Raw genomic sequence first — 144,179 nt, forward strand, 5'->3', positions numbered from 1 at the left:
AGGTGCTCCTATGTTGGGTGCATAGATATTTACAATTGTTACGTCTTCCTCTTGGATTGATCCCTTGATCATTATGTAGTGTCCTTCTTTGTCCCTTGTAGTACTCTTATTTTAAGGTCTATTTTATCTGATATGAGGATTGCTACTCCAGAATTCTTTTGCTTCCCATTTTCATGGAATATATTTTTCCATCTTCTCACTTTCAGTCTATATGTGTCTTTAGGTCTGAAGTGGGTTTCTTGTAGACAGCATATATATGAGTCTTGTTTTTGTATCCATTCAGCCAGTCTTTGTCTTTTGGTTGGAGCATTTAATCTGTTTACATTTAAAGTAATCATTGATATATATGTTCCTATTGCCATTTTCTTAACTGTTTGGTGTTGATTTTGTTGATCTTTTTCTTCTCTTGTGTTTCTTGACTATATAAGTCCCTTTAACATTTGTTGTAAAGCTGGTTTTGTGGTACTGAATTCTCTTAACTTTTGCTTGTCTGAAAAGCTTTTTATTTCTCCATCAATTTTGAATGAGATCCTTGCCAGGTACAGTAATTTGGTTGTAGATTTTTCCCTTTCAGTATTTTAAACATATCCTGCCATTCCCTTCTGGCCTGCAGAGTTTCTGCTGAAAGATCAGCTGTTAAGCATATGGGGTTTCCCTTGTATGTTACTTGTTGCTTTTCCCTTGCTGCTTTTAATATTCTTTCTTTGTGTTTAGTCTTTGTTAGTTTGATTGGTATGTGTCTTTGCATGTTTCTCCTTGCGTTTACCCTGTATGGGACTCCTTGCACCTCCTGAACTTGATTGACTATTTCCTTTTCCATGTTGGGAAAATTTTCAACTATAATCTCTTCAAAAATTTTCTCATACCCTTTCTTTTTCTCTTCTTCTTCTGGGACCCCTATAATTTGAATGTTGATGCGTTTGATATTGTCCCAGAAGTCTCTGAGACTGTCCTCAGCTCTTTTCATTCTTTTTACTTTATTCTTCTCTTCAGAAGTTATTTCCACCATTTTATCTTCCAGCTCACTGATTCGTTCTTCTGCTTCAGATATTCTGCTATTGATTCCTTCTAGAGTATTTTTAATTTCAGTAATTGTGTTGTTTGTCTCTGTATGTTTATTCTTTAATTCTCCTAGGTCTTTGTTAATTGATTCTTGCATTTTCTCCATTCTGTTTTCAAGGTTTTTGATCACCTTTACTATCATTATCCTAAATTCTTTTTCAGGTAGTTTGCCTATTTCCTCTTCATTTATTTGGTCTTCTGTGTTTCCAGTTTGTTCCTTCATTTGTGTAGTATTTCTCTGTCTTGTCATTATTTATTTACTTTTTTAACTTACTGTGTTTGGGGTCTCTTTTTCCCAGGCTTAAAGATTGAAGTCTTTCTTCTTTTTAGTTTCAGCCTTCCTAAGGTTGGTCCAGTGGTTTGTGTAAGCTTCATATAGGGTGAGATTTGTGATGAGTTTTTTTGTTTGTTTTGCCTCTGATGGGCAAGCCTGGTAATCCTGGGCAAGGTGGTAATCCTGTCTGAGAATGATTTGTAGTTTTGTTTTGTGTTTTGTTTAGATGAGGGGTCCTGCACAGGGTGCTACTGGTGGTTGGGTGATGCCAGGTCTTGTATTCAAGCAGTTTCCTTTGTGTGAGTTCTCACTATTTGATACTCCCTAGAGTTAGTTCTCTGGTAGTCTAGCATCTTGGAGTCAATGCTCCCACTCCAAAGGCTCAGGGCGTGAACTTTGATGAAGCTACTTTCTTCAGAGAACTCCCAATTCCTTCACATTCCATCAGTCTGGTTACCAAATACTTTCTCCTGGCTTCTGCTGGTGGCCAGCCATCCCTTGGCTTAAGGCAGAATAACTCCAATCTCTGCCTCAGGATTCACATGGTGTTCTTCCTGGTTTGTGTTCACATTTTCCTCTTCCTCTCTCAGTCGGCCGGAATGCATTTTTAATAAGCCTCTCAAGGTGATTTTGAGGAAGGTGCTCTGTGGAGCTCAATTTGAACAAACAAAAACCCTAATGAATAAGAATGAACACAAGCAGCTCAAAATACTCTTTTTAAAGTGTGTATTTGGAGTTTCCCAGTTGACCAAAGGATAGTAAAGCCAAGAGTGGTATTTCCTTAGAGAGAGATCCCTGGGTCCTGAGACTGCCTTTTTTCTTGATTATGAGTGAGACTGAGAAAGTGTTTTTACCTTTGTTCTATATTCTTTGAATATTTTTTAAAAAAGTCCAGGACTTCTGCTTTCTAGAAGGTGGAATACACATTCTTTTTGCTATTTCCCTGGTGCAATACAACTAAAAACTCTTGACATTCTATATGAAACAACCATATGAAGACTTGGAAAGGTGGAGAGAAGAAGACAGCCCTTCTAGGGATTTTAGGACCCAAGGAATGAGCTGGTGATGAATTCTGTAGGTTTCCTTTTTGCCTCATATAGCCTAGACTTGGACCTGAGGAAGGTGGCAACCCAGAACTGGTAATGAATGCAGACATAAAAGCCCCAAGAAAAGCCTGCTTTCTTTAGCCAAAGACCAGAAAACGGACAGCCTAGAATGACAGAAAATTTTTAGACAAAAACTGCTTTACTCCAGCTAAGCACTACAGAAAAAAAAAATGTGGCCTCACCCTGATCCCCATCAGCAAAGACCAAGTGGGAAGCTGAGATTTCCACCTCATCATGTTGTAATGAAGCACCCAAGCTGCCTGTCAGAGTGGCGTCAGAGGAGGCGTGGAGGAGAGTGAAGACCTTCAGTGCTGCCCAGCAGTAATGAGGCCACCTCCCCTCACGGTGTCACTAGAAACCACGTGGATGCCAGTGACAAAGCATCGATACCTCTTGGCCAGCGAGGTACCAGCAGAGCCTGAGTGGGGAGCTAGGGCTTCGAGCCCCACTCAGCAGCCCTCCAAGGTGTGAAAGGAGGCTCAGGGGTAACCTAGGCTTTTACCACTACCTGGCGGGAGTATGACAGCATCTCCTCTTCCCCCGACAAATGTGTCAGAGGAAGCCAGCTAAGACAGAGCATTTACATAGGATCCAGAGTCTCATAATACTCCAGATGTCAAGGTTTTAATCAAAAATCACTCATCAGACCAAGAACTAGGAAGATTTCAAACAGACTGAAAAAAGACCATCAATAAACACTGTACTACTTTCTCAGGGTGGCCAAAACATAATACTAAAAACTGCATTGCTTAAAAACAAGAGAAACTTAGGGTCTCAGTTTTGGAGCCTAGAAATCAAAAATCAAGGTGTTGGCAGGGCCATTTTCCTCTTCAACCCATAGGTTTATTTCAATCACCCTATATTTAATAAACAATTGAATTTATCATATAAAAACTCTCAGCAAATCCTCAGGCCCAGGTAGCTGCTATAGTGTTGCAAAGGGTCCAAGAGGACTTAGCGACTGAACAACAATACCAGGCACTACACTGCCTTGATTAGCTGACAACTAGCCTGTACTTTGCCCAGATTGGCTAACTCCTAGACTGTACATTGATGTGCTTGGCTGAGTCCTAGCCTGTACTTGGTCCAAATTGGCAGAGTCCTAACCTATACATTGCCCTGATTGGCTGACAACTAGACCATACTTTGCCATCATTGGCTTACTCCTAGACTGTATGTTGATGTGATTGGCTGACTGCTAGCCTGTACTTGGTTCTGATTGGCTGACTCTGAGACGGTAGTTTACCCTGATTGGCTAACTATGACCCTGTACTTTGCCCTGGTTGGCTGCATACTAGGTTGTAGTTTGCCTGGATTGGCTGACTCCTAAACTATAGCTTGCTTGGATTGGCTGACCCCTAACCAGTTGTTTGCCCTGATAGGCTGACTCGTAGCCTGTAGTTTGCTCTAACTGGCTGATGGTTAGCCTATACTTTGCCATTATTGGCTGACTTCTAGCCTGTACTTGGCCCTGATACGTTAACTCCTAGCCTGTACTTTGCTGTGATTGGCTAGATGCTAGCCTGCATTTTGTCCTGACCTAGCAAGTATCTTGCCCTATTGGCTTACTCCCAGACTGTAGCTTGCCCTGATTGGCTGGCTCATAGTCTGTACTTTGATCTGATTGGCTGACTCCTATCTGGTGCTTTGCACTGATTGGTTGAGTCCTAGCCTGTACTTTCCCGTGATTGGCTGAGTCCATGCCAGTCCTTTTCCATGATTGGCTGACTTCTGGCCCTCTGATTGGCTGACTCCTAGCCTATAGTTTGCCCTAATTGGCTGACTCCTAGCTGGTATGTTACCCTGATTGTAGGACTCCTAGCTTGTAGTTTGCCCTGATTGGCTGCCTGCTAACCTAAAATTTGCCCTGATTAGCTGACTTCTAGCCAGTACTTTGCACTGGTTGGCTGATTCCTAGCCTGTACTTTGCCGTGATTAGCAGACTCCTAGCTGATTAGCACATACTTTGCCCTGACTGGCTAAGTACTAGCCTGTAATTTTCCCAGATTGGCTAACTCCTAGCCTGTACTTTGCTCTGATCAGCTGACCACTAACCTGTACTTTGCTGTGATTGGCTGACTCGTAGCCTGTACTTAACCCAGATTGGCTGACTATTAGCCTGTACATTGCCCTGATTGGCCTACTCCTAGCCTGCACTTTGCACTGATTGACTGACTTGAAGCTTGTACTTTGCTCTAATTGGCTGACTCCTAGCCTGTACTTTAATTGAAGAAAGTAGGGAAAACCACTAGGCCAGTCAGGTATGGTGTAAGTCAAATCCCTTATAATTATACACTGGATCTTAAGAATAGATTCAGGGGATTAGATCTGGTAGACAGAGTGCCTGAAGAACTCTGGACAGAGGTTTGTAACATTTTATAGGAGGCAGTGACTAAAACCATCCCAAAGAAAAAGAAACACAAGAAGGCCAAGTTGTTGTCTGAGGAGGCTTTACAAATAGCTGAGGAAAGAAGAGAAGCAAAAAGCAAGGGAGAAAGGAAAAGATATACCCAACTGAATGCAGAGTTCCAGAGAATGGCAAGGAGATATAAGAAGACCTTTAATGAACAATGCAAAGAAGTAGAGGAAAAAACCAAATCAGAAAGAGAAGAAATTTCTTCAATAAAATTGGAGATATCAAGGGAATATTTCATGCAAGGATGGGCACGATAAAAGAAATAGAAACAGTATGGACCTAACAGAAACAGAAGATATTAAAAAGAGGTGGCAAAAATACACAGAAGGACTGTACAAAAAAGGTCATAATGACATTGATAACCACGATGATATGGTCACTCACCTAGAGCCAGACATCCTGGAGTGTGAAGTCAAGTGGGCCTTAGGAAGCATTACTACAAACAAAGCTAGTGAAGGTGACGGAATTCCAGCAGAGCTATTTCAAATCCTAAAAGATGATGCTGTTCAAGTGCTGTACTCAATATGTCAGCAAATTTGGAAAACTCAGCAGTGACCACAGGACTTGAAAACATCAGTTTTCATTCCAATCTCAAAAAAAGGCAATGCCAAAGAATGTTCAAACTACCAGACAGTTGCACTCATTTCACATACTAACAAGTTTAAGCTCAAAGTCCTTCAAGATAGGCTTCAGCAGTACATGAATGGAGAACTTCCAGATAATACAATCTGGGTTTCAAAGAGGCAGAGGAACCAGAGATCAAATTGCCAACAGTCATTGGATCATGGAGAAAGCATGGGAGTTCCAGAAAAACATCTACTTCTGCTTTGTTGACTGCCCTAAAGCCTTTGATTGTGTGGGTCACAATAAACTGTGAAAAATTCTTAAAGAGATGGAAATATGAGACCACCTTACCTGTCTCCTGAGAAACCTGTATGTGGGCCAAGAAGCAACAGTTGGAACCTTACCTGGATCAACTGTCTGGTTCAAAATTGGGAATGGAGTACAACAAAGCTGTATATTGTCACCCTGCTTACTTAACTTATATGCAGTGTACATCATGTGAAATGGCAGGGTGGATGAATCACAAGCCAGAATCAAGATTTCCAGGAGAAAAATCAATAACTTCAGATATGCATATGACACCACCCTTATGGCACAAAGCAAAGAGAAACTGAAGGGCTTCTTGATGAAGGTGAAAAAGAAGAGTGAAAAAGCTGGCTTAATATTCAAAACACTAAGATCATGGCATCCAGTCCCATCACTTCATGGCAAATAAAAGGGGAAAAAGTGGAGAAGCAGTGACAGATTTTATTTTCTTGAGCTCCAAAATCACTGTGGATGATGACTGCAGCCATGAAATTAAAAGATGCTTGCTCCTTAGAAGGAAAGCTACGACAAACCTAGATAGTGTATTAAAAAGCAGAGACATCACTCTGCCAACAAAGGTCCACATAGTCAAAGTTATGGTTTTTCCAGGAGTCATGTACAGACGTGAGAGTTTGTCCATAAAGATGGCTGATTGCCAAAGAATTGATGCTTTTGTTTGTTTGTTTTTGATTTTTTTTAAAATAAATTTATTTATTTTAGTTGGGGGCTAATTACTTTACAATATTGTAGTAATTTTTGCCATACATTGACATGAATCAGCCATGGGTTTACATGTGTTCCCCATCCTGAACCCCCCTCCCACCTCCCTCCCCATCCCATCCCTCTGGGTCATCCCATTGCCCCAGCCCTGAGCATTTGTCTCATGCATCGAACATGGAATGGTGTTCTGTTTCACATATGATAGTATACATGTTTCAATGCTATTGTACCAGAACGTCCCACCCTCACCTTCTCCCTCAGAGTCCATAAGACTGTTCTATGCATCTGTGTCTCTTATTCTGTCTCGCATATAGGGTTATCGTTACCATCCTTCAAATTCCATATGTATGCATTAGTATACTGTATTGGTGTTTTTCTTTCTGGCTTACTTCACTCTGTATAATGGGCTCCAGTTTCATCCATCTCAATAGAACCGATTCAAATGTATTTTTTTAATGGCTGAGTAATATTCCATTGTGTATATGTACCACAGCTTCCTTATCCATTCGTCTGCTGATGGACATCTAGGTTGCTTCCATGTCCTGGCTATTGTAAACAGTGCTGCGATGAACACTGGGGTACACGCGTCTCTTTCAATTCTGGTTTCCTCAGTGTGTATGCCCAGCAGTGGGATTGCTGGGTCATATGGCAGTTCTATTCCCAGTTTTTTAAGGAATCTCCACACTGTTCTCCATAGTGGCTGTACTAGTTTGCATTCCCACCAACAGTGTAAGAGGGTTCCCTTTTCTCCACACCCTCTCCTGCATTTATTGCTTGTAGACTTTTGGATAGCAGCCATTCTGACTGGTGTGAAATGGTACCTCATTGTGGTTTTGATTTGCATTTCTCTAATAATGAGTGATGTTGAGCATCTTTTCATGTGTTTGTTAGCCATCTGTATGTCTTCTTTGAAGAAATGTCTGTTTAGTTCTTTGGCCCATTTTTTGATTGGGTCGTTTATTGAATTGATTCTTTTGAATTGTGGTGCTGGAGAAGACTCTTGAGAATCCCTTGGATAGTAAGGAGATTGAACTAATCAATCCTAAAGGAAATCAATCCTGAATATTCATTGGAAGGACCGATGCTGAAGCTGAAGCTCCAATACTTTGGCTACTTGATGTGATGATCTGACTCATTGGAAAAGATCCTGATGCTGGGAAATACTGAGGGCAAAAGGAGGTGCAGAAGAGAATGCAATGGTTAGACAACATCACCAAATCAATGGACATGAATTAGAGCAAACTCTGGGAGACAGTGAAGGACCGGGAAACCTGGTGTGCTGCAGTACATGGGGCTGCAAAGAGTCAGACAGGACTTAGCGACTGCACAAAAAACAATTAAAGAACCACTCCTTGTCTTGCCCAGCCCTTGGGAAAGGGAGGTGTTACTACCTATTTAAGCCTAGCAGCCTTCTGTAAGCCTGTTGTGCCCTCTGTCAAAATTCTTTCCTGTTCTTTCACATTCTTGCTCTCTACTAGCTGATCTGTTAATTGCCCATTACATACTAATGATTGATAATTGTTTAATGTCATGATTTCCAGGAATACTTGCATTTTAACAGGAAGTTCCAATAGAGAGAATGCCTCAAACCCAGAGTAATTCTGTCTTCCAGAAAGTAAAAGAAGAGGGAAAACTTCTCAATTCGTTTTATGAAGATAGTATTTACCTGATATCAAACCAGACAAAGATATCACATACTAAACAAAAAACTATACACCAATAACCCTCATAAATATAGATGGAAAGGTCCTTAACAAGTATTATTAAATAGATTTCCACAGTGTATTAAAATAATCACGTGCCATGACCAAGTGGGGTTTATTCCAGGGATGCAAGGCTAATTCAATATTCAACAATTAATGTATGTAATCCACCATATCCACAGAAGAAAATTTGCATGATCATCTCAATTGATGCAGAAAAAGCTTTTTTTTTTGTATAAAATGCAATACTCATTCAGAATAAAAGCTCTCACTTCACTAGGAATAGAGGGGGGACCTCCTCAACTCGATAAAGAACACCTACAGAAAACTCCTGGAACTGTTACCTCACATGGTGAAAGAGACCTTGTAGATGTTACTATGTTAGGAATCCTGAGACGGGAAGATTATCCTGGATTATCCAACATAATCCAGGGGCCCTTTTATTTATTTATTTGACTCTGTCGGGTCCTAGTTGCATCATGCGGGATCTTTCATTGCAGTGCACGGACTCTCTAGTTGCTTTGTGGCACGTGGGATCCTAGTTGCCTAACCAGGGATCGAACCCACATCCCCTACATTGCAGGGTGGATTCTTAACCAGTGGACCACCAGGGAAGTCCCCATCACAGGGGTCCTTATAAGAGGGAGACAAGTGGGTCAGAGTCAGAAAAGGAGATGTGATGATGGAAGCGGAGGTTGTAGTGGTGTGCTCTGAAGATGGGGTAAATGGTCACAAGCTGGGGAATGTGAATACTTCTGGAAGCTGTTAAAGATAAGGAAACAGATTCTTTCCTAGAGCCTCAAGGAGTTCAGCCCTGCAGGCATTCTGACTATAGGACTTCTGACCTCCAGAACTGTAAGAAAAAATACATCTGTGTTGCTTTAAGCCACAAAATTTGTGGTAATTTGTCAGAATAGTGATGGGTAACAAAAGCAGAGAGGATGGTGTTTGCTGGTGCAAGTTTGAAAGGTGCTCTGCAAAGCCCTTGCTTGGCTCCTGCCTGGCTGGTTGATTCCCGGAAGATGGGAGAGATGCAGATCTGAATTCACAACGTATTTTCTTTTTGTAGCTCTTAGGTTGTGTTTCTCTGGATAAAGTTAGTCATCCTCCTCTTAGATGTGTGCTACTTGTGGGCAAGTTGAGTCAGCACACCACACAGGAGGACCTTGTCTGCTTAATACTCAGTCTTGTCCCACTGTTTGTGACCCCCATGGACTGTAGCACGCGAGGCTCCTCTGTCCATGGGATTCTCCAGGCAAGGATACTGGAGTGGGTTGCCATTCCCTTCTCCAGGGGTCTTTCTGGGTCGGGGATCAAACCCAGGTCTCCTGTCTCTTGTATTGGCAGGCGGATTCTTAACCACTAGCGCCACCTGGGGAGCCCTATAATACATTGGGATTTCTAAAAGGTTTTTGCATGTGATGCAAGCATCAACAGAAATGGAAAATCTGAGAGCGAGAATTGTAGGAAGTCTCCAGAGGAGGCTGTAAAAGTGACACGGAGTGAAGAAGGAGAATCCTTCCCAATTTGAGAAGAGCCACCTGCCAGGGAAAGGAAATGAGCTCTCCTTCCCCTGGAAAAATTGGTGAAGGCTCACAACCTTTAAATCTTGTCTGGAAAGCAAGCCACTGTGTTAAGATGTGATATTATTCTGCCTGCCATGATTTCCCATCTCTCTACTTGGGAGAGGTGATTGCTCTTCGCCATCCACAGACACCTTTCCTTGTGGCATCTTCCATAATGCCTGGTGCTGGCCTTTCCATTTATATTCACTATACAGATATATAAGAAATTTTTAGTTTTTTAACTTGTTGTTTTTCCTCTTTTGCTTTTAGTCAGATGCACCTCAGGATGCTTCCCTGGTGGCTCAGATGGTAAAGAATCCACCTGCAATGCAGGAAACCTGGGTTCAATCCCTGGGTTGGGAAGATCCCCTGGAGGAAGGCATGACAACCCACTCCAGTATTCTCCCCTGGAGAATCCCATGGACAGAGGAGCCTCGTGGGCTACAGTCCATGGGGTCACAAAGAGTTAGACACGAATGAGCAACTAACACTTTCAGTTTCACCTCAGGATGAAAAGGATGGCCTCAGTCCTCACTGTCAGGGTATCCCTGAGTGTAAACTAGTCCTAAGCTCTCTGGGTCTCATTCGCAACAAGGTTTAAGGAGTGAAGCTGGTGAGTCTTCCGAAGCGGGCTGTCCCTGTGAGTTCATACCAGTCAATCAAATCCTTGGCCTGTATGCCTCCTCCCCACCCCCACTCCCCACACCAGAGTGCTCCTCCCACAGTCCCTTCCCATCTCAGTAAATAGTTGTTGTTTAGTTGCTAAGTCACATCTTCTGCATTGGCAGGCGGGTTCTTTACTGCTTAGCCACCAGGGAAGTCCATCTCAGTAAATTGCAAGTCCAGTTTTCCAGCTTCTCATGCAAAGGCTTTTCCTCTCGCATCAGACATCGAAATAATCAGCAAACCCTGTTGACTCTACCTGCAACATATATTCAGAATCTAACCACTTCTTGTATCTCCCCTCTACCACCTGGATCAAAGCCACCTTCACCTTTCTCCTTAATTACTGCATTCGTCTTCCATTTGGTCTTCCTTTTTCTATGCTTGCCTCCCTTTTATTAAAAATTTTCCAACACAGCTGCCACAGTGAAAAGTAAAAAAAAAAAAAAAAAAAAAAGGTAAGTCACATCCTGTCACTCTTCTTCTTATAACTCCAATGGTTCCCCATCTTCTTCTGAAGACAAGGTAAAGCCATGACCCCCAAGCCTCTGCACATACAGTCTGGCTGCCAGATCCCTCTCTGACCTCGTTATCCACTTCTCTCCCCCTCCCTCCCTCAGTCCCAGCCCCTGGGCCCCCTCCCTCCTCATTGGACATAATAGATAGACTTTTACCAGCTGGTCCCTTGCTCTCTCTGCTACAGTGCTCTTTCACCCCCCCCCCCGCCCCACCACGTGTCTGCATGGCTCTTGTCTCATATCCTTCAGCTCTTTGCTTAAATATTTCCTTCTCAATGAGTCCTTTTCTGGCCACCATTTCTATAATCACAATATCCCCTCCAACACCCCCATCTCCCCACCCCCTTTTCCTGCTTAATTTTCTTCCATAGCTCTATTCACCATTTCCATAGTATCTCTATCTCTCTATCTTTATATATATTTATATTGTATAATATAATTATATATTGAGTATATTTTGTTATAAAAAGTATAATTTGTTAATTGTCTGCCTCATCCTCACCAAGGAGAAGGCAATGGCACCCCACTCCAGTACTCTTGCCTGGAAAATCCCATGGATGGAGGAGCCTGGTAGGCTACAGTCCATGGGGTCGCTAAGAGTCGGACATGACTGAGCGACTTCACTTTCAATTTTCACTATCATGCATTGGAGAAGGAAATGGCAACCCACTCCAGTGTTCTTGCCTGGAGAATCCCAGGGACGGCGGAGCCTGGTGGGCTGCCATCTATGGGGTCACACAGAGTCGGACATGACTGAAGTGACTTAGCAGCAGCATCCCCACTAAAGGTAAGTTTTTAAGGGCTGAGATTTTTCTCTGTTTGATTATTGATGAATCCCCGCCCCATGCTTTAAACAGTACCTGTCACATATTAAGGCTAATACATATTTGTTGGATGGATAAATTAATGAATTTTATATGTTCCCCACAATCCAATCCCCCACTTAATATTCTTTCACCCAATTCTAGCATCACAAACTTCCTCCCCTTTCATTGAGACAGGAGTTCACATTGCATCTTAAAAACTGATGTCCCCAAAGATTAACCCCCCCCCAATAAAGGAGGGTAATGATAACCAGGAAGTTATCATTCTTGGCAGATATCTTGGTTGGGGGCCAGGTGGGCCTAGGTATGAGTCCTGGCTCTGCCATTTGGTAGCTGTGTATAAGACCCAAAGCAAGTTGCTTCACTTCTCCAAGCCCCAGCTTCCCCACGGAGAGTGAGACTATTATCTGCCATCATAGGGTTGCTGGGAGGCCTGAAAGTAGGCATGTATTGCTTATGCCAAGAGCAATGCCCAGCACAAAAGTAGGATCGTACTATATACACTGCTCTGCAATTTGCAGTTCCTGTAGAAACCAGTCTTGTACATAAACCCTTACATACTGGTTCTTTATAATCCTTTAATCACTATAGGATAGATTTCCAAAGTGGGGTTGCTGACCCCAGTGATATGTGCTTTAAAAAGAGTAAATAAAGGGATTCAGATTATTTTCCAAAAACAGTTGTTAACAATTCAGACTCCTGCCATCAGTGTCTGAGGATACCTCTTTCCCCACACTCTTACTAGTACCAGACGTTATCAGTCTTTTTCATGTCCGCCCATCTGATTAGGGGGGAAGTGTTTCTTGTGTTGATTTCTATTTCCTTTATCACCTACCAAGCTGAACATCTTTTCATATGTATATTATTCATTTGTATCTCCTATTCTGTGATTGCCTTTCCTTTGTCCAGTCGTCTTTTGAGTTATTTATATTTTTCTTTTTTTTTTTTTTAAACAGCTGTTTATTTATTTTGGGTTGCCCTAGGTCTTCACTGCTGCGTGCGGGCTTTTTCTTGATGCAGTGAGCAGGGGCTCAGTATTTGTTGGGGTGCATGGGCTTCTCATTGCAGTGGCTTCTCTTGTTGCGGAGCATGGGCTCTAGGTGCGCCGGCTTCAGTAGTTGGGACACAGGGGCTCATTAGTTGTGGCTCGGGGTCTCTAGAGCGCAGGCTCAGTAATTGTGGCACAGGGGCTTTAGTTGCCCTCAGCATGTGGATTTTTCCTGGACCAGGGATCAAACCTGTGTCCCTTGCATTGGCAGGCAAATTCCTATCCACAGTGCCACCAGGCCAGTCCTGTATTTTCTTATAAATTTATAGGTTGGGGATATAGAGACTGACTGCTAATAGGTACAAGTTTCTCTTTGGGGGGATGAAAAATGTTCTAAAGTTAGGTTACAGTGATCATTCCACAGTTTTGTAAATACACTAAAAAGCTTTGAATATAAACACTTTAAACCGGTGAATTTTATGGTATATAAATTATATCTCAGTAAAGAAACTAAAAATATACAAAATATTTGAAAATGTGACTTTAATGGCTGCATAAAATTCTCTTTTATGAACTTCACTGATGGTTCAGTGGCTGGGACTCTGCACTCCCAATGCAGGGGGCCCAGGTTTGATCCCTGGTCAGGGAACCAGATTCTACATGCTGCAACTAAGACCTGGTGCAGCCAAATAAATAAATATTTTAAAAATCTCATCATCATCTCTAAGACACACCTGGGAAAACATTTTAAAAAATGAACAAAATATTTGAAAATGTAACTTTAATGGATGCATAAAATTCTCTTTTATGGAATTATCATATTTTATTTAATAACTTCTAATTATTTCTAAGATTTCACTCATAAAAATTCTGATGAATATCTTTATACATAAAAATCTGCTTTTTCTTAGGATACATTCTTAGATGGGGATAATGGGGGAAAACATGATTTCTAATAAAAATTAGAAAAAACAGTTGACAGTGATTCCATGTCAATCTGAACACTTTGGCGTTTTCCTCTGAAGTTCAGAATGCCATATTCAGTACCTCAGAACTGTTATTGGCAAGGTCCCTCCTACTATGGTGACAACAATTGCCACTATCATTGAAGTTAGAAAACAATGTGGTTTGGTCATAAAAATACATAAAGTGTACTTCTTGCTTTATCACCAATAGCTTAATTGTTACAAACCGATTGCTAGAAAAACAAAATGAGAAGCAAAATTGCTTTCGCTGGCTCAAATCCATGGGGAATAGAGGCTAATTTTAGCATAATTTTTGACAAAAGCAGGAAGCAGTGACTTTGTTGGTTTAATTTTCTACTGTTTCATACCACCTTCACATCTTGTTAACATATGCTGTAGAAAATGCAATAATAATAATAATAATACTAGATACTCTTGACTAGTGATTATAAGGTCCTTCCCTGGACAGAAAAGAACCTATCTTGGTTAATTATGCTAAATTAGAAGACAGAAATTCACCCAGAAGAATTGTGAAGGAAAGAGCTTATATTTCGTACCTGTTTTCTAGGCCCACCCTCAACCCAAGCCCTTCCTCCATCATCAGATCTGTAGATTTAGCTGGACAAATTGATTGATGGTAGTTGGTGTACTGATTTCCAGGACACTACCAACACTTAAGAGAAGAGGCTCTGTCCAATAATTTGAAGTTTTGGGGGATAAGGGCAAGAATCCTGGATTTTAGCCCTGACTCTGCTATTGCCCCACTCCAGTACTCTTGCCTGGGAAATCCCATGGACGCAGGAGCCTGATAGGCTCCAGTCCACGGGTCGCTAAGAGTCGGACACAACTGAGTGACTTCACTTTCACTTTTCACTTTCATGCATTGGAGAAGGAAATGGCACCCCACTCCAGTGTTCTTGCTTGGAGAATCCCAGGGATGTGGGAGCCTGGTGGGCTGCCATCTATGGGGTCGCACAGAGTTGGACATGACTGAAGTGACTTAGCAGCAGCAGCTGCAATTTACCTATTATAAGACTTTAGGCAAACTTTCCCATCTCTAGTTGATTTCTAAGGGTCCTACCAATTCTAACATGCTCTGGTTTTAAGGAACAATAGAATTAGATCTCTTTAATTAAGGAGTAGGGCAGGAAACAAATTTGGGAGTTGAAGTCAGAAGAAAGAAATTGAGGGACTTCTCTGGTAGTCCAGTGGTTAAGACTCCACACTTACAATGCAGGGGACATGGATTCGATCCCTGAGCAGGGAACCAGGATCCCACAGGCCATGTGGAGTGGCCAAAAAATAAAAACGTTTTTAAAAAAAGAAGAAAGAAATTGAGTCATATCAGAAACCTGATGTGATGTAGGATATCTTATGTTAGGTTCTTCAGGTCATCATCAAAAGAATACATAAAAAAACATAATTAAAAAAATATAACTCTTTATATTTACTAAAAATCATGTAACCATAGGCATACAATGCTGGATTTTGTATTATGTAAACAATACCTTGTAATATGTAAACAATACTTTGGCCACCTGATACGAAGAACTGACTCATTGGGAAAAACCCTGATGCTGGGAAAGATAGAAGGCAGGAGGAGAAGGGGACGACAGAGGATGAGATGGTTGGATGGCATCACCAACTCGATGGACATGAGTTTGAGTAAGCTCTGGGAGTTGATGATGGACAGGGAAGCCTGGCGTGTTGTGGTCATGGGGTCGCGAAGAGTCGGACATGACTGAGCGACTGAATTGAACTGAACTGAAACTATACCTTGATAAAGTCTTAAAAATACATACTTGATTGTAATATTATCTCCAAATAATCATGGATAGGGGCTTCCCAGGTGGCTTAGCAGTAAAGAATCTGTCTGCCAAGCAGGAGACATGGGTTTGATCCCTGGGTCGGGAAGATCCCCTGGAGAAGGAAATGGCAACCCACTCCACTATTCTTGCCTGGGAACTCCAATGGACAGAGGGGGTTAGCGTGCTACAGTCCATGGGGTTGCAAAAGAGTCGGGCACAACTTAGCGAATAAATAACAACAATAATCATGGATAGGGTGTATGAAATTGTGTGATTTGAGAATCTGCTCATTTACTTGCATGCGTGAACATGAGTGAGAGCCAAGGAACATGTTAATAGCCTTGGGAGTTTTGTTGGCACAGAGAAGCTGCTGGGCTCTGGGGAAATTGAGGGAGCTAAAATGTCATTGTCGCAAGGGAGGCAACTATTGATTTCACTGACAAACCCTGTAATTATGGAACACAGTACCTAGTTACTGTGAGGAGAGTGAGGGTGGAGTTGGAGGCCCTGCTGGCAGGAGAGAGGGAAAGTGTAGATCAGTCTTCTCTAAGGTGTGTCTAGAGTGTGCAGGGAGTGGAGAGAGGGGAAGCTGGAAAGTAGGTTGAGCAGAAACCAGTTTGAAGTTCTCCATGAGAAAGGCACAAGATTTACTACCTGAATTGCATGTATATTAAATAAAGTCATATATTTAAAATATTAAAAAATGTAAAGCACTGTATAACTAAAAATATTTTTAACAGGTAGTACAGGTATATGGTAAAAATTCAGATGGTATAAACAAATGGTATAAAGAGATAGTGAAAAGGAAGTCTCCATCCCAGCCTTGTCACTCATTTGTGTTTCCCAGGAGCATTCATTATTTCCAATTTTTGTGTATCACTCTGGAGATATTCTATTATCCTATGCATATATAAATATATCACAAATAATAGGGTACTATTGACACTGTTTTTTCCCTCTTTATCCGTTTTAATTTAACAATATAGCTTGGAAATCACTCCTTATATTGATTTGTCATATTCTTTTCTTAACATCTATATAGTACTTCCTTGTACTGCAGTTTATTTAACCAGTCCCCTATGAAGGACATTTAATTTGTTTCAATGACTTCTGGTTTATTTTCTTAAAGTTCACCACTGAACAGCAAAACCAATCCCAAACATGGTGTTACTGATGAACATTTTGGATTTTTCTCTCTTTGCTTTTTGTTTAATATACCAATTTTTTAATTTGTATTTTTCCATAATAATCTTAGTGTACCCAAGACATTAAAAAAAAAACCTGTATTGTAATGATGTAATAAAGAGCTGCAGGTAAGTCCCAGGACAAATCACTTCCAAAGAACTAAAAACCAGGCCAGATTGAGTCTGCCAGGCTGGGCAGAGGTTCCTACCAATTCAGGATCCACTTGGGAAGCGGAGCTCAGTCTTCAGGAACACTTCTTTGAAGGAGAAGAACTCAGAGAGCTAGTACAATGGTGTAGAAAGATCTCAGGGTCTGGTGTCAGAAGAATTGAGTTCTGCTCCCAGTTTTGCCACTAACTAGCTGTATATCCTTGGGTAAGTCGCATGGTGGGAGGTTCAGTTTTCCCCATGTATTAAGTAAGGGCAGAAATTTCAAGCCCATAATGCTGTTGTAAATATGGGATGAATTAACAGCATTTCATAAATGCTTTATTTATTATACAATATATACTATATAATAATATTTATAATTAATTGTTATAATATATATTATAACTACATACAATATATCATTTAATGTATATAATGTAATATATAAGGTAAAATTTATTATAATTATATATGAATATATCATATATTATATAGTATATATTAATTAATTATATATGATATATTATAATATATGAAATCAATATGATAATATATAATATACAATATAATATATAATATGTAAGATATAATGTAATATATAATATTTTGTTTATAATTAATTATAATATATATGAATACTTATTTATATTATAAGCAACAGTTAGAACCAGACATGGAACAATGGTTAAAAATTGGGAAAGGAGTACATCAACGCTTATAGTTTTACCCTGCTTATTTAACTTATATGCAGAGTACATTATGCGAAATGCCAGGCTGGAATCAATATTGCTGGGAGAAATATCAATAACCTCAGATATGCAGATGACACCACCCTTATGGCAGAAAGGAAAAAGGAACTAAAGAGCCTCTTGATGAAGGTGAAAGAGGAGAGTGAAAAATCTGGCCTAAAACTCAACGTTCAAAAAATGAAGATCATGACATCTGGTCCCATCAATTCATGGCAAATAGATGGGAAAAAATGGAAACAGTGGCAGACTTTATTTTCTCGGGCTCCAAAATCACTGCAAATGGTGACTGCAACCATGAAATTAAAAGATGCTTGCTCCTTGGAAGAAAAACTGTGACAAACCTAGACAGCATATTAAAAAGCAGAGACATCACTTTGTTGACAAAGGTCCATATAGTCAAAGCTATGATTTTTCCAGGAGTCATGTATGGATGTGAGTTTGGACCATAAATAATGCTGTGTATGTGTGTGTGCTAAGTCGCTTCAGTCATGTCTGACTCTTTGCAACCCTATGGACTGTAGCCTACCAGCCTCCTCTGTCCATAGGATTCTCCAGGCAAGAATACTGGAGTGGATTGCCATGCCCTCCTCCAGGGCATCTTCCTAACTCAGGGATCCAACCCTTGTCTCAGGCATCTCCTGCCTTAGCAGGCAGGTTCTTTACCACTAGTGCCACCTGGCTAAATGTGGAAGAACTCATGCTTTCGAACTGTGGTGCTGGAGAAGACTCTTGAGAGTCCCTTTGACAGGGAACACAGATTTCTCTAACACAATGAAACTATGAGCCATGCCATGTAGGGCCATCCAAGATGGATGGGTCATAGTAGAGAGTTTGACAAAACATGCTCCACTGGAGAAAGGAATGGCAAACCACTTCAGAATACTTGCCTTGAGAACCCCATGAACAGTCAGTCAGTTCATCGCTCAGTCGTGTCTGACTCTTTGCCACCCCACGAACTGTAGCATGCCGGGCTTCCCTGTCCATCACCAACACTCGGAGCATGCTCAAACTCATGTCCATCGAGTCGGTGATGCCATCCAACCATCTCATCCTGTCTTCCCCTTCTCCTCCTGCCTTCAATATTTTCCAACATCAGGGTCTTTCCCAAGGAGTTAGTTCTTTGCATTAGGTGACCAAAGTATTGGAGCTTCAGCTACAGCATCAGTCCTTCCAAACAATATTTAGGACTGATTTCCTTTAGGATGGAATGGTTGGATCTGCTTGCAGTCCAAGGGACTCTTAAGAGCCTTCTCCAACACCATAGTTCAAAAGCATCAATTCTTCGGCACTCAGCTTTCTTTATAGTTCAACTCTCACATCCATACATGACTACTGGAAAAACCGTAGCTTTGACTAGACAGACCTTTGTTGACAAAGTAATGTCTCTGCTTTTTAATATGCTGTCTAGGTTTGTCATAGCCTTTCTACCAAGGAGCAAGCATCTTTTAATTTCATGGCTGCAGTCACCATCTGCAGTAATTTTGGAGCCCCCAAAAAGGTCTGTCACTGTTTCCATTGTTTCTCCATCTATTTGCCATGAAGTGATGGGACTGCATGCCACAATCTTAGTTTTCTGAATGTTGAGTTTTAAGCCAACTTTTTCACTCTCCTCTTTCACTTTCATCAAGAGACTCTTTAGTTCTTCTTCGCTTTCTGCCATAAGTGTGGTGTCATCTGCATATCTGAGGTTGTTGATATCTCTCTGGACAATCTTGATTCCAGCTTGTGCTTCATCCAGCCCTGAATTTCTCATGATGTACTCTGCATATTAGTTAAATAAGCAGGGTGACAATATACAGCCTTACTGTACTTTTTCCCCAATTTGGACCAGTCTATTATTCCATGTCCAGTTCTAACTGTTGCTTCTTGACCTGCATACAGATTTTTCAGGTGGTCTGGTATTCCCATCTCTTTCAGAATTTTAAAGTTTGTTGTGATCCACACAATCAAAGGCTTTGGCATAGTCAATAAAGAAGAAGTAGATGTTTTTCTGGAACTCTCTTGCTTTCTCGATGATCCAACAAATGTTGGCAATTTGATCTCTGGTTCCTTTGATTTTTCTAAATCCAGCGTGAATATCTGGAAGTTCACGGAGAATTTTGAGTATTACTTTCCTAGTGTGTGAGATGAGTGCAATTGTGAGGTACTTTGAACATTCCTTGGCATTGCCTTTTTTTAGGATTGGAATGTAAAATGACCTTTTCCAGTCCCGTGGCCACTGCTGATTTGCCATAAACAGTATGAAAAGGCAAAAAGATATGACAATGAAAGATGAACTCTCCAGGTCAGTAGGTGCCCAATATCCTACTGGAGAAAAGTGGAGAAACAACTCCAGAAAGAATGAAGAGATGGAGCCAAAGTGAAAACAACACCCAGTTGTGGATGTGGTGATGGAAGCAAAATTCGATGCTGTAAAGAACGATATTGTATAGGAACCTGGAATGGAATGCTACGTCCATGAATCAATGTAAATTGGAAATGGTCAAACAGGAGATGGCAAGAGTGAACATCGACATTTTAGGAATCAGTGAACTAAAATGAACCGGAATGGTTGAATTTAATATAGATGACCATTATATCTACTACTGTGAGCAAGAATCCTTAGAAGAAATGGAGTAGCCCTCATAGTCAACAAAAGAGTCTGAAATGCAGTACTTGGGTGCAATCTCAAAAATGACAGAACGATCTCTGCTCGTTTCCAATGCAAACCATTCAATATCACAGTAATCCAAGTCCATGTCCCAACTACTAATGCCAAAGAAGCTGAAGTTGAACGGTTCTACGATGACCTACAAGACCTAGAACTAACACACACAAAAAAGGATGTCCTTTTCATCACAGGGGACTGGAATGCAAAAGTAGGAAGTCAAGAGTCAAAGAGTTTAACAGGCAAGTTTGGCCTTGGAGTACAAAATGAAGCAGGGAAAAGGCTAACAGAGTTTTGCCAAGAGAATGCACTGGTCATACATAGCAAACACCATCTTCCAACAACACTAGAGAAGACTTTACACATGGACATCACCAGATGGTCAATACCAAAATCAGATTGATTATATTCTTTGCAGCTGAAGATGGAGAAGCTCTATACAGTTAGCAAAAACAAGACCGGGAGCAGACTGTGGCTCAGATCATGAACTTCTTATTGCCAAATTCAGACTTAAATTGAAGAAAGTACAGAAACCCACTAGACCATTCAGGTATGACCTGAATCAAATCCCTTACAATTATACAGTAGAAGTGACAAATAGATTCAAGGGATTAGATTTGATAGAGTGGCTGAAGAACTATGGATGGAAGTTTGTGACATTGGACAGGAGACAGCGACCAAGACTATCCCCAAGAAAAAGAAATGCGAGAAGGCAAAGTGATTGTCTGAGGAGGCCTTACAAATAGCTGAGAAAAGAAGAGAAGCTAAAGGCAAAGGAGAAAAGGAAAGATATACCCATCTGAATGCAGAGTTCCAAAGAATAGCAAGGAGAGATAAGAAGTGACCAATGATTCCTCAGTGATCAATGCAGAGAAATAGAGGAAAACAATACAATGGGAAAGACTAGAGATCTCTTCAAGAAAATTAGAGATACCAAGCGAACACGATGCAAAGATGGGCACGGTATGGACCTAACAGAAGTGGAAGATATTATGAAGAGGTGGCAAGAATATACAGAAGAACTATACAAAAAAGATCTTAATGACCCAGATAACCACAATGGTGTGATTATTTACCTAGAGCCAGACATCCTGGAGTGCCAAGTCAAGTGGGCCTTAGGAAGGATCACTAGGAACAAAGCTAGTGGAGGTGATCGAATTCCAACTGAGCTATTCAAATCTTAAAAGATGATGCTGTGAAAGTGCTGCACTCAATAAACCAGCAAATTTGTAAAACTCAGCAGTGGCCACAGGACTGGTAAAGGTCAGTTTTCATTCCAGTCCCAAAGAGAAGCAATGCCAGAGAATGTTCAAGCCACCACACAATTGCGCTCATCTCACACACTCACAAAGTAATGCTCAAAATTCTCCAAGCGAGGCTTCAACAGTATGTGAACTGAGAACTTCTAGATGTTCAAGCTGGGTTTAGAAAAGGCAGAGGAAGCAGATATCAAACTGCCAACATCTGTTGGATCATAGAAAAAGCAAGAGAGTTCCAGAAAATCATCTACTTCTCCTTTATTGACTATGCCAAAGCCTTTGGCTGTGTGGATCACAACAAACTGTGGAAAATTCTTCAAGAGACGGGAATACCTGACCACCTTACCTGCCTCCTGAGAAATCCTATGCAGGTCAAGAAGCAATAGTTAGAATCAGACATGAAACAATGGACTGGTTCCAAATTGAGAAAGGAGTATGTCAAGGCTGTATATTGTCACCCTGTTTATGTAACTTATATGCAGAGTACATCATGCAAAATGCTGGGCTGGATGAAGCATAAGCTGGAATCAAGATTTCCAGGAGAAATTGATAACCTCAGATATGCAGATGACACCACCCTTATGGCAGAAAGCAAAGAAGAACTAAAGAGCCTTGTGATGAAAGTGAAAGAGGAGAGTGAAAACCTGGCTTAAAACTCAACATTTAAAAACTGAAGATCATGGCATCCAATCCCATCACTTCATGGCAAATAGATGGTGAAAGAATGGAAACAGTGAGAAACTTTATTTTTGGGGCTCCAAAATCACTGCAGATGATGACTGCAGCCATGAAACTAAAAGACGCTTGTTCCTTGGAAGAAAAGCTATGACCAACCTAGACAGTGTCTTAAAAAGCAGAGACATTATTTTGCCAATAAAATCCATCTAGTCAAAGCTATGGTTTTTCCGGTAGTCATGTATGGATGTGAGAATTGGACCATAATGAAAACTGAGTGCCAAGGAATTGATGCTTTTGAACTGTGGTGTTGGAGAAGACTCTTGAGAGTCCCTTGGGCTGCAAGGAGATCCAACCAGTCCATCCTAAAGGAAGTAAGTCCTGAATGTTGATTGGAAGGACTGATGCTGTAGCTGAAGCTCCAATACTTTGGCCACCTGATGTGAAGAACTGACACATTCGAAAAAACCCGGATGTTGGGAAAGATTGAGGGTAAGAGGAAAAGGGGTAACAGAGGATAAGATGGTTGAATGGCATCACCAGCTCCAAGGATATGAGTTGGAACAAATTCCAAGATATAGTGAAGGACAGGGAAGCCTGTAGTGCTGCTGTCCATGGGGTCATAAAGAGTTGAACATGACTTAGCAACTAAACAACAATATATTATATATAATAATATATAAATTATATACATGCATTAATGTAGATAATGTTATATAATTATTAAAATATCAAATAATATTAATCAATATACACTATAATGTAATTAATTAAAATATGTTATATAATTTAGATGTAATCATCATATATTATGATATATAATTTTATAACTATTATATTTTAGTATAATATATGATGATTATGTTATGTATATTATGTTATACAATATAATTTTAACATGTTATATATTATTATATTTTGTGATATAATATATTAATAATTATATATATTATAATGTATTTAATGTCATTATATAATATATATCATGTTTTAAGTTACATATGTAATATAATATATGTTATGTAATATAGCATAGTAGATTATATACTATATATCACATATATTATATATTATAAAATCATATATCATATATATCACATATCATATGTATTATAATATCATAATTATGTATTATATTATACATAAAATATATGTGTAATATATAATACTATATATTACATAATGTATCATATATTATATATTCATGATGATTATATTAATAATACATATTAATTAAATGAATTTCTTTAAGAGACAGAGTCATAAAACCAGAATAGCTAGAGCTCCCGGTAGATGAATTGTATATATGTTCACAAATTTCAACCTAAAAGCTAAAAGAAGGGCTGAGGAAGACATAGCTGCTTCTTGACTTGATATGTCCTAATTCAGGACTTAACAAAGGGTATCCCTTTTTGAAAAAGTTCCTGTAGATTTACAATTTAAATGTACGTTCTTGTCACAAACTGTTGGATAGCATACTGCTGTTCTTTATAAACAGATACTTTCTCTTTCCTCCTTTACAGGTTTTTGCATCATAACTCACTGACCAAAGATTGAAGCCCATAACTGTCAGGAAGCATGAAAGAGGGTTTGCATTTTAAGGGGAAAGTACTCTCTATTTGGGTGCTTCCCTGGTGTTAAAGAATCCACCTGCCAATGCAGGAGATGCAGGTTCAGTCCCTGGGTCAGGAAGATCCCCTGGAGAAGAAAATGGCAATCCATTCCAGTATTCTTGCCTGGGAAATCCCATGGACAGGGGAGCTTGGCGGGCTATAGTCCATGGGGTCATAAAAAAGTCATAAACGACTTAGGGACTTAACAAAACAACAATAACAAGCTCTCTATTTAGACATGCCAGTTCAGAGAAACCCAGCAGATGGTTTTAAGAACTGAACCATTTGACATTTCATTGGGATTAAACCTAGGAACAGTACTAGAAAGAAAAAACCAATGAGCATTCTATGAGATGAGGAAAGGACAGGGTGAAGAAGAGAGACTAGAATATAAATTGATGTAAGATTTTTGGAGGATAACTTGACAATATATACGTTAAAAATCAAAATGCTCACACTGGAAAAGGTCAGTTTTCATTCCAATCCCAAAGAAGGGCAAACCTGGTGTGCTGCAGTCCATGGGGATCACGAAGAGTCAGACAGGACTGAGTGGCTAAACAACAACTGTCCTTTTGCCTAATATTCCTGAAAAATCCAGTCCTAAAGCCATTAAGCGAGATGGAGCAAGGTAGACATCCATGGTGGGGAGTGTTGTGGGGTGCAGACTGGGGTCTTGGAGATCCAACAGGGTGAGGACGTGTCCCTGCAGAGAGTGGATCGTAGACTAAACAAGTGGATGCAGGTATTGTCATGGAGGGGCAGTCTGATGTGAGGAGTCAGAACCTGAGAGGGATGCAGAGGAAATCTATGTAGGGGAGCAGCTGGTAATGGAGAATGAGAGGGCCCAAGCAAGGGAAGCAGACATAGTGTCAGGAGAGTGACAATGGAAATGGGAGATTGGTTACTGTGCTAGTTACCTATTTCTGGGTAACAATTTACTCCCAAACTCAGTGACTTAGAACAACAACATTTATTTTTAATTTTAATTTTTCAAGTTATTTAGTTTTGGCTGTGTGGGATATGGGGATCTTTGTTCCCCTACCAGGGTTCAAACCTGTGTCCCCTGCAGTGGAAGCATGAAGTCTTAACTACTGGATTGTCAGGGAACTCCCAACAAACATCTATCATATCAGTTTTGTGCATCAGGAATCTGGGCACAGCCTAGCTGGGTGCTTCTGACTCAGAGGCTCACAAAGCTCCCATTTGAAGTTTCAACTGAGGGAGAATCTGATTCCAGGTACATTCATGTTGTTGTTACCAGGATTTAGTTCCTCATGGGCTGTTGACTGAGGGCCTCAGTTCCACCATGCTTGTTGGTTAGAAGCTTCCCTCAGCTCCTTGCCATATGGGCCTCTCTATAGGGCAGTTAGGTTCCCTGAGAGGAAGAGAGAGAGAGAGAAGGAGAGAGAAAATTAGACAGAAGTCAGAGTCTTAGAGAAAAATATCCATTCTATCCAAAGTGATCTATAGACTCAATGCAATCCCTATTAACACCCCAATGGCATTTTTTCACAGAAATAGTAAAGCAATCCTAAAATTCATATCAAACCACAAGGGATCTTGAATAGCCAAAGAAATCTTGAGAAAGAAGGAAAAAGCTGGAGGCATCATATGTCTTGACTTCAAAACACATTACAAAGTGACAGTAATTAAAACAGTATGGTACTGGCATAAAAATAGACATATACACAAGGGGAACAGGATTGAGAGTCCAACAATATATCAACATATGTATAGTCAACAAGAGTACACAATGAGGAAAGGATGGTCTCTTTGACAAATGGTGTTAGGATACAGGGAATATAGCTAATATTTTGTAATAACTTAAGGGAAAAATAAAAAGAAAAAACCTTATAAACATCAAAAATTAAGCAGTAAAAAATAAAAATTAAAACATTGAAAACAACAAAATAAAAACTCAAATGGTGTTGGGAAAACTAGACATGCAAAAGAATGAAATTGGACCCTTGTTTTACAGCATATACAAAATCAACTAAAAATGGATTAAAGATTTAAGTGTAAGACCAGAAACAGCAATTCTTTAAAAAAAGAAAGACATAGGGGAAAAGTTTCATGACGGGTCTTGGCAGTCATTTCATGGATATGACATTGAAAGCTTAAGGAACAAAAGCAAAAACAGACAAATGAGACTATATCAAACTAAAAAGCTTCACCACAGCAAAGAGTCAAAAGACAACCTATGGAATGGGAGAAAATATTTGCAAACCATATATCTGGTACGGGGTTAATATACAAAATATATGAGAAACTTCTACAACTCAACAGCAAAAAAAATCAATTAACTTATAAAGCAGACAAAGGACTTAAATAGACATTTCTTCAAAGAATATATACATGCTGTTAAGGCGTGAAACAGAGGGTGGCGCTGGCGGCGCTGTGGGCGGGGGCTCGACTGGGGTGCCGGCTGAAAGGGCTGGGGCCGGGCGCCGACAATGGACAGCGGCCAGGCGCTCGTGGAGCCGGGGCGAGGCGGCTGAGGCCAAGGCGGATGCGCCTGTGTACATGGGTGAGCATGTGACTCTTGCTGACTGAATCTTCGTGCGGGGTTCCAGCTTCTCCCGGGCGTTGGGTGTGCCCACCTTCGTGCTGCCCAGCTATTGACCCCAGCCCTGTGCCGCAGGATCCAGGCCATGCCCTACCGCCTGGAGCTGGGCCAAAAGATTTCATCTGCTGCCTGTGGTTATAGAGTCACGTTGCTGTCCTCTAAAACCAAGGATATTATGAAAGTCTGGGGTATGAGGCTCAACAAAGATTCTCAGCTCAGATTTCACAGGAGCCAGAAAGATAAAACAAAGGGATAAGAGTATGTTTTGGAGCCCTCGCCTGTGCCGCTGCCGCTGGACAGACCTCAGGAGACGCGGGTGCTGCAGGTCTCCTGTGGCAGAGCCCACTTGCTTGTCCTGACAGGTGGTGAAGGAGTCTTCAGCATGGGGGATAATTCTTACGGGCAGCGTGGAAGAAAGGTGGTCAAAAACGAAATTTATAGCGAAAGTCACAAAGTCCATAGGATGCAGGACTTCGATGGACAGGTGGTCCAGGTTGCCTGTGGTCAGGACCATAGTCTGTTCCTGACAGATAAAAGAGAAGTGTATTCTTGTGGCCGGGTCACAGGCGTGCAAACAGGTCTGGGTCACTACGATATCACCAGCACACCCACCAAGCTGGGCGGAGACCTTGCTGGAGTGAACGTCGTCCAGGTGGATACCTATGGGTACTGCTGCCTGGTCGTGTTGGCCGGTGGTGGCCTCTTTGGGTGGGGGAACTCTGAGTACCTGCAGCTGGCCTCTGTCACCGACTCCAGACAGGTGAACGTCCCCCCGGTGCTTCCCTTCTCAGGAGTGGCGTGGGTGAAGCAGGCTGTGGGGTGGGGGGTGCGGGGGAGACAGGCTGTGCCGTATTCAACAGAGAAGGACATGTTTTCATCTGGGGCTACGAAATTCTTGGGAAGGGACCAAACCTCCTGGAAACCGCTCTTTCAGAAATGATTCCACCCACTCTCTTTGGCCTGACAGAGTTCAATCCAGGAGTCTAGGTTTCTCGCATTCGCTGCAGACTAAGCCACTTTGCTGCCCTGACCAACAGAGGAGAGCTGTTTGTGTGAGGCAAGAACATCCAAGGGTGCCTGGGTGGAAGACCAGTACTTCCCATGGAGGGTGACTATTCCTGGGGAGCCCATGAATGAGGTGTGTGGTGTGGATCACATGGTGACTCTGGTCAAGTCCCTCATCTCAACCTCCTCCTCGATCGTTTGGAGCCTGGCCCTGGCCTCAGGACCACTTGGCCTGCTTAGCAAGGGCGGCCACGGGGCTCTGAATGGGGCCCAAGAGTGTCAGAGTCCTCCATGCACTGGGCCACACTCCGTGCAGACTGGAGCTGGGGGACCAGAAGTGCTGGAATTGGTCCCTGACCCCCCCAGCCCAGGGTGAGGCACGCTGTACAGATGCTGCCATTATCCGCCAAACCCAGAGCTGAGTGGCCCTGGCAGGTCGAGGATGATCGGCTCATCTTGGCTCCTTCCAGGGGACACACAACGGCTTCTGGTGTCACGTCTGGTCTTCAGAGATCTTATTCACTCAGCCATCTCTGCACGCTGCTGGCACACAGTGGACAGCCCTGCACGGGGGTCCTTCCTGGAAATACCAGTGGGCGCCAGCCTGGGACCTTGTGAACCCACAGCAGTCACCCACCTTGTAGCCCTTCTTACTGCCTGGCTCAGAAGACTTGAGAGTCCCCCTCGGGAAGAAGAGCGAGGCCAGATTTTTATGGGCCAAGGGCTTTGAACACAACCTGAGAAAGCTTGGCTGGAGTGCTCACCTTGGAGAAGGAAAACTGAGAAATGGTGAATAACATATGCGTTAGTAACATAACGTGTCCTTTTCTTTAACAGCATCTTTTAAAAGTCTGTTTTGGAATAAAGTCTATTTTCTGCCTTTTCATTTTTTAAGGAATATATACAAATTATATGAAAAAACTATTCAACAAAACTAATCATGTGCTGTGCTGTTCTTGGTCGCTCAGTCGTGTCCAACTCTTTGCGACCCCATGAACTATAGCCTGCCAGGCTCCTCTGTCCATGGGGATTCTCCAGGCAAGAATACTGAAGTGGGTTGCCATGCCCTCCTCCAGGGGATCTTCTCCACCCAGGGGTCTCCTGCATTGCTGTAACTCTCCCCCTGAGCTACCTGGGAAGCCCAACTAATCATGATGGAACTGCAAATCAAAATTACCTCACATCTGTTAGGATGGCTATTATCAAAAAGACAACAGATAAGAAGTGTTGGCCAGAATGTAGAGAAATTGGAATCCTTGTGCTCTTTTGATGGGAATGTAAAATGGCGCAGTCATTATGGAAAACAGTATGAAGTTCCCTCAAAAAAAAAAAAAATAGAAGTGCCATATGATCCTGCAATGCCCCTTTTGGCTATGTATCCAAAAGAATTGAAATTGAGATCTCAAAGAGCTGTCTGTTTTCCCATGTTCACTGCAGCATTTTATAATAGCCAAGATATAGAACAAATGGTAAAGACACTGCCTGCAGTGCAGGAGACCTGAGTTCAATCCCTGGGTTGGGAAGATCCCTTGGAGAAGAAATGGCAACCCACTCCAGTATTCTCGCCTGGGAAATCCCATGGACAGAGGAACCTGGCATGCTAGAGTCCATGGGGTCGCAAAGAGTCGGACATGACTGAGTGACTAACTCTTTCACTTTCAAGATATAGAAATGGCATAAGTATTGATTGATAGAGGAAGGGATAAAGAAAATATTGCACACATATGCATATACACACATATACAATGGAATATTATTCAGCCTTAAACTATAATGAAATCTGCCATATGCAACAGCATGGATAAATCCTGAGAACATTATGGTAATTGAAATAAGCCAGTCACAGAACAAATACTGCATGTTTCTACTTAGATGAGTATCTAAAGTAGTCAGCTTCGTGGAAAAAGAGGGTAAAATGGTGGTAGTCAGGGGTTTGGGGGAGTGGGGAATGTGGAGGTGCTTTTAAAGAATATATAGTTTTCAGCATGTAAGATGAGTGGGCTTCCCAGGTGCCTCAGTGGGTAAAGAATCCTTCTGCAATGCAGGAGATGCGGGAGACACAGGTTCGATCCCTGGGTTGGGAAGATCCCCTGGAGGAAGGCATGGCAACCTACTCCAATATTCTTGCCTGGAAAATCTATGGACAGAGAAGCCTGGGGGCTACATTCCATGGGATTACAAAGAGTCAGATGCAACTGAAGCAACTGAGCACACATGGCACATACACACACGTAAGATGAGTAAGTTCTAGGGATCTGCTGCACAACTTTGTGCTTATAGTCTACTGTCAGTTTAGTTCAGTCGCTCAGTCGTGTCTGACTCCGAGACACCATGGACTGCAGCACACCAGGCTTCCCTGTCCATCACCAACTCCCAGAACTTGCTCAAACTCATGACCATCAAGTTGGTGATGCCATCCAACCACCTCATCCTCTGTCGTCCCCTTTTCCTCCTGCATTCAATCTTTCCCAGCATCAGGGTCTTTTCCAATGAGTCAGCTCTTCCCATCAGGTGGCCAAAGTATTGGAGCTTCAGCTTCAGTATCAGTCCTCCCAATCAATATTCAGGACTGATTTCCTTTAGGATTGACTGGTTTGATCTCCTTCCAGTCCAGGGGACTCTCAAGAGTCTTTTCCAATACCACAGTTCAAAAGCAGCAATTATTCAGCATTCAGCTTTCTTTATAGCCTAACTCTCACATTCATACATGACTAATAGAAAAACCATGGCTTTGACTAGATGGACCTTTGTCAGCAAAGTAATGTCTTTGCTTTTTAATGTGCTGTCTAGGTTGGTCATAGCTTTTCTTCCAAGGAGAAAGCGTCTTTTAATTGCATGGCTGCAGTCACCATCTGCAGTGATTTTGGAGCCCCCCAAAATAAAGTTTCTGTTTCCATTCTTTTTCCATCTATTTGCCATGAAGTGATGAGATTGGATGCCATGATCTTAGTTTTTTGAATGTTGAGTTTTAAGCCAGCTTTTTCACTCTCCGCTTTCACTTTCCTCAAGAGGCTCTTTAGTTCCTCTTTGCTTTCTGCTGTAAGGGTGGTGTCATCTGCATATCTGAGGCTATTGATATCTCTCTGGGCAATCTTGATTCAAGCTTGTGCTTCATTCAGTCTGGCATGTCACATGATGTATTCTGCATATAACTTAAATAAGCAGGGTAACAACATACAGCCTTGATATACTCTTTTCCCAATTTGGAACCAGCCCGTTGTTTCATGTCTGGTTCTAATTGTTGCTTCTTGACCTGCATACAGATTTCTCAGGAGGCAGGTAAGGTGGTCTGGTATTCCCATCTCTTTAAGAATTTTCCACAGTTTGTTGCGATCCACACGGTTAAAGGCTTCGGCGTAGTCAATAAAGCAGAAGTAGATGTTTATCTGGAACTCTCTTGCTTTGTGATCCAACGGATGTTGGCAATTTGATCTCTGGTTCCTCTGCCTTTTCTAAATCCAGCTTGAACATCTAAAAGTTTTCAGTTCACATACTGTTGAAGCCTCGCTTGGAGAATTTTGAGCATTACTTTGTGAGTGTGTGAGATGAGTTCAATTGTGTGGTGGCTTGAACATTCTTTGGCGTTGCTTTTCTTTGGGATTGGAATGGAAACTGATCTTTTCCAGTCCTGGGCCACTGCTGAGTTTTCCAAATTTGCTGGTTTATTAAGTGCAGCCCTTTCACAGCATCATCTTTTAGGATTTGAAATAGCTCAGCTGAAATTCCATCACTTCCACTAGCTGTTTGTAGTGATGCTTTCTAAGGCCCACTTGACTTCACATTCTAGGATGTCTGGCTCTAGGTGAATGATCATACTATCGTGGCTATCTGGGTCATGAAGATCTTTTTTGTATAGTTCTTCTGTGTATTCTTGCCACCTCTTCTTAATGTCTTCTGCTTCTGTTAGGTCCATACCGTTTCTGTCCTTTATTGTGCCCATCTTTGCATGAAATGTTCCTTTTGTATCTCTAATTTTCTTGAAGAGATTTCTAGTCATTCCCATTCTATTGTTTTCCTCTGTTTCTTTGCATTGATCACTGAGGAAGGTTTTCCTATCTCTCCTTGCTATTCTTTGGAACTCTGCATTCAGATGGGTATATCTTTCCTTTTCTCCTTTGCCTTTCGCTTCTCTTCTTTTCTCAGCTATTTGTAAGGCCCCCTTAGACAACTATTTTGCCTTTTTGCATTTCTTTTTCTTGTGGATGGTCTTGATCACTGCCTCCTGTACAATGTCACGAACCTCTGTCCATAGTTCTTCAGCCACTTTGTCTATCAGATCTATTCCCATGAATCCATTTGTTACTTCCACTGTATAATTGTAAGGGATTTGATTTAGGTCATACCTGAATGGTATGACCATTAGACCAATAGTCTACTGTATTGTAACCTTAAAAATATGTTGAGAGGACAGATCTCATGTTAAGTGTTGTCACCACAATAAAAAAAAAAGGCGAAAAAAAAGAATAGTACAGTGTTTAGGGGGCTGCCCAGGTGGCGCTAGTGGTAAAGAACCTGTCGGCCAATGCAGGAGACATAAGAGACTCAGGTTCCATCCCTGGGTTCAGGAAGATCTCCTGGAGGAGGGCAGGCAACCCACTCCAGTATTCTTTCCTGGAGAATCCCCATGGGCAGAGGAGTCTGGTGGGCTACAATCCGTAGGGTCGCAAAAAGTCAGACACCACTGAAGCGACTTAGCATAGCGTGGTGCTTAGGAGGTCATCTAGATCTTTGTTTGAATCAGACAGGCTTAATTTTAATTAGCTATTGTACCTTGAGCAAATTACCCTTTCTATGCCTCAGTTTCCTCTCTAAAATGGGGATAATCATGCTTGTCTCACAAGGTATACTGAGAAGTAAATAAAATTTTGGCTGTCAAGCAGTATAACAGTGATAAGCAGCCAATAAATGGTAGTTATTATTAAAAATAAAAAAGAAACCTCGCAGTTCAATTGCATAAGGGTGATTGATAAAATGAGAAAATATGTTCAGAATAACAGAAAGTTTCCTCATTATCATAAATTGTTACAAATATGGGAAGGGAGAAAGCTAGAATGAATTTTATGGTGTTGGTTGGAATATAGCAGAGTGAACTCATGGCCAGATAGATAGAGATAGAGATATAAAATCTGTGAGTATTGTGTGTGTGTAAACATGTGAATAAAAGTGTGTAAAAGAAACTTCTAGAGAGTCAAGGATCAGCAACACAACAGTAGCATTATCTATACCTAGTGCCCAGATTTGACTTCCAAATACTATTTTCCACGAAAGAGAACCAAGGCTTCTCAGAACAATGGCTGGTTTCAGGACTGGATAAATGAAAGTATAAGATGAACCTGGACTATTTTGTACTAGAAAATAAGGAAGTGCACAAAGAATGATGAGGACACATTGAAGGGACACAAAAGCCATCTTGAAGGGGTCCTCAGTGGTCAGATCAAGGATAACTTGGGCGTCAAAGTAAGCAATGATAGTAATGGATTATAACCCACTGAATAAAATAGGAAGACATAAGTCTATACTGATATAAATAAACATGAATAAATTGAAAGTTTGATGAGAAATGGAATATTTGCCCAGTCTCAAAGGACTTCTCCACAAAAAATTAATTACAAAGAATAATTTCACAGCGAAGAAGCCCGGCACATATCACTTTAGTTAAGCGATCAGAGTGAACATCACCAGTAACAGGACACACTGAAATCATGCTCCACCTGACAGAATGAAGTGTACCATGTCACTTCTGTCATAGGCCTGACAAAGATGTGTACCTGAATCTAATCATGAGCAAACATCAGGCAAACCCAAATTGGGGGACATTCTTCAAAACAACAGGCTCGGATTTTTCAAAAATGCCCAGGTCTTATATGTAAAATAAATAGCTAGTAGGAAGTTGCTGTATAACACAGCTCAACCTGGTGCTCTGTGACGACCTAGAAAGTGGGATTGGGGGAGTGGGAGTGAGGTTCAAGAGGGAGGGGGTATATGTATACTTATGGCTGATTGATGTTTTTGTATGGCAGAAACCAACACAATATTGTAAAGCAGTTATCCTCCAATTAAAAATAAAATTTTAAAAAGTGCCGAGGTCTTAAAAGTCAATGAAAGACCAAGAAACTCTTCCACAATGAAGGAGATGGAGATGTGACAACTCAAAGCACCATATGGGTCCGAACTGGATCCTTTTGCCATAATAGACCCGTTGGGGACAACTGATGAAACTTGAATGGGACCTGAGGATTCGATGTTAGTAATCTATTAATGTGAATTTCCTGATGATGATGGTGGTATCATAGTTAGATAGGAAAATATCCTTGTTGGTTAAAAATATACACACGATATTATTCAGGGATGATGGGGCATAGGCTGGTGACTTACTCTCAAATGGTTCAGGAGGAAAAATTCAGGACATTCTGTATTGTATTTCCAACTTTTCTGTAAGTTTGTGATTGCTTCCAAAAAATAATAATAAATAATGAAAAGACTGTCATGGTCATGAAAGGCAAAAACAGTCTTAGGAACTTTTGGAGGCCAGGTGGAAATGACAAATGCAATGTCTGATCCTGATTTATATCCTGGAACCCCTCTCCAACCCCTGCCAGTTCTTTTTGATATAGAAATACTACTTGTACAATAGGAGAACTATCAATATTTTCTGTTGGCTAGATAATACTATTTTATCAATATTAATTTTCTGATTTTAATAGTTGCACTGTACTTATGTAAGATAAATATTTTGTTTTGTTCTGAGAGATACACACTCAAATATTTAGGGTTAAAGGAATATCAAGGCTAAAATTTACTCCCAAGTGGTTTAGAAAAAAGAGAAATATGCATATATATTGAAAGGAAATGATAAATTAATAGACTATTAATAATAGAGGAAGCTGGATGAAGGAACATGGATGTTCCTGCAACTTTTTTGGTAGGTCTGAAATTATTTTATAATAAAAAGTTACCCAAAAAGCACATACACTATTTTTTTTACTATTTAAAATCAAAAGCATTAATATATTCACTGAAAGATACCAGTTGAAACTTCTGAAATCTGCATCCCCCCCCCAAAAAATAGCACATACACTTTATCCTGGCAATTCCTTTGCTAAAACTACCCCACATGTATATAAAGATATGTGGGTGTTCATTGCAGCATTATTTGAAATACCTGAAGACCAGGGTCAAACTGTCCATTGATAGAGGTTTTTCCACATTACAAAGCACTATGTAACTGTTAGAAATAAGGAGGAAATCACCTTACATACATTAGAATAACTACTATTAAAAAAAAAAATATGTGGAGAAACTGGAACCCTCGTACAGTGTTGTTGAGAATGTACAGTGGCTCAGCAGCTACAGAAAATAATATAGAGTTTCCTCAAGAAAATTAAAAAAAGAATTATCATGTGATCCAGCAACCCCACTGCCAGATATGTATCCAAAAGAAGTGAAAGCGCGTTCTCAAAGAGATGTTTGCACATCCACGTTAATAGCAGCACTATTCACAATAACCAGGAGGTGGAAGCAACCCAAATGCCCACTGACACATGAATGGATAAGCAAAATTTGACATATGCATACAGTGGAATGTTATTCAGCCTTAAAAAAGGAGGAAATCTTGTCACATACTACACAATGGATGCAGCTTGAGGGCATTTTGCTAAGGGAAATAAGCCAGTCACAAAAAGTACTGTATGATCCCACTTCTATGAGGTATCTAAATTCATACAAACAGAAAGTAGAATGGCTGTTACCAGGGGCTGGGGGAAGGAGAAAGAAGAGTTGTTGAATGGATACAAAAGTTCAGATTTGCAAGATGAAAAAGCTCTTGAGATCTGTTTCACAAACAATGTTGATCTACTTAACACTATTGAACTATACACTTAAAAATGGTTGAGATGATACATTTTATGTTTTGTCTTTTGTGTGTGCTGCGTGCTCAGTTGCTTCAGTCGTGTGTGACTCTTTGTGACCCTATGGATTTTAGCCCACCAGGCTCCCCTGTCCATGGGATTTTCCAAGCAAGAGTACTGGAGTGGGTTGCAATACCTTCCTCCAGGGGAAATTGCCGACCCAGGGATCGAACCTGGGCCTCCTGCATCTCTGCATTGCAGGCAGATGCTTTACCACTGAGCCACTGGGGAAGCCCTATGTGTCTTTAACCACAATAAAAAAGGAGTAAATCTAGGTGTTCTGCTATGGAAAGATCTCCAAAAAAGATCATTAAGTTAAAAAACAAGGTGAAAATAATGTGAATGTTATTATTCTGTGTGTTCCTGCCCGTGTGTGTGTGTGTGAGAGAGAGAGAAAGAGAGAGACTGAAAAAGAGGATATATGTTTGCATTTGCCCTTAAAAATTCTGGAAGGCTACATAAGAAGCTGTTGACAGTGAGTGAGGCTGAGGGTTAAAGAGGGGAAACTATTTCTACTTTTTCATTTCACTTTTTAAAGTCTTCTGTACTGTTTTTTTTTTCACCACTTGCACATGTTATATTTACAGTAAATGTTTAGCATTTTTTACTGGAGCATAGTCACATTTAACATTTTAAATAATGGCTAATAATGGTGCCAGGCATTGCTCTAAGCACTTACATGGAGTAGCTTATTTAATCTGGAAAATAACTCTATGAAGTAGGTCCTTTATTAGTATTATTGCCATTTTATAGGGGGGAAATGGAGTCTCAGAGGGGTTGAATCCCACCATTTTAACCACTATTCTATGTCTCTATGCTGTCTATAAAAAGGAGTCACTCTTCGTCCTTTTGTTAAAGACATACTATATATACACATACATATATTATATATTATCTTTAACAAACACAATACATGCTCATTAAGGGTAAAAGAAAAAAAAAAGCTAATGTGAAAGGGAAGATCTAACCCTGGATTCTGCCAGCTAAAGATCAGCCTATTAACCTTTTGGTGTATGGCCATCCAGTCTTCAGCATATGGACCATTTTCTAGCCTAGTTGAGATTATATTGTACATAAAATTTTGTATTCTGCTTTTCTTCCACTCCACGTGATGTTATTTTCCCTTTAAACATCTCAAGTCCTCTTATAAAGAGTCATATTGAGTGTTTTTAGAGCTGGTAATGAGGGCCCCAGATTCATGTTAGGGAAAAGAAAGAGTAATAAAATCTTTGGAAAAGAAAAGCATGGAGAATAGTTGGGAAGAAAAACGTGTGGGTCTGCAGTTACTAAGAAATCGCTTCCTTTTACTTGTTCATGAGTGTGACAGTCTAGATTCTATATTTTTCTTCTTTCGGGATCTTTATTTTATTTTTCTCTATTCATAATTGGAAAGTTTTGTTGGGGTCAGTATGCCTATGTGACTGTGTCTGGGAAACAGGCAGACATTTTGGAAATTTTTCCAGGACTCCAGTTTTAGGAAAACTGGAAAACCAAAAGTAGATTATTGAGGTCTTAAGTTACTAAGAGAAAAGGGTATAATGATGGTGAGTCCTAGAGTATTATTGCAATATTATACCCTAAGTACAGAGACTGTCTAGCCCAATTCCCCTTTATTTTACAGGTGGAGAAGCCAAGCCCCAGAGAAGTAAAATCAACCACCTAGGCCACACAGCTATTAAGGGCAGAGTCTGCACTAAATTTAGGTCTCCTAATTCCTAGGCCACTGTTTTATGAAACTTCCGAAACCCTTTAAAATCAATTAATTAATCCTTGTAAGAACTCAGGGAAGTAGGTTAGTGTTATTTATTCTGACTTTAGAGCTATTTACTGGAAAAGTGATTAGGTGTCTGGAAGCCCAAACTGATTCTACTGTAATTAAACAGGTTTTTAATCACTCCAAAAAGAACAAACTATTAAGTAGGCTTATCATCTTAAGAATTAGCTTTCAGTGTCTTGCACAACCAGTTTAAAGATCACCACTTTCACCTGGCATCTTAAATTCCTTTTATATTAGGCGTAAAGCCTGTATTTTGGTGGTAAGATTAAGCAAATGCATAGCCCTTAGAAGCAACTGCATAGCCCTTAGATCGGCTGCTTCTTGGTGCCCCTCTAGTCCTCAGCGAATGAAGGAGCGGGAGGGGGAGGGTGTCACCAGTGGACTTGCATAAATTATTAGACTGCATCTATTTGCCTGTTGGTTTTCCTTCCAAATGACTTCGTTCAGCTGCAATTTCTTATCAGCCCTTTTGCTGTGTGAAATAAGCAGCGGACGCAATAGATTTCTTTATGTAATTTATTGCAGTAATTATTGTCTGACTATGATAAAATTGTTTGCCAAAGCCAACTTTAATTAAAGTTTGCAGAGAAGATTCTTTAATCATGAAAGGAAACAAGTTGGAATGTTGAGTTCACAATTGGAATCCGAGTGGATGTATTATAGCTTAGCAAGTAGGTGAGTTTGGAGTTCAGGGCCCCTTGTCTTTCCTTTCTCAGATTGTCTTGCTTCTAGTATTCACTGCTCTCATGCTGCCTGCTTTGGCATTCCACCAGAGCTTGTCCTTTCCAAAATGTACCTCTAGTGCCAAAATTATTTCCTGCCACTGTGAAAATGCCCAGGCCCCCAGTTCCTTGATCTCAGCCAGCAGGAGATGAGGGATTAGAGACAGAACTGAAAGAAACCTTGAAAAGCAAATTATTTGAATTTATTGATAGGGAAACTGAGGCTAGAGTGGCATGGTTACTTGCTGAAAGTTAATCGCAGAGCTGGAGTTCAAATACATCGAGGAATGATTTAACCAAGATGAACCTTAGGTTCTTCCCCTGTGAAATGGAAATCGGGATATTTACTGAGGTTACTACGAGGATCAAATATGACAAAATAAATGAAAATGCTTTGAAAACTCCTGTTCATATTGGTTGTTCTTGTTCAGTCATTAAGTCCTGTCTGACTCTTTGTGACCCTGTGGACTACAGCACGCCAGGCTTCCCTGTCCTTCACTATCTCCTGGAGATTGCTTAATTTTTTAAATTAAGCAATGCTTCTTACCTTATGCTAAGGGTTAATAACTAATAAATGTTAGCATTTGGATTTTACAAAAGGGATCTGCATTTTGAAAGAGAGGATCCCAAGGACACATCAAGGCCTAGAGGGAAAAAATGGACAGAGAAGCACTCTGGGTGCCCCTCAAAGCACTTAGCCAGGCAAAGCCATATATTTTAGGGGTAAGAACAAAACCCATTTTCAGAAGCCAGGGAGCTAAGAACTTCATAAAGAACCTGAAAAACTGCCCACACAGTCATTCTAGCATCTAGGGTGGGGTTTGATTCAGTTCAGTTTAGTCGCTCAGTCGTGTCCAACTCTTTGCGACCCCATGAATCGCAGCACACCAGGCCTCCCTGTCCATCACAAACTCCCGGAGTTTACCCAAACCCATGTCCATCGAGTCAGTGATGCCATCCAACCATCTCACCCTCTGTCGTCCCCTTCTCCTCCTGCTCCCAATCCTACCCAGCATTAGGGTCTTTTCCAATGAGTCAACTCTTCACATGAGGTGGCCAAAGTATTGGAGTTTCAGCTTCAACATCAGTCCTTCCAATGAACACCCAGGACTGATCTCCTTTAGGATGGATTGATTGGATCTCCTTGCAGTCCAAGGGTCTCTCAAGAGTCTTCTCCAACACCACAGTTCAAAAGCATCAATTCTGCGGCGCTCAGCTTTCTTCACAGTCCAACTCTCACATCCATACATGACCACTGGAAAAACCATAGCCTTTACTAGATGGACTTTTGTTGGCAAAGTAATGTCTCTGCTTTTAAATATGCTATCTAGGTTGATCATAACCTTCCTTCCAAGGAGTAAGCGTCTTTTAATTTCATGGCTGCAATCACCATCAGCAGTGATTTTGGAGCCCCCAAAAATAAAGTCTGACACTGTTTCCACTGTTTCCCCATCTATTTGCCATGAAGTGATGGGACCAGATGCCATGATCTTAGTTTTCTGAACATTGAGCTTTAAGCCAACTTTTTCACTCTCCTCTTTCACTTTCATCAAGAGGCTCTTTAGTTCTTCTTCACTTTCTGCCATAAGGGTGGTGTCATCTGCATATCTGAGGTCATTGATATTTCTCCTGGCAATCTCGATTCCAGCTTGTGCTTCTTCCAGCCCAGCGTTTCTCATGATGTACTCTGCATATAAGTTAAATAAGCAGGGTGACAATATACAGCCTTGATGTACTCCTTTTCCTATTCGGAACCAGTCTGTTGTTCCATGTCCAGTTCTAACTGTTGCTTCCTGACCTGCATACAGGTTTCTCAAGAGACAGGTCAGATGGTCTGGTATTCCCATCTCTTTCAGAATTTTCCACAGTTTATTGTGATCCACACAGTCAAAGGCTTTGGCATAGTCAATAAAGCAGAAATAGATGTTTTTCTGGAACTCTCTTGCTTTTTCAGTGATCCAGCGGATATTGGCAATTTGATCTCTGGTTCCTCTGTCTTTTCTAAAACCAGCTTGAACATCTGGAAGTTCACGGTTCATGTATTGCTGAAGCCTGGCTTGGAGAACTTTGAGCATTACTTTACTAGCATGTGAGATGAGTGCAATTGTGCAGTAGTTTGAGCATTCTTTGGCATGGCCTTTCTTTGGGATTGGAACAAAAACTGACCTTTTCCAGTCCTGTGGCCACTGCTGAGTTTTCCAAATTTGCTGGCATATCAAGTGCAGCACTTTCACAGCATCATCTTTGAGGATTTGAAATAGCTCAACTGGAATTCCATCACCTCCACTAGCTTTGTTCATAGTGATGCTTTCTAAGGCCCGCTTGATTTCACATTCCAGGATGTCTGGCTCTAGGTGAGTGATCACACCATCGTGATTATCTGGGTCATGAAGATCTTTTTTGTACAGTTCTTCTGTGTATCCTTGCCACCTCTTAATAACTTCTGCTTCTGTTAGGTCCCTACCATTTCTGTCCTTTATCGAGCCTATCTTTGCATGAAATGTTCTTTTGGTATCTCTAATTTTCTTGAAGAGATCTCTAGTCTTTCCAAATCGGTTGTTTTCCTCTATTTCTTTGCATTGATTGCTGAGGAAGGCTTTCTTATCTCTCCATGCTATTCTTTGGAACTCTGCAATCAAATGGGAATATCTTTCCTTTTATCCTTTGCTTTTTGCTTCTCTTCTCTTCCCAGCTATCTGTAAGGCCTCCTCAGACAGCCATTTTGCTTTTTTGCATTTCTTTTCCATGGGGATGGTCTTGATCCCTGTCTCCTGTACAATGTCACGAACCTCTGTCCATAGTTCATCAGGTACTCTGTCTATAAAATCTAGTCCCTTAAATCTATTTCTCACTTCCACTGTATACTCATAAGGGATTTGATCTAGGTCATACCTGAATGGACTAGTGGTTTTCCCTACTTTCTTCAATTTAAGTCTGAATTTGGCAATAAGCAGTTCATGATCTGAGCCACAGTCTGCTCCCGGTCTTGTTTTTGCTGACTGTATAGAGCTTCTCCATCTTTGGCTGCAAAGAATATAATCAATCTGATTTCGGTGTTGACCATCTGGTGATGTCCACGTGTAGAGTCTTCTCTTGTGTTGTTGGAAGAGGGTGTTTGCTATTACCAGTGCATTCTCTTGGCAAAACTCTATTAGTCTTTGCCCTGCTTCATTCTGTACTCCAAGGCCAAATTTGCCTGTTACTCCAGGTGTTTCCTGACTTTCTACTTTTGCATTCCAGTCCCCTATAATGAAAAGGACATCTTTTTTGGGTGTTAGTTCTATAAGGTCTTGTAGGTCTTCATAGAGCCGTTCAACTTCAGCTTCTTCGGCATTACTGGTCGGGGCATAGACTTGGATTACTGTGATATTGAATGGTTTGCCTTGGAAACGAACAGAGATCATTCTATCGTTTTTGAGATTGCATCCAAGTACTGCCTTTAGGACTCTTTTGTTGACCATGATGGCTACTCCATTTCTTCTAAGGGATTCTTGCCCACAGTAGTAGATATAATGGTCATGTGAGTTAAATTCACCCATTCCAGTCCATCTTAGTTCTCTGATTCCTAGAATGTCGATGTTCACTCTTGCCATCTCCTGTTTGACCACTTCCAATTTGCATTGATTCATGGATGTAACATTCCAGGTTCCTATGCAATATTGCTCTTTACAGCATTGGACTTTGCTTCTATCACCAGTCACATCCACAGATGGGTATAGTTTTTGCTTTGGCTCCATCCCATCATTCTTTCTGTAGTTATTTCTCCACTGATCTCCAGTAGCATATTGGGCACTTACTGACCTGGGGAATTCATCTTTCAGTGTCCTATCTTTTTGCCTTTCCATACTGTTCATGGGGTTCTCAAGGCAAGAATACTAAAGTGGTTTGCCATGCTCTCCTCCAGCGGACCACATTCTGTCAGACCTCTCCACCATGACCCATCCGTCTTGGTTGGCCCCACACGGCATGGCTTAGTTTCATTGAGATAGACAAGGCTGTGGTCCGTGTGATCAGATTAGCTAGTTTTCTGTAATTTTAGTTTCAGTGCGTCTGCCCTCTGATGCCCTCTCGCAACACCTACCATCTTACTTGGGTTTCTCATACCTTGGACGTGGGGTATTTCTTCACAGCTGCTCCAGCAAAGTGCAGCCATTGCTCCTTACCTTGGACAAGGGGTATCCACTCACGACGGCCCCTCCTGACCTTGAATGTGGAGTAATTCCTCTTGGCCCTTCTGTGCCCATGCAGCCGCTGCTCCTTTGGCCTGCGGTAACACCTCTTGCCGCCGCCCCCGGCCCGGCCTAGCTCCTCTCGGCCACGCTTCTGCGCGGAGCCATCGCAGCCACCTTGCTTCTGCGCCGAGCCGTCGCGGCCGATTACGTTAGCTTAAAAGGCCCCTTTAATACTGAAGTTCTATAATTGTGTGATTCCAAGTGATTCATTTTTATAACATATAGCTTTTCTTCAGACACCATAATTCGAAAAAATAACATGAATCCCAATGTTCACTGCAGTGCTGTTTACAATAGGCAACACACAGAAGCAATCTAAATGTCCATCAACAGATGAATGGATTAAAAAGATGTTGTATATATATACACACATACACACACATACACACACACACATAATGGAATATTATTACTTGGCCATAAAAAAGAATGAAATAATGCCAATTGTAGTAACATGGATGGACCTAGAGATTATTATATTAAGTGAAGTAAGTCAGACAAAGACAAATATTATATGATGTAACTTATACGTGAAATCTAAAGAAATAATACAAATGAAATTATTTACAAGACAGAAAAAGATAGACATAGAAAACAAACTTACCTTTACCAAAGGGTAAAGGACGGAGGGATAAATTAGGAGTTTGAGATGAATAGATACATACTCCTATATATAAAATAAACAAGGACTTACTGTATAACACAGGGAACTATATTCAATATATTGTAATAACCTATAATGGAAAAGAAAGTAACACTATTGTAAAACAACTTCAATTAAAAAAAAAGACATTAGAGTGTTTCAGGTCAGGATTAGGAGGGTGGGAAGCAGGTCACTCTAGACTTTGTACCAAAGGCGAAGAAGTGTTGGAGACCATGGATCATTTGAAAAACAACAGGGAGTTTTTGGCCTGAAGTGTACAGTGCTCTGTGGTGGAGGTGGAACCACTGGAAATGAGGCTGAGGCCAGATCTCCAAGGATTTTATATATGCTTTGCCATGGATTTTGGATCTTATCCTGAAAGCAAAGGAGGGCAGAAAGGAAGTAAAAAAGGATTTGAAGCTGGGATAGGCTTTGAAGTTAGAGTGTGGTGGTGTGATTATATTTGTGTTTAAGGACAACTCTGACTTCTGGTGTAAAATGGATGAGGAGAGGAGCTTTGAGGGGCCAGCCAGAAGGGTGCAAGTCTAGAGGCAAAGGGCCAGGTTAAGAAGCTCTTTGGCAGTTGTGCAAACAGGATGGGAACCAGAGCAAGGCAGCTAGGTAGCAAGCAGGAATGTAGAGATATTTAGGACAGAATGAGCAGGCAAAGAGGTCTCCATAGAAGAGACTGAAATTAGCACCCCCCCCAATCAAAACCCGATGACATTTACCAGCTAATGAAGTAGAAAACAGAGTCTTGTGATAGCAGCAGAAGTGAGATATAGCCCCTGGGGTGAGTTGACAATAAATCTAATATGCATCGACCATGTGATATGGCAGTCAAGAAAGCAAATGCCATCCTTAAGAAGCTAGAGGAGAAGAGTCTAGTGTCTGGACAAGGGACAAGATGGTGCAGAAGGGTCTGTGCCCTGGGGTTGCAGGGGATGGGAGGGAGGTTAGACCCAGTTCCAGCCTTCTACTTTTAAAAGATATAAAGGAATTGGCTTAAACTGAAAGCAGAGCCTTGAACCTGGGTCTCTGGAGCAGACTCTAGTCTGGTAGAATTGTGGGATCAGATTTGTCTTCAAATTGTTGGACCACCATTGGGAAGAGGGGCAAATTTGGTTTTGTGTGAAGTTACCAGGGGGCCGGTTTCACTTAGCCTCAAGCTATGAGTCAGAGACACAAGCATAGGTCCGTGGGGCTAGTGTGTCCTTGTCACTGGAAGTTGTTCAGACTAGAGGGCAGGGACCCTGTATGTGGGAAAAGAAAACCAAAAACCCAAAGCGAAAACAACCTGGGCGAGGGTAGAGTCAGTTGATGACCTTCGAGGTTCCTGCTGACCCTGTGATGTGTAAGTTCTGGCCAAGCACGTGCACATTTCTCAGCAGTCTTTCCTTAGGGATGAGGTGCACGGTATCTCTCTCGATTGCTTTCTTATACTGCTTTATTCAAAGCATCTGGCTCGCGTGGCAGTCTGCAGACCAGGTGAGTTGCAGGCTCTAAATTGCTGTAACTTCGTTCAGGGGTGGGGGGTTGGGGGAGCCTGAGCAAAGCCTTGCAATCCTCAGGAGCAACCGTGCTGTGGGATAAACTTTGGCTCTGGCTCTGCCGCACGAGAGGGGCGGGGTTACTTGAATTGATTCTCAGGAGAAGGCGATTGGCCCCTGGGGAATCCAAGGGGCGGGACTAGTCTATTGTTGCCATTGGTCCTGAGGGCAAGTTGAGGGATGGTAGCAAGAGGGGTGGAGTCCACGAGGGAAGGCAATTGGCTAGGCTAAAGCCCACCAAGGGGAGTGGGCCGGCAGGCGGGTGAGCCTGAAGCCGGGAGTCTGCAGCCAGTAGCCGGGAGGCGGCGGCGCGAGCTCACCGGGGCCTCGGCGGGGCGAGGGGCGCACGGGGCGTTGGCACCGGGACGCGCGCCTGCGTCGCCGACTTGGATGCGGCGGGGACGCTTCTGCGCCCCGTGCGCTCGACGCGAGCCATTCAACAGCTGGCCTCGCGGGCTACAATCGTAGGGAGCGACTGGGAGCTTTGCCGGTCGAGACTGCGGCGATTGGAAAGACGCGGCGGCAGTAGCGGCAGCCGGGGTACGCCAGCAGAGACCCAGGTGGAGACGCAGCAGCACCCCAGGATCCTGGTAAATGCCCTCCGCTCTGCTTGCAGAGCGGCAGCCACGTCCCGCTGCGTATCGCGGGCCGGCCGGCCTGGCCTACAGGAGCTGGGTGCCTGCAGACAGGGCTACGCGGGACCCACAGCGGGGATCAGGGAGGGGATGCTCAGGAGGCCTGGGTCGCTCCGCCTGCCCCTGCAGAGTCAGGGTTTCCAGAGATGCGCTGGGGCTCTTCCCCTGGTCCTCTCCTTTCACCCTAGACCTTGCCGCACCTCCCCCGGCCCTGGCGCCGCACTAGGATCGGCTCTGGCACACACGCCAGGGCTCGCTTCGGCCGCCGAGGTCACTCGAGGCATTCCCCTGGGGTACGGTGACAGGGCGTCTCGCTAATGAGACCTAAAGGTGCCCTCTCCGGTACCGTCCACAGGCCAAAGGCCGGGTGCTCCGCTCCCCCCACCCCGCCCCCAACTTTGGTGCACTCCTCCAATTAACCAGCAGCGGGGCACCGCCGCCCCCGCCCGGCTGTGACCCAGTCCTGGGCTTCAGGGATTTGTCAAGGGTCTCGCTGGAGGTTTCCAGCGTGGGTGGAATAAAACTGTTCCCAATCTGACTGGTGCGACAGGGCCCACCCATGGCACGGGGTTCCGAATTTAGGTTGGGGGCAGCGGGGCTAGGGAAGAGCAGTTTGGAGAGGCCCAGGCGGTAGGAGAAACCGCTGGAGAAGTCAGGTAGTCTTGATGCGTAGGACTCGCCTCTTCTTTACACGCGGTCTCCTGAACTTGGCGATTTTATTTAAAGCCAACTGTTACCAGAGAACTTTTGAATGTTGCTAACTCTGAGGAGTGAGTTTTATTGGAACACTGGATTCCAGCATGAGGACTGGTCACCCTTTTGACTTTTCTATTTTCTCTGTGTCTTGTCTAGATTGGGATTAAGGTCTCAAAGATCAGGCCCATTTTGCAGCGTTCTCTCCTACCTGCCTCAATCTAACTTTGGAACGTCATTCTGTTGAGAGAGTGAATTTACACACGGACAGGGCTCCGTTTTCATGCTGAGAAAACTACTCTTTGGGATAATATAGTTGGGGTCTCTCCAGTTCTGGGTTTTTTTGTTTGCTTTTTAAAGAATGTGGCATTCCAGTAGTCACATTTTTCTGTGCCCCGTTTCTCTGTTTGGGCAGGAGGAGTCACTCAAAGCATTGAGTAGCTTGAAGTGTGGAATAACGTGCGTGAAGTTATTTTTACCTTGGCTTTTACTAAGCACAGAGAAAAGTAGCAAGTGGAATAGGCCTGCTGGCACGGGTGTCAGGGGATCCCAGCTATGGTGTAGATCAGAGGACGACTGCAGGTAGAGTAACAGAGCCGAGGTGCGGAACCAGTGAAGACCATCTTGGCTCCTGCGACGGCGCGTGGGCTAAGTCGCTTCAGTCGTGTCGGACTCTTTGCGACCCCGTGGACTGTAGCCCGCCAGGCTCCTCTGTCCATGGGATTCTCCAGGCAAGAACACTGGAGTGGGTTGCCATGCCCTCCTCCAGGGCTTTCCGTGTAGTCCTAGCTAAAGAGCGCACCTGCAGTGTGGCCCTTTTGCCTGGGTTCCCTGCCATACACTTATGCAGAGAGTGTGGCTTTTGACTGGCTTCGTGTGTCATCTTCAGCATCAAAAGGAAAAGTGAGGTGCAGAGATTTGGGAATGTGAAGCTAGCTCATAGTGGTGGCAGTTGTGGTGGTGGTGGTGGTGTGTGTCTGTGTGTGCACGCGTGTGTGAGGGAGAGAAACTTGCTTCTAATGCTAAAGCAGCTCTCTGCCACCGAGCCTGGCTATGGGTTTGTCTTCCTAGCCTGCATTCTTACCTTTGCTAGAGAGATGGGTTTTGGCTGAGCTGTTTCAGAGGCAGGGTTGTGTTACTTGTATAATTCTCTTAGTGGCCGTGTTGGGCCTGTATCAGTTCTATGTTACAGCCAGCATGCTCATGAAGTGGTAGGATGCTATATATTAATAGAAAGTCGGAGGCTGAGGTAGACCAATGCCCGAGGCACAGTCTGAGCAGAGATGTGGACCGCATGGAATCCAGTGGTGCTTTGCTCAGAAGAGACACCATAAGGCTGGACCACTTAACAACAGAAGAAGGCCAGCCATAATAATAATAAGCATTCACCTTAATTGAGTGTTTATGAGCATTAAATACTTTACTTGCATAATTTTTCGTAAACTTGACAATTCTGTAAGGTAGGCATTATTATCTTCTAAAGCTCAGAGAGGATAGCTAAATCACCCAGCTGGTCAGTGTCACAGGTGGGATTTGAACCTGGGTCTGATTGACACCAGCCCTTGAGCTTGAAAACATTTTACCATTTCATGTCACAGAGGAGGTTTCAGAAACCAGGTGGGATATGAACAAGGCTTTGAAGAGTGGGGTTTATGTAGGGAGAGAGGACATTTAGAGAGAGGGGTTTGAAGGAACTCGAGGGAGACTGGCCTGGCTAGAATGCGGGATGGACACAGGGCATGATTAAATACAGAGCTGGTGGGGGTGGAGTTGTGTTCTGAAGAGTCTTGAAAGGAACTTGGGACTTGATGCAGTAAGAATGAGGGGCAAGGTTGAGAATTTTTGAGCAAAGACAAGCAGGTCAAAGCCAGTCCTCATTTCTTGGTGTGCCCTACCTGGGTCCCCGGGCCTGTGCCTGCCTCACCCTTTCTTGAGAACCTTGCCCAGCTGTCAGTATATTTAACTCTTGTTTTAAAATTTCCTGAAACTTTGGAGAGCACTGGGTACATGCAACCAAGCAGAAGGAGCAAGCTGGGAGTCTGGGGTCAAGTTCAACCCTAGATGGATGTGCTTCAGCCTGTACAATATTTTTTTAAAAGCAATTGAATTAGGGGCCAACGTTGAAAAACCAAAGAGCCCAATAAAAATCAGAATTTCCAGCTTCTCTCTTCGTTTAAAAATTTTAAATTTTTTTAATTTAATTTTTTTTTAACACCGAAACATTTTGTATTGGGATATGGCAAATTAACAATGTTGTGATAGTTTCAGGTGAACAGAGAGCTTCTCTTGAAATGCCAGAAGGCTTGGCCTGGGTTTCGCCTACAGAAGACAGAACCATGCAGTGCTGACTCCTTGGCTGGGGTCACATTCCCCGCGTCCTGGGACACACCTGACCTGGTGGGCCCCAGACCCCTACTCAAGGGCAGCACTCATGCAGGAAGGTGCTAATTTAGGATTAGCTTCTTGTCTTACTGTGTAATTAGGGAATTGTCAGACCTGCAGAAGGACAGACACTGAAATGTGAATATTCTTAACATGCAGGAATGCTGTGGCCCTGTCTGGGGAAGGGTTACTGACCAGGAACTGTGTGGCATCCTGACATGGCACCTTTCCTCTGGGCTGGGATTTCGAAGCCTGCTCTGATGGGGTCCCAAAGAGACAGTCTGGCAGGCCTTGCTTGGACTCAGGTTTTGTTCCTGAGAATCTGGGTCAAAATGATGAAAAGAGTTCAGAGGGAAGAAGAACCAACTCAGAGATGGTGACCTAAAAAGCAACATGTTAAAAAGGTGAATCTGGAAGTCACTGAAGACACTCTATATGTTCTAGGGGGACAGGTACAAGCCATTTCTGTGCTGGTGTTTGAGGTGAGAGGTCTTCTTGGTGCAGGTCTGTACAGGCCCTGCAAGACTCTTAGCAACTCTGGCCCTCTGCTCACCCAGTGACAGCAGTACCTGTCCCTGTGCCAGTTGTTGTGACAACTGCAATCAATGGTAACTATGCCTGTCCTATCACTTTTGAAGGGCACAATGCTAACACATTTGAAAACCACTGAGGTCTATTCCCAGGAATTCTAACATCCATTTCAGGAGGAAGAGTGTTAAACCCATTATCACTTCTCTATGGCCCAGAGTATATCCTGTGCTTCCCACGGTGCTCACCATATGCTTCTTCAGATTGCGGTGGTCTTAATTTCTTTCTCTTTCTAGACACAGTTCTTTGAGGGTAGCTGTAGCTTCCAAAGTGTCTTAAACACTTAAATGGAGTAGCTGCTTATAGGTGCACTTAACTGATCTCCACATTCACTGATTAATATTAGTAGCTCTGGGGGCCTTGAAAGAACAAGCATGTCTGTTTTAGCATTTTACTATTCATCTCCAGGTGCTATTATTTGTATTTTCAATATGAGAGTAACACTTTTTCTTTAAAAAAAGAATTGAAGTATAGTTGATTTATAATGTTGTGTTAGTTTCTGGTGTACAGCAAATTGATTCAGTTATACAAATGTATATGTGCATATTTAATATTTTTCAGATTCTTTTCCATTATAGGTCATTAGAAGGTGTTGAATGTAGTTCCCTGTGTTGTACAGTAAATCCTTGTTGTTTATTTATATAGTGGTGTGTATCTGTTAATCCTAAGCTCCTAATTTGTCCCTCCCCCTGGCTTTCCCTTTTGTTAACCCTAAGTTTGTTTACAACATCTGTGAGTCTGTTTCCAATGTAGTTGATGAGCAAGTTCTTTGCTTCAGGAAAGACTTAGTATTGTTAAATCCCTCCCACATGCCGGCTCTGTTCTAGGCTCTGAAGAGAAAATGATACACAAGACACATGCGGTCCCTCCCTGCTCTCATGGAACTTCCAAACTGGGGGTGGGGGGGGGTTGGGGTGGGGCAGATAAAAAGCATATTAACTAGTCCACGTGATCATTTCAGTGTTACAGTGAAAATAAGATGGGTTGCTACACTACAACTTGACGGGGGTGGGAGCAGCCCTGTTTAAGACAGTGTACTCTGAGTTGAATCTGAAAAATGGGAAGGAGCCAGCCATGAGAAGAGCTTGGAGGAGAGTGCTGCAGCCAGAACCCAGCATGGGGGCAAAGGCTCTGTGAGGGGTGAACCTGACGTGTTCAAGGAACTGTCAGGAAGGCCAGTGTAGCTGAAACAGAAAGGACAGGGCAGTAGGGGAGAAGGGTAATGGGGGTGAAAGAGGTGGGTAGGGGTTGGATTTAAGGCGAAGCAGTTTAGATTTGGTACAAAGCATGCTGGGGAGCCACTGGAGGGTTTTGAACAGAGGAGCAACACCATCTGAGTTAGGATTTTAAAAAAAATCATCTTAACTGTTGTGTAGCTTGAACTCTATGGGGGCAAGGATGGAAGGAGAGAGACCAGTAGGGGGCTGTTGCAGTCATCCAGGTTAGAGATGATGATGGCGTGAACCTGGGGGGTAGCTATGGAGATGGATTTGGAATGTTTGATCAAGGAATGGAGTGGAAACGATCTTGCTGCAGTATTGAATCTGAAAGGAGAGGAGGAAGAATGCCTGATTTTGAGCCTGAGCACCTGAGTGAAGGGAGATAAGAGTCACTGGGTTGCGGGGGTGGGGGGTAGTCTGAGGTAGGGAGCAGGTTTGGGGGGAGGAAAATTAAGGTTGAGGTGCAAATGGGACATTTAGCTTGGAGACATTGAATGGGTGGTTGAATATCAGTGTTAGGGTTGGCTGGAGCTCCAGGCTATTGAAAAATTAAATGCAAGTTAGAGCCACTTTAAGTTGACATTATATGGCAAATAACTAACAAAGGTAGTGGAAATTAGGACAGTGAGGATTCAACCATCCCTCCCCTCCACCTTTCGCCCCTGGCAACCTCAAGTTTATTTTCAGTCTGTGAGTCTGTTTCTGCTTTGTAAATAAGTTCATTTGTACCATCCCTTCTAGCTTCAACATATAAGCGATATTATATGATATTTCTGTCTGACTGACTTTACTCAGTATGACAATCTCTAGTCCGTCCATGTTGCTGCTAATGAATAGTTGGGGAGTTTGAGATTGACATGTACACAGTGCTTTATTTAGAGTGGGTAACCAACAAGGACCTACTGTATAGCATGGGGAAGTCTACTGAATGTTACATAACAATCTAAGTGGGAAAAGAATTTGAGAAAGAATAAATATTGGGTTGGCCAAAGAAGTTTATTTGGATTTTTCTAAAACCTGAACAAACTTCTGGCCAACTCAATACACGTATATTTGTGACTGGGTCCCTTTGCTGTGCTCCTGAAGCTAGCCCAACATTGTTAATCAACTAAACTCCAATATAAAATAAAAAGTGAAAAAGAAACCAATAAGGACCCAGCATGAGCAGGGCTGCAAGAAGATCAGGCATGTTAATACTGCCGTTGGCACGATAAATTGATTTTATCTTTCAGAAGAACAACTTGACAATATGTAATGAGCCATGCAAATGTTTTCCTAGCCTTTGACATGGGAACATATTTCGAGGAAACAGTTTTTTAAAAGATTTGTACAAAGATTTCCATTAGTGGTGCTTGTTCTCATACTAGTAGTACAGAGCGGTAGTGGCGCTCTTGTGAAAAAGAAAAAAGAAAGCACAGATCCCAAGGGAGGGGGACTATCTAACCAAATATATAGTAACTCTAAAGAGTTTCTATAGACTTTGTCTTTATATAGAATTTCTCTCTATATAGAATTTTCTATAGGCACAAAAAGTGAGAAATGTGTTGACTATGTCACTTCTGGAATTGTGACTCAACAGGTGCAAACACAGATTGTGAAGGCCCATAAGTACAACTGTGTGAACCTCACACGCTGTTCATGCTGAAAATCATAAATATACAGTTGTCCTGTTTTTTCAAACCACCCCATCTTCTTTTGACTTTGTCCCCCTTTCTCCCTGGCAGTGTTTGGTGATCAGGGTGCCATGACACAGAGGTCCACCATGAAGAATTCACGTGAATTGTGGCTTCTCCAGTCTTTCCTCCCTTTATCACACTTTTGCCAGAAGGTATTGGAAAGTATCTTCTCCTGCAGGATGTGTATTCAAATAAGTTTCCCTTGGGATTTTAAAAAGGTTGTGAAATACCCTGGCTCTGACAGACTGCTTAGGAGTGCAAAGCATGGTCCCATGTAAAGGTCGCTTTTTCCCTGTAGGTGGCGACTTGTGGGCAGGAATCTTGCTGGTAATTTTCAGGCTGTGAAGATAAAACCCAAGAAGCAAAACACTGGTGACTTGACGATATGCAAATATTATTTCTCAAAAATAATACTCTGACTCTTCAATGAGTGAGGCAGAAGTACAGAAGATACTCAACCACATTCCATTAAATCCCTGATAGCTTTTTTCCCCCTAATGTAAAGAAGAGAAAGCAATGTGTTTACTTCAGTAGCTTCATAGTAAATTAATACAAGGTTTAAGGCCGTATTCCTAGCCAAAAGTGTCTAGAGAGAGATATTTTGTAACAAAAATGTTCTTGGTGTTGAAAAAGTGGGCAAAAGAGCAAAACATTGGTCAGAGGGGTCTTCCAACTGCCCTGTGCACATTTTAAATAATAGCTCCCTCCCTTGCAAACCATGGACTGACACTCATACTAACAGAGTTGCATAGATGTATTTGCACTGAAAGGCCTAACACAAACCTTTCTTTAGGTTAATTTAGTGAATAAGCACGCACGCACACACACACATTTTTTAAATGGAAGTATTGGTGATTTACTATATTGTGTTAGTTTCAGGTGTATAACATAGTGATTCAGTATTTTTGCAGATTCTCTTCCATTATAGGTTATTACAAGATATCAGGTATAATTCCCTGTGCTATACAGTAAATCCTTGTTGCATATCTATTTTATGTAGTTTGTTGATCCCATGCCTCAAATTTGTCCCTCCCCACCTCCTTCCCCACTTTGGTAACCATAAATTTATTTTCTATGTCTGAGTCTGTTTCTGTTTTGTATATTTATTTATTTGTATTATATTTTAGATTCCACATATAAGTGATATTATACAGTATTAGTATTTGTCTGACTTCTTTCACTAAACATAGTATTCTCTAGATCTGTCTACATTGCTACAAATGTCAATATCTCATTCTTTTTATGGCTGAGTAATTGGGTTAATTTATTTTTATTACTCTAAGAAACACTTGGCTTTCCCCAACATTATCACATGAAGGAAACATTCATATGATCTTTTAAAAGAGGGAAACAAAAACAGGAAATTAAGTTGCCCAAAGAGGTGAGTTAACACGAATCCAGTTTTCTTCATTTCAAGATCAAAATTTCCTATACTAAACCGTACCTTAGAGCAGATTTTCTTTGTGTGGTAGAAGAGATTCTGTCTCAGTAGGACTGCAGTATTTCATGGTCACAAATTGGTCATTGCTGTGGGTCTCCAAAAAGTCACTTCTTTTATGCCCTGAAAGCCCCCAGAGCCACAATAAGCCCTTTAGGACCATCTTAATTTAAGAATTTAGTCATTTGGTGGATCCTAGATTGGTTGCCTTCCTCTTATTGCAACTCTGTTTGCTGCTCATTTTAATGATGTGATTTAAAGATTTTTAAGATCAGAGCATATGGTCAGTCTCAGTTTTTAAATTGCTGTTCAGGGGACTTCCCTGGTGGTCCAGTGACAGACTCTGCATTCCCAATGCAGGGGGCCTGGGCTTGACCCCTGGTCAGGGAACTAGATCCCACCTGCCACAAGTGAGTTTGCATGTCGCAGCTAAGACCTGGCACAGCCCAATAAACAAATATTTTAAAAAATTGTAGTTCGGGTTAATGATGTATCAAAACACCTGAACGTTCACCCATGACCTCTTGACTGAAAAACCAGGGAACTCCTCTATTTGGTCAAGACTTACTGGAATTCTGTACTAGTCGAGAAATTGGAAATTGACTAGGTTCATTTGACCCAAATGCAATTTGGCTGCCTGCTGACAATGAATATGTCAATATAACTTTATACATCTTAAATGCTTTCAAAATGACTTAATTTTAAGGTTCAAAAGCCTAAAGAAAAAAGGCAGCAAAGGACTACTTTGAAAGAGGATACCGAGTTGTGCAGATGGCCTTATTTTTTTCACTGTTTTTAAAAAATGTGCCTCATTCAAATGGCCTCGCTAGCACTCTGACAGCAAGTATTTATGAGAGTGAGAAAAAGGGAGAGAAAATGAATGAGGCATACTTTGCTCATGACTCAGGTTCTTTTAATGTCACGGTTCTGATCTAAAACACCTGAGGTGTAGCAGAGGCCTCCCTCTAGTATCTTCTGAAATGAGAGAAGGTATTGGAGAAACTTTGCTTGCAGACCCCATGGAATGTATTGATTTTTCACTGCAGATTCAAACAACCATTTTAGGGACTATCTCAAAACCGATTCCTTTTCTCTAGTCTCTTATTCTGCTGCTATTCAGTCAGCTTTGCTACTAGCTATAGAGGCAGGAAGATGGGGTGGACCCATGACTAGAGAAAGCAGCCATGGTTCTCTGAGATGCTGCTAGAAATGTTCTGGCGTTGAGAACTGGTTGAGTGAAATGCTTTGGTAGAGCTGTGTACACAAGATACTGCTGGAATGTGCAATGTGTAAACATTATTGAATAACTCTAATTTTTGAGGGTTAGAGGAGTTCTCATTTGCCTCTGCAAAGGCGTTGAAGAATGAGTGATCTCAGTGGTGTTGCTTTTCATAACAAGGCTAGAAGAGAGATATGTGTATGTGTGAGGGGGCTAGGAGGCCATGGTAGAACATACTAGAGCATGGGAATAGTTTAAAATCTTGATTAAAATTCAATTTTTGAATCATTGATGAAGGCCATACTTATGACATTCCTTGCCAACAGGGCTCAGTTTATATTAGGCATATGACAGGGATTAGTAAAAATGATGGGGAAATTGTTCATGAATTCTACCATTACTATCAATTGAAGCATAGACATATTAAAAGGGAATTTAGCATAATACTCTCAAGGTCTTTCCATGCTGTCACAGATGACAAGATTTCATCTCTTGTATAGAGTATTATGCTGTGTAAAATAAGTCAGAGAAAGACAGATACCAAAAGATCTCCCTCACATGTGGAATATAAAAAACGAGCAAACAAAAACCTAAAATTAATTAGCAAACCAAGCAAAGTAAACACATAGATATAGAGAACAGAGTAGTGGTTACCAGAGGGAAAGGTACAGGGGAGAGGGTGAAATGGTAAAGGGGGTCAACTGTATGGTGTTGAATGGAAACTAAATTTCTGGTGGTAAGCACACTGTAGAGTACTCAGTAGTGGACATATAATTTATATGCATACAGTTTATATAATGTTATAAATCCCTTTACCTCAGTTTTTTAAGAAGTGTATTTAGAGGGCATATTCAGTTCAGTTCAGCTTAGTCGCTAAGTCGTGTCCGACTCTTTGCGACCCCATGGACTGCAGCACACCAGGCCTCCCTGTCCATCACCAACTCCCGGAGTTTACTCAAACTCATGTCCATTGAGTCGGTGATGCCATCCAACCATCTCAACCTCTGTTGTCCCCTTCTCCTCCTGCCCTCAGTCTTTCCCAGCATCAGGGTCTTTTCAGTGAGTCAGCTCTTTGCATCAGGTGGCCAAAGTACTGCAGTTTCAGCTTCAACATCAGTCCTTTCAATGAACACCCAGGACTGATCTCCTTTAGGATGGACTGGTTGGATCTCCTTGCAGTTCAAGGGACTCTCAAGAGTCTTCTCCAACACCACAGTTCAAAAGCATGAATTCTTCGGCGCTCAGCTTTCTTCACCGTCCAACTCTCACATCCATACATGACCACTGGAAAAACCATAGCCTTGACTAGACGGACCTTTGTTGACAAAGTAATGTCTCTGCTTTTTAATATGCTGTCTAGGTTGATCATAACTTTCCTTCCAAGGAGTAAGCGTCTTTTAATTTCATGGCTGAGTCACCATCTGCAGTGATTTTGGAGGGCAAATTAGGTTGTTCTAAAGAATCAATTTTAAATCATATCCTGATAACTTGGTCTCAGTGATTTTGCCTATTTGAGTAGATACATTTTTATTAATGGACTTCCCAGGTGGCTCAGTGGTAAAGAATCCACCTGCCAGTGCAAGAGACACAGGTTCAATCTCTGAGTGAGAAAGATCCCCTGGAGGAGTATGGCAATGCACTCTAGTATTCTTGCCTGGAGAATCCCATGGACAGAGAAGCCTGGTGGGCTACAGTCCATGGGGTCACAAAAAAGTCAGACACAACTGAGCAACTAAGCACGCATGCATTTTATTAATAAATATAAATATGCATAAAATGTGTAACTGTATCTACTAAATAATATATGTAATTTAAAGTAGACTTCCTTTTAAATTGAAGGATATTTGATTTGCAATATTGTATTAGTTTCGAGTGTGCAGCAAAGTGATTCAGTTATATATGTATATAACTGATTCTTTTCCATTATAGGTTATTATAAGATTTTGAATATAGTTCCCCATGCTGTACAGTAGGTCCTAGTTGTTTATCTCTTTTGTATAGAGCATTATGTATCTGTTAATCCCCAAATCCTAATTTATCCATCCCCAACCCTTCCCCTTTGGTAACCATAAGTTTGTTTTCTATGTCTGAGTCTGTTTCTGTTTTGTAAATAAGTTCATTTGTATCATCTTTTTTATATTCCACATATAAATGGTATCATATGATATTTGTCTTTGATTTACTTCATTTTGTATGATAAACTAGTTCCATCCATGTTGCTGCAGAAGGCATTATATCATATATATGTGTTCCTAAGCCATAAAAAACACATATGAAATAATGCCATTTACAGCAACATGGATGGAACTTAGAGATTGTCATTGATATATATATGTGTGTGTGTGTGTATATATATATATATGTAATTTTTTTTTATCCATTCAGCTGTCAATGGACACTTCAGTTGCTTCCATGTCTTTGCTATTGTAAATAATTCTGCTATGAACATTGGGGTGCATGTATCTTTTTGAATTAGAGTTTTTGTTTTTTCCAGAAATATGCCCATGAGTGGGATTGGAGGATCATATAGTAACTCTATTTTTAGTTTTTTAAGAAACCTCAGTACTGCTCTCCATAGTGGCTGCAGCAGTTTACATTCCCATGTACAGTGTAGAAGGGTTCCCTTTTCTCCACAGCCTCTCCAGCATTTATTTGTAGACTTTTTGATGATGGCCATTCTGACTGGTGTAAGATGATACCTCATTGTAGTTTTGATCTGCATTTCTCTAATAATTAGTGATGTTGAGCAGCAGATTGCTTTTTTTACTTTTAAAAATTAGTTTATTTTAATTGGAGGATAGTTGCTTTACAATATTGTGATGGTTTTTGTCATATATCAACATAAATCGGCCATAGGTATACATGGACTCAGTGGCAGATTACTTTTGAACATGTTAAAACAGGGATTGTATGGGGAGAAAGGGCACAAACCTTTTAAAACCTATTTTCAGGCACAAGGTAGGGCCTTGTACAGCTTTAACTAGATTCAAGGATTGGCACGTTTAAGCTTAGAGTTGAGAAAGTGTCCTGTTTAGAAGTTTCTGGCCTCTCTGGATGACTAAGAGGATGTGGCCACCCCAGGCCCTCCTTTCCTCACTGTGGCCTTCAGATGGGGCACCAGCCTCGGTCTCTGCTTGGCGTTCTTTACTTGCTGAGGCCATCTTGCTCGCCGCTGTGGTCATCTGACTTGTGACCTCTGCTGTAGAATTTACTGCTTATTTTAGAGTCTGTGTGAGAATGAAGTGATAGCCAGTTTTTTTAATGTCAAAAAATATGGGTATAAAGTACTATAAAATACCATCTGATACATTTCCCTTCATATTTTAGGAGAGCATTTATTATACTTCAGGAAAGCAGAAAGATCTGGCTAAAATATAGAAACTGAGTGGAAATCACCCTTGTGAAGGATATGAGGCATACATTTAATGTCAAGAAGTTGATTTTTATTAGTCTTTGTGAGTTTAATCTTAAGTAGGAGGAAAAATAGAAAATTTACATACAATCCATTTATATCAATCATGATTTTAAGTGAGTGACTAAAAATGCCTCTGTTAACAGTGTGAATCACCAAAACATTTTATTAAAACCACTTTGCAAAAAACTCATCACTCAGTTTCTGAACTTCATTCCTGTGTATACATAGTTTTGACAAAATCGTATCTAAAATGATACTGCAATAAGCAGCTTTGGACATGTTCTCTTATTTTTAATTCTTTCCTTAGGTTGAGTTCCTAGAGCAGGTTCCTGGTTCAAAGGGGATGAGAATTTTTATGGTTCTTGGTTTGTTTTGCCAAGTTATTCTAAAAAAAGATGTAATTAATTTTTCATTCTGGTAGCTCAGCTGGTAAAGAATCTGCCTTCAATTCAGGAGACCCTGGTTTGATTCCTGGGTCCAGAAGATCCCCTGGAAAAGGGATAGGCTACCCATTCCAGTATTCTTGGGCTTCCCTGGTGACTCAGATGGTAAAGAATCAATCTGTAATGTGGGAGACCTGGGTTCGGTCCCTGAGTCAGGAAGATCCCCTGGAGGAGGGCATGGCAACCCACTCCAGTATTCTCGCCTGGAGAATCCCCATGGACACAGGAGCCTGGCAGGCTACAGTGAATGGGGTCACAGAGAGTTTGACACGACTGAATGACTGAGAACAGCACAGCAGCAAGATATGAAGGTGCCTAGTTTTTCCTTCTTCCCCAAACTCTCCCATGAGTGGGCTTTTGTAATTTTTTTAGTTATTTGCGTAGAAAGTACTCAGTGTGATCATGTATCTTGATATTAACTAAAATTTAGATGTTTGTATCGTTAGCTACTTTTGTATAATAAGCCATCCGAAAACTTAGTGATTTAAACAAAAACCATTTCTTATTTCTCAACGAGTCTGTGGTTTCTCAGGACTGTTCTGCTCATCTGTGATGGCTGCAGTTAATCTTGATGGGGATTGCTCATATGTGAGCCGTCAGTTGGTGGGTTGGCTGGGAGCTGGCTGGTCTAGGATGGCTGATGAGCCATCACAAGTGGGCTCTTCTCCATGCGGCCTTTCTCAAGCAGGCTAGCCCAGGATTCTCCACGTGCTATGGCAGGGTTCCAGGAGAGTGAGGGCCACTTGATGCGTCGTCTGAGAGCTGGCACTGGAACACTTCTGCCACATTCTATTAGGGGGAAAAACAGGCCAACTCACGTTCAAAGGCTGGGGAAAAATAAACTCTATCTCTTGATAGCGACAACTCTCAGTTCAGTTCAGTTGCTCAGTCGTGTCCGACTCTTTGAGACCCCATGGACTGCAGCACGCCAGGCCTCCTTGTCCATCACCAACTCCCAGAGTATACTCAAACTCATGTCCATTGAGTCAGTGATGCCATCCAACCATCTCATCTTCTGTCGTCCCCTTCACCTCCCGCTTTCAGTCTTTCCCAGCATTAGGGTCTTTTCCAATGAGTCAGTTCTTTGCATCATGTGGCCAAAGTATTGGAGTTCCAGCTTCAGCATCAGTCCTTCCAATGAACACTCAGGACTGATCTCCTTTAGGATGGACTGGTTGGATCTCCTTGCTGTTCAAGGGACTCTCAAGAGTCTTCTCCAACACCACAGTACAAAAGCATCAATTCTTCAGCTTTCTTTATAGTGCTCAGCTTTCTTTATAGTCACAACTCTCACATCCATACATGACTACTGGAAAAACCATAGCTTTGACTAAATGGACCTTTGACAGCAAAGTAATGTCTCTGCTTTTTAATAAACTGTCTAGGTTGGTCATTACTTTCCTTCCAAGGAGCAAGCATCTTTTAGTTGCATGGCTGCAATCACCATCTGCAGTGATTTTGGAGCCCAAAAAAGTAAAGTTTCTCACTGTTACCATTTTTTTCTCCATCTGTTTGCCATGAAATGATGGGACCAGATGCCATGATCTTAGTTTTGTGAATGTTGTTTTAAGCCAACTTTTTCACTCTCCTTTTTCACTTTCCTCAAGAGGCTCTTTAGTTCTTCTTCACTTTCTGCCATAAGGGTGGTGTCATCTGCATATCTGAGGTTATTGATATTTCTCCCAGCAATCTTGATTCCAGTTTGTGTTTCATCCAGTCCAGCGTTTCTCATGATGTACTCTGCATATAAGTTAAATAAAAAGGGTGACAGTATACAGACTTGACTTACTCCTTTCCCAATTTGGAACCAGTCTGTTGTTCCATGTCCAGTTCTAACTGTTGCTTCTTGACCTGCATACAGATTTCTCAGGAGGCAGGTCAGGTGGTCTGGTATCCCCATCTCTTTAAGAATTTTCCAGTTTGGTGTGATCCACACAGCCAAAGGCTTTGGCATAGTCAATAAAGCAGAAGTAGATGTTTTTTCTGGAACTCTCTTGTTTTTCTATGATCTAACGGATGTTGGTAATTTGATCTCTGGTTCCTCTGCCTTTTCTAAATCCAGCTTGAACATCTGGAAGTTCACGTACTGTTGAAGCCTGGCTTGGAGAATTTTGAGCATTACTTTGCTAGCATGTGAGATGAGTGCAATTGTGCGGTAGTTTGTGCATTCTTTGGCATTGCCTTTCTTTGGGATTGGAATGAAAACTGACCTTTTCCAGTCTTGTGGCCACTGCTGAGTTTTCCAAATTTGCTGAGCATCATCTTTTAGAATTTGAAATAGTTCAACTGGAATTCTATCACCTTCACTAGCTTTGTTCGTAGTGATGCTTCCTAAGGCCCACTTGACTTCACATTCCAGGATGTCTGGCTCTATGTCAGTGATCACACCATTGTGATTATCTGGGTCATGCAGATCTTTTTTGTATAGTTCTTCTCTGTATTGTTGCCACCTCTTAATATCTTCTGCTTCTGTTAGGTCCATACCATTTGTATTCTTTATTGTGCCCATCTTTGCATGAAAAGTTCCCTTGGTATCTCTCATTTTCTTGAGAGATCACTAGTCTTTTCTGTTCTATTGTTTTCCTCTATATCTTTGCACTGATTGCTGAGGAAGTCTTTCTTATCTCTCCTTGTTGTTCTTTGGAACTCTGCATTCAAATGTGTGTATCTTTCCTTTTCTCCTTTGCCTTTCACTTCTCTTCTTTTCATAGCTGTTTATAAGGCCTCCTCAGACAACCATTTTGCCTTTTTGCATTCTTTTTCTTGGAGATGGTCTTGATCACTGCCTCCTGTACAATGTCACGAACCTCCATCTCTAAGTCATGTTATAAAGGGTGTGGATACAGGGAGGGGTGGAAAATCAGCATCATTTTTGCAGCTGTTAGACTGCAGTAGTCAGTATTGTCCTTCAAAGCTCCCATCTTTCAAAGCTCTATACCTGTTCCATCGATGTACCCAGTAATTAAAAAAAAAATAGAGCCTTTCTTAGAATATAAGCCAATTAAGAAAATCACTTTGTTCTTTCTAGCCATCCATTTTATACAGCATCCTTGAGTCTAGTTAATTTTTGATGATTTTGAAATATCAAATCCACAATAAAACAATTTCAAAATTTACCTCCATCAAAACTATTTAAAAGAATGTAGCCCAGGCTTTGAAATCAATCCAAGCAAAGCATTCTAAAATGTTTAATACAACAGCAGTATCCTTGGAATACTGGAGAGCCTGACAAACTGGTTACCTTGAAGTGATTAACTATTTTGTGTATATTTTTTCTGGAACATTTGTTAAAGCCTTGCTTTAAATAAATACCTATTGACTACAGATAAATTTGGGGGTTTAGTGTATCTTAATTGAATATCAAATTACTTTTTCTCATAAAGGAGTTTAGTGTTGACTTATTTGGGTTGCAAATTACAGCAAACTGACTGGATTTTGTCTTCATTTCGCTTTTTAGATAATGTTTTTGGAGAAGGAGCACATATTCATTCTCATATCATCCCAGTTCAGTATTGCTGTCATAAGGATTTGTAGAACCTAATGTTTTAGATATTGCTTTTAGTAAAGTGTAAAGTGTTAGTTGCTCAGTTGTGTCCAGCTCTTTGCAACTCCATGGACTGTAGCCTTCCAGGCTCCTCTGTCCATGGGATTCTCCAGGCAAGAATACTGGAGTGGGTTGCCATGCCCTCTTCCAGGGGATCTTCCTGACCCAAGGATTGAATCTGCATCTCTTATGTCTCCTGCATTGTCAGGTGGGTTCTTTACCACTAGTGCCACCTGGGAAGCTCAGACACTGTGTTTAGTGGCTTTTAAAAAACCAGTTTATACAAACTTTGTCCTCTAAAGGAAGTTGACTTGGGTGGTCTTTCAGGAACAGTGATAAAAGAATTCTGTGCCTATAAAGTTAACCAAGATTTAGCAGTAAATCTTGCCTGAGAGTTCCCATCATCTGGCCATACATGTTTGGGTTTAAATCTCCTTGAAGTTAACATTAATGAGAAACTCAGGTGATACAGACTCTGAATACATCCACTTTTAGAAAAGAAAACTCCTTTATTGAGAAGTGCTAACTGGAGTCAGCAAAGAGGAGCAGAAATCCCTAACTGCCAGTATCAGTGACCGTACATTGGGACAGCCTAAGAGAGCTTGTTCACATGAAATGCCAGCAAGCACTCATGTTTGGACATTTTTCCATTCCCAAAGTAGAGGGCAGATTCTCTTTGTCATTCACTAGAAGAGGCTGTTTTCTCTTCACTTTATCTAAAAGTTCAATTTAGTGAAAGTCAACAGCCTGGAGAAATGAGTATAGATCATGTCTACATAAGACTTGGAAACCAACCTGGACGAAAGATGTTTGATCAGTTGCCTGGGTTAGAACTGTCAGCTGGGTGCATGTCCATGAATGTGCTACATGTATTTTCTCCTGGCCCTGTTTCTGTGCCATCCCCAGCAGGTTTTTCTGCGACTTTATATTTCAGCTCAATTATACAACAGACTAGAGATTTGAAATCTTGGATTGTAAATGTATTGTTGTTCAGTCGCTAAGTCACATCCAATTCTCTGTGACCCCGTAAACTGCAGCACGCCAGGCTTTCTTGTCCTTCACTATCTCCCAGAATTTGTTCAAACTCATTTCCATTGAGTCAAAGATGCCACCCAACTATCTCATCCTCTTTTGCCTCTTTCTCCTCCTGCCCTCAATCTTTCCCAGCATCAGGGTCTTTTCCAGTGAGTTGGCTCTTTGCATCAGGTGGCCAAAGTATTGGAGCTTCAGCATCAGTTCTTCCAATGAATATTCAGGGTTGATTTCCTAGGATTTCAATAAGATTGACTGGTTTGATCTCCTTGCAGTCCGAGGGACTCTCAAAGAGTTTTCTCCAGCACCACAGTTGGAAAGCATCAATTCTTTGGTGCTCAGCCTTCTTTATGGTCCAACTCTCACATCCATACGTGACTACTGGAAAAATCATAGCTTTGACAACATGGACCTTTGTTGGCAAAGTGATGTCTCTGCTTTTTAATATTCTGTCTAGTTTGGTCATAGCTTTTCTTCCAAGGAGCAAGTGTCTTTTAATTTCATGGTTGCAATCACTGACCGCAGTGATTTTGGAGCTCAAGAAAATGAAATCTGCCACTGTTTCCACTTTTTCCCCATCTATTTGCCATGAAGTTATGGAACTGGATGCCATGATCTTAGTTTTTTGAATGTTGAGTTTTAAGCCACTTTTTCACTCTCCTCTTTCACCCTCATCAAGAGGCTTTTTACTTATTCTTTGCTTTCTGCCATTAGAATGGTATCATCTGCATGTCTGAGATTGTTGATATTTCTCCTAGCAATCTTGATTCTGGCTTATGAGTCATTCAGCATGGCATTTCCCATGATGTACTCTGCATATAAGTTAAATAAACAGGGTGACAATATATAGCCTTGATGTACTCCTTTTCCAATTTTGAACCACTCCATTGATCCATGTCCAGTTGTAAATGTTGCTTCTGTATTGCATACAGTTTTCTCAGGAGACAGGTATGGTGGTCTGGTATTCCCATCTCTTTAAGAATTTTCCATAGTTTGTTGTGATCCACATAGTCAAAGGCTTTAGTGTAGTCAGTGAAGCAGGAGTAGATTTTTTTTTTTTTTGAATTCCCTTGCTTTTTCTGTGATCCAACAGATGTTGGCAATTTGGTCTCTGGTTCCTCTGCCTTTTCTAAATCCAGCTTGTATATCTGGAAGTTCTTAGTTCACATACTGTTAAAGCCTAGCTTGAAGGATTTTGAGCATAATCTTGCTAGCATGTGAAATGAGCACAATTATAAAGTAGTTTGAACATTCTTTGGCATTGCCTTTCTTTGTGATTAGAATGAAAACTGACCTTTTCCAGTCCTGTAGTCACTGCTGAGTTTTCCAAATTTGCTGGCATATTGAGTGCAGCACTTTAACAGTATTATCTTTTAGGATATTAAATAGCTCAGTTGGAATTCCATCACCTCCCCTAGCTTTGTTCATAGTAATGCTTCCTAAGACCCTCTTGACTTCACACTCCAGGATGTCTGGCTCTAGGTGAGTGACCACATCATTGTAGTTAACTGGGTCATTAGGAACTTTTTTGTACAGTTCTTCTGTGTATTCTTGCCACGTCTTTTTAATCTCTTCTGCTTCTGTTACATCCTTGATGTTTCTGTCCTTTATCTTGCCACTCTTGTATGAAATGTTCCCTTGGTATCTCTAATTTTCTTGAAGAGATCTCTAATCTTTTCCATTCTATTGTTTTCCTCTATTTCTTTGCATTCACTTAAGAAGCCTTTCTTATCTCTGCTTACTATTTTCTGGAACTCTAGATTTAGTTGGAACTCTGCATATCTTTCCCATTCTCCTTTGCCTTTTCCTTCTCTTCTTTTCTCAGCTATTTGTAAGACCTCCTGTATGGACAAGCCATTTAATTTTTCTGAATCCACTGAACGTTTCCATCTACCAAACAGGCATGAAAATACCTGCTCACAGATTGCTTCAGGAACCAAATGAGATAAGGTAGCATAAATAATAGTCACAGTTTATAGTGATTGAGAGCTTGCTGTGTGTGGGGCACTCTTCTAAGGACTCCGCCCATTTACTCCTTCCTAAAATCCTATTGTTTCTATTTTACAGTTAAGGAAACTGAGACACAGTCTATAGAAACTCTCTGAAACCTCTAAAACACATTAAACAAATGTTAGCTCTAACCTTAATTCTCCTGGTAGTGTATATTTCTCTATCAGTTTGACCTAAATCCAACAAATGCTAGCACCATTCAAAAGCTGAATCTGTGTTTCCCTCCCTTGGTATCCTAACAGTTCCTTTTCACCCTCTCAGGTTTCCTGTGGATACCATGACGGTCACGGTGGTGTATGATAACTCAGAGGCTACCGAGCTGTGTGCAGCTCAGCACCTCTATCTCAAGCCCATAGCAAAGCTGATGATCAATGTGTTGCTCCCTGAGAGCCCAGAACCCTCGAGACCCGTCTCTAATTGGGAAGTTCTGGACCACCTGAAGAGCCTGATTTGTCCTGACCAGTTCACCAATGTGCGGCTTGCCAAGAGCACCAGGGACTTCATCCGATTTGAGGGGGAGGCGGAAACGCGAAGCTTGGTTCAAATCCTGAAGGCCAAGTTGCATGGGAAGATCATCAAGCTAAACGGCTTGGAAACAGACTTAAAAGTCATGGTGACAGACGCCCAGGGAGAGTGGAAGCACTTCCCCAAGGAAAATGGGGCCATCCCGACGGGTGATGGGTCTGAAGAGCAGGACCACGATAAGAGCCCAAATTCCATATACTTTGAAGGTCTGCCCTGCAAGTGGTTTGCTCCCAAAGGTTCCAGTGGGGAGAAGCCATGTGAAGAGATCCTTCGGGTAGTCTTTGAATGCTTTGGGAAGATCAAGAATGTAGATATCCCGATGCTCGACCCCTATCGAGAGGTCATAACCAGTGGGAGCTTTGGGGGGTTCAACTTTGGCTTGCAGACGTTTGAGGCATTTATACAGTACCAAGAGTCAACTGACTTCTTAAAGGCCATGGAGTCCCTCCGCGGGATGAAGCTGATGCTTAAAGGAGATGATGGGAAAGCTCTGGCATGTAACATCAAGGTAAGGAGCAGCCAGGGTTTTATAAAAAAAAATTTTTCCCATGGTTCAGGTGGTCCTGAGTAAAAGCTAGAAGGAAGCCTCTGGAACAGATTTCCTTAGACCACCCTGGAGGCTCTGATCAAGAGCTAATGTAAAGATTTATGTTGTCATTAATAAATGGGTGTTTTTAGGGACAAAATATCATCATGATTAGGGCATTCTCCTACTGTCAGCTATGCTGCCAGCTGTGGTTTGAAGTGATGGTTGTTATAGTCTGGGGCTCTGCCCAGCTGCTCGGGGGCATTAAAGGATTCTTCATGGTCCTTATGGAAGTATCTCATATGCTTCTTCTGTTTGACAAGTTGCTGGGAAAAGGCAACATGCAGCTTGAAACAAGAAAGGCAGTTTATTCCCTCTTTGCTGTTGGGATCACAGTTTACTATACTGTAATGACGACTGTCAGGTAAATTCTAAAACAGAATCCCAACAAACCTGGCTCCTTTCCTCTCGAAGTCAGCCTGTCTATCCATCATGTTGCTTCATGACTGTCTGAATGCCTGGTCATTTTATTCTTGAAAACTTAATGCAGCTAAACCCTTTTTCTCTAAATCAGTCTTTAGGGTGAATTTGAACTTTCAGCTTCAGTAGCTTCAGGTGTGTGTGTGTGTGTGTTATGTGTGAGGCTACTTGGGTTAAAGTATATGTTTGAAACTTATGAGCTATTCAGTCTAACAAAAGATCTAGCAAATGCTATAATGACCACCCACGTACCACTGCAGCTTAAAAAATAAAGCATTACCAGTGGAATGAGAACAGGTTCCCCTTTGTGTACCATCCTCAGTCAAGGCTGCTCACTCCCCTCAAAGGTAACTGTGATGGTGAATTTGGTGTTTGTCACTCATGCATATTTAAATAGCTACTTCTGCATCCTTATAAATATAAGGCAAATTTATTTGTAGTGCTTCAATCTGACTTTTACTTTATTTTGAGATTTGCAAAGTTGTTTAATAATCACTATAGTCAGATCTTGTATCTCTTTTGGGAAATTTTCCTACATCTTTGCTCCCCCCACCCCATTTCTGGACTGTTTTTTTCTCTGCTGATTAAAAAAAAAATTATTAATAACTCAGTTAATCAGTATAACAAACCAGAAGCAATATACTCACATCCCTTAGAACTTGTGTCCATAAGGGCACTATGATGCTGCATATGGCTGTCAAGTGAGTTCCTCAAAGGTTCTGCCAAAGAAAGTTCTAGAAACCCCACAAGGACAGTTTGAGAGATGACTGAGAGGCAGTGTAACTGTCTGGATCTGGGATGCAGAGAAGGCATTTTTAATTCATTTGATTTGGCATTGCCAGGTACAAATTAGTTTTAGCTCTCTGGTATGGGATATACCCAGCCAGTGGGCAAACTTTTCTGATGATACTTTGAATTGTTTGAGAGCAGGTTATGTTTGATACAACCAGACACTTCAGCGAAGGAGCTATAAAGAAGAGAAATCAAGAAAGGCTGAAATTACAAGAGTTGGAGGAGGAGAGGAAAAAAGAGAAGAGAAGAGAAGAAGAAGAGGCTGAAAGGTGAGGATACCAAGTTCAACGAAGAGTGTTTTTGTTGTTGTTACTGTTGTTTTTGGTTTGTTTTTAAACTTTCAATTTATGGATTTATCTCTTCAGGTGTGAATGGGTTCACTTAATAGATAGCATGACGGGGGAGGGGGAGCAGGAATTGGTGCTCATTAGAAAATTGCTGTCTTTCCGTTACATTGTTAGAAAACCAAAAGGAGAAAGCAGTGAAAAACAGGATACTTGTCAGTGAAAAACAGGATAATTGACAAGTATGCTTGTCAGGAAGAACAAGTAATGAGGAATAGTAGGACCAACCATATTAGGTTGTCTAGGAGTTAATAATCATTAAAAAAAAAGGCCAGGCACGTTTAGCATGAAAATTCTAGCCTGCCAACTTACAAGTTTCACCAGTTTACCTAAATTTACCAAATTTTACCTTGCCTATCCATTGAAATTTGGGGGGAAAATTCTTTTCTGTTTTGGAAAAGATTTTCTTCCATAAGATGATCAATAATCAAACTAACCCAGAAGGATCTGTTGGAACCATTTTTCTTGTTGGCTCAAGTTCTTTCTGTGAATTTAAGGAGCCTCTGTATTTACTTCTTTGAGCTTATCATTGTTTCCCAGTTTAGGAGCTTGAGACTAGAAAGGGCCATTGGATTGTCAAGGGTTTGCCAAGAAGGGACAACTGGACCAGAACTACAGGGCTCCAAAAACCAGTTTTACCTCCTTCCCAGCTCCTCCCCTTGCAGGTTTATTCTTCCAGCCTTTTATGCAAATTGTAGAAGTTTAAGAGTAGTCTTCCATGTGCCTCTCACGTTTTTTGGCTGGCGGAGTGCTAGGAGTTACTTAAGGTCATGGCTGTGAAACTTGGCCAGAAGCTGATCCCAGTAAAGGTAATGATTCCCCTCAAATTTCCAGATCGATCATGCAGTTGAGCTCATCCTCCAGTTTGGGGCTCGGTCCTCCCTCAGGCAATTGTCCTCCCCTGCCCTTCCCCCACCCCCAGGTTTCCATGCTTCTATGAGAGCCTAAACAAAGCATCTTAAATATTCAGAAAACAGCAGAAAAATAAGCCCATATTCTTCTAAACCAGCCTGTTTTTATGATAGTGTACTGGGTGGCTCAGATGGTAAAGAATCTGCCTGCAATGTGGGAGACCCGGGTGTAATCCCTGGGTTGGGAAGATCCCCTGGAGAAAGGAATTACCTGCTCCAGTATTCTTGCCTGGAGAATTCCATGAACAGAGGAGCCTAGCAGACTACAGTCCATGGGGTCACAGAGTGTCAGACATCACTGAGTGACTAACATAACACTTCACTGTGTTAAGGAGCGTGCACCAAAGACCAGTTCTCACCTTTAAGATTTTCTGAGTGCCTTGACTTACTTTCATTTGTGTCTGTGTGACCAGCTCAGGGAAGGTTTTGATCTCAAGAGAAATGGAATCCTCACTGCGAAAGCTGGATCCCATAGTCCCTGCTTCTGGTTTGAGAAAGTAGGGGGGGGGGGTTGAGGCCTCTCCTTTGAATTCAGTAGACTTCTTTGTTTATTTTTTAAATACACTCTCTCTGCATGAGATCTCCTGTGCGTGTTTCTAACTGACCAACTTAGTTATGCATCTCTCCCCTTGACTGATGTGTCACAGTGTCGTTTGTCATCAGTGGTCTAATGTCGAGCCCTGGGGTGTTGTAGCTAGAGATTTTGGGGAACTCCTGCCAGGGAGGAGGTAGTGGGGAGGAGAGTAACCCTTTTGCCCAATAAACACCTTCTAAAGGGTTCACTCTCTTAATCATTATCCAGAAAAAGAAAAGAGGAGAGGAAGGTCCAGGAAAAGAGGAGAAAGGCCAGAGTCAAGAGACACACCCAGAAGGAAAGGGACAGGCACCGGCAAAGGAGACAGAAGGACAGCGCCAAAGTGGAGGCCCAACCAGGGTCCAACTCTTCCAAGGACCTGGAGAAGAGAAAGATCCCAGTGATTGACAGGCAGCTGGAGGCCCTCTACCTGATGCGGGCACTCCTGAGGAAAATTATAGTAAGGCTCTTGCTCCATTGTTCTTTGATTTGGGTAGCTATCAGTGACCTCTCTGAGTCCTCATGGCCTTTACTTTGAAACAGTGGTCTATTGTTTAACCAGTGGCTGTGGAAGACTCACTGTATTCACTGAGGTTTGTTTTCAATAGGCTGGTCTCTAATAACCACAATTTTGCATTGACCAAAGGGATACCCAGATTCTTTGAAGGGGTTGGGTCTCACCTCCACCATCTGGCGTGCATGCGCACGCGCACACACACACACGCACACACACACACACACACTCTCTGTGTTTCTCAACTTTGGGACGATCTCATTCAGAGCAGTATAGCTTGTGCACCTACTATTCTAAGCTGCTAATGGAGGTAACAGAAAACGCCCGGAGGAGGGATGTGGAGTTTGTAGTCCTCCATTACCTTTCACTGGCCATTCATCAGTGACAGGATTGGACGGAAAAGGAGGGCCTTGAACAGACACGTTAGTCTAGTCTTCAACTGTTTGCTAAGGAATATCTCACATCACAGGCCAGTTGTTTTGTTTGGAGAGTTTCATTTGGGGAAGTTTTTGTTCTCCCACTTACTGACCTCCTAAAGATCACCAGACTCAGCAGATGCCCCAGAGTAAAGACCAAAGCATTCATTTGAAAAGCCATATTCAGCGTTCTTAAACACCAAGAGTGAATGGCATTCATTTTTGGTAGAGTTGATTTTAGGTATATTTGCCATCTCACCTGTTTTTTTTTTTCTCATTGGTATGGCCCATCAAACTGCATGAAATCAGGATCAGAAAAACCTCACATTTATCTTGACAGTAAGGCGAGCTAGATCTTTTTACTTTGCCTTAATGACTGTCAAAAGTGACTTCTTTTGAAGAATTCTTCTCTTTCAATGTATGTGGTACCAAATTTGAATCCCAAGTCCTGGGTAAGCTCTGAGCCCTGATTTGTGCCGAGTGTCAGTGGGAGCTCAGTACAAGCTCTCCCAGCAGGGTAGGGGCCGTAGGCCACACCTTTTACCTGCCCTGCAGTCATGGACAGCAGAGAGCACCATTGTCTCAGCCATATTTTCTACTTGCTATCTTGTTTCCAACTGAGGTGGGCAGGTTAGAGACATGCTCACTTGTAATCCATAGGAAGAGGCCGGAATAAAACACAAAAAGGCAGTTTGGCTTTTACAAAGCCAACTGACCCTTTAAGACACGTATTTCACCCACCAGTCTTTTCTTGTTCTAGGACTATAGCCCCAGGGAGCGCTATAGAGCATTTCTTATTCCTCTTCATGTTCCCACCCTCGAGCACAATACCTGGAACAGTAAGTAGACCCATCAATTTGTGAACAAAGGAAAAAAGGATTATGTACTTTTGGAGGTATGTAAACTGGGGTGCCACAGACCTAGTCAAAGCAGCTCCTATTAGATGGAGACATTTAATTTTGTACCTCCTGTTTCTTCAGTGTGCTATTATTCCTAATTTGGATCTACCCTGCTGCTGCTGCCAAGTCGCTTCAGTCGTGTCCGACTCTGTGCGACCCCTAGATGTAGTTAAAAACCTCTTCAGAACAGTGCTATATAGCCCAGTTTTCTTTGAGATTTTTAACCTGTTGAGCTTTTCATGTGAGATTTTTAACCTTTTTCTTTGAAGGAGTCTGAAGGATTTTACCCACGGAAGGCGAATGTTGCAGGCTCCAAAGCTCATCACGCTCCGGGGACCATGTCAGGAACTCTGAAGAAAGAAGAACCAAACACTCAGTATCTTCAAAATCAGGAGGAAATGCTAAGATACCACGTTTCCAAGTCAGATGACAAACGTAAACAAAAAATGAAGAAAAGAGCTAGAGCTCACTTACGTAAATCTTCCCACCACCTTGGGGGAAAAAAAAGATATTCAGCAAGAAAAGAGAGAGCTGGAAAATCATTAACTGATGGATACAATAACAGTTTGAGCTGTGACCAGAATTCCTTGCAAATTATAATGACTCAAGGTCAATCTCTTGAGAAAGAAGACCAGCATGGTTCTAACACCTCCTATTCTTCCAGATTCGTTGAGAGAGACCATAGTAGGAAACAGAAGATCTATGAAACAGATGAATTTGTTGACTATCTTTTAAACCATTATCAAACTCCAGAATATGCCCGCATCTGCCTAGAACCAAGTCACATAACAAGCACATATCAGTGGAAGAGAACCGTCCTTGTGAAAAAAAATAGCTTTCAAATCAATTTGAGAAAACATAAGCATCACTCAACCAGTTTGAGCCAAATGCAACATCTAGATAGGAGAGAACAGGTGCAAGCAGATGATCTCTGGACAAATCTTTCTTGGGATCCTGAGCATATATCACAAAAGAAAAGAAAAGTGGATTATGCTGAAGAATGTACAAAGAAGTTTAAACATCATTTTAAGGACACAGCCAGTGAAGCTGGTGATTGCCTGTCCCCAACTGATGAAAGGAGCCATCTGTTGGAAAAGACTCATGCTTACCAAGTCCAGGATCCCATATCCACAAGTCAAAGCCAAGTTTCCTCATCTAAGAGGTCAGCAGACTTTGATTTGAAGTTGAGAGATTTCTTAGAGGAAATTAGCAGTGATTCTGAATGTCTCAGTGATAATCTTAGTGTAAACAAAGAGAAGAAAAAGAAGTCTGTGGCCACGTATGATAGCTGCCCAGAAAAGGGATGTCTTGATGCTGATAAAATCATCACTTGTGATCCAGAAATTATGTCAAGTCAGCAGGCCTTGTATGCAGAGTGGAAACATGATGGGGAGGAAAAATACTCTGAATACAAGCTTAGGAAACCAGGCAGGAGGTCTACCTGTGAACTGAGATGTTCGTGGCTTGAGGGTAAAAGCAATTCCATTAGAAATGAGAACAGCAACAGCAAAGAGAGGGAAATACTGGCCCCCCAATACTTATTTGATGAAAGCTACCACCACAGATCCAGTGCCAGTGATTATTTAGACACTGTCATAGGAAAGAGGAGGCAGTTTAGTGATAGTGCATTTGACCACAGAGTCAACTATAGGCTCTTTCAAATGCCAGTAACATCATCAATAAGTGCTAATGCTTCCTATTTGTGGGGTTTTCCCCAAAGAAGAGAGATACCATGGAGGTCAGAATATAACTTGGATGCAGGAAAGATGAAAAGACGTGAGTATTCTGGAGAGTTCATGCTGAATTCTGGTAGCTACTACATTAGACATAACAGTCTGCAGCGTGTTGACTACAGAAGCTATTTAAGAACCAACTTCACTAGTTCTTTTTATTTTCAAATGTTTTGAAGGTTTCTTAGATCAGGAAACCCTTATTCACAGTAAAAATCTGCAAGAAGAAAATTTAAAACCAAATGTAGCTATGTAGTTAGCAACTACAGAGCAAGAGAGCAAACACTTAGGAGCTTGAGCAAGGTCAAATGCAAAACCTTGCTTCTCTTGCCAAAGTATAAAGCATAGATCAAAGTGTGTGTGTGTGTGTGTTGCAGATGTGTTGGCAAACTGGAAACACCAAACATCCAGATTCAGAAACTTGGTAAAACAATGTGCTTGCAAAACTTTCTTATCCAAGGACAGACATTTCTATAGTTCGATTGCAGCTTTAATTTGGTGCCATCAAAGGAGCAAATTAACATTGAGAGGAGTTAAGATAGCCCTCTATGGCTCTTCAGCTGTCATAACATTATTGTTTAACATCATTTATCTTCAAAGGAATGGGAGTGAATGCGTAAGGATCTTTCTACTTGTTCTTTGATTTGGTTGGAACACCATGTGCAGCAACAAACTTTCCTGACTTTTATCTAGAAATTCCTATAGATAAAAGAAGAGAGATGACACCTAGAACATACACTGGACTTCTTCATGACATTAGAGGGTTCCCTGAGCATCTGCCAGAAGGAAATTAATCTTATTAATATGTTCATAGGACTCAAAGAGTTGTCCTTTTAGAAACAAAGCCTTGGAAGAAGAATCTAAAAGGGGCTCAGGTTGTCTTTTGAGGCTGACACAGACAGTGGACCATTAGCAGAGTTGTTTTTTTTGGAAGAACCCCATGTCATTCCATCGTAGAAAAGCAACAGGATTGAAGTGATACAACGTGGGATTTGCCAAAGGAAATATTGAACGATCCTGGGGCACCAAAAATGGCACTTGGGAAGAGAGGATGTGACATTATTCCATTTCAGGTTATGTAATCCTTTCACTCAGGGTTGGGTGACATCAGTTTGTAAAAAGCCACTGAATATCCCCAAACTGACTTTTATAAAACAGTAACAAGTGCCTCCTCAATCCTCAATAATGCCATGGAGTTAGGAGAGTCAAGGGTAAAGCCCATACTTTTCTAGTAGGGGGAAAATTGTATGTGTGCAGAATTTGTAAACTCTTAACATAAGCAATTTATCTTTTTGCCTACTGGTTTTGGACTCCTTGAATATGTTTTTAAATTGAGATATTTTATAGGTTCGTAAAGACATACATCTTAATGCAGTGCATGTTCTATTGAAAGCTCGGCTGACTCATTCTGCCTTATATTGGATTTAGGAACTCAGGGGGGGCAGTAGATGACTTTTTTTCTTCCAACAAAACTATAGCTTACATGGCAATTGAAGACCTCAATGAGATTAGACTGCCTGCAGTGGGAAAAGGTATCTTAATCCACAAAGTAGTGGAAGGCAACATTTTCATATTACATGATTCATTTCAAACAGTCCTAACTTGATAGTCCATAGAAAAGGACCAGCTGGTCAAGCCAAAGTAGGACACCAGTCAGTGTGGCTGCCCAGAATGATAAGGCACGATGTGTGCTTGTAACCAGACTCTTGAGCAACCTGATATCTGAAATGCCTAGAAAATCTTCAAATCATTATTTGTTGGATCTCTTGTATTCAATTCTACTTGCAAGCCAGTGACTCTGCCATCAGAGTGACACAAGCCATCAACTAGGCTTGGCTTGTCCAATCTGAAAAATCACTCCTAGGGCGAGTGCATTTTCTCCTCTAAGGACTAGCAATGACTATTAATGTTCAGAGTACTATTGTCTGGAGGAGCCTTTAAATTATAACAGCTTGTATTTTGTCAGACAACCTGTGGCAACTACGTATTATTCTTTTCCAATGAGACCCAACCTCCCTATTTTTTTTTCATGTTTCATGCCCTTGAAACAAAGAACATTATAGGTTTGTAATGGAAAACAGCTATGCTTGTTTTGGAAAAATGAAAGAAAAAACAACTCAATCTCTTCTGTCATTTGATAATTTTTCTTTGCAGAGATTTTAGGCATGAAAGCAATTTGCTGCTCAGTAACCAGACATAAAAAAATACATTGCAGAATACAGCATGTGCAATTAAAATTTTTTTTTGTATAATAGAATTGGTGCTAAGTCACTTCTATGTAATATTTTGGTCTAAATACCATCCTGGAACCTAGAAGAAAGTAAAAATACTGGTTTTGTGTTTACTTTCTATACAACCTTGGGTTTTTATGTCTTGTGGTAATGCATTCTAGATTTGAGTAAACCTCTTTTTGGTGTGTGTAGGCCTTAAACAAGGATGAGAACAATGTCTCCTGAGCTTTTCAAATGGATGGAATGATTTAGAACTGAAAATGTGATACTCACTTTCTGTTAATTAACACTGTTATTCTTGGTTGTGCTGTTATTTAAGTGGTGCAAAAGTTTTCTCATATCTTTTTCCTATGTCCAATGAAAGGCCAGAACTTTAATCTGTGTCTTTTTAAATAGGTGTTTCCATTTTCCTTGTATGAGTTACTAATAGTGCTTTAAGAATTAGCTAAAAGTCTGTTAATGTGCTTTCTTGCGTTACATTTGTTTGAATTCCTCAGGTAGAAAGCCATTGTAACCTGGTAATTTTGAACTTAAGAACCAAATAAATGTATTTTCATTTGTTGCAAGACTGTTCAAAATGTTCACTTTTAAATGTTGATAATTCCACTTTGTGTGGGGGGGTGAGATTTCTACCTTTGGTATGCTGCTTTGCACTAACATTGCTGCTCCTTTTTGTCATTTGCATTGGCAGAGAAATAATACATATTTGATTTTCAGATATATTAAAATTAAAGTTGTCATAGTATAGAGTCTTTGTTCATTGACCACATGTGCTGGATAGAATATCACACACCTGCAGTAATATTTTCTTTGAAAATATGTCTGGTTTCACTACTGTTTTGAGGCAACGTCTCCCTTTATAATGCTAGTTAATGGCAATTGACTGTCAGAGCTCATGAAAATGCAGTTGTATTTTCATTTTGGGTAAATGAAAATCATGATTTTTTGACTTAAGACTATTCTCCCTTCAGCAAAGGCTTTATCAGTTCTTTATAGGTAGCAAAACAGATTCCACAGAATTTCACCTCAGCCCTTAGGGCTTCGCAGGTGGTGCAGTGCTAAAGAATGCACTTGCCAATGCAGGAGACATGGGTTTGATCCCTGGGTTGGGAAGATCCCCTGGAGGAAGAAATGGCAACCCACTCCAGTATTCTTGCTGGGAAAATTCCATGGACAGAGGAGCCTGGCAGGCTACAGTCCATGGGGTTGCAGGGTTGGATACAACTGACCACGCACATGTGTGTGCACACACGCGCACACACACACACACACACACACACACACACACAGTTCAGGCCTTAGTGAAAGTGCAGAAGTTACCTAATTCCCAAAAACACGTGTGGGTGTGGGATGTGGAGTCCAGTCATAGATGTGAGGGGCTTCAGTGATCAGTCTTTGATCCTGAAGAGTTAACTGTATTTTCACATGAAATGTACAGCAAATTTCTTCTAAATATCTGTAACAAAGGCAGACTGTACCTTAGAGGGCAACTGGGCACTTTAGAGCTTCTTTTTGTTCAAAGAGCTCTTTCTGAGACAGCAAAGGCTGTTTTTGCTCATTCTGGATTGAGGGTTTGCATGAAGTGTAGCCCTCTGAGGTAAGGTGAACATGATATTGTGTAGAGAAGCCACAGAGATGCTGCAAGCACATAGCAAATGCTGCTTCTGACCTTCAGATGTTGGGACTGAAAACACGGTGTCTAGGCAGGGGCTGGAAGAAAGCAGGGAAGGAGGAAACAGCTGTTCACCTGGCCCCCTCCCTGGCTGGCACGGCTGATGCCATGGCTGTAACCACCACTCCCTCATCTTCTCAAACAGTGCCTTTTACATAATAACGGCTTACAACTATGTAAGCTGGATTTAAGTTTCTAGAAGAAAGTCCTGCCTGATAGTAATATCCCTTTACCTGTAATCAATACAATGTTTAGTTCTGAATGGGGGGAATCCGGCTATCTGGGGTTGAAGCTTTTAACCAGGCTCTGGATGTTTTCCTCTTGGCATCAGACAAACCTGTTTGACTAAAAGGAGTAGCCTAATCTCAGGCTGCAAAGGTGGCCCAGTTTCTCTCTCCCTCCCCTTCCCCCAAAGCATACAGCCTAACAGGTTGCTTGGCACAAAACAGGCAGCTCAAATATTTGTTGGATGAAAACTAATGCAGGAAAAGGACACATTTTAAAACAACAAAAACAGGCAATATGGTTTGAGAACATAAAAGCTGGAAAGCTCTGAGCCCTCTCTGGTTCAGGGAGTACCTCCCTTGTAAGAAGTCTGTCAATTTTCACATGAAAATGGCAAAACACTAATCTTCATAGTAATAGGTTGTCTGTTTATACAACCGACTGCATATGTAAGTCTCATATCCTTCTTTTGGCATGAAGTGAATCAACTTTGCTACCATAAGGTTCCTGAACACTTTCCTAATCCGATGATACTTAAAGTAAAAACGAAACCTGCCTTGGCACTCAGTAAGTCTTCACTAGAGTTACTCCTTAGTAAACTTGCTATAGAATTCAAGGCAGAATTCTTCCTCTGAGTTTATTAAAATTCTGACTTAAAAAAGTAAATTTGATTTACTTTTAACAGGATAAGCTGGTACTTGGTTTTTGGTGTGCAGCCTCTATGAAGTTGTACCCCTTTCCTTGTCTCTTTTGGAAGACAAAAACTGTCACTCAGAAGTAAAACTCTTGAATCTGCTTCCTCAGATTAAGGTTTAAAAGAAATAGGGCAATCCACCACACTATACTGGGTAAAACCATTTTATTAACTGATCAAAGCACTTCATTTTGTTTTCTGATTTGAGGTAAAACCATTAAACACAGTTCACAAGAAAATACAATGACTATTCAACTACAATTACAAGTGTTTGAAACCTCACTAGTTATTCATATAATACTTTTACAAATTCATACAACTGTACAGTCTACTTAAGCTAAGTTTATTGTTAACCAAGACCAATATCAAAGACCAAGACACTTGACTACGATTCTTGCAGTGGCTATAGTTTTGTAACAACAGAAGAATAACTGTTAGGTTATGAATACACTTTAAACACCACTTGGCCAGTAATGTGTACGGTTTCCTCATTCTTCAGGGGTGTGTGTGAAGGCTCTTAGAGAGCAATCTGCTCCTGTCCGACACGGCCCCCTCACATGTCCAATCGTGTGAAATAACCAAGAACACAGGGATGGGGAAAATAGTCCTACAATCTTATTCATGTATTTTCGGTTTTTAGGCAAGCCAGCTGATTTTCGCCAAAGCTTGCCTTGGAATGTTGAGATCCTATTTTCAGCCTCATTGGAGATTACTGTTAAGTGAGGGCGTCTGAGTGTTCCAAAGAGCACAGGACAATGATGCTGTCCCCAGACAGAGAAAGTAGGTTACCTGTGATTGAGTCCAGCTGTGAGATTTCATTTTGTACTGGACTGCTCTCTTTAATCAATACCAAAGCCTTTGGAACACTGCAGATTTGCTTTAGAGAAAACAGAGATCATGCAGTTAGGTCAATTGAGAGATAAAGGATTTTCTATCTTTAGAGAATATCATGACTCAAAGTCCACTCTTTGTTCCTTGATGCTTGAAGGACTTCACACATTTAATGTTTAAACCTGTTTGGGGGGAATACTCATGTCTTACCTGTCTCTCAGGAAACACAAGTTCCAATTCAGCCTGCACTGACTACAAATAGAAGAAAAACAGTAATAACATTTGTCTTACAGCACTGCAGTTCACTTTCTGGATTTGTGACACACAAACATATCATGCATTCTAAGACAGAGTTAGCTTTATCAGTGTCACTAGTGATGTTAATTAAAAAAATGTACAGCAAGTTCAAAACTTTTCTAAATATTGAAATCACCATGTTTGAAAGACAGACTGGAATGTTACAAATGATTCTGCAAAATACAAAAATAGATATGCTTCCGCTGAAGGCCTTAATCATTCTTCCGAGTGCTCTCATCTTTTGGCTCCTCCTCGTCTGAGTACACGGTGGGCTCCTCCCCATCCTTCAGCAGTTTGCCCACGTGATGGTACTTGACTGGAAGGAAAGAAGATGATACAACTGGTCATTCTCATGCTTTGGAGAAAACCACTACCATATTTCATTTGAAAGCACTTACGAGGCCTACAAGCAACACAAAAACATGTTGGGCATCTTGAAAGCAGTTTATACCACAGTCCCAGCCAAGTCCCAGGGAGTTAGTTTTGTTCAGCAGACAGAAGTATAGAATGGGGAGTGATGCCTGACAATGTGTGTGCAAGGTAATGTCAAAGTGGGTTGTGTTTGTGTTGGGGAATGTTCAGCAGAGCAAGGGCTTGGTATGAGTTAGTTGGAAGGGTTGCAGGACACCTCGTGGGAGAAAGATATGCTTTGGAGATGTGTAGAAGGACTTGGGGAAGGAGGTGTTTCCACAAAGTGCCAACGCCACACACAAAGGCATGCAGGTGGGACCAAACATATCTGGGCAGCAATAAAGGGACCAAGTTGGCAGGAGGAGACTGGGAGCAGCACCAGCCAAACAGGGTGGGGAAATCTTATGAAAGATGTGGAAAGGCAGCCTGAGGAGTCTGAACTTATCCCACAGATGGCAAAGGGCACCGAAAGTGTACAAGAAAGGAATGACAAGGTAGAACAGTGCTGTGGTAACAACGGTTTCACTGTATATAGAGGGCAGGGCAGATTAGTCAGGAGAGTCCAGGGACAGGGTGACTAGGAGGCCAGCGGGCAGATCCCCATGGGGAGAAATGAGAGCCAGGAGGAGGGCGGTGTCCATGGGGGTGAAAAGGGAAGGATATAAGACCCATTAAAGGCAACTGGAAACAGGAGTTAAGGAAGTGAACACTGGAGACTCCGTGGACCGAAATGGGGACTTTGTGACTGGAGCATGTGACCGGAGACTGACAACAGGGACGGGAGAAGTGCAATTAGTGTTGGCAAGAGGTAGGTCTCTGGTAACGTTTGAGACAGAAGGTTCAGTGGAATGGTGGGGGCAGAAACCATATTGTAGAGAGCAAGGAGGGATGGAACAGTGGTTAGGGGCAACCACAATTACTAGATGCTTGTCTGACAGTGAGAGGAAGGAATGATAATGGTCTTAGAGGATAAAGGGGAGAGCAGGAGACAGAATTTTCCCTCAACTTGGGGAAAAAAGCTAGACGTGGTTAAAGGCAGTGGTAAAGGAAACAGGAGAACACTGGAGATTTTGGAGAACACAGGTTTAAGAGGGCAACCAGGATGTGAGAGACTCGAGGAGGGATGGAGTCAGCAGATGACCACCATATTGGCTGCATTATTGGGCCAAGTTAGTGTAGGGTTAATCATCTCAGTGTCAGAGGTCAAGAGAATTCCTCTTTCTGAATATGGGTAGGAATTAAAGGAGTAACCAACCTGTTTAACCAGGTAACTGGAGCTACTTTGCTGTGAAATAATCGCCAGGAACAATTAGAACTTGCCTATTTGAACATATTATAAAGGTCCCTAGGGTGCTTGCAACTGTGCAAGACGAATAAAAGCTGGGTAGCACCTGAGAAACCTGCCTTAAGAGGAAACCATGCCAGTTTTGAGTGTATCTCAAGTGTCATGACAGTATTTGGGACTAGCCTTAGTTTAAGGGGTTGGGGGAACCACGGTTTTTTACCCCACTGATGAAGTTAAGCCCTATAAAATAGAGCTTTGTAAATTATGAATTACAACTCATTGGTTTCATATAGAACAATCTATTGTTACAAAGGCATCCTGAAGATGCAAAAACTGAGGGACTGTTAGATAGCTGAATTATGTTTTTAGAGTACAAAGACTTGCCTCTGGACTTCAAAGCTATACTTAGTTGGCTTGGGATCCAAACTCTAAAGGTAGAGCTATACCTGGCTAATTATTAATCCAGAACTCTCTCTGAGGTCAGCATTACTCTCAAAGAAAACGGTTGAATTTAGCAAAAAAAAAAAATTATAGAGAACAGTAAATAGAAAATGACATTTACAATGAAAAATGACCTTCAAGGAAATGGTCACTGTCTTTACATACTGTTTCAAAGCTTGGAAAGATTATTCTTCAAATTCTTAGCCGTGAAATATTGCTAAAGTGATCGTTAAACACTTAGGTTGGACAAAAGCCAATTTCTCAATTCTTAGATTTGAACTTGACCTCCATCCTTACTTCCCCCCAAAGCCCTTGGTCCATAGCATAAGCCAGGAAACAAGTGTCTCCTTTCTGCATTCTTTTTAAAAAACGTAGACACCATTGTTGCTGGGCAGATTATAAGCATCATTTGTAGATGAGGCCTACGGTTAGGCTCAATTAGATTCAAAGAGAAGCTGTTTTGTGCAATACAAGTCTCTCATTCTTTAACAGCAATGTGGGCTTTTAAACAGCAAGTTCTACAAGTAAGGGCTTATAAAAATCCTTCTGCAGCCAAGATGGCCACTCTCCTTTCCCCTGCACACCAAATCCTAGCGGGAAAATCTACGCAAACCTCAGAAATTTCAAAAACAGAAACCCAGGTTTCCACAGAGAACTAGCTAGAAATTGGGATGCTATCATGGCAAGTGACTCAGCACTGCTACAATTACTTCAAACCATGAACTTGATCTGTCCAAGATTCAGGAGCCTATCAAAATGCTCCACAGTTGCAGGCTGCTTAGTAATAACTATTGTACTGCTGTGAATCCCATTACTGGTAGAAATCTAACCCTGGCAAAAAAAAAAAAAAAAAACAAAAAACCTACTTACAAGTGAACTGAGAGTCCCAGTCACTCAGGGTCTCCTGCTGGGCAGGAGTGAGGTCAGAAAGGTCATCATACTCATCCTTCAGTGCTTCCTTATCCAGGCAAAAGGTGGCAAGGCCTCTGGATGCATCTCTTCCAGCAAAGACTCCATACGGCCCCTCTTTAAAAACAAAACCAAACCAAAGATCGATTGTTTATTAGAAAGTCAATTTCTCTGTGGCTCACACACAGAAAATGGCTTCCTTACCAATGAGCACGGAGAGCCCATTTTTGAATATCGAATTCTATTTGGAAACCATAAGTGATTGACGTGGATCCTTTGATCATTATCTAGTGAATACTGAAAGACCTGTTGTCATTAAACTTTTAAATACCTAAAACTAAATCAAAATGCTATACTGTGGCATTCATTTCTTGTGATTGCAAATAGCTAATAAAAAAGCCACAAATGATTATCTCCTGGGGGGGAGGGTGTTAGTAGGGAATGATCCAAGATATAGTTCATGCGTCAGAATTCAACTTCTGAACATTGAACCTGGAACCTGGCTCTGTTCTAGGGACTAGGGCTGCACAAGTGAAAGTTATGGTTTCTGAAGATAAGAAACGTGCGTCCGTGCTAAGTCGCTCAGTCATGTCTAACTCTGTGCGACCGTATGGACTGCACCTTGCCAGGCTCCTCCGTCCATGGAATTCTCCAGGCAAGAATACTGGAGTGGGTTGCCACGCCCTCCTCCAGGGAATCTTCCTGACTCAGGGATTGAACCCACATCTCTTATGCCTCCTGCATTGGCAGGTGGGTTCTTTACCACTAGTGACACCTGGGAAGATAAGAAACACTAGAGTGTAAATAGAAGCATTTTACCCATGTATGCTGATACAATGTAATGAGCCAAAAGTGTCTCATAGAGATCTTTGGTTGTGAGACTAGACTGTGTTGAACATTCATGTATGGCCTCTGCAGGAAAAATCATTTTATGAGTATCAGTGGTTTAGAAATCTATCCACAGGTTACATAATCTTCACTGTCAGTAAAGTGATGGCATGGAATCAGGTCTGTCAGCTGTTTTGGGTGAGTTTGAAGACTCTGAAAATTCTATAAAATATCTGACTGCTGTTATACATAATGATACTAAATTTTTGTCTAAGAGAGCAGTGAATCACTCTGCATGTACTTCAAGTGGATTTTTTGACTTATTTAAATATTGCACCAGTAAATGAAAAGAATCCAGTGTACTTTAAACAATGTGTTGTTTCCCCAAAGGCAGACCAAGTAGCAAGTCATATATGAAGAAGTCTGCAGGTAACTACCACACCAAGTATGAGAACAGATCACATTTCAATATGGCCTGGCCACCTGAAACCTCAGTCCACTAGGACACTTTTATTTTTACAAATTAGACGAAATTTATGATCAACTTTTAAAGGCGCATAAGATTCCGAAGAAAAATGGTTGTTTTTCATCACCATTACATATTACCATTTCCACTAGAGAAGGTAAACAGGCCAAGTGGATGGGGTTGGACCTCACCATTTCAGAACTTATGGTTACAGAATACTGAAAACACTCTGAGGGGAGCATTAAAAATCTTTGGAGAATATATACATTATCCACCAGAATGTATAGTCACTAGAATGTAAGCTCTATGAGCAGAGATGTAGGCCTGTTTTGTTCACTACTATATCCCCAGCATCCACAAAGGTGCTGTGCATACAACATCATTAAAAATAATGAATCATTTTCAGGAATCCTTTAACACAAAGTATAATTTCCACGTGATATTACACATTCATGGATTCATGCAGGTAGAGACTGAGATCTCATAATGGGCCATCCTTATCACTTTAAAGAGGGACAACTAAGGCCTAAAGAGAACAATGCTTTGCCCCAGGTCACACAGGTGGTCAGTGATCCAACAAAGCAGAGAACCCAGGCTGCCTGACTCCCAGTTTCAAGCTCTGTACACAGGCCTACATTCCTCTCAATGACTTTGCAAACTACAATCATATGATGAAGCTCCAGGCACGTTTCAACTGCTTTATGGGGTGGCTTGGTCATAACAGATATTTACACGATATGTTTACTGATAAAGCCTTTAGATGCGCCACTGTAGGTGACAAATACTATAAGTATGGCTTTCAAATTATTTGACAGTTACATGTTTATAGGAAGTAGGTCTTCTAAATCCTCCCCAAGGAAAAAACTGTGGCGTGGGAGAGTGCTTTAATACATCTGATGTTGATGAGTTGGAGGGGGAGAGTAAAACAAACCAAGAGTGGGGATGAAGGCAGACTGCTGCCTTCTATGCTCTTCCTCCTCTCCCGGAACCCCCTGATTTTAGACGCATCCATACTGGAGGAGCTAAAACCCCTTCCTCCTCTGATCCAAACATGCTGTAAAGCAGAACTTTCCAAACCTGGAAACTTCTCGAATTTGCCTGGGGGTGGGCGTGTTAAAATGCAGATTTCTGGATCGCCCTTTTCCCCCACTCTTGGGCGAGATTAGGCCGGGAATCTGTATTGTACCTCAAGTGATTCTCATCTGCAACCAAGCCTGGAAAAGCCTCATTTCTAAGGCCCCATCAAGCCTGTCCCTCTCCCACAGCTCCTCAGTCAACCAGCCCTCATTTCCCCTCTGGTTGGCTTTTCCACGAAATCCCCACACCCCGCAGCCTTCGTAGCCCTACCCCTTTTGTTTCTCAGGATCCTCCCACTTCTCCCTCCCTCCGTTTTTTTTTTTTTTTTTTTTGGCTTCTAGTCCCTTCTCTCCTGCTGTAGAGTGTAATTCTGTATTACCTTCTGGTCTTGCCACATTCCTATCGACCGCTACATTCAGCCTTCTACATCCAGCCCCCTTCCCCCTATGGAGCCTCCCCTGTTCACTTCCCAGCTTTCCCCGTCTGCCACACACATACCAAACACATACCACCCACATGCCTGACACATGCCACATTGCTAGCACACGCGTGCCCACGCACACACACAAGCCTGACATGCCACATACGCATCACACAGAGCGCACACACATCACTCACTGCCACGCACAGTGCTCCAACCTGCTTTTAATCCTCTTTCCCATTTCCTTCTCCCACACCTCCCCATTCCTCATGGCTACTCCTGGCGTCATCGGCCTTCCCGGCCCCTCCAAGGCTGGACCTCCCGACCTTCTCTCGCCCTCCCTCCCATCATGTTTCCCTCGAGACACTCTCATTTCCTTTCCCCAGCCCAACATCATCCCCTCCTTCCAGGAACCCTCAAACCCGATACCTTCGAAACTCCCCCAACACTGCGCTCTGCGGCGCCACCCCCCTCCTCTGCCTTCCAGACTGGCGATCTCACCCCCCCATCCACCCCCGGGTTAAGCATTTCAGTCTTCTTCCTCCACCCCACGCCGGGGCTGGCGGTGCGGACCCGGAATCTGCAATCCCACTGGCTCGCAGCCTTTCTAGGGTGCCTCTGGCCCCCTGCCCGCCCGGGGAGCCTCCCTGCCCTGCCCTCCCAGGCTGGCCACCATTCCAGCCCCTCCCCGGGCGCCCCGCTCCCTCCTCGCCTCTCCGGGACCCAGCCCCATGCCGGGGCCCCTTCTTTTGTCTTTGCAGCCCCCTGGCCAGCCGCCGTACCAGGCCCGTAGAACTTGCGGCCTTTGGTTACGTCGAACACCTTGCCATTGATGGCCATGAGTATACGCGGGTCCTGTACGCCGTCGAAGCGCCGCAGCTCGGCAGGGGTGAAGTCGCGCCGCTTAAGGCGGGGCAGCGGGGGCGGCTCGTCGTCGTCGCTGTCGCTGGCCGCCGGCTGGTCCCCGCGCACGATCTTGTAGAGCAGAAAGATGCAGAGGCCGAGGAGCAGCAGGTTGAGCGGCGACGTGAAAATCTCATGCAGCAGCCCGCCGCTCTCGAGCTCGCTCGGGTCAGCGCCGGTCGCCGCCACATCCTCGGCAGCCATGATCGCTGGAGCAAAGGTTGGGCCGGGACAGGCAGGGTTCCGGAACTCGCTTTCTCCTCCCTCTCCGCGAGCTACTGAAGCGCGGGGCCGGGCTGACCAAGACTAGCCAGCGGAGGAGGCGGAGTCAGGCGGGGCGGAGACGGAGGCGGATGGGCGGGGCCTTTCAGCCCCGCCTCCCCGCGGCCGCCGAGGCTCCCGGCTCGGCTCAGTTCGGCCCCGCCCACTCAGGCCCACTACCTTGCCTCTGTTTGGTGGTGGCTCCCCTCCCCCAGCCGGATCCTACCTCCTCCGCCGCCGAGATTGCGGAACACACCCCTGAGCAATACCTGCAAGGCCTGGCCGCAGCCTCACGCCATCCCCACGCCAGCCTCTAGCTAACTGCGACGTATCACGTAGCCCTCCTCCTTACCCCCAGTTATTCGTCGCACACTTACCCGCTTGGCTTTGCCGGGCTCTGCGTAAGGTCCCCTCAGCCACCTGATGCGAACCAAACACTAACTCCATTTCTCCTGCTTTAAGCTTCTCCCAGCCTTCCATTCCAAAGACTCATCTTTCCCCGGCCAACCCTCGGGATCACGAGGCTCTCTTAGGAGACAGGAAACTCACTTTAACCTTAAACTCCTTTCCCACCCTAGAGACCCAGACTAACCGTTTTCACCTCGCTCCCCTTGGCGGCCTTTCTCCAATCCTCCTCTCACCAGATGCTGTGGGGCAGACACCCCTCGGGATAGGTCAAATCAGTGCCCAGGCCTCATCTGATAACTCTCCCAATGTCTGCTGAAACAGATCGGATCGTTTGATTTGCTTTGGTTTTGTTTTTGGAACACTAAATCTTTTTGCAATCACTGATTTGCTCAATCACTGATTTGCTCAATCCCAGGGCATCAGCGGGCAATACTCTGTTGCGCTGTTTTGGTTGTTGTTATTGTTTGTTTGGTTTGGTTTTTCAGCTCAGAATAATGACCAAGGTTTCTTTGTTTGGCAGCGTTCTTCTATTTGAAGTCGGTCGAGCTATCTTTGGCAGTCACAGGAACCCTATGCTAGAGCCCAGATGAAGGTGGGAGTTTGGAAGGATCCTAGATTTGGGCCCTTGTTTCCTCAGTATTTCATCCGGCCTTTGATGTGCTAACCGGCTGCACAGGAGCAGCCTCGTGGAGGAAGCACTGTCTGTACCCTTCAGAGTCCTAATGTGGCTGCCCTCTTTATGGTGGCAGGGGGAGGGGAGCGGAAGAAAGGGTAGAGAGAGGGGAAAAAATAATTAAAGCCAAGCCATGTACACATCTGCAACCCAGAGCAGTACTTTTCCATCAAGAGTTCTGTTCGCTGGCACAAAATTTACTCCCCCTCCCAACACGCAGGAGACGGGAGAGAATTGGCTTCTTACCTCAGAATTCTAAAAATTTCTGGCACAAACTGCTTCCATCCCTGCCCCCCACCCCATCTTCTTAAATCATTTGTGTGTGTGCTCAGCCGCTCAGTCTTGTCCGACTCTTTGTGACCCCATGGACTATAGCCCACCAGGCTCTTCTGTCCATGGAATTTTCCAGGCAAGAATCCTGGAGTGGGTTGCCATTTCCTTATCCATAAATCATGCAAAAGTGCATATGAACTGAACAATCTTTAAGTCGGGCCCACACACTTTTATTCACAGATCTAAATTTAGGATTAGCTGAAATGGCCTTTCCAGATCTTTTGTCAAACCTCTTCAATTTAATCAGGGAAAGCAGGCTCAAACCGGGGGCACTTGGCTGTAGTTAGAATCAGATTGTCTTTTTAAAAAAACAAAAAAAATCTGTGTATGGCCAAGACAGTTAAAAAAAACAAAAAAGTTGTGAAAAATATTTACATTTGCAACTAATATGACAGACAAAAGATTCATATCTTTTAAGAGCTCATTTTGATTGACAAGAAAACCGTAAGAGACTAGTTAGTGAATGGGCAAAAGTCAAAATAGAGAGTTCACAGAAGGAATACCAGTGGTGAATAAGCATATGAAAAATGTTCAGTCTCAACAGCAATGAAAAATGAAGATAACTCTCTCACCTACTACTTTCCTATAGAAAGGATAAAAGAAACAAAAGGGGGGGGGGCAGAGATTATATACAATATTGGTCAGAGACTTTTGTACACTGCTTGGGAGAGTAGAAATTGGTATAACCTTTGGTTATCTGTAAAAATATTTGCTATCCATTGATATCCTACTTCTGGAAATCTACTCTTTGGTTCATTAAATCCACTGGTAGGGATCTATCCCTAGGAAACATTTAGAAATGCAAATGAAGATTTCATTACTAAGATGTTCATCAAAGAATCATTTGTAATGTGGAAAAACTGAAAACAACCTTAATGTTCAACTTTAAGAAATAGCTGATTGATTCACTCGGATTGTGACAAAACCATAAAATTGTGTGTGATGCAGCCATACAGATGTTATCATGACACAGGAAAATGCTTGTGTCTTATTCTTAAGAGAGAAAAACAGGATACAAAACTATATACAATGTGAACTCAACTATGTAAAAAAATGTATAAAAGGAAGCCTGAAAGGAAGCATGCTAAAATGTTAACTGTTGTGATTGTTTCTTCTTTGTACTATTCTGTATTTTCCAGAATGAACACATGTCCCTTTTAGCCTCAGGGGGAAAATGGTTTATTATTTCTTGTCTGAAAAAAGGTAGAATGTAATACATGTTCACTAGAACACACTTTAACAATATATAAGTAACAAATGAAACTCATTTCTCCCTCTCCCAGCTCCCCAAACAATCTTGAAATTCAGCCCACACATTAGCAGTTTGGTCTGTATTCCTGCAGACATATGAGACACACACATGCACACACATACACAGATTTTGTTTTACAAAACTAGGGGAATTTTAATAATAAATAATTCTTCAGGCTTTTTTCTGAGAGGTACAAACTAAAAAATACCAACAAGCCACTAGCTCCCTCCCAGATAAACTGTGTTTGAAATTTTTAAAGGGCACATTTGTTTCAGGTTACAAAATTCAAACTATAGCAAGGTACAAAAGGTAACTTCAATCCCCTCCCCTCACCTCTGGTTCTCTCTCCTCAAAGGTAACCATTATTAAAAGTGGGGAAAATGTCAGACAGAGAAAAACAAATACTGTGTGATATTGCTGATATGTGCAATCTATAAAAGAAAACAAAGCTGAACTTGAAAAACAGATTATGGAAAGATGGTTACCAGGGGCTGGGAGTGGGGCAGTAGGAGAGATGTTCAAGGATACACATTTGCAAATAAGTCCTGGAGATCTAATATGCAGTACAGTGATTGTAGACAACAAAATCATATTATAAGCATTAAACTTGCTAAGAGCCTGGATCTTAATTGTTCTCACCACTAGAAGAAATGGAAATTATGTGAGGTGCCAAAGGTGTTAGCTAACGTGACAATGGTAATCTGTAACAATATGAATGTATGAGGTCAATATGTTGTACACTAGAACTTACATGATGTTATATATCAATTATATCTCAGTAAAAAGTGGGGGAAATATTTTTATGGAGGGCTATGGGGGTTTATGGGCTTCCCTGGTGGCTCAGCTGGTAAAGAATCTGCTTGCCAATGCAGGAGATGAGGGGTTTGATCTCTGGGTTGGGACGATCCCTTGGAGAAGAGAATGGCAACCCACTCCAGTATTCTTGCTGGGGAAATCCCATGGAGAGAAGAGCCTGGTGGGCTACAGTCCATGGGGCCGCAAAGAGTCGGACATGACTGAGTGAATCACACACACACACACACACACACACACAGAGGGGGTTATAATTTTCACTTGTCACAGTCCAGTGCCCTTCCTGCTATACCTCTATAGCAGGGTATACCCTTGGAGGGGTAATGGATTAAAGGTAGTCCTGCTTCATACAGAGGTTAGAAAATGCCATTGAAAACCTCAAGAAGTGATACAGATTGAAAATGTAAATGCTTTCAAAGCAGAGTTCAATAAAATAGGCTGTTGGGTAAACACTGGGATGTTGAGATTTAAGGCAAGCCTCCTACCATTCTAATTCATGTCGCAACTCTTAGTGGAAAGGTCTCTTCCAGAGTGGCAATTCTCAAAGTTCTCTGGAAAGAAGCCAGGTGCTCTTGACTAAATAACCCTCTCCAGCCCATGAGAGTTGCAGTATATATAATGTTTGGCTTCAAGTCAATGTCTAAAGCCTATGTATTTGACCTGAAGACTACTTATTTCCCAAGATATATGTTAAGTCTTTTAATGTTGCCAAGCTTCTTGTCTCCTTTGAATTATTTTCAAAGGTTTTGAAGAACATTTAAAGAAGAATAGGACAATTGGCTGATTAGCTAGAAAATGTGTGGGAAGAAATTCAACGTCACTAGTAATGAAATACATACACAGGAATGCAGTGACAACATATCATTTTTCATCACTCAAATTATCAGAGCATTCTTTTTGCCTTTGACTGCTTGAAGCTTTTTAAGAATGCTAATACTTGGTGTTGGCAAGCATGTAGCGAGATACTCACTCAGACACAATGCTGGCCAGAGTGAAATGGCTAGGATGAACAAGTGAAATGGCTAGGATGAGATTTAAGATTTCATCTTGTTCACCAGTGTATTTCATGTCTGTCATGATGAGTTAAGGTTTATTATAAGTGGACATAGACTTTCTAGTAGTCTACAGTGACTGCAGCCATGAAATTGAAAGATGCTTACTCATTGGAAGAAAAACTATGACAAACCTAGACACCGTATTAAAAGGCAGAGATATTACTTTGCCTGCAAAGGTCCGTATAGTCAAAGCTATGGTTTTTCCAGTAGTCATGTACAGATGTGGTGAAGGTAAAGGTGAAAGTTGCTCAGTCGTGTCCAACTCTTTGCTACCCCATGAACTGTAGCCTACCAGGATCCTCTGTCCATGAAATTCTCCAGGCAAGAATACTGGAGTGGGTAGCCCTTGCCTTCTCCAGGGGAACTTCCCAACCCAGGGATCCAATCCGGGTCTCCTGCATTGCAGGCAGATTCTTTACCATCTGAATCACCAGGGAAGGCCCATGGATGTGAGAGCTGGACAATAAAAAAGGTTGAGTGCCGAAGAACTGGTGCTTTTGAACTGTGGTGCTGGAGAAGACTCTTGAGAGTCCCTTGGACAGCAATCAAACCAGTCAATCCTGAAGGAAATCAGTCCTGAATATTGATTGGGAAGCTGAAGCTCCAATACTTTGGCCACCTGATGCAAAGAGCTAACTCATTGGAAAAGACCCTGATGCTGGGAAAGATTGAGGGTGGAGGAGAAGGGGATGACAGAGGATGAGATGGTTGGACGGCATCACCGACTCAATGGACATGAATTTGAGCAAGCTCCAGGAGATGGTGATGGACAGGGAAACCTGGCATGCTGCAGTTCATGGGGTCACAAAGAGTTGGACACAACCGAACAACAGAACAGCAGCAGCAACAAGACTTTCTAGAAAGCAGTCCTAGCAATATGCAATAAGCACTTCAAGTTATTTGTACTCTGTGACCAAAGACTTTAACTTCTAGAAATTTTTCCTAGGAAAGTACTCAGAGATATGAGTATATATTTGTATGGAAAAATCACAAAGCCTGATACATGGTAGAAAAGATGCTGGAAACCATGAAAGTATACAAAATGTTCTCTCCATCTCACTCACAATAAAAGCCCAAAGTCCTTATAGCCACCTACAAGGCCTTCCAAGGTTTGTTCCACCTCACCATGCCTTTATTCCAGGACTTTAGGACCTCATGCCCACTTCCTTCCCAGGTCACTCTGCTCCAACCACAGTGGACACGTTTCTGGCCCTCAAACAATCAGGCATATTCCAATTCCTCCATACACTCAATACACTCCTTTCACTGGAGTGTTCTTTCCCACATAGGAATCACTTCCTCACTGCTTTCAAATCTCAAAACAGCCTCCCACAACTCACTTTCCCTCTTCTTGGATTTATTTTTCTCCATCAAAGTATTATTTACTCACTTTTTTGTTTATCTCCTCCAGTGTGACTCTGAGTTACATGAAAACAGAGATTTTCTTTATTTCCTTCACTGCTATATCCCCCTGTGCTTAGACTAGTGGCTGGAATATGGTAGGAGCTCAATACATATTTGTGAGCTTGATTTGTTTTCTTAATTTTTCAATTGAAGTATAGTTGATTTACAGTGTTGTGCTAATTTCTGCTGCTGTACAGCAAAGTGACTCAGTTATACACATATATATGTATGTTATTTTTTAATATTTTTTCCCATTATGGTTTATCCCAGGAGATTGGATATAGTTCCTTGTGCTTTCCAGTAGAACCTTGTTGTCTATCTATTCTAAATATAATAGTTTGCATCAACTAACCCCAAATTTTCTGTCCATCCCTCTCCCTTCCCCCTCCCCCTTGGCAACCACAAGTCTGTTCTATACGTCCATGAGTCTGTTTCTCTTTTGCAGATAGGTCCCTTTGTGCCATATTTTATCATATGGTATTTGTCTGATTTTCTTCACCTAGTGTGATAATCTCTAGTTGCATCCATGTTGCTGCAAATAGCATTACTTTGTTCTTTTTAATGGCTGAGTAGTATTGTTGCAGAGAGGAAGCCAATTCTGACTCCATGTTGGAAACTGTTTCTTTGACTTGCTCTCATTGCTTTTGTTATTCATAATTATACTTAATGAACTGCCTCAGAGGACCCTGCCTCTCTGCCTGACTGTAAACTAAAGTGCCCTTGTTCAACTCATGAGATCATTTCGCTTTTTAGAAGTATCCTACTGGTTGGATGATTGAGGATGCATTGGAGGGGCAAATGCTGGAGCAGGGACACCAGTAAGGAGACTAGTGGCTGAAGGACATGGGGGTGTAAGTCAAGCTTGTGATAGTGTGGACACACATGTGAGGATGAAGAGGATCAATGTAAAGGGGTTGCATGGCACCAGGCTTAGGATTCCTCCTCTACTTCTCCCGTTCTCTCTACATCACATTCCAAACCTTTGCTTGGGTGCGTGGACAGACACTCTATCATCCACAATGAGGAGGTATGCAGCAGGGAGAGAAAATTTGCAGAAGGGGCCTTGTCCTCAGATGGGGGCTGTCTTAATATGTGGTTCATGGGCCAGCAGTGTTGGCATCAGCTGAAAGCTCGTCAGAAACACATGATCTTGGGCAGTATGCCAGACCCACTGAACCAGAATCTCCATTTTAACCAGAGCCCCACTTGAGTCACCTGCACATTAATGTCTGAAAAGCACAGGCAGATATATTTAAAATATATAACCAACCAACCAATAGACCTATTGTATAGCATAGGGAACACTACTCAATATTCCATAATAACCTAAATGGGAAAAGATTTGGAACAAAAATTGTTGTACAGTCACTCAGTCATGTCTGACTCTTTGTGACCCCATGGAATGCAGCACACCAGGCTTCCCTGTCCTTCACCATTTCCCAGAGTTTGCTCAAACTCATGTCCATGGAGTCGGGGATGCCATCCAACCATCTCGTCCTCTGTCGTCCCCTTCTCCTGCCCTCAATCTTTCCCAGCATCAGGGCCTTTTCTAATGAGTCAGCTCTTCACGTCAGGTGGCCAGAGTATTGGAGCTTCAGCTTCACCATCAGTCCTTCCAATGAATGTTCAGGATTGATTTCCTTTAGGATTGACTGGTTTGATCTCCTTGCAGTCCAAGGGACTCTCAAGAGTCTTCTCCAACACCACAGTACAAAAGCATCAATTCTTTGGCGCTCAGCTTTCTTTACGGTCTCTCACATCCATACATGACTACTGGAAAAATCATAGCTTTGAAAAAGAATAGATACCAGTGTATGTATAACTGAATCACTGCGCTGTACATCTGAAACTAACACAACATTGTTAATCAACTATGCTCTAATATAAAATTTAAAAAAAATTTGAGTACGAAGAAAACCACAGGTAGAAGGAATGAACATTCAGGTGGAGAGATCCAATAATGTGTCCAGTGGAGTACTGGGGCATGGGGCTAAGGCTAGAGGTCTTGACTGGAGAGATAAAGGTAGGAAGAATCAGGCTGTGAGTGGCAGTTGCAATAAATCACTGATATTGAGTCAGATCACCAGGGAGAAGAGGGAGAGGCGCTGCCAAGGCTCCATTCACAATGTGCTAAGCCAAGGCTGAAAATGATCAGCCCTGGTGAGTAGAACTGGCTCCAGTGCATGCATATTTGACCCTCACATTTATGTTACCTTAAAAAATATTAGATGTAAACACTTAACCAAGAGATATTTTACATAAAACCCAGATTTCTGAATTCTCTTAAAAAGTTGGACAACCTAGCATTAGATCCATGTGTGACAACAATTGGCAGTTGATTGGCAGCTACCTCCCTCAGAGGGCACCCCTACAGGAGGCTCACTCCTCTGGACTGTGTCCCCATCGCTGAGACCAGATATCAGCTGTCTTTTAGCATATTTGCTCTGATTTTCTCAATAGTGAAGAGGATAGTCAAATATTTTTTTGTTCCCATGACTCTGTTGAAAGTGGAAGATGAAAGATAAAGAAGAGGGGAAGAGGGTCACTGTTTCTAAAAAAAAAAAGAGAGTGAGAACATGTTTCTTTGTGAATTCCAGCATGTACTACATTTTCACATATCCACCATCCTCGTGTGACTCATTCAAATTACTTGCCTGGCATCTATAGGTTGTTAGCCAGTTGTAGGAAGAAGATGAAGGCCAAGGGACTTCCCTGGTGGTCCAGTGGCTAAGACTCCATGCTCCCAATGCTGGGAGCCTGGTCAGGGAACTAGATCCCACGTGCAGCAACTAAGACCCGGTGCAGCGGAAATAAAGAAAATGAAGGCCAAGATAGAATCTAGGGGAAGACTGCCATTGTAGGGAGAGGTAGGGGAAGAAGGACCCACCAAGAAGATTGAGATTAAAAACTCCCAGTGATGGTCAGACAATTGGGACAGTGTGGTGTGACAGAAGCTAGGGGAGGGGAGAGGGTTCCCCGGGAGGGGAGAGGTTCACAGTGCTGCAGAGGGATGGAGAGACAGGAAGACTCAAGAGTGAACTGGACTACGTCACTTGGAAGTCCCAGGTTACCTATGCCAGAGTACTGTGAGTGTGGGTGTTGTGGGAAGGGCTGGAGCCTCATTCCAGTGACCTAGGGTGTGAGTGGGATGTGGGGATTGAGGAGATCCACCTCTCCAACCATAAGCTTGAGGAGCTTGACTAAAGGGAGGGGGATGCAGGACAGAGGGCAGTCGGATTTCTTGGTTTGATTTGTTTTTTTCTGAGAGCCGTGACGGACTCAGGCTATAGTCACAGAGGCAGTAGGTGTTTAGAGGTTGAAAAATACAGGATAGGGGATGTTAATCAATGCTGTGGCAGGAAGTGAGACAGAAGAGGAAGAAATCCAAGGGGACAGGGGCAGAGATGGGAGGAAGGGATTGTGCGTCATCCTTTAGAGAGAGATGAGGGGACCTCAGGGCCGAGGGACTTCACACCTGACAGTCTCAATGTTTTCCATGAAGCAGGAGGCAAGGTCAGCTGCATGGGGAGTTAAGCGGGGAGGGGGGAGGTGAAGAGCAGGGATGTGAATGTGAGCCAAGGTTAATATTTTCACCATTCCCTCCATAGGGGCTTTTAGAAACAGGAAGAAACAGGAGACATGGAGGCATTATGTTGCCTAGGAAACTCAGTGGTTTGCTAAAGCAACAGCAGGTTGTTTTTAATCTCATTAACCCATTCGCATCCATTATCACCTAAAAGAGAACCGGTGAGTAGGACTAGAAACAGAGAATTCTGCTTCACAGAGAAAACAGTGGGCATCTTCTATAGCTAAGGGAACTCAGAGGGACAGGATGAGCCCTGGGACCAGAGACTCCACTAAGCTGGGAGGAATCATCAAGTGGCAGACAGTAAGGTGTCAAAGCCAAATTTCCTTTATTTTCTTGTGCTTGTGTGTGTCCACTCACACACACACACACACACACACACACACACACTCCATACCTCTGCATGAGTGATCCCACTATCCCACCCACCAGAAATGTATAGAGTTAAAATGTGGAAATTATTCCTTCTTTGATTTTTTTTTTCTGTGCGGTAGCATAATCTGTCACCTGTTTTCTCTGCTGGAGCTTAACCACTGGGTAAAATTTATTTTTCTCTCCCTTACCCCACAAAGGGTGGCCAAGGCTTGTGATATGGAGGTCTGGGCTTTACTTGCCCCAGGAGGAGAGTGAAGAGGCATTTGCTTTCATAAGTCTAGGTTATTGAGAATTTCGAGCTGAACTGTCTGAGAGTGGAGGGCTCTGAGGTGGGGGTGGGGGTGTGTGAGTGTGGACCAGCCCTGGAGAGTGCTAGGTCCCTGGAGCTTGGCCACACACAGGGCCCTGATGCAGAGTCTTAGAGTACCTGGGATCTAGGCCCTGGACCCTTCACCCCTTCAGAAGTCTTTTCCTGCAGGCTCAGCTGTCCTCCCCAAGGTGATGCAGCTTTATCTTTCTTGGTTGCTTGGGCTTCCTTGGTGGCTCAGCTGGTAAAGAATCCGCCTGCCATGCTGGAGACCTGGGTTTGATTCCTGGGTTTGGAAGATCCCCTGGAGAGGAGAATGGCTACCCACTCCAGTATTCTGGCCTGGAGAATTCCATGGACTGTATAGTCCATGGGGTAGCAAAGAATCGGATACAACTGAGCAACTTTCACTTTCAGCATCCACATGGGTGAGCCATTCTGCACCTCGCCTTCTTCTTCCTTGACGTTCTCCAGATCCAAGTGCCTTTTCCTCTACCCCACATTAGCCATCCTCTCTCTTGGTCACACACTAGACCTTTTCAAAAGCACAACCCTGATTAAACTCAGTCATCCCCTTTCTTCCTTTGTTGTTGTTGTTTAGTCGCTAGGTTGTGTCTGACTCTTTGCCACCCTATGGACTGTAGCCCACCACACTCTTCTGTCCATGGGATTTCCCAGGCAAGAATACTGGAGTGGGTAGCAATTTCCTTCTCCAGGGGGTCTTCCTGACCCAAGGATCAAATCTGAGTCTCCTACATTGGTAGGCAGATTCTTTACCACTGAGCCATCGGAGAAGCCCCCCTTATTCCGTAACTGCATATAAATAACTGAAAATTGTAGCAGAAAGCAACATACTCTAGTAGCTGGTCTCATTTGAAAAATTAATTTTTTTGGAAAATAAGAAGTAAAACTGCTTTTATTCACAGATGACACAATCATTTGTATAGAAAATCCAATGGATGCTACAAATAAGCTGCTAGAACTAACGAGTGAGTTTAGAAAGGTTGAAGGATACAAGATTGGCATATAAGTCTCAATTTTATTTCTATATAATAATAGCAACAATCAAGAATTGAAATGAATAAGTTATCATTTACAATAGCATCAAAACATGAAGTATTTAGGAACAAAAAGGCATACATATGATTCCATCAATATAAGTCTCCAGAAATTGCAATCTGATCTCTAATAGCAGGAAGCAGATCAACAGCTGCCTGGGGCTGGGGGATAGGGAGGGGCTCACTTGAAAATTTCTGACTGTGATTCACAAATGGACAACGCGGTCCAACAATTATGCTCCACAGCCACAGCCTGTCCTTTCTCCCACCCTCATTCTCTGGGAGCTCTCTCTCACACTCTCTCCACTCCTCAAGCCTCCCGTATCCCTCTGTATTCTGATTCTCCACTGATAATCTTGCATCATATTTCATTAAGAAAATAGAACCCCCTTCCCACATCTGTATCTACATTTTCTGTTTTCCTTCTTGGTGCAGCAAAGAGTGTCCTTCCTCCTATCAAGGACCTTCCCCTTGAACTCTGCTTGCCTCAGATGTGTTCTCAAAACCTTGGCTCCTACAGTTATCTACCCCCTCTGTCCTGCATATTCATACCATCCTCTCAACTGGATCATATCTGTATGCAAATAAACATGCTCTGACGGTTCTTCTCTTATATTGGGTTGGCCAAAAAGTTCATAAAATGTTATGGAAAAATCCAAATGACCTTTTGGCCAACCCAATAAAACCCCTTCCCTTGACCCCAGCTGTTCCTTCTAGCTACTGGCCCATCTATCTGCTCCCTGGATCCCCAAACTTATAAGAGTTGTCTGTATGCACATACTATACCCTTGCTTCCGGTTCCCTTCTCCACCCACTCTGTTGGGCTTTGGCCCCCACTGCTCCTTCAAAACCATTCTTGTCTACGCTCCCAATCTCAGGGACATGTTTGTAATCTTGACTTACTCTCTCAACAGCATTTGATAGAATTGATCCCTGCTCCTCAGGATGCTTTCTTGATGTACTTGGTTTTGGGGATACACACACACTGATGGTTTTTCTCCTTTCTCATTGGCTACTCCTTCTCAGCCATTTTTTTTTCTAATGTAGTATAGATTTCTTTATTTAGGAGAAAAGAGCAGCATCATGTATCAAACAGACTTAGTAATCAAAAACCTTGGTTGCCTATACAGTCATAAATTAAGACTGCTGTGTTTTAGCATATGGTTGTCTCCACATGACTTGGCATTTTATTTTTCCAATATCACAAAATACTGATGTACCAAGACGCCTTTGCAGTGGTGGTAGATATACTGCTCCTTTCTACACCATCAGAGTAAAGGTCAAATAATATAGTGAAACTGGTTTAGGGTTCTGTCATAACTGTTTAATTCACAGGTAAAAGGGAAACAATAAAATATAAATTTATGGGGACACAGTGTAAACTAAGTTGTCACGTGAATGGGTGACTTTTTTTTAAGTACAAAATTTTGAAGCATACATCCAAATCTGGGAAAACATGCTGCCTAAAGGAGTGATTTTTCTAACATATAAAATGGTAATTATGAAGCTGATCATATAGGGGTTCAGCCTTTTTTTTTCTTTACCATTTCTACCTCTTTTACTGGATTTTTTTTTAGTGAAAAAGAGCTTTAAATCTTTATTTCCATCAACTTCTATTTGAAATGTTGCATTTCCTTTCACCGTTAAAGTCACTTACCTAATTTTTAAATGTAAGCATGCCCCAGGTATGTCTGGGGCCAGCATCTGTTCTCACTCTCTCCCTAGATGATTTCATACATCATCCAGTCCTATAACTTAAAATGTGGTTCATAGACTTATGACTCACATATTTAAACTATTTACTTTGCTCTTATCCCAGCCTCCAGACTCTTCTATACACTTAGGCATACCTGACGTCAGTAGGCATCAAAATCTTTCCATGTCCCAAAACTTTCTCTTTATTCCTTGTATCAGTCAGAGTTCAGCAGTAAAAAGCAGAAACTGTTCAGTTATTTTGAAAAAGAAACTTAACACAGGGCATTCAGTTCAGTTCAGTTCAGCTCAGTCGCTCAGTCATGTCCAACTCTTTGCGACCCCATGAATTGCAGCATGCCAGGCCTCCCTGTCCATCATCAACTCCCGGTGTCTACCCAAACGCATGTCCATTGAGTTGGTGATGCCATCCAACCATCTCATCCTCTGTCATCCCCTTCTCCTCCTGCCCTCAATCTTTCCCAGCATCAAGGTATTTTCAAATGAGTCAGCTCTTTGCATCAGGTGGCCAAAGTATTGGAGTTTCAGCTTCAACATCAGTCCTTCCAATGAACACCCAGGACTGATCTCCTTTAGGATGGACTGGTTGGATCTCCTTGCAGTCCAAGGGTCTCTCAAGAGTCTTCTCCAACACCACAGTTCAAAAGCATCAATGCTTCTGCTTTCAGCTTTCTTTATAGTCCAACTCTCACATCCATACATGACTACTGGAAAAACCATAGCCTTGACTAGACAGACCTTTGTTGGCAAAGTAATGTCTCTGCTTTTTAGTATGCTGTCTAGGTTGGTCATAACTTTCCTTCTAAGGAGTAAGCGTCTTTTAATTTAATGACTGCAATCACCATCAGCAGTGATTTTGGACCCCCCAAAATAAAGTCAGCCACTATTTCCACTGTTTCCCCATCTATTTGCCATGAAGTGATGGGACCGGTTGCCATGATCTTAGTTTTGTGAATGTTGAGCTTTAAGCCAACTTTTTCACTCTCCTCTCTCACTGTCGTCAAGTAGCTTTTAAGTTCTTCTTCACTTTCTGCCATAAGGGTGGTGTCATCTGCATATCTGAGGTCATTGATATTTCTCCTAGCAATCTTGATTCCAGCTTGTGCTTCTTCCCAGCCCAGCATTTCTCATGATGTACTCTGTATATAAGTTAAATAAGCAGGGTGACAATATACAGCCTTGGCGTACTCCTTTTCCTATTTGCAATCAGTCTGTTGTTCCACGTCCAGTTCTATCTGTTGCTTCCTGACCTGCATACAGGTTTCTCAAGAGGCAGGTCAGGTGGTCTGGTATTCCCATCTCTTTCAGAATTTTCCACAGTTTATTGTGATCCACACAGTCAAAGGCTTTGGCATAGTCAATAAAGCAGAAATAGATGTTTTTCTGGAACTCTCTTGCTTTTTCGATGATCCAGCGGATGTTGGCAATTTGATCTCTGGTTCCTCTGCCTTTTCTAAAACCAGCTTGAACATCTGGAAGTTCACGGTTCATGTATTGCATTAAGCACTTGCAAAATCACAAGAAGAGGTGGAGGAACAGGGTTGCAGAAATGGCTTGTAGAACTCAATAACTACATACGCCCACCAGGGATGCTGAGACCTCTGCACCAGTCAGGGAAGGGGACATCAGGAAGCCTCTACCAGGGCTATTGTCCTCAAGAATATGACCCCGCAGCTGCAATCCAGGGAAGCTGAGCCACCACCATCATAGACTGCTTCTTAACATCCAAGAACCTTGCTGAGACATGGGAACACTGAACTTCAAGGTTGCCATTAACGCAACTGTCTCTTGACCATCATTACTCTTTCTGTCTCCTCAAATGCACATGCAAGCACACACACAAGCTAATATTTTGTTCTATCATTATATTATCATCATTTCACAGAGGAGTAAACAGGGATTAAGTAATTGCCAAGATTAGGTAGCTAATGAGTTGTCTCTGCAATTATATGTGCTGCTTTTATCTCTAAATATTCCTTTGTCAGAGTTTCCCATGTAAACAAAATGCTTCATAAGCATAATTTTAATAACTACGTAAGATACCATTTTATGTATCAACCATAATTTATTTCACCGTTCCCCTATTTGTATGTTTAGGCTTATTTCCAATTTTTCTTTATGAACCATAACTCCTCGATAACTGTCATAACTAGTGATAACTATGTATATAAATCATTTTGCCTATTTCTGATCATTTCCTTAAGATAAACTCCTTAATGTTCAACTCCTGGGTCAAAGGCTATGAGGAGTTCTAAGAATAGAATTATTGAGTCAGAGGTTGTGAATATTTTTTAATGCACTTGATGTGATGGTTGATTTTGTGTGTCAGCTTGACTGGGCCAAGGGATGCCAAGATTAAACATTATTTCTGGGCATGTGTGTGTTAAGATGTGTCTGGATGAGATTGAATTTGAATCAGTGGACTCCCCAAAGCAAATTGCCTTCCCCAATCAGGGTGGGCATTATCCAGTTCATTGAGGAATAGAATAAAAAGCGGAGGAAGGAAGGATTCACCCCATCCTCACCCCTTCCTGCCTATCTGAGCTGAAACATTGGTTCTTAGGACTTTGGACTCAGACTGAAATTACACTACTGGCTCTCCAGGGTGTCCAGCTTGTGGAGGGTAGATTGTGGGACTTCTCAGTCTCCATAATCACATGAACCAATTCCTATCATAAATTGCTTATATGCACATTGATTCTGTTTCTCTGGAGACCCATGACTGATACACTTGAGTATATTAATGCATGTGCCTACTGACAATAAATAAGAGTACTTGTCTCCTCCCTCACCCAAACTAGGCATGATTGTCTATCTAGTTTTTGCTCTAAGTATGCAATATTTGCAAACTTATATTAAAAACGCATTTTTTTTTTCTGAAACTAAAATTTAACTGGGTGTCCTGTATTTTATCTGGCATCCATCCCTGAGGCGGCTATCCAAACCCTATTCTTTTTTGAGGTAATCTTCCATTGTGAATCTGGAGGGCAAGGCCTTACCTCCCCTCATGGAAACCAAGGAAAGCATGTGGTGCCTCTTCACATACCCAGGGCAGCCAGGGCACCGACAAGGGACTCAGGCTCTTAACAAAGACTTTGAATCCTCAGAGATTTATACAAGAGCTGGAAGTTTTAAATTCATTTGTAAAAACTGCATCTAGCAGAGGCCACTGTGGGAACAGCAGAGTGCAGAGGTGTGGTGATGGTATCTAGAAGCAGTGGAGGTAGCTGTCGCCAGTAGTGGTGTGCTAGCCAAGCTGGTCCTGTGGCCTGACCTTACCTGGGGTCCCCATCGCCCAGCCTCCCTGGCTTCCCATCCGTTTCCCCAGCCTGGTTCATCTGCCTTCTTGTTGATTCTGTGAAATGCCCAATCATTGGCTTAATTCACTCAGTCAGTTGCTGTTGTTTGCAGTCAACAATTCTGTTACAAATACAGCCCAAATAGACTAGGGAAAGACTGAAATCAAGATATTTCAAAAATTTTTTTTGTATTCCTAAAAATGGTTCTCCTTTTCGCCCCCTTTTAGGTAATTTTGTCAACCAAATGACTGCTGCTTGAAGGCTAGATGTGGAATTTCCCAAAATAAACACTAGATGGTGCTATGAAGTGATATAGTCTTGATTGTGGTGAGTGCCCAAATAACTAGATTTAAGACAGGAATTGGAGAAGGAAATGGCAACCCACTCCAGTATTCTTGCCTGGAGAATCCCCATGGACAGAGGAGCCTGACAGGCTACAGTCCATGGGGTTGCAAAGAGCCGGACACGACTGAGCAATTATGCACACAAGCACAGCACAAGACAGTAACACCACGACCAAAGGCACTGCCAACAGGAATAGCTAACATTAATTGAGTGCCTAGTATGTACTAGAAACTGTTCTGTTTTCTAAAATGAGCTCATTCTTTGCAGCCACTAAGCAGGTATGTTCATCACCCATACATTGCCGAAGAAGAAACCAAAGCATGTTCAGGTTAAGTAACTTGTTCAAGATCAGAAAATTAGTGCTCAAAAGGTAAGATTTGAACCCAAGAAATCTGGCCCTGGAGCCTGTAGTCTTAACTCATTTACTCTCCTAGCCCTCATAACTATGCTATAGCTTTCATTCACTGATTGCCTACTCTGAGTCAGATTCTTGGCGAGGCATTTTGCATGATGAGGTCCTTACTTCCATTTTACAGATGAGGGAACTGAGGTTCAGAGGGGCTAAGTAATGGGTTCATGTTCCCCAGATAGAGACAAATTCAAGAGCTTTTATACATGTAATTCCATGATGTGGATAATAAAATTAAAGTAAATTATATAAAAAATAATTTATCCCTCAAGAGAGTAATTTCATTTTGGAGAGAAGGAAAAATAGACTTTGAAAGTGGTGGGCATGGTTAACTATTTGTTTCAGCTCTTCAAGCAATTGTGGCCACAATCTTCTTCCCTCTTCAGATCTCTCCTTCTACAAGGTAAAGAAGGTAAGAAAGCTAAAGTCTGAATTGGAGCCTGGCTTATTTAGACTTTTGCTTTGTTCATTATGAGGATGCTGTCTAATGATCCAAGTAGGTGAATTAGGCAGCCCCCAATTCATAAAATTTATGTGTGCTCTGACTATGCCAAAGCCTTTAACTGTGTGGATCACAATAAACTGTGGAAAATTCTTAAAGAGATGGGAATACCAGACCACCTGACCTGTCTCTTGAGAAACCTGTATGCAGGTCAGGAAGCAACAGTTAGAACTGGACATGGAACAACAGACTGGTTCCAAATAGGAAAAGGAGTATGTCAAGGCTGTATATTGTCACCCTGATTATTTAACTTATATACAGAGTACATCATGAGAAACACTGGGCTGGAAGAAGCACAAGCTGGAATCAAGATTGCTGGGAGAAATATCAATGACCTCAGATATGCAGATGACACCACCCTTATGGCAGAAAGTGAAGAAGAACTAAAAAGCCTCTTGATGAAAGTGAAAGAGGAGAGTGAAAAAGTTGGCTTAAAACTCAGCATTCAGAAAAAGATCATGGCATCCGGTCCCATCACTTCATGGCAAATAGATGGGGAAACAGTGGAAATAGTGGCTGACTTTATTTTGGGGGTCTCCAAAATCACTGCAGATGGTGATTGCAGCCATGAAATTAAAAGACGCTTACTCCTTGGAAGGAAAGTTATGACCAACCTAGACAGCATACTAAAAAGCAGAGACATTACTTTGCCAACAAAGGTCTGTCTAGTTAAGGCTATAGTTTTTCCAGTAGTCATGAATGGATGTGAGAGTTGGACTGTGAAGAAAGCTGAGCACCGAAGAATTGATGCTTTTGAACTGTGGTGTTGGAGAAGACTCTTGAGAGTCCCTTGGACTGTGAGAAGATCCAACTAGTCCATCCTAAAGGAGATCAGTCCTGGGTGTTCATTGGAAGGACTGATGTTGAAGCTGAAACTCCAATACTTTGGCCACCTGATGCAAAGAGTTGACTCATTGGAAAAGATTCTAATGCTGGGAAGGATTGGGGGCAGGAGGAGAAGGGGACGACAGAGGATGGGATGGCTGGATGGCATCACCAACTTGATGGACGTGTTTGCGTAAACTCCGGGAGTTGGTGATGGACAGGGAGGCCTGGTGTGCTGCAGTCCATGGGGTCGCAAAGAGTCGGACACAACTGAGCGACTGAACTGAACTAAACTCAACTGGGAAGGAACCAGCCCTCCTCACAAAATGTAATACTTATCTGAAAAGAAAACTAATATAAATAGCTAAGAAAAAGTGCAAGTCAGAGGAATAATGCTATTAAAATATATTATAAAACCACAGCATTAAATAAAATAAGATATTGTTTGTCAATGTAGCCTCGTCATGCTCGTTGAATTCTTTTATAAGTAAGCATCATAAAATTTGAACGAAAAAAGAAATGTATTCTAATAAAATAACTTTTATATTTAAAAAAACCCCAAAAGAACCCCACAGCACTTAAAATTGCCATCCTCAAAGGCCAGACCAATTTGTTGTTCTCATCAGTGCATGAAAGTGCTTTATAATGTTGGGATAGTGATTTTTAAAACATCTTTGCTGATTTGATGGGAGAGAAACACCCTCTTATTTTTAGCTGTCACTTTGAAATTTCAAGTGGGGTCAAAACTTGTTAATGTTTCACTACACATCTGTATTTCTTCACATGTGCTTCAACTATTCAGTTCGTTGTCTGTTTATTTGTCTTTGTTCACTGATCATGGTGCAAGAGGAGACAAATCAACAAAACAGAATAGACAGCCCAAAAAAACACAACAGAAGTAGGTGTGTGTATGTATATATGGATGCATACATATGTATAAATTTATAAGATAAAGGAAAGATCACAAATCAATGGGAAATAGAGGAATCAGTCAATAAAGAGTGCTGGGATGCTTTGTGATTTGGGAAGAAATAATCACTGAAATAAATACACTGAAATAAATTCTGCATGTATAAAATATACATTTTTTAAAAGGGAGGAAATAAGATTATCCATCTGATTCCTGGATGGGGAAATGCTCTTAGGCATAAATGGGATAGAAGAGCTCTTAAAGAAAGAAAGTGATTGGTATGCTACATAAAAATTAAGCCTTTTGGACACCAAGAAACAGCATAAACAAATTTAAAGGCAACCCCGCCCCTGAAAATTCTTGCGGTAACTATTGAAGACAGTGGATAAAGAGACAATGCAAATCAATATGAAAGACACTGAAAGAACAAAGACAAGTGAACAAGCAAAGAACTGAATAGTTGAATCGCATGTGAAGAAATACAAATGTGTAGTGAAATATTAACAAGTGTTTACCCCACTTGAAATTTCAGTGACAGCTAAAAATAAGATGGCATTTCTCTCCCATAAAATCAGCAAAGATGTTTAAAAATCACAACCCCTAACATTATAAAGCACTTTCATGCACTGATGAGAACAACAAATTGGTCTGGCCTTTGAGGATGGCAATTTGGCAAGGTTCATTAAGAACCTTAAGAAAAGTTCAGGCTTTTGTTCCAGAAACTCCTTATCTAGAACTTTATGTTAAGACACTAGTAATACAGGTAGAGATTTTGTACAAAGACATTCATTTCAGCTCTGAATAACCTGAGGAGAACCATTAAGAGAATGGTTAAATAGATCATGGGACAGCCACACAATAGAATACTTTGCAGTTATCAAAAATAGTATTTTTAAAGGACTTTTAATGACACAGAAAATTTTACAATAATAAATTAGATAATCTAGATGACATGGACAAACTCTCAGAAACATACATATTATCAAAAATTGACTCACGAAAAAAACAGAAAAGTTGAACAGACCAATAACAAGTAAAGAGATTAAATATGCATGTGTGTGTGCTTAGTTGCTCAGTCATGTCTGATTCTTTGCAATCCTTTGGACTACAGCCGGCTAGGCTCTTCTGTCCATGGGATTTTTCAGGCAAGAATACTGGAGTGTGTATTTCCTATTCCAAAAGCGACTGAATCAGTGATCAAAAACCTCCTCTTATCACACAGGCCACTCCTGTTCCCTGTCTGTAACTTTTATAAAGAATTATTTTTCAATAAAATGAATTATATGTAATTAGGGTTCAGATTCTGGACCAAGGCAACACTGATGATGGAAGAAGTTCGTCTTTACTTTGCTCTGCGTATGCTTTTGGATCATCTCAAGGGCACTATTTTCTCTTTCCAGTGGCCTCCCGTTATCATCATCTTTCCCTTTAGCAAAGTCTTCTGTAAGACAAAGAGCAAGATACTCAGTTGTACTTGGCTGATGATACATACTATTACCAGGGATATTTGCATGTTGACAAAGGCCAAAACCTTAACTAACAGAATGAATCCCCGAGTGAACTGGCATTCAAGGCCATTCCCTACCTCCTCCCACTAGTCTTCTATTTCTTACTACCCCATATGTGAGTTGAGCAATGGGAACAGTCTCTTGCTCTTCCAGCCAAATGGATATACTACCTGGATCTCCCCAAGTGCCTCAAACACACTCAAATTTCTCAGGATTTCCCTTCCGTTTAGACACCTTCTTGTCCACCTACTCAACTCTTACCCACCATCTGGGGCCACCTGCATTGCACACCCCTCTTGAATTCTTCTTTCATTTATTCATTAATTCAAAGACTCTCTTGAGCACCTGCCGCCATCCTGGTAGTGTTCCAGGTACAGGAGATATACTGGTGGTGAAAACACACATGGGTTCTGACCTCATAGAGCTTAGTTTCTTTGGGAAGACTGATACCAAGCAAATATACAAATATATGTATAATTGTCATGTGTACTGTGTGCACTGGAGGAAAAGAACAGGGTGCAGTGAGAGACAAGTGAGGTCAGGGGAAGTAGCTTCCTTGAGTGGCCCAGCTGACCCTGACCCGTTCCTAATTGAAACCCCAAAAGCCTTACTGAGTGAATCACACATTCAAAAATGTCTCTGGCATCCTCTTAGGTGCCAGGCCCTGGGAAATAATAATACAAAGTACCACTGACTGAGATATTACCATATGCCAGGCACTGTGCTGTGTCTGCACTGGCTATACCCTCCCATTTAATGCTTAAAATGACTCCAGAGAGAAGTAGTGTTATTATTCCCATTGTACAGATGAGGTGACTGAGTCACAGAGTGGGTCAGTTACTTTCCTAAGACATTCATATCATTAGTGACAAATCTGGGATTCCAACTCAGACTGTCTGAATCCTGAGTTCACCCACATAACCACAATACTGTACTCTGTAAGACGTGTGTGTGTGTGTGTGTTTGTGGAAGGTGCACAGTTGAAGAAATGGGTCCGGTTGGGAGTCTGCCATGCAGGCACTGACCATATCTTGCCATAGCCTGGTCCTATCCTTAGTGTACAGGGGGAAGGGAGGGAAATCCAGTCTGCTGAAGTGGGGGGTGAGGGGCATGGATGATGGGAATCACAGGATGCAGTGACAGGATTTGAGCTGGATCTTGGCTGACTTTGGAATTTGTCCATGGAAAAGGGGAAGAGGAGAGGCCTTGAGAACAGCCTGTTCAAAGGCACAGCGATGGAAAGAACACGGAATGTTTGAAGCCCGGGCAGTCTGCTCTTGACCCTGCTCAGGGGCCAGGGTCGTGGCAGGGGAGGGGGAGGCTGGGGGTGCTGTCTTGTCTTCTTCCTTCCATGTTTGGAAATACACATTCTCTTTTCCCAGGGAAGATGTCCTTTTCTTCATTTTGGAGGCAAAGCTGGGCATTGAAGGTGCACGGAGACAGGCGGCTACATGCCACCCCTCTGCTTTCCACAGAGTGAAAGATGCAGGAAGCACGATAAAACAGCTGAAGGCACATTCAATCTCCTATGTAAATTAGGAGAGATGAGTTAAGATTCTCTTGGTTCTTGGACAGTATAAAAATTGAAAATTTATCCTCAAGCCAGAGAATGAAATCTTACCAGTCACAAACAATCTATGCTGTCCTTCAGTTCTCGCAGATCCCTTTGGTGACTTTATCCTAAACAGTCGACACAAGTTTTGTTAACAGAACCATCCCAGGTTTTGGGGAATCTACCATCTGGTATCCCGCAGAGTCCCTGGAAGAGTGCTGAGCACAGACTATGTGCCTCAGTTTCCTCATTTACAAGATGAGTGCAGTAATAGCCCCTACCTCAGAGAGTCAACGGGAGTATTAAATGAGATATTGGACGGAAAGAAAGTTCTTAGCAAAGAGCCTGGCTCACTGTAAGACCCTCCCCCCGTGAATGTTAATATCATATTGAGATTTGCTGATTGCCTGTGGGCTTTTCATCTGGCTTTGCTTTGGTTTTGTAACGGTAAGCTGGGACAAGAGGTATTTGATGCTGTCAAGGAGTCTTTCTGTTCCCTTCACTCCCAAACACAGACAACATCTAAAGTCAACACCCTGAGGTTATTCTGACCATTATGCACTTAAGAAACCTTTCTAACCAGTCACCAAAACAAGACCATTTCCCTTGGCTTACTTTTGAATCCAGATCATGGGCTTTTTGCTCCATGGAAATCAGCCTGTATAAACTTGAAACTGACTCTGCCCAGCTTCAGTTTCTTGCCTCCTGCCCCCTTTTCCTTGGCCTCTGGGAAGTATCCCACTGACTCCCAAGTCTGGTCTCAGCATTGACCCCTTCCCAGCTGCTCCTCTAAGTTGATACACCTCATTGGCTATGGTCCTATAAACCATAAGATGGCCACCTTGGAAAGACCCTTATGTAACAATTACTCACACTCCTCCCCATTTTACAAAGGAAATGTACCAGAGAAAGGGGAGGGGTGTTATTTAGTCAAGTCACACATTGAGTCTGTGGCAAAACATGACTATGAACTGTCCCACAAAGGCGTTTCAGGACTCGCAGTGTGACCCAGGAGCAGAGCTAGCCTGCCATGTTGTCACCATGCCTCTCCCTTTTCACAAGAGTATCTTGGCACCCAGTAAACACTGCTCTGGAGGGCAATTGCAAAGCCAGGAGGAGAAGATATCCTGATGACCCATCTTGTTCTTTTTTTTTTTTTTTTTTAAATGGCTGCACTGTCTCCTATAGCACCTGGGATCTTAGTTCCTCAACCAGGGACAGAACCTGCATCCCCTGCATTGGAAGGGGTCTCTCAACCACTGGACCACCAGGGAAGTCCCAGCAGTCTTGTTCTTCCAGGTGCCTTGCTGCATGGTAGGCATTCAGTAAACATTTGTTGAGCTGAATTTCATACATCTCTGAGGGCAAATATTCACTGCAGTGTGGATGAGGATGTACGCTGACTATGCATCAAACAGCCTTGAAAGCATATTCAGAATGGGGAGGGGAACCAAATGTCAGCAACATATTAAGGGAAATCAGGTCTCTAGATTCCCAGGGAGATAGGGTGAACACAGTTCATCCTTATGGCAAGATTCCTCTGCAGTATTGCCCAGGCAAATGAAACCTGAGTTTACCTGAAATGTACATACTAATCAATTCCATGAGGTTCCTTGGCCTTTGGTTTTGTTTTGGTAGGTTTCGTTTAAGCCTTTTTGTTTGTTTGTTTGTTTGCTTTACCCAGTAGTTTCATCATCAGTGAAAACAGCCCTCTACCCACTCACTTTTATCCCCTCCCTAGGGTTTCTTAATTTTAGCAAAGGAGAATTTAAAAAACATAAAGGCAATTGCTAAATAGTAAGATCATACTATATAGCTGGATCATTGAAAAAGCAAGAGAGTTCCAGAAAAACATCTATTTCTGCTTTATTGACTATGCCAAAGCCTTTGACTGTGTAGATCACAATAAACTGTGGAAAATTCTTAAAGAGATGGGAATACCAGACCATCTGACCTGTCTCTTGAGAAACCTGTATGCAGGTCAGGAAGCAACAGTTAGAACTGGACATGGAACAACAGACTAGTTGCAAATAGAAAAAGGAGTACATCAAGGCTGTATATTGTCACCCTGATTATTTAACTTATATGCAGAGTACATCATGAGAAACACTGGGCTGGAGGAAGCACAAGCTGGAATCAAGATTGCTGGGAGAAATATCAATAACCTCTGATATGCAGATGACACCACCCTTATGGCAGAAAGCGAAGAAGAACTAAAGAGCCTCTTGATGAAAGTGAGAGAGGAGAGTGAATAAGTTGGCTTAAAGCTCAACATTCAGAAAACTAAGATCATGGCATCTGGTCCCATCACTTCATGGCAAATAGATGGGGAAACAGTGGAAACAGTGTCAGACTTTATTTTTGGGGGCTCCAAAATCACTGCAGATGGTGATTGTAGCCATGAAATTAAAAAGATGCTTACTTCTTGGAAGGAAGGTTATGACCAACCTAGATGGCATATTTAAAAGCAGAGACATTACTTTGCCAACAAAAGTCCGTCTAGTCAAGGCTATGGTTTTTCCAGTGGTCACGTATGGATGTGAGAGTTGCATGGTGAAGAAAGCTGAGCGCCGAAGAATTGATGCTTTTGAACTGTGGTGTTGGAGAAGACTCTTGAGAGTCCCTTGGGCTGCAGGGAGATCCAACCAGTCTATCCTAAAGGAGATCAGTCCTGGGTGTTCATTGAACGGACGGATGTTGAAGCTGAAACTCCAATACTTTGGCCACCTCATGCGAAGAGTTGACTCATTGGAAAAGACCCTAATGCTGGGAAGGATTGGGGGCAGGAGGAGAAGGGGATGACAGAGGATGGGATGGCTGGATGGCATCACCGACTCGATGGACATGGGTTTGGGTAGACTCTGGGAGTTGATGATGGACAGGGAGGCCTGGTGTGCTGCGATTCATGGGTTTGCAAAGAGTTGGACACGACTGAGTGACTGAACTGAAATAGTAAGAATACCTATTGCTCCTAAGAGCAATTTGACAGTGAAATTGCAGTTACCCCTCTTCATGTATATATATTTATGGTCTTCATATGCTTTGTATATGACATGAATACAGACATCTATCTGATCATTTTTTTGAAATAACAGCTTGATTGAGATGTAATTCACATCTCATAACGTTCATTCCTTTAAAGTATATAATTCAGTGGGTTAAAGTATATTCAGAATATTTCCACCATCACCATTATCTAATTCCAGAACATTTCATCACTCCAAAAGGAGATCTTGCACCCATTAGCAGTCACTCTCTATTCCTTCCTTCCCCAGGCCCTGGCAACCACTAATCTACTTTCCATCTCCATGGACTGGCCTAGTGTGGACATTTGATACAAATGGAATCAGACAGTATGTACCCTTTCTGGTCTTGATATCATGTACTCATGATGTGCTCTCTCTGTTAACCTCTGAGCAGTTTTATCTGCGTCATCCTCTAGGCAACAAGCCCAAGAGAAGATGCTGTTCAGGCCATCATGACAGGGCAGTTAGGAATGTATCTAGAATAACGAGGACTTGAAAAGTTGGTATCATGAAGCGCATTCTTTCTCTCTCCCAATCCAGGGAGACCAGGGATGATGGAACCATGGGGAGGGCCCCTGGGCCAGTGCTCACCAGGCAGTGTGGTAGAGCAGAGCCCTTCCAAATCTTTCACCAAGTGTCAGAGGGCAGCCCCAGTTCAGACAATGAGGCAAACTGAACTGCTCAGAACTTTTGTTACCAGGCAGCACAAAGGAACACAAACCTAAAATCTAATTGATGGTAAAAGTATCACATTACTCATCTTCATCACGATGGCAATCCAGACCGCCCTTAATCTCAAGTTACCATTAAATGACACATATTCTACTTCTCCCACTCTCTTTTTAGGCTGATTTCTTCTGCTGAATACATTGGAAGATAAGAAAACTGGGGAACTGATCTGCCTTATCTCAGTATCCTCTAAGGCTCATCAACCTTTTCACTTGTATTCCTTTCATTTACAAGAATCAGTCTCAAGCTACCTACTTTAGTACAAGGTTTTGCTTCAGTTTGATGTCTTCCTGTCCCAAGGACACAGCTGTAACGTACCATCCTATTTTTGCCCTCCAAACTGAGCTCCCTTCCTTCTTCTCTAAAAGGCTGTATCACAGCTCCAAGTCCTCTGGCTGGAAGCCCTATGATCACCTTTAACTCATCCCTTTCCTCTGTACCCACCAAAGCACCAGGTCTAAGAATATGTCACCTTGATGACAGTCTTTACTGGACTCTATGCCTCTAGTCCTGCCTTTTTCCACACCAGACTCCTCCTAAATGACTCCTGTGAAATATTCATTTAACCATGTCATGATCATGCTTATAAGCTGTTAAAGATCTCCTGCCCTATTTCTTACCCTAGTGGTCAAGTGGGAAGCTCAACCCCATGGATTTAGCATCAGCTTCCACCTGGAGGTAAGGCCCCCTATTTGGTCTCTTCCGCTGCCTCCTCCCTGCTCATACACCTTAGAGCTCATGAACTTAACTGTCAGTACTCTTTACACACACACACACACACACACACACACACACACACACACACACACACACAGTCCTTGTGGGTCCAAGTTTCGTGTAGTTCCTCCTACCATAAAAAGTACAAGCAGCTCACCTGTTGAGGACTCAACGCCAAGTGCTGCAATTTCATCATCTCATTTAATCTTCTAAACAAGTCCATGGTAGCAAATGGTTATCCTTATATTACAGAGAAAGAAACATGGCCTCTGAGAGGTTAAAAGAATTGATCAAGCACCAGAGTTGGCACTGGAGCCTATATCTTCTCCGACTCCAAAGACATTTAATCACCAGGTTACTGAGGACCAACAATATTGTGGTCAAACTTCTCCTCCTGGCATTCAAGGCTTTCCAGAAACCAGTCACATGAACCCCCAGGACACCTCCATCTGCTCTAGCCATTTGTTTTGGATCGGTTGTCTTCTAACAAAGAAGTTCCTTAGGGGCAGTGACAAAGGCTTTACATATCTTGGGGTCCCTTGCAGGACCTGGACCAGGATACAAAACATTAGCTCTTGTGGAGGAGAATCAAAGTGCTTAAAATGCACTCCAAGCAATAGCAAGCCATGCAGAGTGGTGCTTTGCAAAGGAAAGACTTGTTCTGTGACCTCTGATGATGAATGACAAGTTAACCCTTCTGTGTTTGCAGGAACAAACTAGAAAAGCTGAAAAACAATACAAATCCAAACTTGAAGAGGACGTAATAAAGAATGAAGCTTTGACATATATAAACTACCATGTATAAAATGGTGCTTCCCAGATGGCTCAGTGGTAAAGAATCCACCTGCCAATGTAGGAGATGCACGAGACAAGGGTTCGATACACAGAGTCAGACATGACTAGGCGACTAACACTTTCACTTTCATTTTCAATCTTTTATCAGATATATGATTTGCAAATATTTTTTCCCATTCTGTGGGTTTCCTTTTTACTCTATTGATAGTGTTGTTTGATGCACTTTTTAAAATCTTTGTGAAAACTAATTTGTCTATTTTTTTCTTTTATTACCCGTGCCTTTGGTGTCATATCCAAGAAATCATTGCCAAATCCAATGTAATGAAATGTTTGTCTTATGCTTTCTTCTAAGAGTTTTTTTTGTTTGTTTGTTTTAGGTCTTACATATATGTCCTTGATCTGTTGTGAGTTCATTTTCATATATGGTGCTAGGTAAGGGTCTGGCTTCATTCTTTTGCATATGGATATCTAGTTTCCCAGAACCATTAGTTGAAAAGATCATCCTCTCCCTCAGTGAATGGTTTTGGCACCCTTGTAAAAACCCCTATATACAAGGGTTTATTTGTGAGCTCTCTATTCTATTCCATTAGTCTTTATGTCACTACCACAATGTTTTAATTACTGTAGTTTTTAAAATAAGTTTTGAAATCAGGAAGTATGTCTTCCAGTTTTTTCTTTTTCAAGACTGTCTTTGCTATTTGGAGTCCCTTAAGGTTCTGCCTATTGTCTTTTGCCATTGGATATAACATCTTGGCCACTCAAGAAGATGGGGGGGTCAGAAAAATAAAGCTTTCTGCCATCTGAAGGGGAAGAGGGACATATAGATTGCCACTTTCTCTAATCCAGAAATTTGTAGGGTGAGACTGAGAGATTGAGAGACTGAGAGTTAGTCACTCAGTCATGTCTGACTCTTTGAGAGCCCATGGACTGTAGCCCACCAGGCTCCTCTATCCACGGGATTCTGCAGGGAAGAATAGTGGAGTGAGTTGCCATTCCCTTCTCCAGGGAATCTTCCAAACCCAGGGACTGAATTCACATCTCCTGCATTGCAGGAAGATTCTTTACCATCTGAGCCACCAGGGAAACCCAATAAGTGGGTAGTTGCAAACTCTTTGGGTAGTTGCAAATGCCCCCAAACTGAAGGATAACTGTGGGTCCATCCCAGGGGCATTTTTTTCTGGGAAGAAGGTACAAAACTATTTTATCAAATTTTCAAAGGTATCTGGAACCAATGATGGTTAAGAACCACTGCCTTTGATTGCTTTCTCTTCGGGTTTCCACCTCCCCTTCCTATAACTGGCTCTTTGGGAGCCCATATCTTTGTTCCAGCCATACTTGGGAGGAGGAAGAGGAGTGGGAAGATCTGATTAAAAGTTGGGGTTCTCCATGCACCCCTCACAATTCCTCACACTTTTGCCCCCACCTCACTGCTTCCAGGGGAAACTGCAGCTGGGAATGTGGAGCTGGGAGCTTGTGGGGCCTATGCTCGGAGAGGAGGAGAAGGCAGAGTGCTCCTTGGGGCTGGAGCAACCAAACAGTATATGCTAGGAGGAAATCGTGGCCATTACTCATGATGCCCCAGAGAAGAAAGGAAGGAAGGAAGATGCTATATTTGATCCTTTGGCTTTGACCTTCCAGGCTACCTGCACCCCAGAGAATAGTGCTCAGATGAGCGTAGGCATCGGACTGGGCAGGACCATCCCAGGGTGGAGGCTCAGGCAAGTTGAAGAGCATCCAGGCTTCTTTCATTCCCACATGCCCTATGGGAGCCACCAGGATTCTGAAGGCCTTCCCACCAGGCTCCTCCAGGTCCACAGAACCATAAAGAAGGCCTTAGGAAAAGCTGTGTGATTATAATAGAACCTCCAGTGTAATACTTCCCCTGCTTGTACTCCCTTCCCCCAGTCAATACTCTCTTAGAGGCCAACCGATCTCCTGCTCTGTGGGTGGAAGAGACTTAATCAGATAAATGTATCTAATCCCAAGTGCTTTTTCCCAAGCAACATGGAACTTTAGGTCAGTGAAACCATTACATTCTGCACATGTGTGGGAGAGACTTGGGGTCAAGCAGACCTTTTTTCCTGAGTGCCCTTAAATCAGATTTTCAAAATCCTCTACTCAGTTCCCACAGCAGTGGATCTTAAGTGAGGGCTGCATTTCATTTCCCCAAATCTAGTTAAATATACAGATGCCTGAGACAAAATCAGCAAGGGTACAGAAGAATTCAACATATCAACCAACTTGATCTAGTTGACATATATAGAACATTCCAACCACTCTCACAAAATATGTATTTTTTCTAGTGTACATAGAACATGCACCAAGATGGACTGTATCTTGGGCTATAAACAAACCTCAATAAATTTAAAAGAATTTAAATCATGGAGAGTAAGTTCCCTGATGACAGTAGAATCAAACTAGAAATCAATAACAGAAAGATAAGAGGAAAATTTTGAAATACTTGGAAACTAAACAACAGATTTCTAAGTAATCCATGGGTCAGAGAAGTAGATTCAAGGAAATTAGAAAATATTTTGAGCTGAATGAAATAAAAGTACAACATATCAAAAATTGTCGGATGCAGCTAAAGCAGTGCTGACAGGGAAACTTACATTACGTGATAATATAAGAAAAGAAGGATCTTCCCAGGTGGTGCTAGTGGTAAAGAACCCGGCTGCCAATGCAAGAGATGTAAAAGATGCGGGTATGATCCTCAGGTTGGGAAGATCACCTGGAGGAGGGCATGGCACCCCACTCCAGTATTCTTGCTTGGGAAATCCCATGCACAGAGGAGCCTGGTGGGCTACAGTCCATGGGGTCGCAAAGAGTTGGACTGAAGTGACTTAGAACGCATGTATGCATAAGAAAAGAAGAAAGGTCTCAATCAGTGACCTAATCTTCCTCAAGAAACTACAAAACGAAGAGCAAAATAAACTCAAAACAAGGAGAAATAAGGAAATAAAAAAGAACAGAAATCAATGAAATTGAAAACAAAAGGCAATGACAGCAAAAGTAGATTCTTTGAAAAGATCAGTGGAAATGACAATCCTCTAGCAATACTGACAAAGGAAAGAAAGAAGACAAATTACTAATATCAGGAATGAAGCAGAATACCATACAGACATTGTAGGCATCATTGGGATAATAAGGGAATAACTCCAACAATTCTAACATAAATTTGACAATTCAGATGAAATGCTCCAGTTCCTTGAAAACCACAGACTACCAAAACTCACCCAAGAAGAATTAACCTGAATAGTTCTTTAATTATTAAGGAACTTGAATTACTAAAACATTCCACCAAAAATAGCCCTGTCCAAGATGGCTTCTTTGGTGAATTCTACCAAACATTTAAAGGATATATAACACAAGTTCTACCTAATTTCTTTCAGAAAACAGAAGAGGAGGGGAATATGTCTCAACTCATTTTATGAGGCCAGCATCAGCCTGATACCAAAACCTGACAAAGATGTGATAGGTACAGAATGAAGGGATAAAATAGATGATTAAGAAGTTAATCCCACTAGGGGATTGTAAGTAGAAAAATATGGGAGACTCCTGTTAACTCAAGAAAGCAGGTTTGCTTAACTACAAAACTAAGCTGGCTTGCTTAGCAACAAAATCATGCAACAGAAGCACAGGACATGCTCCAGAACAATAAAACAATGGTGGCAGGAGACCCACATCCTGTCCAGTGAGCTCAGTAAGTTAATGAGCCCTAAGACATGCTCTCTGCACACATGAAAACAATAATTTGTGGGCCTAGCTTGACCATGTAGGGACAAGAAAACTCCTCTGCCCAACCTGGAGGAGGAGCCGATGATGGAAGCATGACATCTATTCAAGAAAGACAAAGAAGCTCTTCTCCCCCTCCCCACTTTTCCTTTGATTATAAAACTGTAGCCCAGTAAGTTCTTGGGTCATGGCATTTTTTACCTGCCTACTTGTAAACCTCACAAGCGTCCTATTCTAATAAATCACTTCTTATATTCCACTTTGCTCTTGCTGAATTCTTCTCTGCACTGAGACATAAAGGACTATGGTACTGGAGCTCTGCAGAGTCCTGGAAATGACACCATGTATTGGTTTCATATGGTCCAAAAATCAAGCAATCAAACTACAGGCCAATATTCCTCATGAGTATAGACCCAACAGTTTTTAACAACATATTTATAGATGGAATTCAGCAACATATAAAAAGAATAGGTCACAACCAAGAGGAATCACCTGATAATGTAATGTAAGGCATAGTCTAATTTGAAAAGCAACCAATGTAATCTACCATGTTAACAATCTAAAGAAGAAAATACAGATGCCTAGGCCTCAATATAGATGCCTTGGTTCAGACCAAATGAATCAGCACTTTTATGAGCAGGAGCAGGCAATCTGTATTTTAACAAGTCCCCTAGGTGTTTCTTGGGGTGTCTCAATACCCACAGCCCTTCAGAATAAAGAATTCCCCTCTTAGCTTGGCATAAAAGGCCTTCTGTGAGCAAGCCCCTGCCTGCCACTCTGCCATCATCTTTTATGTCTCCCCTCTTGAAGCTGAGGAAATATTCAACAACCTGGGGTAACCACTACCTTCCACACATAGATTGTCCTATTCCAGCCATCTGCTCTAGACTCTTCTCTGGCCTTAGCCTAGTGCAATCTTTGCCTTGCTGATTCCCATTCTTTTTTCATAACTTATAGCTCAAACATCACCTTCTCTGGGGTCCCTTCCCTGGGCCAGGCACCCTTCCTGGGGTTCCCACAGTCTCCTTGGACTTTCCTCTCTCAGATCTCTGGTCAAATTGTATTGGGATTGTTTGTTACTTGTTGCCTTACCCTGCTCTTTAATTCAAGGCCAACCCAGAGAAGGTGCCAAGTACTTTGTACTTAGACAGCTGGGAGGCAAGGGCTCCCTCCTACAATTGTAGGGTAAAGGGAGCAAAACAATGTGCACCTCTGAAAACTCCTCAAAAGCCAAGGGCCCAGTGACAGACAGATACCCCCAAACCCTCATCCATTGCAGGAGGCTGATTGAGGGTTTGTTCTGAGCCTCAGTCTTCCAACTGTGCCTTGGTTTTGTGCGGCCCTTTCACTCATGTGGAGGCAGCAATACACCCAGGGTCAAGACTACAGGTGACTCTCCATTATCAAGTTTAAGGGATGGGGGAGGGGAAGGTGAAAGCAATTAGAAGTGCAAACCACTGAGCACTCTGGACTTAAAACAGTGATTTTCAAATGGATGGTTTTGCTCCCCAGGAACATTTGCCAAAGTCTGGAGACTATGTTGATTGTTACATGAGGGTGGGGCGAGGAGAAGAGAGAGGCACTACTGACATCTAGTGGGTAGAAAGCAAGGATGCTGCTAAACATGCTGTAATGCACAGGACATACTTCCCCAACCCCCAGATAATTATCTAGCCTGAAATGTCAACAATGCAAGTTTGAGAAACCCTGGATCAGAGAGGACTAAGAGGTGGGGGTCAGAACAGCCCTAAATAGTGAAGAAATATCATCATCATTATCAAATTACTTGTCTGCCAAAATGGCCTGAATAACTGTGTTGATTCATGAGCCTTTGCCTCTGGGATCAACTGAAGAACCCCGAAGGCAGTTGGTCTCACTGTTTCTGAATAATTAGTAAATGAAGGCCCCCTACGATAGTAAGAAGTCTGATTATGCATAGACTATCTAAAAATAAGTTATTTTCAAGTAAAACAGTAACCTCAACTAATGCCTGACAGGATGTGACTAAGTAGAGGTTAACCTTGACCTTTGTTAATGAATAGATAAGGTAAAGTAATTAGCACATAATTGCATGCAAATGCAAGAAGGCAATGGCACCCCACTCCAGTACTCTTGCCTGGAAAATCCCATGGATGGAGGAGCCTGGTAGGTTGCAGTCCATGGGGTTGCTGGGAGTCGGACACGACTGAGCAACTTCACTTTCACGCATTGGAGAAGGAAATGGCAACCCACTCCAGTGTTCTTGCCTGGAGAATCCCAGGGACAGTGGAGCCTGGTGGGCTACTGTCTATGGGGTCGCACAGAGTTGGACACGACTGAGGTGACTTAGCAGCAGCAGCAGCATGCCAATGATGCTGCTACCAGACCAGTTGAACTGTCTCCAGCCATTTTTATTCAGATGATTAATTGCATAGCTTACCATTTTTTAAGCGTTGGGGCTGTCTGTACTCATGTACTGTGGATTATGGCTCTTTCAATTAATGAGATTTCACTCTGCTGTTCAGAGGTTCAACCAAGGTTTCACTAATCTTAAATAAAGAGTTTAAAATTAAGATCAATCATGTAGGAAAAAACTGCGTGTGTGAGATACATTTATTTCTACATTTATATATTTCTTTCTATATCCATCTCTTTCTCTCTCTCTCTCTCTCTCACACACACACACACACACACACACACACACACACACAAGGAATAGTGCACAGTATGGGGAACCATGGCCACCTCAAGAAGAGGGTGTTAGAAAGTATTTACAGGATATGTGCTTGTGTTCTGTGATTTGGGGAGAGTTTAAGGTTTGCTCTAGATTGGGTGCTATCAGGAAGCAGGGCCACTTCTGTGACTGGATATTTCAATAACTTTACCCAGAAGAAGGGCAGACCAGAGAGATGCTAAAGCTATAATTGATAAACAAGCAGCAGCCACTCATATTAGCCAGAAGAGGAAGATGTTTGGTCATTTCTGTGGATTGGACAATAGTCATATTTTGCCTGGGTTCAGACATGATTAATGAGTGGTCATATTTCTGCCTTGGTCCATCACTGTCACTGAGCAGCCTTGTCTGATGGTACTGTTCATGAGATTATTTATATTCAACAGGAGAATAGCAAGGCCTAGCTGGGAGTGATGGACGGCCCGGAATGATTCTTCCTTTCTTGATGTATTGTGTTATATTAATATTATATCCCATCCTATCTTACCATATCATATAGTAATACTATTCAGTATATATATAATATATATTTCTACATAATATTATATATATATTAGAATATATATTTCTATATAATATGGGCTTCCCTACTGGCTCAGATGGTAAAGAATCTACCTGCAATGCAGGAGACCTGGGTTCAATCCCTGGGTCGGGAAGATCCCTGGGAGAAGGGAATGGCAACCCACTCCAGTATTGTTGCCTGGAGAATCCCATGGACAGAGGATCCTGGCTGGCTATAGTCTGTGGGGTTGTAAAGAGTCAGACATGACTTAGCGACTGAACAACAACAACAATATTTTATATATGTGTGTATATATAATAGATAAAATACATTATATAGTGTATATATAATATATAAAATATATACTGAAATGGAAGTGTTAGTTGTTCAGTCGTGTCTGACTCTTTGCGATTCCATGGACTGCAGTATGCCAGGCTTCCTTGGCCTTCACTATCTCCCAGAGTTTGCTCAAACTCATGCCCATTGAGTCGATGCCATCCAAACATCTTATCCTCTGCCACCCCCTTCTCCTCTTGTCCTCAATCACTCCCAGCATCAGGGTCTTTTTCAACAAGCTGGCTCTTCGCATCAGGTGGCCAAAGTATTGGAGCTTAAGCTTCAGCATCAGTCCTTCCAATGCATTTTCAGGGTTGATTTCCTTTAGGATTGACTGGTTTGATCTCCTTAAAGGCCAAGGGACTCTCAAGAGTCTTCTTCAGCACCACAGCTCAAAAGCATCAATTCTTTGGCACTCAGCCTTCTTCATGGTCCACCTCTCACATCCATATATGACTACTGGAGAAACCATAGCTCGATATGGACCTTTGTTGGCAAAGAGATGTCTGTTTTTTAATACACTGTTCAACGTTTCTCATAGCTTTCCTTTCAGGAAGCAAACATCTTTTAATTTCATGGCTGTAGTCACCATCTGCAGTGATTTTGAAGCCCAAGAAAATAAAATATGTCCTGCTTCTTCTTTTTTTGCTCTTCTATTTGCCATGAAGTGATGGGACCAGATGCCATGATCTTACCTTTTGGAATGTTGAGTTTTAAGCCAGCTTTTTCACTCTCCTCTTTCACCTCATCAAGAGGCTCTTTAGTTCTTCTTCACTTCCTGCCATTAGAGTGGTATCATCTGCATATCTGAGGTTGTTGATATTTCTCCTGGCTATCTTGATACTAGCTTGTGGCTCATCCAGCCTGGCATTTCACATAATGTACTCTGCATATAAGTTAAATAAACAGGATGACAATATACAGCCTTGTCATACTCTTTCCCAATTTGGAACCTGTCTGTTGTTCCATGTCCAGTTCTAACTATTGCTTCTTGGCCTGAATACAGGTTTCTCAGTAGACAGGTAAGGTGGTCTGGTATTCCTGTCTTTTGAAGAACTTTCCACAGTTTGTTGTGATCCACACAGTCGAACGCTTTCGTGTAGTCACTGAAGCAGATGTTTTTCTGGAATTCCCTTGCTTTCTCTGTGATCCAGCTAATGTTGGCAATTGAATCTCTGGTCCCTCTGCCTTTTCTAAACTCAGCTTGTACATTTGGAGGTTCTCAGTTCACATACTGCTGAAGCCTAGCTTGAAGGATTTTGAGCATAAACTTGCTAGCCTGTGAAATGAGCGCAATTGCATGGTAGTTTGAACATTCTTTGGCATTGCCTTTCTTTGGGATTGGAATGAAAGCTGACCTTTTCCAGTCCTGTAGCCACTGCTGAGTTTTCCAAATTTGCTGACATATTGAGTGCAGAACTTTAACAGCATCATTTTTTTAGGATTTGAAATAGCTCAGCTTGAATTCCATCACCTCCACTAGCTTTATATATGGCCTGCCACATCCACAGGCTCTGCATCTACAGATTCAAGTAACTGTGGATGGAAAATATTCAGCAAAAAAAATTCCAGAAAGTTCCAAAAACAAAAACAAGTTTGCCAGGCTCCAGGCAGCTATTTACATAGTATTTTCTTTGTGTTAGGTATTATTGACAATATAGAGATGATTGAAAGTATACAAGAGGATGTGTATAGGTTATTTGCAAATACTGTGGCATCATATAAAGGACTTGAACATCCTTTGGTTTTGGCATCCGCAGCAGGTACTGGAACCAGTCCCCCACTGGTACCAAGGGACAAGTGGTATAAGTGTGTGTGTGTGTGTGTGTGTGTGTGTGTGTGTGTGTGTAATATTCCCATAACCTAGAATCAACTAGTATTAACTTAGTGTTCTTCCTTCTGGTCATTTATTCAGTGCTTAGGTTTTCATTGGTTTTCTTTGTTTAAAGACTGTAAGCATGTTCTTTGGCTACTTTAGGAGACATGATTTCCCCTCTGAGACATCCACAAAGTTAGGACACTCACTAGCACACCAGCACCATGATTCTTCAGGCCTGCCCCCATCCCAGTATGGTCTCTTTCCCTTCAACCTGCCCACCTCTCTATCTCCACAGCCACCAAAAGCTTTTTCCTGCTTCAGATTCACTGTGAGAACACCAGAGCACGCGACCTCCGCTGGTGGCGGCAGGGAGGTGCATTTTCGTAGCTGAGGGCACATGGCTACTCTCTACCTGCTCGCTCGCACCCCATACAGAAGAGACCCTAAACTAAAGGAAGGATGGAAGTCCAGAGTTAGCAAATTGGGAGGGACAATCTGACATTACACCACTCAGATTTTAGACCACTTAGGTTTCTGGTTGAGTGTTTGGGGATGCCCAACTTGATGGAGCAGGAGTTTTGAAACCAAACACGTGATGGAATTGAGGTCCTGATCACCCCCTGACTCTTTATCTGATCTCCAGCTTACAGCCAGTCTCCAGGCAACTGGGAACCTGACAGCCGTGGGTGAACATGTGCTGAGTCCTGAGGATGGAGTGATCTGGTATATTTTGGAAATTAATCCTTTGTCAGTTGTTTAATTTGCTATTATTTCCTCCTATTCCAAGGGTTGTCTTTTCACCTTGCTTATAGTTTCCTTTGCTGTGCAAAAGCTTTTAAGTTTAATCAGGTCCCTTTAAAAGGGATTTTTCTCTGGAATACCTTCCCTGACCCCTCCTATTATAGTCTCTTTCAAAGAAGTTCTTTGGGATGAGATGAGACCTGGAATGTTAATCTGGGTGTTAGGCTTCTTGGCCTCACTGAAGCTGTTTCTATATCTTTAAAGAGATGCTAAAAATAGTCTCCTCTTTGTAAGATTTGTTGTGAAAATGAGAGAAAACATCTACATAGTTCTGGTACATAGTTAGATACTTAAAATGTGGTGGCCCAGCCTGCTCACTCAGCCTCAGTGCAATGATCTCTCAGCAGTGAGAAAGAAGGGGGAGGAATGGGCCCTGACAAGCTGAGATGTCCACGAAGGCTGAGAAGGGAAGACTTCTCCCCATTATTACCCCTATCCTCTGTTCCCTTCTTGCCTCAACTGAGAGCTGGCAGAGCCTCCCCCCATCAAAATCTACTCTTAGGTAAGATTAGGGCTGTAACAGGGAGTCTGGCCTTAAGATGGAGGACTGAAACTCTAAGGGGGAAACACCAAACATCAGGCAGTGGGTGGGAGAGGACCAGATGGAGAGGATTTGCTTCAGTGCCCCTGAAATCCAGCCCAGTCTACACACGAGAAAAAAGGCAGTTTTGGTCAGGAGGTGTTATTAAAGAAGTCACATGGTCCTAGTAGGACACAGTCATTTCCACTGACATCCCACCACAGGGGCTTCCAAACACTAAGACTGGGCTGACTGTTCCTCCTCAGACTTTTGGTTAAGGCTAATGATTTGTAAACAAACTCATAACTGCAGGCTGGTCTTTCAGTGACCTTGAAGGATACTCCTTCTATAATCCCAACTTTTAATTTGCCTAATTTGTACTTCCAATAATAATAAAAAAAGCCATCATGGACTCCCTTCCCCTCTCTGCCCTCCTCCTGTCCCTTCTACCTAACACAGCCTAAGGCTGTGATCCCTTCACGGGATCATGGAGAAGGGGCTTGCGTAACTCAATGAAGCTACGAGCCATGCCATGTAGGGCCACTCAAGATGGACAGGTCATAGTGGAGAGTTCTGACAAAACGTGGTCCACTGGAGGAGGGAATGGCAAACAACCCCAATATTCTTGCCATGAGAACCCCATGAACAGTATGAAAAGGCAAAAAGATATGACACTCAAAGATGAGCCCCCTAGGTTGGAAGGTGTCCAATATGCTACTGCGGAAGAGCAGAGGGCAATTACTAATAGCTCCAGACAGAATGAAGCAGCTGGGACAAAGTGGAAATGACACTCAGGTGTGGATGTGTCTGGTGGCAAAAGTAAATTCCGATGCTATAAAGAACAATATTGCATAGGAACCTGGAATGTTAGGTCCAGGAATCAAGGTAAACTGAATGTGGTCAAACAGGAGATGGTAAGAGTGAACATCAACATTTTAGGAATCAGTGAACTGAAACGCACAGGAATGGGTGAATTTAATTCAGATGACCATTATATCTATTACTGTAGGCAAGAATCCCTTAGAAGAAATGGAGTAGCCATCATAGTCAACAAAAGGGTCCGAAATGCAGTATTTGAATGCAATCTCAAAAGCGACAGAATGATCTCGGTTTGTTTCCAAGGCAAACCATTCAACATCACAGTAATTCAAGTCTATGCCCCGACCAGTAATGCTGAAGAAACTGAAGTTGACCAGTTTTATGAAGACTTACAAGAACTTCTAGAACTAATACCGAAAAAAAAGACGTCCTTTTCATCATACGAGATTGAAATGCAAAAGTAGGAAGTCAAGAGATACCTGGAGTAACAGGCAAGTTTGGCCTTGGAGTACAAAATGAAGCAGGACAAAGGCTAACAGAGGTTTGTCAAGAGAACACACTGGTCATAACGAACACCCTCTTCCAACAACACAAGAGATGACTTTACATGTGGATATCACCAAATGGTCAATACTGAAATCAGATTGATTATATCATTTGCAGCCAAAGATGGAGAAACTCTATACAGTCAGCAAAAACAAGACCTGGAGCTGACTGTGGCTCAGATCATCAGCTCCTTATTGCAAAATTCAGGCTTAAATGGAAGAAAAATAGGGAAAATCACTAAGCCATTCAGGTATGACCTAAATCAAATCCTTTATGATTATACAGTGGAGGTAACAAGTAGTTTCAAGGGATTAGATCTGATAGACAGAGTGCCTGAAGAACTATGGACTGAGGTTTGTAACACTGTACAGGAGATGGTCACCAAAACCATTTCAAAGAAAAAGAAATGCAAGAAGGCAAAGTGATTGTCTGAGGAGGCCTTAAAAATAGCCGAGGAAAGAAGAGAAGTAAAAGGCAAAGGAGAAAGGGAAAGATATACCCAACTGAACGCAGAATACCAGAGAATAGCAAGGAGAAATAAGAAGGCCTACTTCAATGAACAATACAAAGAAAGAGAGGAAAACAATAGAATGGGAAAGACTAGAGATCTCTTCAAAAAAACTGAAGCTATCAAGGGAACATTTCATGCAAACATGGGCATGATAAAGAACAGAAACAGTAAGGACCCATCAGAAGCAGAAGAGATTAAGAAGAGGTGGCAAGAATACACAGGACTATACAAAAAAGGTCTTAATGACTCAGATGACCACGATGGTGTGATCACTCACCTAAAGCCGGAGATCCGGGAGTGTGAAGTCAAGTGGGCCTTAGGAAGAATTACTACAAACAAAGCTAGTGGAGGTGATGGAATTCCAGCTGAACTATTTCAAATCCTAAAAGATGATGCTGTTAAAGTGTTGTATTCAATATGTCAGTAAATTTGGAAAACTCAGCAGTGGCTACAGGACTGGAAAAAGTCAGTTTTCATTCCAATCCCAAAGAATAGCAGTGCCAAAGAATATTCAGACTACTGTACAATTGCACTCATTTTCACATGCTAGCAAGGTTATGCTCAAAATCCTTCAAGCTAGGCTTCAGCAATATGTGAACTGAGAACTTCCAGATGTACAAGCTGAGTTTAGAAAAGGCAGGGGAACCAGAGATCAAATTGCCAAGATTTGTTGGATCACAGAGAAAGCAAGGGAATTCCAGAAAAACATCTGCTTCAGTGACTACACGAAAGCCTTCGACTGTGTGGATCACAACAAACTGTGGAAAATTCTTCAAGAGATAGGAATACCAGACCACCTTACCTGTCTACTGAGAAACCTGTATTCAGGCCAAGAAGCAATAGTTAGAACTGGACATGGAACAACAGACAGGTTCCAAATTGGGAAAGAGTATGACAAGGCTGTATATTGTCATCCTGTTTATTTAACTTATATGCAGAGTACATTATGTGAAATGCCAGGCTGGATGAGCCACAAGCTAGAATCAAGATAGCCAGGAGAAATATCAACAACCTCAGATATGCAGATGATACCACTCTAATGGCAGGAAGTGAAGAAGAACTAAAGAGCCTCTTGATGAGGTGAAAGAGGAGAGTGAAAAAGCTGGCTTAAAACTCAACATTCCAAAAGGTAAGATCATGGCATCTGGTCCCATCACTTCATGGCAAATAGAAGAGTAAAAAAAGAAGAAGCAGTGACATATTTTATTTTCTTGGGCTTTAAAATCACTGCAGACGGTGACTACAGCCATGAAATTAAAAGATGCTTGCTTCTTGGAAGGAAAGTTATGATAAACGTAGACAGCATATTAAAAAGCAAAGATGTCACTTTGATGACAAGGGTCCATATAGTAAGAGCTATGGTTTCTCCAGTAGTCATGTATGGATGTGAAAGTTGGACCATAAAGAGAAGGCTGAGTGCTGAGGAATTGATACTTTTGTACTGTGGTGCTGAAGAAGACTCTTGAGAGTCCCGTGGCCTTTAAGGAGATCAAACCAGTCAATCCTAAAGGAAATCAACCCTGAAAATGCATTGGAAGGACTGGTGCTGAAGTTTAAGCTCCAATACTTTGGTCACCTGATGCCAACTCACTGGAAAATATGCTGATGCTCGGAAAGATCGAGGGCAGGAGGGGAAGGAGACAACAAAAGATAAGGATGGCATCACCAAGTCAATGGGCATGAGTTTGAGCAAACTCTGAGAGGTGATAGTGAAGACCGGCATGCCAGGGAAGACTGGCATGCTGCAGTCCATGGTGTCACAAAGAGTCAGACATGACTTAGCAACTGAACAACAACAAAATCTCCCAGACTGAGAATGTTACCTGAGATACAGGCTGCTTTATTTCCCTGTAGCAGAGCTGAGCTAGAGGCTCCCTGAAGACAGGGCCCAATATGTGGTTTTGACATTTCATCAAATGCTTCTACATGCCAGGCACTGTGTTTTGCCTCTCTCTCTCTTTTTTTCCAAATTAAAAAATAATCACAGAAAGTTGTGAAGGTACTACAGAGAGTTCTTATGTATTTTTTGCCCAGTTAGTCCCAGTTTGTTCCTCTAGTAGAATAACAAAATTGGGAAATGGACACTAGTGCAATGTATGCATGAGTTCAATGTCACTTCATGACAGGTGTAACCACTGCCTTGGTTAAGATCCAGAACCATTCCACCAGCACAAAAATCCCCCTCTAGCTACTTCTGTACAGTCACTCCCTTTCACTTTCCTTCCACCTTCACTCCCAACCCCTGGAAACGACTTATCTGTGCTCCAACTCTGTACTTTTGTCACTTCAAGAAAGTTACACACATGGAATCAGACTGTGTGTAGCCTTTAAAGGTTGTTTTTTTCCATTCAGCATAATGTCTTTGATATCCATTCAAGTCATTGCATGTCTTTATAGTTTCTGTTTTTTTTTTTTTTTCCATTGGTGGCTAGTGCTTTTGGTATTGTGTTTAAGAACTCTATCAAGCCCCCGGTTCTGAAGCTTTTCTCTTGTGTGTTCTCACTGCCCACTCTAGAGAATGGGAGAAACAAACCCTCCCTTCCCCAAGTTCCACAGATGATCCATCATGATGTCAAGATGATCCCACCTCCTGACTGGGCCTGGTCCCTGGCCACCGCTCTGCATGTTCACTACCTGCATCACAGGAGACTGCCGTCATCACCTCCCACATGAATGCCTGGAGCGGCTTTCCAACTGTCTCCCCGTTTCTACTCTTGGCTGCCCCCAAACTCAAGGCAAACTTGATTCTTTGTCCTGCCAGAAATCCTTAAGTAGCTCCCCAAAGCTTTTAGTGAAGTGAAAAGTGAAAGTGTTAACTGTTCAGTCATGTCCAACTCTTTGCAACCCCATGGACCAAAGCCCGCCAGGCTCCTCTGTCCATGGAATTCTCCAGGCAAGAATACTGGAGTGGGTTGCCATTTCCTTCTCCAGGGGACCTTCCCTATCCAGGGATTGAACCTGGGTCTCCTACATTGCAGGTGGATTCTTTACCATCTGAGCCACCAGGGAAGCCCAAAGTTCTTAGGCTGCAACCGAAGTGTTATGGTCTGTGAGGCCCCTGCTCTCTGGTCCCTCTTTGCCAATCTCCCAGAACTCACAGAGCCTCTCTTCCCACTTCCCTCAGCCCCAGCCTCTGGCCAGCTTTCTGTTCTTTGCAAGTACATGCCATCTGGCCTCTGGGCTCCCACGTGCTGTGCCCTCTCCCACCTCTCCACCTGACCAAATCCTTCTCATTCTTCACGTTTCAGCTTTAAATATCACCTCTGTAAAGGCTTTCCAGACCCCTACACTGAATGAGGGCCTCCCTATCAAAGTATTTAGCACAATCGTAATTAATTAGTTATTCACGAAAGGAATTAATCTCTGTCACTTCTACTGATTAGACTCTAAGCTCCCAAGGAAGCCATGGATATCCAGTTCATCCTTGCATCTCCAGCTCCCAGAGAAGTATCAGCTCTTAGTGGCTATTCAGCAGATTCTTCTTGAGTACATGCATGAAAGAAAGTCGAAGCTGCTGGTCCTGAGTTACTGTGACTTTAAAAGACAGGGAGGTACTTGATGGAGCTATTGGGAGGCAGGGATCACTGAATGACCCACTGGCTGAACAGCTGGTTGTTCAAGAGGCCTCCTCACTGTAACCTCAGCCCCCTTTTTCTTCCCTCTTCCAACCTCCCTTTACGGGTGAGAGGCCCCGAGAAGGGAGAAGGTTTTTATGAGGTGCTAGGGACCCATTTTTTGAGACTTATATGTCTGCAAAATGTTGGCAGTTTCTTCAGGACACTTAGATTTCAGGTTTGGCAGTGCTAACTGGAAAGCGTCCTAGGATCTTAAGGAGGTGGGGCGTGTCCTAGGATCTTAAGGAGGTGGGGCGTGGCTTCGGGGTAAAAGGGGCCTCTTTTACTACCCTATCCAAACAAGCCCCCCTCCCCCTGCTCCCCCATGAGGCTGTAAACTCCAGAAGGGCAGAGAGCCTGCCCTGTTCACCACTGTGCCTCCAGGGCCCAGCATGTGATAGGCGCATCATAAATATTTATTAAGTGAAGGAATGGGGAATGAATGAATGAACAAAGGAATGGTTAGCTGAATTGCCAAAGGGACCACGAGTTGCCTGGAAGCCAAAACTGACTGGCCTGATTATATGCTCTTGTCCTCCAGTCTTTCTTGGGACCTCTGCCTTGTTCTCTCATCCCAGGCTGAGGGCATCCAGAGGGCGGGAGCAGTGGCCCCCAGGCCATCCTCAGGGAGGGTTGGCCTGGGACGGTTCAAGGCTCCTTGCTGCAGCTCCCTCCTCCCCCAACTCCCCCATTCAACCCTTCCTGGCCTCAGAGTTGCTCATGGCTTTCCAAGTTGGCAACTTGCAAATGGATGAACTAATTCCAGCAAATAGTTTCTGATTCCCTCCCTCCCAAGCAGCACGTGCATTTTCATAGCTCAGTTTTATCACTGGAGACCTGGGGGTGGGGGCAACTGTGGAGAGATGGGGCACTTGGGAAAGCGGCCAGACCACCTCTCTCCCTGGCAGAGTGGGAGGTGGGTGCTGCTACGTACCCCTCCCTCGCAAAGAACACGGGACCTGTGGGGATGAGTAAGAAGAAAACACCCTCCCTGCCTCATCCCAGCTGGAGGAGGTGACTGGGAAGGCCCTGGAGAGCCACCTGTGGGAGGCACCCTCTTGGGAGAGACCCAAACCCCAAACTGGTTTCTCTGCCTTTAAATAGGTCACTGAAAGCTCAGAGCTGGGAGAAAGGGAAGCCGCCTCCCTGGGCAGAACCCTCCAGAGACAGGCCAGGTTGGCGGCAGCTCCTGAGGCTCAGCTTGGAAGTTGTGTGGAAAGGCCTGGCGAGGCCTGGCACCATTCCCTCAGGAGAGGCTCCAGGTTGGGGCAGGGAAGGGCTGCATTTCCTTCGTCTTACCTTTTACATTTGGACACCTCCATGCCGTGGGAAGTGTCCAACCCAGAAGCCTGGCCCCAGCTGGGGCACTGACTCATTCTGTGTGAACCTTGTGTTATAGCCACGCGTTCCGGGAAACAAGCTCACTCAGAAGGACGATGCAGATAGTGAAGTGCAGTTTATTACACCGGCGGGCCCAAGGCAGAGCCTCCTCTTAGCAAAGGACCCCGACCAGCATTTGTGAAAATCTTTTATACCCCATGTATACGTGTCTGAACCCACCACCCCGATTTCCTTGAGACTTACATAAACAAAGGAAAGATAAATACAATCACAATAACCCCATCATTTATGTGTTATGTGTTCAAACAGTCAATAATCAATAAGCCCGAGGTTATATTCCAAACAGTTAATAATCAATAAGCCCAAGGTTACAGAAAAAATTTATGACCTGTCCGGAGAAAGGGGGATCAGTGTATGTTTTCTCTTAGGTGATGAGTAACCTGAATACAATCTTCAAGATTCCCCTGTCCGGAGGGGGTCTTATCCTTCTATTGTCGTTTCTACAGGCACTAGGCACAGAGCTCAGAGTCCATTAAGAGAGGTGGCGGAGCATGATCAGCATGAACAGGCCTAAGATGGAGTCTAGGCCCTATGAATTCCTTCTTCACTTGCACAGGTCTCAGCCCTGTCTGGCTTTAGGGTTTACAAATGTAGAGTGAGCATGCTCTCTGCCATGCGTGCTCCCAGAAGGCGATGGGAAGCAAAGGTGATAACAGAAAGGAAAGTCCGTGGTCAAAGCGAGAAGCTTTTCTTCTCTCCCATCACTGCTGGCTGCTGGCCTGTTCCATGGGCCCAGGCTCTCTGTCCCCTGGCGTCTCAGAGAGGAGTTTCACCCAGGGCAGGGGGCTCTCTACATGGGATGCTACAGAGGGCCCTTCAAAGTCTCACCTTTGTCCTGGTGAGCTCTGAAACTTCCTTCTCTCCTGCTGGAGCTAACCCCTGGCTTTATACATTCTTTCACCATCAGCATGAACGTGCCTGTGAGAGCTCAATAGCTCAGTCGTATCTGACTCTTTGCAACCCCGTGGACTGTAGCCCACCAGTCTCCTCTGTCCATGGAATTCTCCAGGCAACAGTAGTGGAGTGGATTGCCATTACCTTCTCCAGGGGATCCTCCTGCAACCCAGGGATCGAACTCATGTCTCCTGCATTGGCAGGCAGGTTCTTTACCCCTAGTGTCACCTGGGAAGCCCTGTCAGCATGAACAAGTACTGACAAAACACCTGCTGGAACAGTGACTCAGGCTAAGCCCCGGCCCCCTCCTCCAGTCAGTAGCAATGAGGACAGGAAAGGAGAGAAACAGGGAGGAAGACCTTCCTTTTTGTGTACTGCTTTACAACTTACCAAGTGTTTCACATTTTCATTTAATCTTCAAAGTTTATTTACAGTGATGAAATGGAATTTCAGAGAGGCTAAGCAATTTGTCCAAGGTCACAAAGCATACTAAGACCAGGCTTCAAAGTATGTCGATTTTAAATTCAAGGCAGTTTGTCTATAAAAAGTTGCTCTTCTATCATCCCCAGGAAACCCTTGTTGAGATATAATGTGAAACAGATTATTTCAAGGCCTTGACTATCCACTAACACCTCAGCATGGATTACTATAGCAGGGCCCACAAGAAGGGGACAAATAGAGGAACAGAAGGAACTTTTCTTTTTAAATTGCATTTTTTAAAAAAAAATTTTGAGCTAGGTTGACATGCCCCTGCAAGAAATAATACCAAGATCCCATTTACTCTTTACCCAGTTTCTCCCAATGGTAACATACTGCAAAAACTACAGGATACTGTCACAACCAGAGTATGGCATTAATACTGTCAAAAGATACAGACTATTTCCACTGCCACAAGGATCCCTCATATTGCTGCTTTACAGCCACACCCACTTCTATCCCACCTCAACCCCCTCCTCATTCCCTGGCAACCACTAACCTGTTCTTCATTTCTATAATTCTGTCATTTCAAGAATGGTACCTGAATAAAATTATACAGTATGTGTAACCTTTAGAGATCGAGTTTTTTTTTTTACTCAGTATGATTCTCAAGAGATTCGTCCAAGTTGTTGCACGTATCAAGATTTGATTCTTTTTATGTCTGGGTAGTAATCCAAGTATGGATTCTCAGTTTGCTTTGCCATTCACCTGCTGAAGGACATCTAGGCCAATTCCAGTTTTTGGCTATTAAAAATAAAGCTGCTATCAATACTCATGTACAAGTGTTTGTATGACTGTAAGTTTTCAATTTTCCAGGATAGATGCCTAACAGTGTAATAACTGGGTCATACAGTAGCTGCATATTTATCTTTTTAAGGAACTGCCAAACTGCTTTCCAGAGTAGCCAAACCATTTTATAGCCCCACCAACAATATGTGAAAGTTGCTCAGTCATGTCCGACTCTCTGCAAACCCACTGGACTGTAGCCTGCCAGGCTCTTCTGTCCATGGAATTCTCCAGGCAAGAATACTGGAATAAGTAGCCATTACCTTCTCCAGGGAATCATCCTGGCCCTGGGATCCAACCCAGGTCTCCTGCATTGCAGGCAGAGCCTTTACCATCTGAGCCACCAGGGGGCAACAGAAGATGAGATGGTGGGATGGCATCACCAACGCAATGGACAAGAGTTTGCACAAACTCCAGGAGATGGTGAAGGACAGGGAAGCCTGGTGTGCCACAGTCCATGGAGTCGCAATGAGTCAGTCGGACACGACTTAATGACTAAACAACAACAAGCAACATATGAATGACTCTATTTCTCTAAATCCTCACCAACATTTGGTGTTGTCACTATTTTCTTTCTTTTTAAACTTTCTGATGGGTATGTCACTGTGGTTTTAGTTTTCATTTCCCGAATGATGGCTAGTGATATTGGGAAAGTTTTAATGTACTTGTTGGCTATCTGTATATCCTTTTGGGTGAAATACCTGTTCATGTCATTTTGGTCATTTTCTAATTGGATTGTTTTTTTTTTTTTTCTGAAGTTGAGTTTGAGAGTTCTTTATATATTTTCGACACTAGTCCTTTGTTGGACATGTGCTTTGCAAATATTTTCTCCCAGTCCATAGCTCATCTTTTCATCCTTTTAACAGAGTCTTTCACAGACTAAAAGTTGTTACTTTGATGAAGTCCATCTTACCATTTTTTAAATGGATCATGCTTTTGGTGTCAAGTCTAAGAACTTTTGCCTCACCCTAGATCCTGAAGATTTTCTTCTATTGGTTTTCCTAAAAGTTTTTAATTTTACATTTTATACTTAAATCCATCATCCATTTTGAGTTAACTTCTTTGGCAGGGGCACTATGAATATCTACTTGCTCCAGCATCATTGAATGTTTATCAACAATCAGTTGACCATGTTTGTGTGACTAGTTACAGATTCTCTATTGTGTTCATTAATCTATGTGTATAGTACTCTGATTCCATCCACTTGTTATTTTTCTCTGCCTTTCCATATAAATTTTAGAATAAGCTTGCTGGATTTTGCATTAAACATATACATAATTTGGAGGAGATATGACGTTTTTATTCTTTTAAATCTTCTAATTCATGAACACCCCTATATCTCTCCATTTATTTAGACCTTCAATTTCTTTCATCAGTGTTTTGAAGTTTTCAGCAAAGAAATGCTGTATATATTTTGTTGGATTTATACTTAAGTATTTAAGTTTTTGAGCAATTGTAAATGGAATTATATTTAAAATTTTTTGTGTCTTTGCATTCATAACTAATATACAGGGTTTTGCGTCCATGAATTCATTGCTAATAAACAGGAATATAATCAGTATTTTTATTTTACTCTTCTATCTTGTGACCTTGTGAACTCACTAGTTCTAGATTTTTTTGTAGCTTGATTGGGATTTTCTATTTAGACTATCATGCCATCTGCAAATAGGGACAATTCTTTTTTCTTTGTTTTATAGCTGTGTACCTTCCCATGTGGCAGAGCCTTCTTACTGTTGGGCAGCAGAAAATTCCTCATATTCCACTAGGTCTCCTCTGATGCCATCCTGGTGGGAGGTGGGGGCATCTCCTACAGCCTCCTGAGGGAGGAAGTATGGTCTCCTCACTCAACCTTTGCTGCCTTTAGTGGGGATGGGGCCACAGTTTTTCTGTGCTGACTGGAGTAGAGTATTTATTTAAAATTTGTTTTCTATTTTATGGCCGCTCCCTTTCCTGGTCCTTTGGCTAGGGAGAGCAGGGGCTTTTTTGGACTGTGTCTCGTGTCCTTTCTCAGTTGTTGTCTTCTCCAGTCTAAAGTCTGAGATACCTGAAGCAAAAAGAAAGTCCAAGGAACTCCCTGCCATTGTTGTTCCTCTTGTCCTAAGGCCTCTAGTCTGCTGTTTTCTCTCTACCTTTGAGTCTTTCTCCCCCTCCCCCTCCTTCTTCATAGTGTCCAGCATTCTTATTTGTATTTAGCTGGAGGAATAATGTTCATCTACTCCATCCTCCTGGAAGCGGAAGTCTCCACAGGAAGGTTTTAAAGTAGGCCTGAGAAAGAGGGGAAGAGACCTGGAATTCGGATTTTATAGCCCTGCCTAGGTATTGCGGGCCTGCCTCTGGGCTAGGTACATCAATGGGTCCAGGTCATCTCAACGGTCCCAGTTGCCTGAGGTACAAGATATTGAGAGGGATGTATAAAAAGGCAGCTGAGAGGCCCCTAAACATGGCCCAGATCCCAGTTATCCAATTGTACTGTGCTAAGACTTCAGAAGGCTGGGGCAGGTCCAAAGAGCAGCCCTGGCCAGGATTCCAGAGTGAATTGGCCAGACTCCCAACAGCCTGTAGGTGGCACCTGGCATCAAGGAATTCAGATGTGGGCCTTCCAGGGAGTCTAGTGACTGTGGCCATGACAGTGTTGGTCCCAAGTGTGAGCTCAGCCGATTCAACCAGGTCTCCTTCCTTTAAGTCCACAGGGTCCTGCAGTGAGACTGAGTTCCTCCCTCCAAATGCAGAGACTACCCGGGACGTGGCTGCTTGGAAAGTGGGAGCTTCTCATTTCAGTTTTTATGAACGTTTGTTAAAGGAAAATGTCTGGTTCATTGCAAATTAACTCTTCGAGCACCAGAGCCTTTTGGTGTGGCCCCTCTTCCTTCATCCATCAGATATCATTGTGTACCAGGCTCAGTTCTAGACACTGTGGATATAAAACAGACAAAACTCCTTTTCCCAAAGAACTTTCCAGTGGAATTATTCTTTAAGAATTTTACGTATTTATTTTTGGCTGTGCTGGGTCTTCGTTGCTGTGTGGGCTTTTCTCTAGTTGCTGCGAGCAGGGGGCTACTCTTTTGATCCAGTGTACTATGTGCTGCAGTTAGCAGTGGATGTTTGGGGATCAGAGAGAAGCTTATCTAGAATTGTTTGTTTTTTAAGGAATTGCTTTATTTTTATTATTTTTAACCCCCCCCCCAGTTTTATTGAGATAGAGTTGACATACAGCACTGTATAAGATTACAGTGCCAGATAATGATTTGACTTACGTGGATCATGAAATGATTATCACAATAACTTTAGTGAGCATCCATCATTTCACACAGATACAAAATTAAGGAAATACAAAAAATATTTTTTCTTTGCAATGAGAACTCTTAGGATTTCCTCTCTTTTTCAAGAAGTCTGGAAGTCTTCCAAGGTGGCGCTAGTGGTAAAGAACTCGCCTGCCAGTGCAGGAGCGGTAAGGGACCTGGGTTCATTCCTTGGGTCGAGAAGATCTCCTAGAGGAGGACATGGCAACCCACCCCAGTATTCTTGCCTGGAGAATTCCATGGACACAGCAGCCTGGCAGGCTACAGTCCATAGGGTTGCAAAGAGTCGGACACAACTGAAGCAACTTAGCACACACTGGATTTGTTACAATATTGCTTCTGTCTTAATTTTGGTTTTTTGGCCACAAGGCATGTGGGATCTTAGTTCCCTGACCAGAGATCGAACCTGCACCCCTTGCACTGAGAGGCGAAATCTTAACCCCCTGGAGCATTAGGGAAGCCCCCAGATTTACTTCCTGAACAGCTTTCAATGATATCATACAGCAGTGCTAATTACATTTACCATGTTGTACTTACATCCCTAGTACTTATTGATCTTATAAGCAGAAGTTTGTATATTTTGACCACCTTCATTTAGTTCCACTTCCCTCACTCCCACCTCTTTTTCTATGAGCTTGTTTATCCGTTTTCAAAGGATAATTGATGTAAAATGGTATGTTAATTCCTCCTGCTGAATCACACAACATAGTAATTCAGTATTTCCGTACATTTCAAAATGATCACCACGAGAAGTCTAGCTCTCTGCTGTCACGATGCAAAGATATTACATAATTATAATTGTTCTAATTATTGACTAGATTCCTCATAATATACATTTCATATCTGTGATAGAATTGTTGTTTATAAAATTTATCACAGTGATCTACAAAGCATACGAATCCCATCTGCCTAAGGAAAAATGGACTTGGCTGCATTTCTTGCCCAGCTCTATGCCTTTCCTCATGCCCCCCACATTTGTGGCTGGATCCAGATTGCCCTGAGGAATCTGCTGCTTTGCTAACACATGCGTTTCTGGTTGTGCCCCACAGTGTGGCTACTGCTTTGACATCTGGCATCAGGCTCAGGGTCCAGAGGCAGGGATAGAAAAAGGATTCCAGAGACAATGGACTGTGCGGCTGGCAGGCAGTGAGTTGGTGGTGAGTGGCTCTTCGAGAGGCTCTTTGCCACAGGGGTCAGACGGCTGGGGTGCCGAGTGCTCCTGCTGCAGTGCCCTCTGTAAGCACAGCCCAGAGTGCATATGCCTCCATTTCCCATCTGTGGTTTCTCACAACCGAGCCAGTTCATCAAAGCCGGCCAGAGCCTGCTCCTGAAACCCTGGGTCCTGGGCAGAACAATGCAACCGAGAGAACAACAGGGCCAATGTTGCCCAGAAGGACTATTGATGGAGAGATATTAATAGGCTCTTTGGACTCTGGGCCCAGATACACTTTGTCATTTGTTGACCCCTGCTCACCAGGCCCCCAAAGCCTGTGGCTCCTTGCAGATGCGGTCTTCAGGCTCCCAGAGGAGTGTGGATGTGACTAATGGCAGTGACTATGGCAGTGGGATCTGTTTTGTTGTGTAGCTGGATTTGGCCTGAGTTTGCTAGTTACTCCCTCCTTGTGTTTTTTGTTACATCCACTAAAGAAGCGTTTGTTTTTCTTTTTAAAAATTTATCCAAGAGACTCTCAAGATTCTATGTAGGGAAAATCAGATGCCCCTTGTTGCTTATTTCCTAGGAGTTATGGAGGTTTCTTTCCATCTTGTTTGTTTAGCTGGCATTGTTATTAAGAACCACTCACAGGAAATCAAAGTAAGTTGCAGTGTATATGTTTAAGAGCAGATTACAGGGCTCCACTCACAGAATTGCAGACTGGTTGGACTTCAGAGGGCATCCTTTGAGGGTCAGACTGGTTAAAAATGCCTTAATACCATTCTGGATAGAAAAATCATTTAAACAAATAATTAAAGTTATTAAAAACAAAACTAATTAAAGCTTAAGGATAGAGAAGAAGTAGGTTTCAGGAGGAGGTCATCTCTTCTCTATTTGTAGCTGGTGTAAGATTTCCATTTGGAGAATCCCAGGAAGGAATGAATTGCCATTTGACCATGAGGTGATTATTCAGTGGAATCCGTCAGAGTTTAAGGCATTGCACTGGATGCCTGCCCCCAGGTGAAGATTGGATGGGGGGCAGTGGTAGGAGTGGAGTGGGGTAGGGTGGGTTGGGGGTGGGTCACCCTCTGGTCGCTTTCCCTCGGGCCTAGTGCACATCCACATGAACTCTGTGGACTGGTTTATAGTCTAGCCAGCCAGAGAAAACAGTATGAATGAGAATAACATTTATTGAGTACCCCTTCTGTGCCCAGGCCTGGTTCTGAGGGTTTTGACCTAGATACAGGCACATCTTACTTAACTTATTTAACATGCTTATTTAACTTATATGCAGAGTACATCATGAGAAACGCTGGGCTGGAGGAAGCACAAGCTGGAATCAAGATTGCCAGGAGAAATATCAATAACCTCAGATATGCAGATGACACCACCTTTATGGCAGAAGAACTAAAGAGCCTCTTGATGAAAGTGAAAGAGGAGAGTAAAAAAGTTGGCTTAAAACTCAATGTTCAGAAAACTAAGATTATGGCATCTGGTCCCATCACTTCATGAGAAATAGATGGGGAAACAGTGGGAACAGTGACAGACTTTATTTTGGGGGGCTCCAAAATCACTGCAGATGGTGACTGCAGCCATGTAATCAAAAGACAATTGCTCCTTGGAAGGAAAGTTATCACCAACCTAGACAGCATATTAAAAAACAGAGCCATAACTTTGCCAACAAAGGTCCATCTAGTCAAAGCTATGATTTTTCCAGTGGTCATGTATGGATGTGAGAGTTGGACTATAAAGAAAACTGAGTGCTGAATAATTGCTGCTTTTGAACTGTGGTGTTGGAAAAGACTCTTGAGAGTCCCCTGGACTGCAAGAGATCCAACCAGTCCATCCTAAAGGAAATCAGTCCTGAATATTCATTGGAAGGACTGATGCTAAAGCTGAAACTCCAATACTTTGGCCACCTGATGTGAAGAACTGACTCATTGGAAAAGACCCTGATGCTGGGAAAGATTGAAGGCGGCAGGAGAAGGGGATGACAGAGGATGAGATGGTTGGATGGCATCACTGACTCAATGGACATGAGTGAGTAAATTCTGGGAGTTGACGATGTACAGGGAGGCCTGGCATGCTGCAGTCCATGGGGTTGAAAAGAGTTGGACATGGCTGAGCGACTGAACTGGACAGGCACATCTTGGAGAGCTCTCTGGTTTGGTTCCAGATCACCTCAATAAAGTAAATATTGCAATAAAGTGACTCATACCCTCTTTTTTTTTGTTTCCCAGTGCATATAAAAGTTATGCTTACACTATACTGTTGTCTATTAAGTGTGTAATAATAGCATTATGTCTAAAAAACAATGTACATAGTATTAGTCACTCAGTCGTGTCCAACTCTTTGCTACTACATGGACTGTAGCCTGGCAGGCTCCTCTTTCTATGGGGTTCTCCAGGCAAAAATACTGGAGTGGGTAGCCATTCCCTTCTTCGGGGGATATTCCCGACCCAGGGATTGAACTTAAGTCTCTGGCATTGCAGGCAGATTTTTTTTTACCATCTGAGCCACCAGCGAAGCCTTAATTAAAAAATACTTTATTGCTAAAAAGTGCTGACCAAATGTTGTTGGCAAAATGGCACCCATAGTCATGCTCAATGCAGGGTGGCCACACATCTTCCATTTGTTAAAATCACAGTGCCTGCAGAACGCAATACAGTGAGGTACAATAAAATGAGCTATGCTTGTAATCTCATTGAAACCTCATGTCAGCCCTCTGAGAGAGGGACCACTGTCATCTTACGAAGAAGTTACAGTGACAGAGGGATCCATGCTGTAAAACCTGAACGTGTGGCTAGGCCAGCTCTGCCAATTGTTGTAGGTTTAGGCGTGCTGCAGTCCATGGCCACAAGCAAAGGCCACAGTATTTTGGAGACTCATGGGAGGGGCTGCTTCAGGCTTCATAGGCATGAATGGAGGTGAGGGCACTCTGTGCAGATGTTTGCACGTAGGCAGTGCATCACTCCTTAGCTCCTCCCCCCTGCAGGCTTCCATATGGAAAGTCTGTTGGTGATTATTCTGGTGTCTGTCTTGTTAACAAACCTCATGGCCAGTTGTTAGCTTTAAGAACTATTTTCCTTTAAAAAAATCATTCAGGTAATCTCTTTCTTTTTGCAAGCTTAAGACAGCAGGGAAGCAGGTCTGTTCATAAGAGATCTGCTGTATTTGAGTTTCTCTTTGTAAAGTGCTCTGAACATGGAATATAAGTGATAATTATCATTATTGTATTCTTATTAGCTGAGTAATGCTTGTTACTAGAATCAATTAGGCCTCCAGCTTCTGGCCCTTTATATACAGCAACTAGCTAGACACCCCTTACCCCCCTCATCCCCACCCCACCAGCTACAACTTGCAGGGGCAGATCCTGCCATGTTAGCAGGACTATGAGTTCTTGACTACCTGTTCTATGACCTGAAGGAAAAGCAGGCAGAAAAGTAAATTGTTGTCTCTTGGCCTTTAGTGTGTCCATTGGCAGATTTAGGCAGGTCTAGGACAGTAGGCTAGTTTAAAAAAAACCCAGCAGCTTTATTGAGATATAATTTTTATATCATGCAACTCAATCTAGTTTTTTTATAACTTCTTATTATGGCCATTTCTAAACATAGACAAAAGTACCTGGTGGTTCAGTTGATAAAGAATCTGCCTGCAATGTGGAAGACTCAGGTTTGATCCCTGGGTCAGGAAGATCTCCTGAAGAAGGGTATGGCTACTCACTCCAGTATTCTTGCCTAGAGAACTCCATGGACAGAGGAGCCTGGTGGGTTACAGTCCATGGGATTAAAAAGAATTGAACACGACTGAGCAACTCACACACACACACACACACACACACACACACACACACACACACACTCATATACATAGAAAACAGTAGAATGAATCACCATGTACCCATCTCCCAGCTGCAACAATGAACAACTACTGGCCGATTAATCTTGTATCCATCCTGACACTCCCCAACTCTTCCCCATATACCCAGGAGTATTTTAAAACAAATCACAGAAAACATGTGAATTCACCTGTAATACTCCAGTGTGTATCTCTAACACAGAAAGGATGAAAATAAAATAAAACCACAGGAGCTAATCTGGGTTCAGATTTCTAGACTGGAAGTTTCTGTAATGTGATGGGAGTGGTGGTGGTGGTGGGAGGGGGTGTTCATGAAAAGCTTGGGAGGATCTATATCCTCCCTGAGGCTATGAAAAAACACTGTTTGTATTTTGTGAGGGGGCCACCGAAGGAGTATAGGCTTCTGTGTGGATGTGTCTCAGGGAAGGAGGGGCAAGACCCAGACTTTCAACAAATCTCAAAGTGGTATATGACCCCATAAAGGCTTGGAGTCCCTGGTCTAGAGAAAGGGGCTAAGTAGACCTGGCATGGATAAAAGAGTCCTAGTTTTCAGTGGCCAGTAGTGGGTGGCAGAGTTGCTGAGAAGAATGCCACAGCATCGGGCCTGGTGTGGAGGCTTTAGCCTTTGGGCCTGCGCTCTATGCCAAACTCAGGGAGTAGCGTCATTTTGAGTGGGGCCTTAAATCTTCCCGGTGTCGTGTTTTAAGTGTGCAGATTCCCCAGGCCCACCCGCCAGCCTTCTGAGTCACTGGGTCTGAGATGGGGCCTGGGAATCTTCTGTTCACCAACTCCAGCTTTGAGAAACACAGGTTCCGTGGCTAAGAGCACCGGCTTTGGAGTCCCACAGCCTTGGGCCTGAACCTTGGCTGTACCTCCTCTTAGCTGTGTGGCCTCGGGCAAGTCACAAGACCTCTCTTTAAAGTGGGCCTACTTATAGCTCCTCTGCCCCATGGTTGTAAGAAGTAGGTTGGATAATACACATAAAGTATGTGTGTGGTGTCTTACATAAAGAATGGCACTCAATTGGATGGTAGTTCTTTTCCTTCTTTTTTTGTTAAAAATGACCAATAGTGGCTGCGGCTTCTCTGGTGGTTCAGGGATAAAAACTCCGCCTGCCAATGCAGGAGATGAGGGTTCGATCCCTGGTCTGGGAAGATCCCATGTGCCTCGGAGCAACCAAACCTGTGAGCCACAACTGCTGAGCCTGTGCCCTAGAGGCCATGTGCTGTGACTACTGAAGCCCTAGCACCCTAGTGACAGTGCTCTGCAACAAGAGAAGCCACCACAATGAGAAGCCCTCACACTGAAACTGGGAAGGAGCCCCCGCTCACAGCTAGAGGAGAGCCCATGCAGCAATGAAGACCCAGCACAGCCATAAATAAATAAATATTATAAAAAATAAAAATGTGCCACAGTGACAGGCTTTGGAAGGGCAATCCTTACTTCCCCCGGGACGATAAGGGTTTACTGTTCTTCTCATAGAATTGTCTAGATTTTAAAAGTATCAAAGTTTATATGACTCATGAGTCCTCTGGGCTCTGCTGACTTCCGCTGACAAGAATGAAGCTGAGAAAACTAATGGGCTGAGGTGGTATTATCAAACTGCCTGGGCCAGAGTGGAACTGGAGTGTTTTTTTTTTCCCTAGGTGCCTTCCTGGAGTTGGTGGTCATCTGGAGCATGGTGCGTCGGTCAGGAAACCCTCCACAGCAAAGCCAGCCTGATTTGGCAAATATGCTTCCTGGGCCACACTGAAGACTCCAGGAGAGAATGTGGCTGACTCAGGGCTGGTCCCTCTCACTTGTAATGAAGGAATTCAAAGCTCACATCCAGCTAAAGGGGAAGTGGGGAGCAGTGCTTGCCATTCTCTCATATGCATGGGGCCTCATTGTGATGCCAACAGCCTTTTCTAACTTCCAAACCCTGGTGGTCTCTGGGGACCCAGGGCTGGGAGGCACCAGTTCTGGGCCTGGATTTCTTTATACGAGGGAAAGGCCCTGCTAGGTTTCCAACTCTATGAGGGCAGGGCCCTGTCTAGTCCTCACCAGAAAACTGTAACATCTACTCAGGTCCCCCGGCCTTTAAAACAGGATAATCTGCCCACAAACACTGAGGCCTCAACTCCCTCGTGTCCAACCTTTTTCAAGGTAATTGGACTTTCTCACTTTGCTGTCACCCTTATTTTTCCAAGCTTGCCTCCATTCTGGTGTCTGCGTGGTATCTGACTTTCCAGGTCCCATCTCTTGTTTCTGGCTCTGCGCAAGCCTTGGAAATGAACAACCAGACATGGCCTTCTCCCCTCACCCCTGACCCCCACAGACCCTCTGGTCTCCTGGGACACAGATCATACTTGTTTAGGGACTTCAGGTAATTGTCCTGCCTCTGGGCCTCCTGCTCAGGAAAGCTGGCTTGGTCACCTCCATCCCCAGACGAGTGGCCATATAAGTTGTGGATGCAAATGAGTAGTGATGGGCTCCAGAGAGCACTGGCTGTCCAGGTTGCTGTGAGTGGATGGCTGGTGAGGGAGGGAGTAACTCTTCCTTCCTCGAGCCAGTGCTTCTGCCTGTCAACTGTGTTCACAGGTCCAAGGACAGGCTGGTGGCCTTTTGGTCATGGAAGGAACTCTGGGGCCAGGTTGGGGCTGACTCCAGGTCTGTTCTCTGATGGCTGACAAGCATGTAGGCTACTTTTCTGCCCAGAGGCTTCTGGCTGCAGGGTCTGTGGAGCCAGTGGGGAGCTAGCTTGAGCTATCTTTGGCCTTCTCAGCAGATGGAAACTTGGACTGGTGAGAATCTTGGGGAAGGGACTTCGTGGAAATTTCTGGGAAACTGAGGCTCAAGCAGAAAGCCTGTTTTGCCATCCTCCCCTTTGAAAGAGTTCAAAGTGTCTGAGGCCTTCTTCCTGTCTTCCTGAGCTCAGCCTGGTGGCTGTCATGAGCGTTTATGTGGTGCTTAAGCCTCCCAGCTAGCTGGGATCACTGCCCAGGCTGAGGAAAGACACCAGCAGTGTGTAATACTGTGACCCCAGCAGATGTCCAAGTAATTATGCGTGTGTGTGTGTGTGTGTGTGTGTATGTGTGTGTACGCTTATGTTTTGGAATGTTGATTTTTTTTTCCCTAAGGGGGGGTTAAGGAAAATGTTTGCACAGGGAACTCTGTTCAATCTTATGTGGCAGCTTGGATGAGAGGGGAGTTTGGGGGAGAATGGATACATGTATATGTATGGCTGAGGCCCTCTGCTGTCCACCTGAAACTATCACAGCATTGTCAATCAGCTGTACTCCAATATGGGCTTCCCATTTCAGGGTTGTAGGAAGAATGGGAGGAAGGAATAGTTAGGGACTTTGGGATGGACATGTACACTCTGCTATATTTAAAGTGGATAACTAACAAAGACCTACTGTATAGCACAGGAAACTCTGCTCAATTTTATGTGGCAGCTTGGATGGGAGGGGAGCTTGGGGGAGAATGGATACATGTATATGTATGGCTGAGTCCCTTCACTTTTCACCTGAAACTTTCACAATATTGTTAATCAGCTATACTGCAATATAAAATAAAAAGCTTTAAAAAAAATCTGAAAAAAAGGAGAGCTAAGGAAAATGCTCGAGGAGGCCCAAGTAATTGATTGAGCAGCCTGCGTCCTCCTAAGGAAACAGACTCTTCTGACCTGAAATTGTTTCAG

The 144,179-nt window shown here is 42.5% G+C and overlaps 2 protein-coding genes and 1 pseudogene across 3 annotated transcripts; 2 read left to right on the forward strand and 1 right to left on the reverse strand.

Moving 5' to 3' along the window:
- Positions 1–24,377: 24,377 nt before the first annotated feature.
- LOC145535599 (RCC1-like G exchanging factor-like protein pseudogene) lies at positions 24,378–27,706 on the forward strand (annotated as a pseudogene).
- A 16,596-nt stretch (positions 27,707–44,302) lies between these two features.
- Positions 44,303–75,143, forward strand: LOC145535556 (A-kinase anchor protein 17B-like). The gene is made up of 5 exons (XM_081564000.1): positions 44,303–44,751; positions 64,718–65,489; positions 66,918–67,048; positions 68,837–69,068; positions 70,707–75,143. The coding sequence occupies exons 2-5, from the start codon at positions 64,734–64,736 to the stop codon at positions 72,342–72,344; spliced, it is 2,757 nt and encodes a 918-aa protein (XP_081420126.1). The 5' UTR covers positions 44,303–44,751; positions 64,718–64,733; the 3' UTR covers positions 72,345–75,143.
- Positions 75,144–77,137: 1,994 nt separating this feature from the next.
- On the reverse strand, positions 77,138–85,138 carry PGRMC1 (progesterone receptor membrane component 1). Of its 2 annotated transcripts, XM_081568107.1 has the most exons (3): positions 84,738–85,138; positions 81,125–81,280; positions 77,138–78,433 (listed from the first exon to the last, which is right to left on the reverse strand). In XM_081568107.1, the coding sequence occupies exons 1-3, from the start codon at positions 85,060–85,062 to the stop codon at positions 78,330–78,332; spliced, it is 585 nt and encodes a 194-aa protein (XP_081424233.1). In that variant the 5' UTR covers positions 85,063–85,138; the 3' UTR covers positions 77,138–78,329. The 2 variants fall into 2 exon arrangements, with proteins under 2 accessions (XP_081424233.1, XP_081424234.1); XM_081568108.1 differs by lacking the exon at positions 81,125–81,280.
- Positions 85,139–144,179: the final 59,041 nt, after the last annotated feature.

The sequence above is a fragment of the Giraffa tippelskirchi genome, chromosome X (genome assembly GCF_054371585.1).
Source record: "Giraffa tippelskirchi isolate mGirTip1 chromosome X, T2T-mGirTip1v1.2.pri, whole genome shotgun sequence".
Lineage (NCBI taxonomy): Eukaryota > Metazoa > Chordata > Mammalia > Artiodactyla > Giraffidae > Giraffa > Giraffa tippelskirchi.

What these genes read in the sequence shown, in the direction of transcription:
- PGRMC1 (XM_081568107.1), bottom strand. Translation starts at nt 85,062, where the DNA reads ATGGCTGCCGAGGATGTGGCGGCGACCGGCGCTGACCCGAGCGAGCTC. An exon ending in CCGCAAGTTCTACGGGCCTG is followed by an intron (nt 81,281 to 84,737) that starts GTACGGCGGCTG and finishes TTGTTTTTAAAG; the next exon opens with AGGGGCCGTATGGAGTCTTT. An exon ending in CTGGGACTCTCAGTTCACTT is followed by an intron (nt 78,434 to 81,124) that starts GTAAGTAGGTTT and finishes CTTTCCTTCCAG; the next exon opens with TCAAGTACCATCACGTGGGC.
- LOC145535556 (XM_081564000.1), top strand. Translation starts at nt 64,734, where the DNA reads ATGACGGTCACGGTGGTGTATGATAACTCAGAGGCTACCGAGCTGTGT. An exon ending in GAAGAAGAAGAGGCTGAAAG is followed by an intron (nt 67,049 to 68,836) that starts GTGAGGATACCA and finishes ATCATTATCCAG; the next exon opens with AAAAAGAAAAGAGGAGAGGA. An exon ending in CACTCCTGAGGAAAATTATA is followed by an intron (nt 69,069 to 70,706) that starts GTAAGGCTCTTG and finishes TTTTCTTTGAAG; the next exon opens with GAGTCTGAAGGATTTTACCC.